Source organism: Mustela nivalis (genome assembly GCF_964662115.1).
Source record: "Mustela nivalis genome assembly, chromosome: 1".
Classification (NCBI taxonomy): domain Eukaryota; kingdom Metazoa; phylum Chordata; class Mammalia; order Carnivora; family Mustelidae; genus Mustela; species Mustela nivalis.
In genome coordinates, this window is record NC_139020.1 from 208,303,945 (window position 1) to 208,441,834 (window position 137,890).

Consider the following 137,890-nt stretch of genomic DNA (forward strand, 5'->3'; position numbering starts at 1 on the left):
GCACGGGTGACCTGCACTTGTGACCGGCAGCAAAGGGACAGGAGACAAGTCTCTTGGGTCCGAGCCCTGAACCTGCGGGATCTAATGCCATCTGCAGGGGAGTGTGGGGAACCATATGCACCTTGGTCTCAGAAAGCTGTCATACATTTTGACCTGCCCTCAGGCCCTTGACCACACCAAGGCTTAATTTTGTGTCACCTCCCTCAGAGTCATCCCAGGGCTGAGGCCACTTTCTGGGTGGCCTCTGTCAAAGCAGTAAAGACGGGGCGCCTGGGTGGCTCAGTGGGTTAGGCCTCTGCCTTTGGCTCAGGTCATGATCTCAGGGTCCTGGGATCGAGCCCCGCGTCGGGCTCTCTGCTTGGTGGGGAGCCTGCTTCCTCTTCTCTCTCTGCCTGCCTCTCTGCCTACTTGTGATCTCTGTCTGTCAAATAAATAAATAAAATCTTAAAAAAAAAAAAAAAAGCAGGAAAGACATCAGCTCCCCACAGTCATCTGGGGCCAGGGTTAGCAGAAGGGGCAAGTAACACACAGACCAAAGAGCCTAACGAAAGGACAGGAGGATGGATTCAAGGTGGGAACTAGAGAAAAAAAATGCAGACACAAAAGAAAGCACCATGGACGGCTTCAGGAACAACTAGATATGAGACCTAGAGGAAAAAAAAAGTCCAAAGCATCTCTCAGCAAATGTCTCTCCAACCTTAACCATGGCCAGACGCTGGAGAGGTAACATCCAGAAGTTTTGACTGTCCCCAAGGCTGCGTTCTTTTCCGAGCACATCAGTGGGCTCAGACATGGCATAAGTTATTGCTGACCAGGAAAGCGCACCCAAGGTTCAGAGTTTTTACTGGGGTTTCATGAGGTAAGAGTGACTGATGGAACCATTGGCCGTACGGATCCTGCCAGCCAGTCACATGGTTGGCTTTTTTGGTGTGGTCGGCCCCCACCCTGAGTCATCTCTTCGCATAAACAATCCAGGGGCCCACCCTGAGTCATCGAGTCCACATCAAGTACCCAGTGCGGTCTGAGGTTCCCACCATGAGAAGCCAACCCGGCTCCTGCCGGGAAATCCCAAGGCTTTAAAGGTTACCTCCGAGGAGCCAAGACGGAGACCAGACCTCTCCTCGGGGAGTTCTTCACTATACGGTGTTACACCTCAATTTAAAACTTATCAAAATAATAGTTCCACATCTAGGCCAATTGTAATAAAGCCTAGACATCAAAGAGAGAGAGAGAGAGAGAGGGAAATGACTTTAAGATCAATCAGAATAAAGCAGCAGCAATCATCCTGACTGCCAACATTGCAAAAGCAGCAGTGAAAAGTCAGAAGACAGGGAATCCCATCTTCAATGTACTGATTTTTATAAAAAACCAGGGCGCCTGGGTGGCTTAGTCATTAAGCGTCCTCCTTCGGCTCAGGTCATGATCTTGGGGTCCTGGGATCGAGCCCCACATCGGGCTCCCTGCTCAGTGGGGGGTCCTCTTCCCCCCCCTCCCTCTGCCACTGCCCCTGCTTGTGCTCTTTCTCAAATAAATAAATAAAATCTTTTAAAAAATTAACATAATAAATAAAAAACCTAAAGTCAACGTTGCACTGAAAACAGTTTTCAAAACACAGGGAAAGGAAGGTATTTCCGGCAAATAAAAACTGAAGGTTGGCCATGGGCCAACCCGCCCCCAAAGTTCTACAGGATCTTCTTCAAGCGGAACAGCAGAGAAGTGAACCCACATGGAAGGGCTGAGAACCAAGAAGGAATGTTGAGTGGAAAAAGTATAAATGTGGGTAAATCCAAATGAGTGTCAAATTTGAAATACTCATAATAATGCAATGTGAGGGTGCCTGGGTGGCTCAGTGGGTTAAAGCCTCTGCCTTCAGCTCAGGTCATGATCCCAGGGTCCTGGGATCGAGTCCTGCATCGGGCTCTCTGCTCAGCAGGGAGCCTGCTTCTCTGTCTCTCTCTACTTGTGATCTCTGTCTGTCAAATAAATAAATAAAATCTTAAAATAACGCAATGTGAGGTGGAAAATGAACAACTTAGAACTCATTTTCTGGTTTGTTTTTTTTTTTTGAAGATTTTATTTATTTATTTGACAGACAAAGATCACAAGTAGGCAGAGAGGCAGGCAGAGAAGAGGAAGCAGGCTCCCTGCTGAACAGAAAACCCGATATGGGGCTTGATCCCGCATGATCCCTGGGATCATGACCTGAGTCCTAGGCAAAGGCTTTAACCCACTGAGCCACCCAGGTGCCCTGAGAACTCATTTTCTTAAAAAAGTCTGGTGGCCTTGTTCAGCAGATGTTTCTGGAGCACAGAAGACAGCCCAGATCCTGATGTTTATGGGTGGGGTGAGGTATGTGATAGGAGAAACACGAATGCCTCGACCACTGTCTGGTTTCCGGGCGACAAGCTCAGAGGGCAGAGCAGGGACGAGAGGCTAGACCGTGTGGGCGGTGGGGGAACCACCGTGGGAGCCCCAGTTCAGGCGACGCCTGGGGCCAGTGGGGCTGTGTACAGAGAAGCAGCCTATCGGCACCGCTGGTTTCTGTGAAAACGAAGACTGTGAGCTTACGAGACGCTGGGTGTGAGACGTGGTTTGGCAGCCGGCCGCGTGACCTTCCCCAGCCGCTGAACTTGGCTGTCCCCGGGCGGCGCACGGGGTCTCTTGGCATTCTGAGCCCAGTGCAGGTGTGCGCCCTCCCACACCCCGCTGACAGTGTGTGCAGAAAACGGTGCCTTTTCTTTTTCTTTTTTTAAAGAAGGCAGTCACGTTTCTGCACAGAAGGTGGCTAAGAACCAGCCTGAGCGTCCCTCTCATCTCGGGACGCAACACGTGGCGCGCTGGTCCATAATTCTGGATACTCCTCTCTCGCCTCAGAATAACTCGTCAGCTAAAAATATTTTCTTGGTGGGCACCTGGGGGGCTCAGTGGGTTAAGCCTCTGCCTTTGGCCCAGGTCATGATCTCAGGGTCCTGGGATCGAGCCCCACATCGGGCTCTCAGCTCAGCAGGGAGCCTGCTTTCCCCCACCCCCGTCTGCCTGCCTCTCTGCCTACTTGTGATCTCTCTCTCTCTGTCAAATAAATAAATAAATAAAATCTTAAAAAATAAAGAATTAAAAAAAATTTTTTTCTTGGGGTGCCTGGCTGGTTCAGTCGCTGGGTGTCTGCCTTCAGCTCAGGTCGTGATCCCAGAGTCCTGGGATTGAGCCCTGCATCGGGCTCTTTGCTTGGCGGAGAAGCCTTTGCTTCTCCCTCTCCCACGCCCCCTGCTTGTGTTGCCTCTCTCCCTGTGTCTCTCTCTCTGTTGAATAAAATGTTTAAAAAAAATATTTTCTCAACGAGGCTAATCATTAGGGAAATGCAGATCAAACCCGCAACGAGATACCACCTCGCGTGCATCAGGGTGGCTATTATATAAAAACAAAAGAAGGAAAATTGCAAGTGTTTCGAGCACATGGAGGAGAGGAGGCCAGTGCAGCCACCGTCGGAGACAGCCGTCGCATGTCCAGACTGCCTTCCTTTTTGAGACGGAATCCTATTCAGTCGTGTGCTTAAATCGCTTTTATCAACAGGCACTTAGGTTGGCAGTTGTGAATCCTGGTGCCGTGAACATGGGCGCACACACATCTGGTCAAGACCCTGCTTCTAGTTCTTTCGGGTGTCCACACCCGGAGCTGCAGGGGGCGCCTGAGGGGCACAGTCAGACATCCGGCTTGGTTTCGGCTCGGGCTGTGATCCTAGGGTCCCTGAGATCTGCGCTGGACTAGGGCCTGCGCTCAGTGGGGATTCTGCAAGAGATATTTTCTCTCTATCAAATAAATAAATAAATCTTAAAAAAGAAAAAGTGGAATTGCTGGGTTACGTGGTAATTCTGGGTTTCTTCTCTTGAAGTCCCTCCATACGAAGTCCCTCCCAGCAGCGATGCGCCAGGCTTCCGCCCAACGCATGTCCTCACCAACCCTTACCATGTTCTTTGCTGCTGTCGTAGTTTTTAGACTGGCCGTCCTGATGGGCGTACCTCCTGGTGTCAGCCTGATCGTTCTGAAAGCATTTCAACTCTGTAGCAACTTAAAAAAAAAAAAAAAAAAATTCTTTTTATTTGAGGGAGAGAGAGAGAGAATCTCAAGCAGACTCTGTGCGGATCACAGAGCCCTACTCCGGGCTCGATCTCACGACCCTGAGATCGTGACCCCAGTCGAAATCAAGAGTCAGAAGCTCAACTGACGGAGCCACCCGGACGCCCCAGACTGCAGGGTGAGGCTCATGGGATTATTTCCCAAGCCTACACCCAACAGCTAACTGTTTTCAGGAGGAGTAGGGAGACTTTCCAGCACCAGTATATCAGCAAAGCCACAGCTCAGCAAACCAACTGAGATAAAACCGAGCTGCCGATGTGACATGCTCCGCCACAAAGACTCCAGGAGCCCTTGCAGGAGACGACGAGAACTTTCCACAGATAGCTGTCCCAAGAGTAACGTTCGAACCAACCTGGAAACACACTGCTCACACTATAACTGGTCGGGGCTTAGCCGGACTCAAAATGATGGAAAACTCTAGAAGTTCTAGCGTGAATAACAATCAGAGAAACTAGGTTCTCAGAGCACCCCTCCCTGTTTGTTTGTTTGTTTTTAAGATTGTATTTATTTGAGAGAGAGAGAGCATGAGAAGGGGAAGGTCAGAGGGAGAAGTAGACCCCCTGCTGTGCAGGGACCCAGATGAGGGACTTGATCCAGGGACTCTAGGATCATGACCTGAGCTGAAGGCAGTCGCTCAACCAACTGAGCCACCCAGGGGCCCCTCCTCCCTGTTTTTAATTCAAAAGATTATGAGAATTTCAAATGTTTTCTCACCTAATTATTTGCTGGGAAGGATCAGAGGCAACTACAGCATTTGAGGACACAGTTCCCCCAAGACTGCCCTCATTTCTGATCTCAGTTACAAGTTCAGGTTCCCTCAAGACCACCTGCAGGTTTGATAACTCACTGGAAGCTCTTAAGCCCCCAGTTACAGTTTATTACAGGGAAAGGATCATTACAGACTGAGATCAGCTGAGGGAGAGGCGCACAGGGCAGCGTTCAGGAAAAGTGTCATGTGTGCAGTTTTTGTTGTCCCCTCCCAGTGGAGACAGGACAGCTTTCCTCTCCCAGCATCCATGAGTGATGCAACACAGAGTATCGCTGGTCAGGGAAGCTCACCCAAGTGTAGGGTCCGAGTTTGTAGGGGGCACTGTCATGGGGGCACAGTTGACTGACTCGTGAGATTGCCCACAACGTCGACCTCCGTCTCCAAGCGCACTGATCCCACGTGACCCAAAGCCCCCACCTCAGACCATGTTGTGGGTCTTTCTGGCCCCCATCCCAAGTCATCCCACTGGACTCTCCAGTGTAACCCAAGGCCTCCCAGCAAACAAAGACCCTCCTATCCGGCATGCATCTCTGAGATTACCTCCCAGAAGTGGGAGACGAAGACCACACCTGTTTTTGGACAAGGGGAAACTCTACTTACTATGCAGTGTCCTGGTCCGTTTCCTCCAGGAAATGGCAAAGTGCAAAAGGGCAGGAACTAGAACCAGCTTTGTCTCCCAGGGCCAGAGATTTTGGATGCAAAGAGTGGGGACTACTGAAAAAGGAAATTCTTCTAGGATTGAAGTATTTGGGTCATCGTCATAGACGGCGTGGATGGGGATCTGCCTTCAGGGCTGTCCCCTGAGCCTTTGTTGGAAGAGAAGCCTCTTCCTCTCCACATGATGGCCACTGTTCTGGAATGAATGTTGAAGCCCCCAGAACCCATCTGTTGAAATCCTAACCCCCAAGGTGTTGATATTAGGAGCATGGGGGCCTCTGCGCAGCGATCAGGTCTTAAAGGTGGAACCTTTGTGAATGACCATTCGTGCCGTTATAAAAGAACCCAAGAGAACTTTCTTGCCTTCTTACTGCTAAGTGAGAGTCCCCCGAGATGTCGATCATTTCCAGGCCAAGGAGAAACATCTCCCCGAACCTGACCTTCCTGCCACGTTGATCGTGGACTTCCCAGCCTCCTGAACTTCCCAGAAATCAATCTCTGTCCATAAGCCACCCAGCCTGCGGCGGAATGAGGCCACACTGGGCGGTCCCCACCATGCCCAGCCTCTCCTGAGCTCACAGGGCCACTTCTCAACAGCAACCCCACAAAAGAGCTCACTTAAAAAAAAGGGGGGGCGGGAGGGGCTTTCGGTTTCCTGAGAGCAGAAAACGCCCACCCAGGGACAGAGACAGGGCTCCTCCCAGCGTCACCTCCTCTGGCCAAGTGGCTTTGGACAAATCACAACCTCTCTGGGCCTCCATTCCAGTGGCTGGACTAGAATCACCTTTCTGAGGCCATGGGGTAACGTGTCACTGGTGGCACGGGTGACACTCGGTGGGTGTCAGCGCTGTGAGGGGTCTGCGTCCTTCGAGCTCTGTGCCGTGTTCCTCATCACCTGTCCCCCTGGCTGATGTCTCCATGTAATGAGGTCGCAGCCACAAGGCTCAGGCTCAATAGCTTCCGCAGTAACAGTGTTCCCCTAAAATGCATTTCATCACTGATTTTTAAAAGTAATTTTTAAAACACCATGTTTAAATATACGAAAAATACACCATCTTAACCAATTTTTAGCATCCAATTCAGTGAGATTAAGTATACTCAACATTGGGGGTGCCTGGGTGGCTCAGTGGGTTAAGCCGCTGCCTTCGGCTCAGGTCATGATCTCAGGGTCCTGGGATCGAGTCCCACATCGGGCTCTCTGCTCAGCAGGGAGCCTGCTTCCCTCTCTCTCTCTCTCTCTGCCTGCCTCTCTGTCTACTTGTGATCTCTCTCTGTCAAATAAATAAAATGAAATCTTAAAACCAAAAAGTATACTCAACATTGTTGTGTAGCCAATCACCTCCATCCATCTCCAGAACTTTCCATCTTCTGAAACTGAAACTTTGTCCCCACGCAACACCGACTCGCCTTCCCCTCCCCCAGCCGCTGGCACCCACCATCTTCTTCCTGTCTCTTTGGATCTGTTACCCTACATACTTCGTAGAAGTGGAATCACATGGCATTTTTCCTTTTGTAACTGGCTTATTTCACTCAGCACAGTGTCTTCAAGACTCATTCGTGTTGTGCCAGACTTTCCTTCCTTTTTGAGGCTGAATAATATTTTATCGTATGGATAAATGATAATGTTTTGTTTATTCATTCACCCACGGTTGGACAGTAGGGTTGTTCCCACCTGCCGGATACTGTGAACAATGCTGCTATGAGCGTGGGTGCTTAGTTATTCTTTTGAGCCCTTCCTCTCGGTTCTTTTGGGGAAACACCCAGAAGTAGATTCTTGGACCATATGATGATTCTGTTTTGAGTTCTTCCAGGAGCCGCCATACTGTTTCCCATCGTGGCCATTATCACATCTGTTTTTACTGTTCTCTTGTACATAAGAGCAAGTGGTGCTGGCTGCCGTGTATGATAGTAGTAGAAAATTGTCTTCGAGAGGCTTCCTTAGATGAAATGGTGAACCCACTAAAGTAAAATTAAAAGTCTGCTTAAAAAATCTGGGTGTTGAGGCATACCCCAGCTGCTCTGACTTAGCTTCAGGTGGACTCATGGGCTGAGTAGGAAATTTCAGGGTGGGCTTGTTTCTGTTCTTTGCTTTCAATGTGTTTTCTTTTGCTAATGGTACAAACACTTCTGTTTTATCCTGCTGTGAATCTGGAACAAACCTTCAGCAAGGGGGTGGACTGGAGGATTTTTCTGACATTCTTTCTGGTGATCTTGTGCATTCCATCTTTGCGATGTTTCCCAGAGATACTTGCTGGCCTGTCATTAAAAACACAAACTCATGCAGACTTTGTAGCAGTCACATATCCTGGGAGCTGCTGGCATGTTAAAACCCCTGTTTGCCAGGATAATAGCTAGAGAGATCGCAGCTAATAGAACCAGTCCCAGCTGTCTCCATGGTAACCATGTACCCTATCAATGTCACCTTCATCCCGCCAAGAACATGTTCATAGGACCAGTCCCAGTTGTCTCCATGGTAACATTGTACCCTATCAAAATCACCTTCATCCCTCCAAGGACGTGGTTGCACAGAGATCAAGGTAGAGCCAGGAGGGGGAAAGATACCAGTATGTTTTTAATCTCCACTTAAACAATTTGCATCTCTGTAGATCAAGCTAACAATATTTAAAAGCAGAAAGGCTCATAATGGGCTTTGACATTTTTATAAGGCAGCATTTCCAAACAGAGTAACACGGAGCAATGGCCTCAAATGTACAGGCAAGAACATTCTCCTGACCACATGATGAGTCAGAACAGGCTTCATGTATGGTCTCAAGAGCAGAGACTATTAGGAATCATACTCTGAAAAAAAAAATTGCATTATGATGGAAAGAAATCTGAACATAAGCTATAGCCACCAGGATCTAATGCCCCGGATCCACTAAGTATCAATCATAAATACCATCAGCGAATGGGCAGGATTTCACATTGGCAGCAACTTCGGCTGTCATTTGGGGTCACCTCAAAGCCCTCGCTACAGAACATAAGGTCCAGGATGTAAATTCATCATTGACACCAAATAATGACTCTCTCTGACTCTTCAGCCTACTGTAACAGGATACCGTAGGCTGGATGGCTTATAAACAACAGAAATTTCTCTCTAAGACCTGAATTCTGGGAAATAGAAGATCAAGGCATCAGCAGATTTGATTCCTGCTTCATTTCCTTTTTTTAAAAGTATTTTTATTGTGTCCTTGCATGGTGGAAAGAAGGCAAGGGAGAGCTCCCTGGTATCACAGATCCCATTCATGAGGGCTCTCCCCGCCAAGATCTAATCACCTTCCAAAAGCCCTACCTCCTGATACCATCACGGAGAGGGGGTGTTCTGGATCTCAATATATGAATTTTGAAGGGACACATTCAGATCATAACATTGACTGAGTGTGTAGCACATGCCAGGCACCAGAGAGGTGGTAGGGAACAAGAGGGACAGACCCCTACTTCTTTGGACCTTCATCCAGTGGGGAAGATGGCAGAGACAACATCAGTGTACTAGGGAGGAAGGCAAAGCTGGGCACGAGGCTATAGAGTGATCTCAAGAGTAGTCAGGGAACACGTTTTTAAAAAGGTGATGCTGAGCAGAGCCCAGAATGAAGGGATGGAGCTAGGCAGATAAATGGGGGTGAAGAAAAAGCTTTCAAGCAGAAGAAACAGCAAGTGCAAATGTCCTGAGGTATGACTGCACTTGGTGTGCTTATGTTCAAGAAGAGCTTGGAACTACATGTGCAAGTCAGGGGAGAAGTAGAAGACTATTCAAGGGGAGTTTTCAGGACACTTTGAATACTTTAGTGATTACTCAGTAATCTGTCCTGCCCTCATAGTCACCTGGAAAGGATTTAGCAGAGTTTTTTGTTGTTGTTGTTGCTTTTTTTTTTTTTTTAACCATTTAGCAGGTTTTGAGGGCCAAAGAAAAAGCCATCTTGTTTCCTTCCTCTAATACGTTGTATGCTGAAAATTATTTTTCTCGGGTACTTACAGAACATAATGGAGAAAGGTTTTTTTGTTGTATTTTTTGTTGTTTTGTTTTATTTTTAGGCTAAAGCACATGGTCTCACTTAACTCATGTCACCTAAAAAAATCTCTTGCCTCCCGGCCCTAGTATCCTCTTGTGTAACTGACTAACCCAGAAGTCCCAGGATGATATGCTCCACAGAGGTAAACTCTGTAGAAGCCATTGCTGGGACAAGGAGGAGCGATGGTTAAGACCTTGGGTTGAACCAGACTGCTTGGGCCTAACTTCACCTCCTACCACTTTCCTGTAAGATGGGAACAAGAAATAGCAGGAGTATCTATATGAACAAAATGGGAAATATTAATAAAGAGGTAGAAAACCTTGGGACACCTGGGTGGCTCAGTCAGCTAAGACTCTGCCTTCAGCTTGGGTCATGGTCCCAGGGTCCTGGGATTGAGCCCTACATCAGACTCCCTGGTTGGCAGGGAGACTGCTTCTCCCTCTGCCTGCTTTCCCTCTGCTTGTGCTATCTCTCTCTCTCTCTTTCTCTCTCTCTTGCTGTCAAATAAATAAATAAAATCTCCTTGAAAAAAAAAAGTTGAGCAGCTAGAAGAAAGAATCATCACAAATGAAGATAGAGAGAATAGTAATTATTGAGTCTGAGGAACAGAAAGAAAGAAAAATGAAGAAAAGTAAACAGAACTGTAGGGACGTATGGGAAACCATCAAGTGGACCAACATACTCCTGTGGGAGTCCCAGAAGGAAAACATTTAGAGAAAGGGACAGAGGTAACACCTGAAATAATGGTTGTAAACATCCCATATTTGATGGAAAAAAACATGAAGCTCAATAAACTCTCAACAGGGTGAACTCAGAGAGACCCACACCAAGACATACTATAACCAAACTTCTGAAAGCGAACCGCAGAATCTTGAAAGGAGCGAGCTAGAGCCAGAAGCAACTCATTGCATACAAAAGATTGTGCAGACCATGAGCCGATTTCTCATCAGAAGTTCTGGAGTGTCCTAACATAGTCAAAGTACAAAATGAAGAAAACTGTCAACCAAGAATTCCACATCTGGCAAAACTGGCCTTCAAAAGTGAGAGAAACTGGGCGCGTGGGTGGCTCAGTGGGTTAAGCTTCTGCCTTTGGCTCAGGTCATGATCTCAGGGTCCTGGGATGGAGCCCTGCGTCGGGCTCTCTGCTCAGCGGGGAGCCTGCACCCCTCCACCCCCTCTGCCTGCCACTCTGCCTGCTTGTGATCTCTGTCTGTCCAATAAATAAATAAAATCTTTTAAAAAAAAAAAAGTGAGAGAGGAATTAAGACCTCCCCAGGCAGCAAAAGCTAAGGCGGTTTGTCACCGGTGGACCGGCCTATAAGAACTGCTCCAGGGCATCCGGCAGGTGAAAGGACAGTAACTCAAAGCCACGCAGAGACATAAAGAGCCCAATAAAGGGGAATACACAGGAAATTATAAAATCTGCTATTCTTGTAACTTCAGTGTATCACTCTCCTGTTTATTTGCTCCATAATTTAAAAGACTAATGCATTCAAAAAAGTATTGGCTTGTGTTTTTGGACACACAGTGTTTGGAGATGTAATCTGGGGACAACGACAACCGAAAGAAGCGGCTTGGAGCCATGAAGGAGCACGGTGCATGCTACTGTTCTCAGGGGGGTCAACCCCAGTCAGTGTTCTAACATCTGGATGACTCATGTTCTAGCCACCCAGGGGCCCCCACAATTGTGAGTTCCATGTGCATTTCACCACAATAAAAAAAAAAAAAAAAGTATATGAGTGGGTACCTGGGTGACTCAGTCGGTTAAGCGTCTGCCTTCAGCTCAGGTTATGATCCTGGTATCCTAGGATCGAGCCCCGCAACGGGCTCCCTGCTCAGCGGGAAGCCTGCTTCTCCCTCTCCCACTTCCCTCTCTCACTGTGTGTGTGTGTCTCTCTCTTAAATAAATAAATAAAAGAACACCCTTCTGCTTCACTCTCTTTGAAAAGTGTTTTCAGGGACGCCTGGGTGGCTCAGTTGGTTGGACGACTGCCTTCGGCTCAGGTCATGATCCTGGAGTCCCGGGATCGAGTCCCGCATCGGGCTCCCAGCTCCATGGGGAGTCTGCTTCGCTCTCTGACCTTCTCCTCATTCATGCTCTCTCTCACTGTCTCTCTCTCAAGTAAATAAATAAAATCTTTAAAAAAAAAAAAAGAAAAGAAAAGAAAAGTGTTTTCAGAGAGGCAGAATGCCTAGATTAAAAAAAAATAAAAAGTATATGAGAAATTTTTTTTTAAAAGAGCTATCAAGCCATGCAAAGACACAGAGAAACCCACTTAAGGGAAAGACGCCAGTCTGGAAACACTGTGTCCTGTATGATTCCAACTGCAGGACATTCTGAGAAAAGACAAAAGTTTAGAGGCAGTGAAATATCAGGAGTTGCTGGGAGGAGTAGGTGAAACAGTAGATTTTTCATGCAGTAAAACCGTTTTGTATGACTGTAAGGGTGGGTCCGTGCCATTGTTTCCAAAGCCCATAGAATTTCCAACACCAAGAGTGAGCCCTACCGTAAATTATGGGCTTTTATTAGAAACAATGTATCAATCTTGCTTCCTTCTTTATACTTTATTCCATAGTAATGCAAGATGTTAGTCATTGGGCAAACGGGGATGGGCTGGGAAGAGGGACATAGAAAATCTCCGTGTACATCCTGGTTAATTTTCATGTAGAATTGAAACTGCTCAGGGTGCCTGAGTGGCTCAGTCGTTAGCCATCTGCCTTCAGCTCAGGTCATGATCCCAGAGTCCTGGGGCTCCCTGCTCAGCGGGAAGTCGGCTTCTCCCTCACCCACTCCCCCTGCTTGCATTCCCTCTCTCATTGTGTCTCTCTCTGTCAAATAATGGATAAAATCTTGAAAAAAAATTAAAACTGCTCTGTAAAATAAAGTCTATGAATTCCCACACCTGCATCTGAATCCACTGGGGAGCCCTGCACACGCCTGAGAAGCCCCTCACCTCCATGGAGTCACTCTCTGGGTGGGTCCCTCAGACCAAAAAGAAACCCCACAATTCCCAGGCCATTCATTCCCCATTCGCCTCAGACCCTGGTTTCTGATTGAACCAGACAAAAGCATTGTTGGGCAAAAAGATGTTAGAATTGCGCTGATGGGAAATCAGAACTCGGGGCTGCGCTTTCCCCCTGCTGCCCCTACTGCCAGGCTCATCTCTACAGATGGCAGATCAACCTGGCACATCAGTTAGCAAACTTTTGGGGGGACCAAGCCCCATAAATGCTGAAAAAAAAAATTTCCAAGGAAGACAACTAGGCATGAAACCCGGGTTTTTATTCCAAAGGAAGCAAGTCCAGCTTTCCCCTCCAAGTCATTTTCCTGATCAGCCCTAGTGCAAGGCAAAGACCAGATCAGCCCCAGCGTGGGGAACAGCGCCTTGGAACAGAGGGGGAAATGGTTGGCGCCAACCTGGTGAGAGAGAAAGGGGAATCTGGCTCCCTCTGGTGGTCACTGTGCGCCACACACTCATCCGATGGTGAGGTCACCAGCATGTCCTTCAGCAGGTGCATAAATAAACATAGGGTGGTCATCCAAATAGTGAAACACACACACACATATGCAGAGAGAGAGGGAATCTATAGAGACAATAAAAAGATCAAGGGTTGGGGGGAGGAGGGATGAATAGGCGGGGCCCAGCTGAGTTTTAAGATACTGACGGGGTGCCTGGGTGGCGCAGTCATTCATTGTCTGCCTTTGGCTCAGGTCATGATCCCTGAGTCCTGGAATCAGGTCCCTGCATCGGGCTCCCTGCTCAGTAGGGAGCCTGCTTCTCCCTCTCCCACTCCCCTGCTTGTGTTCCCTCTCTCGCTGTCTCTCTCTCTGCCAAATAAATAAAAATATTTTAAAAATTAAAAAAAAAAAGATTAAAAAAACACTGAAACTATTCTGTACCATATAAATGGATACGGGACATTATACCTTTGGCAAAACCCATAGCCTGTACAGCACCGAGAGTGAACCCTAATGTCAACTGTGGGCTTCAGTTAATAATAATAATAATGTACCAGTGTTGCTTTATCCATAATAATCAGTTACTAATCCAAGGTCTTAGTGACAGAGGAAACTAGGGAGTGGAGGGTGTCTGTGAGGATCCCTCCTGAGTGAAAAACACTCAGTGTTTCTGTAAACCTAAAGCTGATGTCAATTTTTTTCCTGATGTTTATTTAAAAAAAAAAAACTTTATTTGAGGCATGACTCATATAAAAACCAATACAAAAAGACAAATGCCACATGAGACAAGTTATAGGAGTTCCCTAAGGAGTCACATCCGTGGGGCAGGTCGTAGATGGTGGGAGCCAGGTGCTGGGGAAACGGGAAATGGGGAGTTAGTGTTTAGTGGGGACAGTGTGTGGGAAGATGCAGCATTCTGGAGGTAGGTGGTGATGACGGTCACACCGCACGAAAGTACTTAATGCCTTTGAACTGTGTGCTTTCAAATGGCGAAGATGGGGGGAGGCGCCTGGTGCTTCAGTTAAGCATTGGACTCGATTTCTGTGAGCTCGAGCCCCACATTAGACATCACATGAGGCGAGTAGCCTGCTTGAGATTCTCTCCCTCTCCCTCTGTGCTTCTTCCCCCCTCTAAAAATATAAATAAATAAATAACTAAAATGGCTCTGATGGTAAATCTTATGCGATGTTGTATTATACCACAATTTTTTGAGAAATGCTTTGAGGGGGGCGCCTGGGTGCTCAGTGGGTTAAAGCCTCTGCCTTCGGCTCAGGTCATGATCCCAGGGTCCTGGGATCGAGCCCCGCATCAGGCTCTCTGCTCCACGGGGAGCCTGCCTCCCTTCCTCTCTCTCTGCCTGCCTCGCTGCCTACTTGTGATTTCTGTCTGTCAAATAAATAAAATCTTTTAAAAAATGCTTTGAGGGAGAAAAAAGATCACATAATTCTTTGAAGACACTAACTGCTTTCTAAAGTTAGTGTGGGAAAAACCTTTCTAACTATGGCTCTAAAACTACAAGATTACATATTGATAAATTCAACTACATAAAGATAAATTTTGTGTCCAAATTGAACAACTCACCAGGAAAAATATTTACAACTCAGTCCCGAGGGAAAGACCTCACATGCCGATATGAAGACGTCTAAACAGTCAGTTAAGATTAGCAACCAAAGAGGGAGAGGGGCAGAGGATGTGATCAGGAACTTTCAAGAAAGCCAAACTAAACCAAACCCCCAAGCAAAAATGGCTTTCAACCATCAGAAGATGCTCAACCTCACTCATAAATGAAATACAAATTAATGGGCACCTGGGTGGCTCAGTGGGTTAAAGCCTCTGCCTTCTGCTCAGGTCATGATCTCAGGGTCCTGGGATCGAGCCCCACATCGGGCTCTCTGCTCAGTGGGGAGCCTGCTTCCTCCTCTCTCTCTGCCTGCCTCTCAGGCTATTTGTGATCTCTGTCTGTGAAATAGATAAATAAAATCTTAAAAAAAGAAATACAAATGCTGCGATTGCAAGCCATCAATTGGTGAAAATCCAAAATCCAGGGACACGTGGGTGGCTCAGTGGGTTAAAGCCTCTGCCTTCGGCTCAGGTCATGATCCCAGAGTCCTGGGATCGAGCCCCGCATTGGGCTCTCTGCTCAGCAGGGAACCTGCTTCCTCCTCTCTCTGACTCCCTCTCTGCCTACTTGTAATCTCTGTCTGTCAAATAAATAAATAAAATTTTAAAAAAAAAGAATACTCTATCCTTTAAAAAAAAAAAAAAAAAGAAAAGAAAATCCAAAATCCATTTTTCAACCACCCATTTGGTGAAAAGGCAAAAGTTTGATAACACCGTCCACAGCGGAGGCGGTGCGACGCCGGGCAGGTGCTCACACCGTTGCTGGGAGGGGTCGTGGGCCGAGCCCTGCAGGCAGCAAATGACAATAATGCCCCAAATGACAAACGCACACACTTGCGTGTTGGGGGAAAATACACATAACATAAAACTTAGCACGTGAGCCTTTTTTTTTTTTTTTAAGATTTTATTTATTTGACAGAGAGCACAAGCAGGCAGAGAGAGAGGGGGAAGCAGGCTCCCCGCTGAGCAGAGAGCCCGATGTGGGGCCTGATCCCAAGACCCTGAGATCATAACCTGAGCCGAAGGCAGAGGCTTTAACCCACTGAGCCACCCAGGTGCCCCATGTGAGCCTCTTTTTAAGTGTCCGGGTCAGTGGTATCAACCACGTTCACATCGTGTAGTCACCCCCACCCTCCGTCTCTGAATTCTCCATCTTCCCAGACTGAAACTCTAGATAGACAGAGATCACAAGTAGGCAGAGAGGGGGAAGCAGCTCCCCACTGAGTAGAGATCCCGATGCGGGGCTCGATCCCAGGACCCCGAGATCATGACCTGAGCAGAGGGCAGAGGCTTTAACCCACTGAGCCACCCACGTGCCCCTTAATTTGTATTTCTTTTATGAGTGAGGTTGAGCATCTTCTAATGGGTTATTACACTGAGGTCTCGTCTCCCCCCTCCCCCCACACCCTGGCTCCCACTCTCACACTTCCTGTCTTCACGACCTTGACTCTACTCGAAACACCTCGCACACAGTATCTGCCCTTTGGCGGCCGGCTTACTTCACTTTGCATGATGTCCTCCAGGCCCCTGCGTGTTGTAGCAGGTGTCCGAGCTGCCTTGCTTTGCGAGGCTGAATCCTATTCCGCCGGGTGGATGGACCACCGTGTCTTCACCCCCGTCTCTGCAGACCGACCCTCGCCTCCCCTCCGGCTTCAGCTGTTGGGAATCGCGCTGCGAACACAGGTGAGCACAGCAGGCCGAGTCCCTGCTTTCAATGCCGAGTGGGATTTCCGGGCCCTGTGGTCGTCCCACACTTCACCTTCTCGGGAACCCACCCAAATGTTTGCACAGCAGCCCGGCCATGTGCCATTCCTCCCGGCCGTGCACAGGGCTCCCACATTTCTCCGTCCCTGCGCTAACACTTAGTGTTTTCTGGATATTCCGGCCACCATTGTTGCCTCACGGACACAGCTACTGGCTTCAGTGTTTACACACTGGCACCCTGCAGCAAATATTCCCTTGATGGAGGTCCTCCAGCAAATACAGCCCCAAAACCCACTTGCAAAAATCCAGCCTTTGCTGTTGGGCTCGGTAAGCCCCACTAAAAGATGGGGAGTTTGTGGGCTGTTCGCTCGTACATCGTGGGTCCGGGAGAGCTCTTGCATGATCATTTGGACTCTGGAAAGTCTCTTCCAAATAATAGAGCTTTTGGTGCCTGGACCCAAATTCCCACGTAACATGTCTGCCAAGGGGATGTTAAAAAGACCGCCTCGGGCCCAAAATGGTGTCACTTAGGTTAAGTCAGTAAACTGAGTCAGTAAACTAAGAGTTAAGATCTAACCCTAACTGCTGTTCAGCAGAAATGTCGCCTCAGCCATTTCCTGGTCACACTAGGAAATGTACTGAGAGACTCCTTCCATCCCCCTTAAAAGGGTGACCTTTCCAGGGCACCTGAGTGGCTCAGTGGGTTAAGCCTCTGCCTTCGGTTCAGGTCATGATCCCAGGGTGCTGGGATTGAGCCCCGCATTGGGCTCTCTGCTCAGTGGGGAGCCTGCCCCCCCACACTGCCTGCCTCTCTGCCTACTTGTGATCTTTGTCTGTCAAATAAATAAATAAAATCTTTTTAAAAAAAGGGGGGGTGACCTTGCCTAAAACAATGCATTCGTTGATATTTTACGTTTTTTTCCCCATTCCCTCTGTTTTTTTTTTAATAACTTTTTTAAAGATTGATTTATTTATTTGAGAGAGAGAGAGAGCACACATCCAGAGAGTGTGTGTGCAAGTGGGGGAGGGGTGCAGGGGGAGACTGTTGTAGCAGACACCCCGCTGAGCAGGGAGCCCAGCCCAGGGCTCAATCCCAGGAACCTGAGATCGTGACCTGACCCAAAACCCAGAGTCAGACACTTCACTAACTGAACCACCCAAATGACTGCTTTCTCCCCCTTTAAAACCCGTTCCTTCTCTGTAAGCCCTTGGCAGCTCTCCCCCACTTGCTAGATGGGAAGCTGCCCACTGCATGAATCAATTAATAAAGCCAATTAGACCTTTAACATTTATTCGTTTGAATTTTTGCTAGTTAACAGGGGTAAAGGTAGTTTCACACTTGTCTTGAGCTCCAAACTGACTCCCCAGCACCCCTGAACTTGGGCAGTGCTGAGCAGGCAGTGGCTGACCTCGTCACCTGAAAAATGTAAGGCCACCCAGCTACTTGCCCTCTGACCCTCTCTCCGTTTGGTTTGATGCTCTCTCTCTTGCTACGCAGAATTTCAGAGACACAAAACAGGGGCACCTGAGTGGCTCATTCGGTTACGAGTCCAGCTAAGGGCTTGGGCTCAGGTCCTGATCTCATGGGTCGTAGGATCGAGCCCGGAGTCAGGCTCCCTGCTTGCGTGCTCGCTCACTCTCTCAAACAGATAAATCAACAGATCTTCTTAAAAAAGAAAATAAAAGAGCTGGTTCTTTACAAATATTCTCCAAGTGCTCACGTGCAGCCCCCACAAGGCGGGAACCCTGTGCAGAGTTCCTGACTCTCGGGCTGTTACCTCCTCTCTCGGCTGTTGATAACCAGCTAAATCACTGTTGTCTGCGTGTTTGGGTGTTTTTCCCTTTGAATTTTTGTTTTCTTGATGCTGTCTGCACATCGTTTTCTTTTGAGAGAAGGTATTAGGCCAGAAGGAGCCAAACCCCCACCTTGCCTTGCTGGTGTCCCTGTGCTGTTCAGGGGGACGAAGAGAGGCGCATGAATCTGGGTCATTCACCCTCTCTTCCATGGAGTCCCCGCTGTGTGCCCGCAGCCCGAATCCATACGTGCGACCTCACCCCCGAGGTGACCGATCAGGAGGTGGGACCTTTTGCAGGACACTTCTGTCCCCAGCCTGAAGCCCTCATGAACGGGCTGAGCGCTCTTATAAGAGACCCCAGACAGCTCCGCAGACAGGGCCCAGCAAGAAGGCTACAGTTCAGCCAGCCGAGCCAGCGCTCAGATCCCAGACCTCGGCTTCCAGAACCGTGAGAAACAAATGTTTGTTTGATCAACTACCCGGTCCGTGGTGTTTTGTCGGGGCCGCTGGACCAAGCAGAGACCGAACCCCAGCAGCACAGGACAGTCCACACTTGACCTATATCTGACTGTTGGACTTTTAATCATTTGCCTCGGACGGTCTGGGTGTCCCCCTGGGGTACACAGCTTCTCTGGGAGAGCTGCCCGTGCGCTTGTGGCAGCTGCGGTGAGGACGCCCGGGTCCCTGGGGCCACCTTCCCACTCAGTGGTCAAGGACAGCTCGCGGTTGTGTCTCCGTGATGGCCACTGTTGTCACACTAACCTCAGCCAGTCTGATGACGGTGACATGGCATTTCTGTTGGGATCCCCTTCCTGCTGTTCCCAGCAGTCTCGGGTCAGCGTGGGTACTCGGCTGAGACCACAGCTTCCGGTCTCCGCTGTGTCATCGGGGCCCTCCCCAGAGGCTGGGAACTCGGGCTCTCAAGGGCCTTTCTTCCGTCAGCAGCCGCTCAAATGCTTAAGATCAATCACTGAACCAGCCTTTTGAAAGAAGTCTGATTAAGGAATTAACGTTTCTTACTGTATCCTAGCCAGTGATGTCCCACCATTGGGGTTTCCACCAAACAGTTTCCTTGACTAGACTTTTCTTGTTCCATTGAACTTTAACTTCCTGCCTTTGATGTTGTTAAAAACCGAGAATACATTTTTTTAAGATTATTTATTTATTTATTTATTTGACACAGAGAGAGAGATCACAAGTAGGCAGAGAAGCAGGCAGAGGGATGGGGGGGAGCGGACTCCCCGCTGAGCAGAGAGCCCCATGCGGGTCTCTATCCCAGGACCCTGAGACCATGACCAGAGCTGAAGGCAGAGGCTTAGCCCACGGAGCCACTCAGGCACCCACCCAAGGGGCCTCTGGTAAAAGTTGAGGAGAATACATAGACTCAGGGGCCTGGCAGAATGGGACCTAATTTCTTCTACTAATTTCTTTTTTTGTTTTTTAAAGATTTTATTTATTTATTTGACAGACAGAGATCACAAGTAGGCAGAGAGGCAGGCAGAGAGAGAGAGAGGAGGAAGCAGGCTCCCCGCTAAGCAGAGAGCCCGATGTGGGGCTCGATCCCAGGACCCTGGGATCATGACCCGAGCTGAAGGCAGAGGCTTTAACCCACTGAGCCACCCAGGCGCCCCTTCTTCTACTAATTTCTGTATTTGTTAATTTAATACAGCGGGCATATTGCCTTGGGGGAAGAGGAGAGTTCAAACAACGTTTGGGAGAGAGGATAGCAAAGAAATTCTCTTACGAAAATGTTCAGAGCAGCCATGTTCCTAAGAGCCCAGCGGTGGAAACAACCGAGATATGTGGTTTTGGGATGAGCGAGGAAATCAAACATGGTAGATCCATACAATGGAATATTATTCATCCGTAAAAAGGAAGGAAATCCTGACCCTTGCTACAACATGGATGAACCCAAAAACACTAGGCTAATAAAAGAGGTTGGACACCAAAAAGTCATAGCGTGTACGAGTCTGTGTATATGGCATATCCAGAGGGGCCCCTGGGTGGCTCAGAGGGTTAAGTGTCCGCTTACGTGGGATGCCGGTGTCTCCTGAGCTCCGAATAAGGTGGACAGACAAAAGCATCGGGCTGCATTTGGAGGCCCCTAGTGACGTCATTGATTCCGACCTGGATCAAAAATCCTTAGAAGGGGGGCACTTGGCATCACCTGGGGAGATTTACAAACTGTGGTTGCCTGGGACCCAGCCCAGGACAGTGACTTCCCTGGCCTAGATGGGTCCCCCAGGTGGACCCAACATGCACCCTGAGTTGAGAGCTGATTTGTGAGAACCATGGGGGCAAAGGAACGGTTGAAGGGCACAACCAGCTGACAGATCCCATGTGGGCTCCAGGCCAAGACGGCTAACCCCATTCCTGCAACAGGTCCAAGGTTCAGGGGCCGGGAGACCTCTCTAGATGAAAAGGACGTTAAAACAACCACATACAATGTGCAGACTGAGTTCGGTTCTAGATTGAAGCAGATCCAAATTTAAGGAGACCTGTTGAGACTCTCCAAGAAATGTGATCGCAGACTGGCTTCAGATGATTCCAGAGAATTACTATGGATTTTGTTCGGCGTGACAGTCACGTTGCCACTGTGAAAAATGCATATGTGAGAACAGGGGTGAGTTATGTGATGTCTGGGATTCGCTTTAATATATTCCAGCCAAGAAAAAATGAAGAATGAACAGCTAACACAAATGTGGCAAAACCTTGGGCTGCCTGGGTGGCTCAGTCGCTTAAGCATCTGCCTCTGGCTCAGGTCATGATCCCAGGGTCCTGGGATCGAGCCCAGCATCAGGTTCTCTGCTCGGCGGGGAGCCTGCTTCCTCTTTTCTCTCTGCCTGCCTCTCTGCCTACTTGTGATCTCTCTGTCAAATAAATAAATAAAATATTTTTTTTAATTAAAATAAATTTTTAAAAAATACTCCAGCCAAGAAAAAGTGAAGAGGGAACACCTAACACAAATGTGGCAAAACCTTGGGCTGCCTGGGTGGCTCAGTCACTTAAGCATCTTGCTCTGGCTCAGGTTGTGATCCCAGGGTCCTGGGATCGAGCCCCACATGGGGCTCCCTGCTCAGCGGGGAGCCTGCTTCCCCCTCTCTCTCTGCCTACTTTGTAATCTCTGTCTGTTAAATAAATAAAATCTTTTTTAAAAAATAAATAAATTGGGGTGCCTGGGTGGCTCAGTGGGTTAAGCCGCTGCCTTCGGCTCGGGTCATGATCTCAGGGTCTTGGGATCGAGTCCCGCATCGGGCTTTCTGCTCAGCGGGGAGCCAGCTTCCTCCTCTCTCTCTCTGCCTCTCTGCCTACTTGTGATCTCTCTCTGTCAAATGAATAAAATAAAATCTTTTAAAAATAAATAAATAAATTAATAATAAAATAAATAAATAAAATCTTAAAAAAGAAGTGACAAAATCTTAACTGTTGAGTTGGGCCATGCGTATGTATGGAAGTTCAAACATACTTCCGTGTTTGGAATTTTTCAGGCAAAAGAGTTTTACGGCTTTATTAGCTGTTCCCAAACCTTAATGTCCTTTCGGTGCTGCCTCTCCTCTCAGCTGTCTCCCAAACAGGTACCTCTCACGTGACCAAATTTGGAAGGAGGGTGACTGGCCGAGAGTTTTTCAGAAGTCAGGTGCTTGTTCTCGCCCGGCCACCTGCCCGGCCCTGAGCCACCTGCCCGGCCCTGAGCATCGCTCTAAGACCCTGCTGGGTGGGGCGCGTCTGGAAAAGCCAGTCACACTCAGGTGATTGCAGCCATGCTTGCTGCAGGGGCCTGCACTGAAGTGGGGTGGCCCCTGGAGCACAGGATTTAAGGAGGCACCTCCCTCTCCGGGGCAGACCCCGCGCTTGCTGGACCTGGACACAGAGTTCCTCCTTAAAGCCTAGGCCAGGCATAGGCACCTCGATTGCCGCGTGCCGTACCAGGTCCTATGGCGTTGGAGGCCTCAGTACAATTCCCAGAAAACTAGGGAACTGGGCAGGCTCCCAAGGCAATCCAGGGGGCCCTGCCCATCCGTCACGCTTTGTGAAGTCTCAGGGGAGAGGACCAGGCTTCCTGCTAACCAGGTAGGTGCAGGTGCAAGGGATGGATGTGGTCCCTCCCTGCAGCCCCGACTTTGGCCACGATCTACCCACCATCTCTAAAGAGCAGTGTGTGTTCTAAGAAGGGATGTGTGGGGACCGCACTACCTCGCCCACTGCTTCTCAGAACAAAAGCAAGCGGTGCCCAGCCATTCCCACCGGGGTACCGCCGGGGAGCCCGCCTCGGAGCCAAATCTCTGGTGCCCTCTGCTGGTCGCTCTGATTACAACAGCCTTTTCCGAGGTCAGCAGGGAAAGCTGGAATAATTAAAACTCATTAAGAGTAAATTTTAAGAAAAAGGGAGAGCTGGAAAATGTTCGTATTGTATTCAAGCGTCTTCGGGCTCTGAGAGACAAGTTCCAGGCACTGTCGGTCCTCCGTTTACTGAGCATTCTCCATGGGCGGCCCCGGACCAGCTCTATCCCTGCGGGCTGGGCTCCGGGCAAGGCTGGGGAGCCACAGCCCCGGGGCTAACTCGGAAGGCTGGGGCATGGCTTCAGATCCAGGCTCTTACCCGTGCGACACGCCGTGGAATGCACGTGCGTGCTCGGTACCAAGTGCTTCCTCGTGGTTTTTGATTTCTCTAACAACCCTGGGGAGAATCGTTCCCATTTATAGATAAGGAACTTGAGGTCTGAAGTCACTCCACCTGTCCTTGGTTGGTCACAAGTGTGAAAGGTGAAATTCAAACCCTACTTTATCTTTAAGATTTTATTTATTTATTTGAGACAGAGCAAGAGTGATCACAGAGGGAGAAGGGGAAGCAGAAGCAGCTTCCCCACTTGGCAGGGAGTCCAACACGGGGCTCATCCCAGGACCCTGAGATCATAACCTGAGCCAAAAGCAGACGCTCAACCTACTGAGCCATCCAGGTGCCCCCAAGCCCTACTTTTTAAAAAAAAATACACAATATTATTAACTGTGGTCACCATGCTAATTATGACGTCCCTGTGACGTACTCATTTTATGACTCGATGTTCGTACCTTTGACTCTTCGCCCATTTTGCCCGCCCCGTCCCCATCCTCTGACAATCAACAATCTCTTCTCTGTATCTGTGAGATCCTGTTTTGTTTTTACTTTGTTGTTCTGGCTTTTTTTAGATTCCTCATATAAATGAGATCATTTAGCATTTGTCTTTGTTTCACTTACTTCACCGAGCAAAAGGCCCTCAAGGACCATCCACGTTGTCACAAACGGCAAGGTTTCCTTCTTTTTTACGGCTCAGTAATAAAGTTTGTCGTGTATATATATATACTACATTTTCTTTATCCATTCATCCACTGATGTTTCCGCATTTGGCTCTCGTAATTGATGCTGCAGTGAACATGGGAGTGCCATGGGAGTGCACATATCTTTTTGAGTTAGTGTTTTTGTTCAGATAAATATCCAGGAGCAGCATTGCTAGATCATACAGTTTTGTTTTTTTTTTTAAAGATTTTATGTATTTATTTGAGAGAGTGAGAGAGAGCATGAGAGGGGAGAAGGTTAGAGGGAGAAGCAGGCTCCCTGTGGAGCTGGGAGCCCAATGCGGGACTTGATCCCTTGACTCCGGGACCATGACCTGAGCCAAAGGCCGTCGCCCAACCAACTGAGCCACCCAGGTGCCATTTTTTTTTTTAAAGATTTATTTATTTCAGAGAGAAAGAAAGAGAGCTTGAGCAGGGGCCACAGAGGGAGCAGGAGACAAGCAGAATTGCTGCTGAGCAGGGCGCCAGGATCACAGGGCTCCCAGACCAGGACCCTGAGATCATGATCTAAGCCAAAATCAAGAGTCAGAGGCTTAACCGACTAGACTACCCAGGCGTTCCTGGATCATATCTTAGTTCTATTTTTAATTTTTTGAGGACCCTCCATACTTTTTTTCCACAGAGGCTGCACTAATTTTCAATCCCAACAGTGCATGAGAGTTCCCTATTCTCTATGTCTTGGCCAACACTTCTTGTTTCTGGTCTTTTTGATACTAGCCATTCTCACAGCATGAGGTGATACCTCATGTGGTTTTATTTGCGTTTCCCTAATGGTTAGTGATTTGAGTATTTTTTTCATGGACCTGTTGGCCATCTGTATGTCTATTTGGAAAAAATGTATATTCAGGTCCTCCGCCCCTTTGTTAAATCAGCTTGAGTTTTGCAATTGAATTGTATGAGTTCTTCATGTAATTTGGATATTACCTGCTTATCAGATTTTTTTTAAGATTTTATTTATTTATTTGACAGACAGAGATCACAAGTAGGCAGAGAGGCAGGCAGAGAGAGAGGGAGGAAGCAGGCTCCCCGCTGAGCAGAGAGCTCGATGTGGGGCTCGATCCCGGGACCCTGAGATCATGACCTGAGCCGAAGGCAGCGGCTTAACCCACTGAGCCACCCAGGCGCCCCTGCTTATCAGATTTTTGATTTAGAAGTATTTTCTCCCATTTGGCAGGTTGCCTTTTCATTTTGTTGATGGTTTCCTTTGCTGTGAAGAAGCTTTTTAGTTTGCTGTCGTTCTACTTATTTATTTTTGCTTTTGTTGCCTGTGGTCCTTGGTGCCAAATCCAAAAACTCATCACCAAGACCGATGTGAAGGAGCTTACTGCTTGTTTTCCTCTAGGAGTTTTATGGTTTCAGGTCTTACATTCTTTAACCCATTTTGAGCTATTTCTTGTGTATGGTGTAGGATAGTGGCCCAGTTGCATTTTTCCCTATTGCATTCTTTCGAATGTGGCTGTCCAGTTTTCCCAACACTCTTTATTTATATTATTTACAGTGATGTATTTATTTATTTGAGAGAGAGAGACAGTGAGAGAGAGCATGAGAGGGGAGAAGGTCAGAGGGAGAAGCAGGCTCCCCCTGTTGCTGGGAGCCCAACGCAGGACTCGATCCTGGGACTTCAGGATCATGACCTGAGCCCATAGAATTTGCTTAACCAATTGAGCCACCAGACGCCCCCAACACCATTTATTGAAGAGACTGTCCTCTACCTACTGTATGTTCTTGGCTCCTTTGTTGTAAATTAATTAACCATTTGTGCATGGGTTTATTCCTGGGCTCTCTATTCTGTTTCATTGATCTGTGTGTCTGTTAGGTGCTGATATCATACCATCTTGAATAATGCACCTTGTAATATACTTTCTCAGGAAGCGTGACGCCTCAGCTTTGTTCTTTCTTGAGATTGCCTTGACTATATAAGGGTTTCTGTGGTTTCCTACAAATTTTAAGACTTTAAAAAAAAATTCTGTGAAGTGCCATTGGAATTTTGGTAGAGTTGTAGATTGTTTGGGGGTAATATGGGCATTTTAACAATATTCTTCCCATCCATGAGCACTAAATATCTGCATTTATGTTTCTTCAATTTTTTTTTCATCAATGTCTTGTAGTTTTCAGCATACAGGTCTTTCAGCTCCTTGGTTAAAATTATTCCTAAGTGGTTTTTTTGATGCAGTTGTCAATGAGATTGCTTTCTCAATTTATTAGTTTGTGTAATGCAAATTTTTGTGTATTTTGTATCTTTCAATTTTACTAATCCTCCTTTCCAATTTGTTTGACTTTTTTTTTTTTTTAAGATTTTATTTGTTTATTTGAGAGATTGAGAATGAGAGAGAGAACATGAGAGGTGGGAGGGCCTGATGCGGCACTCGATCCCGGGACTCCAGGATCATGACCTGAGCCAAAGGCAGTTGCTTAACCAACTAAGCCACCCAGGCGCCTGACTTTCTTTTTCCTTATTTAATTATTCTGGTCCAAGTCAATCACAACACTCGTGTGAAAGCTGGGATTCAAACTGTACTTTTAAGTCCCACTTCTTCCCCAGACCCTACACTCCTTATGGAAAGAGACAGTTCATCCGCTTTGCTGTTTCTGATACTGGTAGATTTGGGGCGGGGTGGGATCTCTTCTGGGCTGAGAGCCAGTCCTGCAATGCTTCCCTCTCCCCAGCAGGATCACACAAGCTCCTACCCACAGTGGGCATATGGTCATCTCCTTTAACTCTTTCAGCATTTGCTGAGGCCCACACTGGACTAAGCACTATAGGGTGTTGGGAGCTCAGCAATGAACAGACCCCTGGAACCACCCTTTGGGCGCCTGTGTATACCCCAACACCCAGTCTCCTTGTCTGATCTAACAATTCCAGTCCACAGGCTTTACAACTCAGGAGGCAAAAAGGTACTGGAGAGAGGGAGCAAAAATATGGAGGACTCCTCTGGAAAAGGCTGACCTTCCAACCAAAGACAAAGACACACAGACTTTAGGCCTACACTAAGCCCCTAAATTCCTGGAACACTGAGTTATCTACTTGGTTGTCAACTGCTCCTTTCAGCTTCACACCTACAGGGGGTCTGCATGGGACCCACCCTGGCTGAATGTCAGAAGTGGCATTTGATAACCAGCTCAAGGGGTGAGGCCATGCCGCTCTTTCAGTACTTCTGATCACAGCGAGGAACAGGTCTCACTCGATGCCAGTGTGTCTTAAACCTTTCCTGAGGTTGGTTAGTATCTCTCTTGAACAGAGACATCAGGATTTAGGCCTTTGGTAGGTAACACTGTAAGATTATAATTTAGTATCTGCCATATTTGTTCTCATTAATTTCTTTTTCATATTTACTAACTCACTGTATTCAAGGTTTACTTACGGCTAATGATAGCAGCATTTAGTAATTCTGGCAGGATGCTGTTAAGATCTAATATAGGGAAAAAAAAAAAAAAGATCTAATATAGGACCCTGAGTTTGAGGAGTAAGGCCACAGGGTTGGGAGTTAGAGCTTGAATCATGGTTTCGCCACAGCTTTGGAAAAATCAACTTTTTTTAAAAAATTAGATTTATTTATTTATTTGATAGGCAGAAATCACAAGTAGGCAGAGAGGCAGGCAGAGAGAGAAGGAGGAAGCAGGCTCCCCACCAAGCAGAGAGCCCGATGGAGGGCTCAATCCCAGGACCCTGAGATCATGACCTGAGCCAAAGGCAGAGGCTTTAACCCACTGAGCCACCCAGGCGCCCCGAAAAATCAACTTTTTGAACATCACTTTTTCCACTGTACAATGAAAAGTTTGACTTGCAAGACGCTCCTGTCCCAAAAATATGCGTATAAAAACCACTGGGGGCGCCTAGATGGCTCAGTGGGTTAAAGCCTCTGCCTTCTGCTTAGGTCATGATCCCAGGGTCCTGGGATCCCTGAGTCAGGCTCTCTGCTCGGCAGGGACCCTGCATCCCTCCCCCCAACCCCGCCTGCCTCTCTGCCTACTAGTGATCTCTGTCAAATAAATAAAAATCTAAGAGTAAATAAATTTAAAAAAAGAAACAAAAACCACCATGTCCAGCATACCCATAAAATGAACAGAAGGTCGGGGCGCCTGGGTGGCTCAGTGGGTTAAGCCGCTGCCTTCGGCTCAGGTCATGATCTCAGGGTCCTGGGATCGAGTCCTGCATCAGGCTCTCTGCTCAGCAGGGAGCCTGCTTCCCTCTCTCTCTCTCTGCCTGCCTCTCTGACTACTGTGATCTCTCTGTCAAAATAAATAAATAAAATCTTAAAAAAAAAAAAAATGAATGGAAGGTCTAAATACCAAAACTGAACAGCAAAACACATGAACTCAAACACCACAACAAAGATTATTGTTTCATGGTTTTTTTTTTTATTTTTCGGTGTTTGGGGGTTTTGTTTTGTTTTTTGTAAGCTCTATGCCGAACATGGGGCTTTAACTCATGACCCCAAGATCAAGAGTCACGTGCTCTTCCAATTGAGCCAGCCAGGCAACCTTTCATGTCCCAGCTTTATTAACTAGCCACAAGGCCACCTAGGAAACAGAGATACCCTCATTCCTCTATCTGTTTTTAAAGTAGAGTTATCACAACCTAAGTACCAGCTTTGTACACTAGCCTATTCCATCCACAGGATTCTGGGTTTCCAAGGTTATTGAAATATAAACAGAATCTGTGATTCTATAGATAATTTCAGATCAGAAAATGTTTTTCCTCCCAAATCACTTCAACATCACTGTTGTGAGGGAAAAGGTGGTTTTTGCAAAAAGATTCCCTGTAAAATCTGTACCACTGACAGTCCCCTGGTTTGGTACGGTTTATCGTAAAACGTTACCATTTGGGGTAAGCTGGGTGAAGGGTACAAAGAACGTCTTTGTGCTATTTTTCCTCTTTCCTCTGAAACTGTGTTTTTTTTTTAATTTGACAGACAGAAATCACAAGCAGGCAGAGAGGCAGGCAGAGAAAGAGGAGGAAGCAGGCTCCCCGCCGAGCAGAGAGCCCGACACAGGGCTCGATCCCAGGACCCTGGGATCATGACCTGAGCCGAAGGCAGAGGCTTAACCCACTGAGCCACCCAGTCGCCCCGAAACTGTTTTTTTTTAAGAGAGAAAGGGAAAGCAGAGAGAGAGAGACAGAGGGCAGAGAAGGAGTGAGAGAGAGAGAAGCAGACTCCCTGTTAAGCAGAGTTCCACTCAGGGCTTGATCCCCAGACCCTGAGATTATGACTTGAGCGGAAGGCAGACGCTGAACTGGCCACCCAGAAACTGTTTCTTAGCTTTATTTCAGAATGATTAAAACTACTACTCATGAAAACGAGGATAAACTTTTCAACTCCAAATATAAAATGAAAATCAGAACGGTCTTAGGACTCCTTGGGAGTCGCCTGACAAATGTGATTAGCCTTGGTCGAGAAACTGTGAGGCTCAATGAGGAAGGCTCATGTAGACTCACAGCTAACTCGACAATGATAAACGTCACATGGTCTTGTCGCTTTGCTCTCCCCCAACTCCTAAACCAACCGAGACGGAGACCAAAACCAAGCTAACTCTGAATTAGCCTTGGCTAACAGGAACGAGAGGAGAGTAGCCAAAAAGGCTGTGAAATACTCTGCACATAATTTATTTAAGTCACTCTGCATCTGTTTTTTCCTCCCAAATCACTTCAACATCACTGTTGTGAGGGAAAAGGTGGTTTTTGCAAAAAGATTCTGAGGCTCGCTCGCACCCACTGCACCATCCGCGCCAGGGCTTGGGCCCGGTCTGCACCCAGGTCTCGGTCTCATCTGGGGATCTCCGACCGCACCAGGGAGTCGGCCTGACTCAGGGCGAGTTTGTCTTTCTTCTCCTTCTGCAAGACCTGCTCCTCCCACAGCGCCTGGTCCACCTGATCGTCGGTGAGCACGACAGGCTTGTACTTCTCGTCAAAGAGCCGCTCGTTGGTCTCGGAATGCAGCTGATGCGGCCCGACGACGCGCAGATGAGCCGGCAGGTGCCGGAACTCCTCGTCGTTGATGTCGCAGTCGCGCATCCGGGCGGCCAGCACCCACCAGCGGCCCACGAAGCCCAAGTCCAGGACTCGGTCCGGGAAGTCGGTCCAGCGGGGCTGCAGGTAGCGGCAGCGGGCCTGGTAGAGGCTGGCGTCGGCGTCCACGGGCGCCTCGTACACCAGCGCGCAGAGGCCCAGGTTCACGTGGCGGAGGCGGCCGCGACCCCGCAGCCACAGCAGCCGCTGCACGTAGTCCTCGGAGGCGCGGTTGCGCGTGGCCGGGGCCAGCAGCAGAAGGGTCCCCGACGCATCCAGCAGCGCCTCCTCGAAGGCCGCCTCGCTCGGCGCCAGCGCACAGCAGGCCGCCGCGCCGCCCAGCAGCCCCGTATACACGGCCGCCCGCCAGGGTCGAGCCCGCGCCGCCGTCGCCGCGTCCCGGCAGGCCTCGGCGTAGTCCCGGAGCAGCACGCTGGCCCAGGAGCCTGAGGAGAGAGAAGCAGAACAAACAGGTGAGAGCAGGCCGCTGTGGCCACCGCCGCCTCCCGCCGCTACTCACCCAACCGCGTCCACACGCCTGGCTTCGCGGCCGCTGGGCCACCAGACTCTTCTCGGTTTCGGGACCAAAATCTCTTCAGAGCGGCCGTCGCCATTCTCTTCCGGCTTGGCGTCCCGTTTCCGAAGAGAAACACCGCGTATGCGAAGAAAAAGGCCCGGGGGCTTCCTGCGCAAGCGTGAGCAATGCCGGAAGTGGTTTCCCATCGGAAGAGAATAGAAAAGGGACCGATACCGGATGTTGCTGTCCGAGCTGAGCGGGGTCGGCTGTGGCGTGGAGGCGGGCCGCGCAGGCGCAGAGAGCCTGGGCCACGCCGACTGAGGCAGCGTCAGGTGAGGAGGGCGGGGTGCACCTGTGGGGCGGGGACGGCGAGTTTCACCCCCCGGCTCCGTGCCTTAACGGCCAGGCTGGGCTCGGGGCTGAGAGAGAGGCCCCGGGGGGCACCGAATAGGGTTGGGGGCGGGTGTCATTGGCCTCTGTCCTCAGAGCGTGATGCGGTGACGCCCCTGAGCGACCATGGCAGCGGCCGACGAGCTGGCCTTCCACGGTGAGTGCGGCGGCGACCGGCCGGAACCTCCCACCCAGGTTCCAGCTGACCGCCAGCATGAATCCCCGTCAGCTGTGAGCCCTAACCCCGACCCAGGCAAGATGCCCACCCGGGACTCGAACCCCACTCCCGGCAGAGCCTCTGTCCCAGAGCTGACCCCATTCTAGAACCAGCCTTAATCGCAGGCCCTGGCTAGGAGTGGGGGAACACGCCTTCCACATGCTCATAATTTAGGAAGCTGGGCCCTTCGGTGGCCCCAGTTGGAGTCTTGGCCCCCAGATGAGCCATGGACCAAACCAAATTGTCCTGACTCCCAAAACACGCCTGTGTCCCATATTCCTTCTCGGTAGAGTTCGAGGAAGCTTCTGATCTGCTGGCCGAGACCCCAGATGCGGCCACCACCAGTGGAAGCAATCAGCTGACCCCACAGGGGCACGTGGCCGTGGCGGTGGACTTGGGTGGCAGTTATGGAGCTGAGGAGGAAGTGGAGGAGAGTGACAGGACTGCGGTGAGTCCCGGCGGGGCCCTGCCTGCCTCCCGCCTTGCCCCCAGCCTTGCCCCCAGCCTTGCCCCCAGCCTCTGCCCAGGCCATACGGGCAGCTACTGAAAGCCCATGCCGTTCAGCTCCTGCAGGAGGAGAAGCAGCAGCCCGGATTCTGGACGTTTGGCTACTATCAGAGTTTCTTTGACGTGGACACATCCCAGGTCAGGCCCGGGAAGCGGGTGGGATGGGGCTTGCAGTCACACAGGGCTCGAGCCACCAGCACCGAGCCCTTCCTGGACACCGGAGTGCTGGGGATGCCCAGGTGGGAGAACGAGTTCCCGCCCAGGCTGGCTGGATTAACTGCATGTGGTGTGACCGGGGCTCATGGGAACACAGATGCATGTGCTCAGGCAGGTTAGAGAAGGGCCTCCTGGAGGAGGTGAGGAGTGCGCTGAGACCGGAAGGAGAAGGAAGCCTCAACTGGGCAGACTGAAGGGAAGCACGTGTTACAGGCACAGGGAACAGCAGATACAGAGGACCAGAGGGGAGAGAAGGCGTGAAGTGTCACAGGAGCCCGCGGTCACTTGGTCTGGTTGGAGAGTGTGAAGTGGGGGACAGGTAGGCGGAAGCCAGAGCACAGAGGCCTCGTATTCTGTGTGAAGGAGTTTGGGTTTTATCCTGAGGGTGCTGGGAAGCCATCAACGGGTTTAGAGCAGGAGAGGAATGAGTGGAATTAGCAGACACGGTGCAAGGACGGTGGGTCAGAGTGCCCAGGCCAGGAAGGGAAATCATAAACTTGGGGCGCGGAACAGGGGACATAGTGGAGAGAGATGTAGGCGGAAGGAGACCAAGGACTTGACTGTCCCCTACCTCACAGTCCAGACACGTCACAGCAGGACAGGCTGTTCAGGGCAGCCACGCCAAGGGAAGGGGAAGTAAAGGGAAAGATGACTGGCCCAGAAGATTCCTTCAGTTGGCAGCACACTGGGGTATTGAGACTGGCAGGGGGAACGGCTCCAGCCCCTCGAGAATCCAGCGGGAACATCTGAGGCCTTGCAGGCAGGGTAGATGGGAGGTCAGCAAGGAGGGAGCCTCTGAGGGCAGGGCAGGAGCTTGGCCCTCTCCTGTCGGGGCTAAAGGGCCCCGTGCAAGGCTTCCATTCTGAGCCCCACCTTGTCTCCAGGTCCTGGACCGAATCCGAGGCTCACTGCTGCCTCGGCCTGGCCACAACTTTGTGCGGCACCATCTGCGGAATCGGCCAGACCTGTATGGTGAGTGGTGGTGTGCATTCAGCTCGAGAACTCCCTCAGCACACGTGGAGCGGGTGCTGGCCCATGGATTCCAGCTGAGAAGAAAGCAGGGAGCACTCCAGAGAGCAAGGGGCACATCCTGTCTGGGGAGACGGTTCTAGACAAGGCTGCCAAGGGCAGCAGGGCTCAGAAGAAGAGCAAACAGTTTAGAGCATGTGAATTGCCGTTTCGCATGGGTTGGACAGGGAAGACCCTTATGAGAAGGATGAGAGAAGGATGAGGCCTTGTTGGTGTTAAGGGATGGTGCTGAGGAGATTCAGGGGAAGAACATTCCAGAAGGGGACACGGGTCCAGTGATGGGGCAGTATTGTCCTTGGCGTAGTGAGTTATATGAGGTCACAGAGGTGACAGGAGGAGACTGCGCTTGCCGTACAGGTCTCCGTGAGAAGGAGTCTCAGTTAAGGGCTCTGAAGCTTCCTCTGGCCATGGGGGCAGGGGGTGCGGGGCGGAAGCAGTGCTCTGCCATTTTCCACGTGTGGGATGGTGGGACCCAGCCCAGGTGGAGAGCAGTGGTTGGACTGTGGACTAGATCTCAGAGTTGGGAGTCGCCAGGATGTCCTGACATGCCCGAGGGGGTTGAGAGGAGAGAGAGGCAGGATGGCTCTGGGGTGTTCATCGGGACCACCCGAGGAATGGGCCTGTCATGTACAGACTGGAAAGACTGGGCAGGTTGGAGGGGAGCGCACAGGGGTGGGAGGCTGGAACTGGAGAGGCCTAGACGTGCCCATGGAAATGTTGACTATAAGCCTGTGGTTCAGGGCACAGACCGGACTGGAGATGTTTGGGAGACATTAGGCTCGATGTGACATAAGGGCCGGAGGCTGGGCAGGATCGTGCAGGGGGTGAACACAGAGGGAGAGGAGGGGTCAGGACTGTGTCCTGAAGGTCCCCGTTGTTAAAGGGGTCAGGGACTTACAGATGTTGAGGAATCGCCAGGGGAGTGATGTGGCAGAAGCCAGGAGCACGAAGTCCTAGAAAGCACATGCAGAGTGTTTTCCAGAAGAGGGAGATCAGCTACATACAGCAAAAGCTATGGAAAGGTCAGGAAAGCTGAGGGACTGGGAGCCAGCACGGGCTTCAGCCACCCCACATCGTCATCACTGGTCATGTTGCAGGGGGAGTCAAGTCAGGGTGGAGGTAGCTCGGACCTTAGAAAGAGGCTTGGGTCCCGGCACAGTTGAGATGGGACAAGTCACCTGTCCTGGGAGCCCCGGGTTCCTCACCACCCCCGGCCCACAGGCCCCTTCTGGATCTGTGCCACACTGGCTTTCGTCTTGGCCGTCACTGGCAACCTGACCCTGGTGCTGGCCCAGAGGAGAGACCCCTCTATCCACTACAGCCCCCAGTTCCACAAGGGTAAGTGAAGTAGGCAAGGCCCCGGCCCTGCCCGAGCTGGGAGTGCCGCGGAGCCCCGAGGGTGATGGCCTGCCTTACCCCTGTCCCCCAGTGACCGTGGCCGGCGTCACCATCTACTGCTACGTTTGGCTGGTGCCGCTGGCGCTGTGGGCCTTCCTGCGGTGGCGGAAGGGGGTCCGCGAGCGCATGGGGCCTTACACCTTCCTGGAAACCGTGTGCGTCTACGGCTACTCCCTCTTTGTCTTCATCCCCACCGTGGTAAGTGCGGCCCCAGGCTGTGGAGGCGGGGGCGACAGGTGCCCAGTGGAAGGCCTGGCAACCAGCTGCCCGTGTCGCCCCCAGGTCCTGTGGCTCATCCCTGTCCCATGGCTGCAGTGGCTCTTCGGGGGGCTGGCCCTGGCCCTGTCAGCCGCTAGCCTGGTGTTCACTCTCTGGCCTGTTGTCCGAGAGGACACCAGGTTGGTGGCTGCGGTGCTGCTCTCAACTGTCGTGCTGCTCCACGCCCTCCTGGCCGTGGGCTGTAAGGTACAGGCGATCAGGGCTGGGCCTCGGGCTTGGGGGAGATGGGGTGTCACCGACTGTCCTCCAACACTGACCCCAAGGGCTTCGGCACAGTTTTACTTCTTCCAGCCGCTGCCTCTGGTGCACCCGGCCCCCCCAACACAGGCTGCATCTCTGTCCCCAGACCTCCCGCCGCCGCCCACCTCTAGAGCCCACACCACTTAGGGAATGCCCGGCCCGAAGGTGAGGCCAGTTTCCCGCGGCCCCTGGGGGCTTCTCCCGCCCTTGCTCCCCGAGGCCAGGAGTCACAGCTCTGCTCCCCGGCGTCTCCCTTTCAGGCCCAGCATGAGGGGAAACCGCTGCCCGCCCGCCCCTCAGACGATGACTGAAGTCTCCCCTGACACCTCGAGATCACTCTGCTGCTTTCCAGACTTTTCTTACAAAGCAAACACTTTTATTTTCTATGCAAAGGTGATTCCGAGAATTTGTAGAAAGGTGGGAAAAGGGCAGCGAAGCAGAGAGCTTCCGGGGGGGCTGGTGCCCCCGGGCTCCCCGCCAGGTCTTCTGCTTTCCCTGATGGGACGCGTGGGAGAGCAGACAGGGCCACCCCGGCCTCGACTGTGCCTGCCCTTCCTGGGTGCCCAGGGAGTGGGTCCCAGGGCCGAGCCTGAGCTCCACCATGGCCGTGTTCGGGGGATTCAGCAACGGGGGAGCAGAAGTAGAAGAAAACTGCCTGTGCTGAAACATACATTTCCTTGTTTATTTGTTTTGTTGGGGGGGGCAGAGGTCCCTGCAAGGCCCCTTCCCAGGCTGGGGAGGGACCAGAATGCCATCATAGTAGTAGGGACTGGAGCGTCTACAAATATCACGGGAAATAAACAGGCCTAATGTGAGCTACGAGGGGAAAGGATGCCTTCCACGATCGATTCTTGAGGTTTCTCATGTCGGCCCCAAGTGGCTGACAGTGACCCTTCCCTCCAGGCCCTGGGCCCATGGGGCCACCTGTTCTAACTCTTGGTAGGGGTGGGGGAGGGGACCTGCAGGGGCTCAGGGACAGGACAGCAGCAAGAGGCAGGGGCCGAGGACGGAGGGCCTTCCCGACAGCCGGGGTGGGTTGTACATTCAAGTGTGAGGTGAACCCTTTGGTGGGAGGGGGGCCTCGGGTCTCCAGAGGCCTGGCCCCACCCCTGTCCCGAAGACTCGGCAGGGCTGCCCCTCACCACTGAGCCTCTGAGTGGGGGGAGAGGGGCTGCTGGCTCGGCCCGGCCGGCCTGGTTTCTCAGAGGGTCTGTGGATTGACACTGGTTCTTCTCGTAAAAAAATAAAATTAAAAAAAGCAGCATGTCACGCCCATTGTGACCAAGGCCTGGTAGTTGAAGGGGAGGCCCCGCCCAGTCAGGACCGCCTTCCCACTGGACACAGGCAAGGGGGGGCAGGCGCCGGGGGACCGGGTGGGGTGGCAGCTGCTCCCCGCGTGCCCCCCCCCCTCCGACACCGGGCCTGCAGCTGTTAGCCCCGGACACGCCTGTTACAGAAGATGTCAAACCCAGGTCAGGGTGGAGGGCAGGAGGGGGAGCCAGGGCTCCCACAACATGATCTCGTGTAAAACATGGCAGCGACACACGCTCAGGGCCAAGATGTGGGTGGGCGGTGGAGAGGGGACGGCGGCGGCGACGTCGTGTAGAAAAGTGTCCGAGTTCCCAGAGCAGAGGGCTGGGGCCGGGAGCCGGGGCTTCCCCGGTGCGGGGGTGAGAGCCGCCCAGGCGGGGAGGGGGTGGGCAGGGTGTTCATTTGGTTTCCTGGTGCTGTCAGTCTGTTCCACGCCGGAGGGGCCTAGCTCCCGTAGTGCATGGTGTTGGTCGGGATGGACATGGGGGAGGCCATGGAGATGGCGGGGCCGCCCATGGTGAACTGGCTGTTGACCGCGTAGTGGGCGCTGGAGCCGCCGCCGCTGCTGCCCTGGGCGCCGGAGGACCCTGTGGGGTGAGGGGGGTGGCACGGGCGCTGAGGGGCCGGCCCTGCCCCCTCGCCCGCCCAGACCCGCGGCAGAGTCAGACAGAGACAGACAGCAGGCGAGAGGGCAGGCGGGCGGCCGGGGGACCACACACTCACACCCACGGGGCCCGCTCCCGCCGCCCGCCGTTACCTTGGACAATCCCCGTGCTCATTATGGAGCCCATCCGGGAGTGGGTGTGATTGACAATCCCCGTGTTGGCTGCGCAGCGAGAGGGAGGGAGGAAGGAAGGGAGACGGCGTCACCGCCCCCGGCCGGCCACTGGCGCTAGGGGGTGGGGAGGGTGGGCGCGGCGGCTGCAGAGTGCGCGGAGAAGAACGGAACGCGGGGCCTCTGCCCGGAGCCCCAGCAAGAGAAGGGAGTGACGGCGACCGTGGCACCGAGAGCCCAGGCCCTAGAGAACTGTGGCCGCCCACCCCGCTGCCCCCAGGCCCCTGGGGACACTCACCTAAAGGAATCAGGTTGTTGTGGCCCACGCTGGAGCCACCGGCTATGACACTGCTCAGGTCGTAGGCGGTCGGCATCCCTGTGTGCAGAGCCGGCGAGGTCAGGGGTGGGGAGGCCGTGTCCTCACCCCCACCCCCAGCAGGAGCACCCCGCCCCGCCCCCACCGGCCACTCACCAGCCACGGCCATCCCGCTGCCGAGGTTGTAGGTGCTGCCCGTGTTCCACATGTTCTCCGAGGGGGACGTGTAGTGGGAGCCGGGCGGGGGCGAGGGCGTCGTGCCTGTGTATCTGCAGCACAGACAGACCAGCGCGCAGGGCTGAGAGGCCGCAGGGCAGGACGGGCACCCCCTGTGGAGGCTACGGGCCCATCCTACCTGAAGAAGGGGTTTTTCAGATCCAGGAGGTTACTGGATTTGGAGCCCGTCTGGTCTACCTGGGCCACAATACTGATGTCATAGCTCTGTCTGCAGAGAGGACAGGGCAGGACGGCCATGAGCTGGCTGGGGAGACAGACCCCTGCCTCCCCCAGCCCCGGGTGGCAGCTCCCACCTTTTGTTGGCAATAAGCAGACATGTCCCTGAGAGCGTGTCCCCGGCCTTGGCGAACAGTGGTGACTGGAACAGGCAGCGGACCTGGTACCAGTGGGTCAGGGGCTCCGTCGGGGCCGTGGACAGCCATACTGTCATTCTGCCAAGCAAGGACAGGCACACGCAGGACCAGGCTGCAGCCTCCGCCCTGTGCGCCTCGAGCTCTCCCCAGGTGTTTCTGTTGGGTCCCCTGGGGCCCTAGAGCTGAGACGCTGGCTGGCCGGGCATCCCAGGCACACGCCCATGCACACACGTCCATGTACACACACACACCACAGCTAGGATGGGCCCACTCACCCTGACCTCTGCCAAGAGACGGAGACCCGGGCTCCATGAAGGACAGTTACTGAGAACAAGACAGACGCCCCACCACCACCACCACCACCAGTCTCTGGTTCAGAGGAAGCTCTCATTGCTTTTGCAGGGACAGGGAGCCTAGAGCAGTCCTGTCCTGTCCTGTCCTAGCCCCGAGCCCACCCTGGGGATCACAACTGCAGGGAAGTCGCTGGGACTGGGCCGGGGCGGCGCACGGAGCACACCCTCGCTCTTTGCACTCACATGGAGCCGATGAAGGCGACATCAAACCAGAAAGCCAGGCCGTGAACTAGCCCGGAATGCAGCATGTGGAATTTGAATGGGATTTCTATCCTGGAAGGCAAAGTGCAGTGATTGCTGGGGAAGCCAAACAGGGACAGCCAGGAGAGAAGAGGGGTGGCTGGGTGCAGTGTCCCGGGGCCGCTGCCGGCCCGCCCTGGGGCAGAGAAGGCCTGAGGGAGTGTGTGCTGGTCCTGGACCCTAGCAGGAGCCAGGCTTAGCAGCGGGGCATGGGTGCCAGTACCTGTGCAAATCTCCTTCTTTGGCTTCTAAGAAGTTCACTGTGTACTTGACAGACTTGGCCATCAGGATCCGGATGTCGAATGTGTCCTGGGAGAGAGACCACAGTGTGACCTGGCTTCAGGCACGAAGGCCAGCTGGGAAGGGGTGAGCTCTGCCCCACTCCCTGTCTGGCCACGGCTTTGAGGCCGTTGGGCTAAAACCATTCTCAGACATGCTGGGCGGGGTGGGGGACGAGGTGGCTCGCCACCACAGAGGACAATGAGGCGACAGCTCTCAACCAATCATGTGCTTTAGAGACTTCGCAGCTCCCCTTCTGGGAGTCTGACCTACACGTGTGCGTGGATGTGTCCAAGCTCGCACACACACAACCAGTCGTGCTCTGGAAACTGCCTAATGACGCCACCAATGTCCCATCCGTCAGAGACTGAGCAAGGATGGGGAGGCTGTTTGTGAACAGGTGGGGAGGGTCTCAAGACAGACTAAGTTAATAAGCAAACGGGGGGGACTGTGCTGCCCTCCACTCCCGCCAAGCTGGAGGCTTTAGAGCAGACGGGCGCTCCTGTGAGCAACTACAGCAGCTGAATAAAATACGGGGGGGGGGGGAGGGATAGTTGGGGGGAGCCTAGTTTGCGAGTCAGGAAGAGCAACAGTGGCGGCCGCCACTCTGGGAGCCAAGATCCTGGAGACACGCTTTTCCGCCTGTGCCTTTCCCCTTGGGGCAGGACCTTCTGGCGGCCTCCCGAGATGGGGACAGCAAAACGGGGACTCAGGGTCACCAAGGCAGCTAGGATTCCAGGGCTCCAGAAACGAACAAAAGGGAAATGCAGAAACAGGACATGGGCATTCTGCACGGGATCCCACTCCGTGGTGTGGGCCAGTTCCTGAGCCGCACAGGCCTGGGGCTGAGAGGCGGAGAACTCACGCAGGAGCCACTCGGAAGACGCTCATAGACCAGGGGGAGGTTCAGCCGCACATGAGTGCTGGACGAGGAGCCCTCATGAAGCAGCCACCAGGCTTGCACTGAGACCACTGACCGCCGGGCCCTAAAGCAGCAGTTCCCCAAATGTGGTCCCTTCCAAAGCACTCGCAAGGTCAAAACTATTTTCGTGATAGTACTAAGATGTTTTCTGCCTTTTTCTTTGGTTCATTTACCAACTGAACACAGAAGTAGAATCCAACTGTCTTCTATTAAGCCAAACATTAAAGAGATTTGCAAATTAAAAATGCCAACTGTGGGGCGCCTGGGTGGCTCAGCTGGTTAAGCATCGGCCTTCGGCCCAGGTCATGATCCTTCGGTTCTTGGATCGAGCCCCACATTGGGCTCCCTGCTCAGTGGGTGTCCTAATTCTCCCTCCCCTCCCTGCTCATGCTCTCTCTTGCTATCTCTGTCTCTCTCTCTCAAATAGATAAAATACTTAAAAGGGACACCCGGGAGGCTCAGTTGGTTAAGCAGCTGCCTTTGGCTCAGGTCATGATCCCAGCGTCCTGGGATGGAGCCCCACATCGGTCTCTCTGCTCATTGGGGAGCCTGCTCCTCTGTCTCCCTCTGCCTGCTGTTCTGCCTACTTGTAATCTCTCTCAATCTCTCTGTCAAATAAATAAATAAAATGTTTTTTAAAAAATCTTTAAAAAAAAGCCAATTGTTCTCACTGAAAAGTTTTGGAAAATCGTTTTTTACTTAAAGATTACTATGTATGTTGGGCACGTAGGTGGCTCAGTCAGTTAAGCGACTGCCTTTGGCTCAGGTCATGATCCCAGAGTCCTAGGACTGAGTCCCACGTTGGGCTCCCCCTACTCTGTGGGGAGCCTGCTTCTCCCTTTCCCTCTGCCTGCCACTCCCCCTGCTTGTTCTCTCTCTCCCTCTGTCAAATAAATAAAATCTTTTTAAAAAATACTATTTATGGGGGCGCCTGGGTGGCTCAGTGGGTTAAAGCCTCTGCCTTCCGCTCAGGTTGTGATCCCAGGGTCCTGGGATCAAACCCCGCATCGGGCTCTCTGCTCAGCAGGGAGCCTGCTTCCTCCTCTCTCTCTGCCTGCCTCTCAGCCTACTTGTGATCTGTCTATCAAATAAATAAATAAAATCTTTTTAAAAATACTATTTATGTTAACATGTAATGGGCTTGTTATTTTATTTTATTTTATTTATTTTTTTTTTTAAAGATTTTTATTTTTATTTATTTGACAGAGAGAGATCACAAACAGGCAGAGAGGCAGGCAGAGAGAGAGGAGGAAGCAGGCTCCCTGCTGAGCAGAGAGCCCGATGCGGGGCTCGATCCCAGGACCCTGGGATCATGACCTGAGCCGAAGGCAGCGGCTTAACCCACTGAGCCACCCAGGCGCCCCTGGGCTTGTAATTTTAAAACATGTATTTTTTAGGCTTGATTTTTTTTTTTTTTCAGGGCTTGAACTCACAATCCTGAGATCAAGATCTGAGGTGAGGTCAAGAGTCGGATGCTCCACCGACTGAGCCACCCAGGCTCCCCATCTTGGACTTTATTTTTAATACCAAGAGATACTGACAGTGTAGCAACAGCTAGAACACTAACACAAGCTCTTTGGGATCCTCCATTTTTAAGAATGTGAACAGGTCACCTGAGACCAAAATGCTTAAAAACCAATTTCTTGGCCCTATAAGAAGCCAAGAAATAGCCCAGCAGGGGCGCCTGGGTGGCTCAGTGGGTTAAGCCTCTGCCTTCGGCTCAGGTCATGATCTCAGGGTCCTGGGATCGAGCCCCGCATCGGGCTCTCTGCTCAGCAGTGAGTCTGCTTCCCCTTCTCTCTGCCTGCCTCTCTGTCTGCTTGTGATCTCTCTCTCTCTATCTCTCTCTCTTTCCGTGAAATAAATAAATAAATAATCTTTAAAAAAAGAAATAGCCCAGCAAAAGTCGAGTCTGAAAAGCAGCCTCAAAATATGTCAAATGTCTGAAAAGGCCAAGGTGATCTATCTATATGGCTAACTGCCTTAAGAAAAACAAATCCTTGAGAGGGAAAACATCATCCAGAGCCTCCATATTTCATTCTGGCATCCAATAAGCAGGTATACTGAGAGAGCCAAAGGATGAGAAGAAAAAACTGAGAGTAGGGACGCCTGGGTGGCTCAGTTGGTTAAGCAGTTGCCTTCGGCTCGGGTCATGATCCCAGCGTCCTGGGATCGAGTCCCACATCGGGCTCCTTGCTCAGCGGGGAGCCTGCTTCTCTCCCTCTGTCTCTGCCTGTGCTCGCTCGCTCTCCCTCTCTCTCTCTCTGACAAATAAATAAAATCTTTAAAAAAAAAAAAAGAAAAAACTGAGAGTAAACAAAAAAGAGAAGTATACTTAGCACCTACATACTAAAAGTGACCAGAAACTTATAGATGTACAAGGAAAAAAAAGGTAGAAAAAATGAAGAATTTCAGAGAACACAGATTAAGAAAAAAGCAAAATGAGATCCTGGAACTGAAATTAAGAATTAGAAAATCAGGGGCGCCTGGGTGGCTCAGTGGGTAAAACCTCTGCCTTCGGCTCAGGTCATGGTCTCAGGGTCCTGGGATTGAGCCCTGCATCGGGCTCTCTGCTCAGCGGGAGCCTGCTTCCCCCCCTCTCTCGGCCTGCCTCTCTGCCTGCTTGTGATCTCTCTCTGTCTCTCTGTTAAATAAATAAAATATTGGGGCACCTGGGTGGCTCAGTGGGTTAGGCCACTGCCTTCGGCTCGGGTCATGATCTCAGGGTCCTGGGATCGAGTCCCACATCGGGCTCTCTGCTCAGCGGGGAGCCTGCTTCCTCCTCTCTCTCTCTCTGCCTGCCTCTCTGCCTACTTGTGATCTCTCTCTGTCAAATAAATAAATAAAATCTTAAAAAAAAAAAAACTTCTCCATATTAAAGGAGCTAAGTTTAAAAAAAAATAAAATAAGTAAAATATTAAAAAAAAAAAAGAATTAGAAAATCAGGGGTGCCTGGGTGGCTCAGTGGGTTAAGCCTCTGCCTTCAGCTCAGGTCATGGTCTCAGAGTCCTGGGATCAAGCCCCACATGGGGCTCTCTGCTCGGCGAGCAGAGAGCCTGCTTCTCCACCCCCAACTGCCTCTCTGCCTACTTGTGATCCCTCTCTCTCCGTCAAATAGATAAATAAAATATTTTTTTAAAAAAGGAATTAGAAAATCAGCTTAAACAGCAAAGAGAAGACTGGAACTGGAAGATGGATCAGGAGGAAATACGAAAATGAAGCAATTAGAGAAAAAAAGGATGGAAAATGCAGAAAAGAGTGTAAGAATCATCTGAGATAAAAGGTCTTAGGAGAAGAAAGAGAATGGGGCAGAGGTAGTGTTTAAAGAGACAGTGCCTAAGAGTCTCCCAAAACTAGTGAAAAACATCAAGTGGGGGGAAACAATAACAATTTTTTTTTTAATTTAGAATGAATTTTAAAAAGATGAGAAATTTATACCCATAAAGACCAGTAATCACAACAAATGTAAAATGGTCTCAATGTTGCAATCAAAAGACAAAAAATAACAGTCTGGTTAAAAAACAAATCCCAAATATGTGCTGCTTCCACAAAACAAACCTTAAGTAATAAGGACACAGAAAGGTTGAAAATAGAAAGATGGAAAAACATAAACTGTATGAAGATTAACCAAAAAGAAAGCCAAGGTAGCTGAACTACTAACAGGAAAAAGAAAAAAAAATGGGGGTGGGGAGCTTTAGGGCAACTAGTACTACTTGAGAGAAAAAAGGGAACATTTTTTATGATGACAAAAGGATAAATCTAAGAGGAAGATACAATAATCCTAACCTGTATGCACCTAATAAATTAGTGCCTAAAAACATAAAGCAAAAACTCAGGAATGGGAAATCTACAATCGGCAATAGGAAAAGCAGAACCTTCCCTCCACCACCACCCAACATTAGGAGACAGACAAGATTTGACCAACATGATTAACTAATGTGGCCTGACAATGTAACACTGTACTCAACACGTGATAAATACACATTTTTCTCAAGTACACACAGAACTTTAACCAGAAGAGACCATGTAAGTGGGCATAAAGCAACGGTAGACAAATTTCAAAGGAACATACAGTGTATGTTCTCTGACCATAGGAAGAAAAAGAGTATGTTGATTATGCTATATTTTGAGAAGGATTATATACATATGGATGTATTTGTGTGTGTGTGTATTTATACATATACACATATTTGTATATGCACATTTAGATATAAAACTTCCGAAAAGATACACAAAAAATATTGTCTGCCTATACACTTTTCAGTTTTATATTTTTTTGATTTTTGAACCACGGATCTGGGTCAGTTCAAAAATCTCGATTAAAACCAATTAAAATCAGTTCACCAGGAACCAGGCCCGCAGCAGCCGGCGCATCCCGCATGCTTACTGCGCGTGAAACACTCTCCATGCACTGCCACTTTCCCCCGACATTCCTACGTGAGAGTTCTGTGTCGCAGCCGAAGCAAGAACTCAGCGGGGACAGTGGCTTTCCTAGGGCTGCACAGCTTGCACAAGGCCTGACAGGAAAGACCACGGCCTCCTCTTGTCACCCCAGAGGAGGGCCATGCCCAGTGCTAACTGCAACAGTGCCTTGGGTGCCCCACTCACCACCACAGGCTGCCGGAAATACTCGTCCACCGCAGCACCTCGGAGGGCTGACAGGTCCACTCCATGGAAAGATGGCTGGTACCTGCAGAAAGCCCCCATGCCCCACAGCAAGGTCACCAGCAGCAGGAGAGACAGGTGGGGCAGGCTGCCTTTTCTCCCAGCTGGCCCTCATCCAGCCCAAGTCTTTCAGGTCCTACTGAGGATGAGGAGAGAGCGAGAAGCGGGCTGTCCCTGAGAAGGCAGGACGCCCAGGTCACACTCACCAGAAGTTGGCCTTGGTGAACTGCTCCATGTAGAGCTGCTCATCCGTGAAGGGTGCGAGATGGACATCACCAATGGTGGGGAACATGTTTCCTGGGGGTGGGGGCAGGGAGGGGTGCTGCCGTCAGCGCGGAGCATCCCAACGGGCCTGGCAGAGCTTCCAAATGGCCCCAAGATGCCCAAGCCTGGGACTGCCCAGCCTCTCTCTCATTCACTGGCATGTCCGCACGACACAGAGGTCGTGAGCACCTTCTCTCCCCCGAGCCAAGATGAACATTGGACGCGCACAGACTCGTTACACTCGGACAGCCAGCCAGGGAGGCAGGAAGGCCTGTCCTACTGTTCCACGACTAGGGCGGGGAGCTAGGAAGGCACCCGCCAAAGCCTCAGGGGCAAGCAAGCGGGGCCTGGGGCGCACAGCCAGGCCTCCGGGTCCCCGCGCTGTCCGCCAGGCGGGGTCTCCACGGACAGGCGCGCAGCCAGGGAAGGCGCGGCAAAGCTCTCTGGACAGAGGAAAGGTGAGGCCTTGGCTACACTGTCTGGCCCTCGGATGAGGCCAGAGGCTGGCGGAGGGTTTCACTGAACCCAAGCTCTGGCGTACAGGGGGCCACTGGGCTGCCCCAGTCTGCGACAGGGCCTGAAAGGGGAAAGGGCGGGAGGGCAGGGTCCTGCCTCGGACTGATTCGGTGAACAGCCCGATGAGCCAGCGGCAGCGAGCACCAGGGCTCAGGAGGCCCCACCCGCCTGGGGAACTCAGGCCCTGGGTCACCTGGTTACCAGATGTGGGCCTCCCTCCCTCCTATGCAGGCGAGGGGGGCCCGGAGGCAGGACTCTGCCTTCTCCACCGGCTACAGGCTCAGCTTAAGCCGCTGGGATGGGGGAGGCCACACTCCAGGCCGTCTGCCAGGAGGACGCGGCTACCGCCCTGGGGCAGCGGGGCCAAGGGGGCCTGCTCTGAGAGCACCTCAAGGTATTTGGCTGGGGAGGGGATTCCCTTCAGCCCGCCACGGAGCATCCGGAGGTGGGACAAACCGTGTGCAGGCTGAGGGCGGAGGGCGGGGAGGGGAGTGCCGGCCCCGAGCCTCCTAGTGGACAGGCTGCCTGACAACTGCGTGAGCCGCCGGGGCCACCAGAGCTGGAGCCCCATCGGGGCTGACATCCTCTAAGAGGAGCCCACTCTGCTGGGGCGCCCCCACCCCAGCCAGCTCAGCTCAGGACACAAAGGGAGGAGAGCGGGTCCAGGATAACCCCCCACGTGGCCTGGCTTCCCACTCAGAGGCGTGACACAGGCCACGGCTGCGGCAGGCGCTGCCCGTGTCCTTCCCCCAGGGGCGGAGCCCGAGGCCGGGCCCTGCAGCCCAGATCCAAGGAGGCCTGAGGACCAAAGTGGTGCTTCCCCCAGAGAAGCACCCTGGTCCCCAAGGGGCCTGCCAGTCCTCCTGGCCACGGTCCTCCCAGGCTACACGCACGCATGTGCGCACACACACACACACACACACACACACAACCTCCTGCTTGTACAGAAACACTCGAGATACATACACAAACCCCAAACCCTGCCCGGAAATGGGACACGCCGGCAGATGTTCGTGGCGGCCACGCACAGACCCCCAGTGACCCAGATAAGGAGATCTGAACAGCCCGTGACCCAGCCGCATGGAGAGGCAGGCACAGTGACACAGACAGCTGCTCCCTGATACCCGGGAGCCCCCAGCCCACCCTCAAACACATACGAACGCCCTCCTTTGACTCCCCGGCTCAAGAGGAGCTCGGGGGCCTGCCAAGCCATGGTAAGGTTTGTGGTGCTGGGATGAAGACAGAAGGCGGCCTCCCCAGGAAGGCGGCCACCGCAGAACACCTCTGGACCTACCACAACCCCCATTCCCAGCCACACAGGCCCCCACGACACCAGGGCACAGATTCCCCCCTGTCATCTGTGGTAGTCTCTGGGGACCTGGGGTTGGAGCGGGGGGCTCTGTACTCGGGCCGGTCTGGCAGATGTCTGGCCCAGGACTCGTGAAGCCACAGCCAGCTGGGGTCGGGTGGGGTTCAGGGGTAAAGGCCTAGATGTCCCCGGCCCCACAGGCCGCCGACACAGGCAGGCAGGGTCAAGAACCACAATCGGACCAGGCAACAGCCAGGGGCTCTGCGGGACCCCGGCCCAGCTGCCGCCCGCACCAGCAGGGACACTCACCCCCAGGCCGCAGGTACTTTTTGGCATGGAGGTAGCTCTCAAGCATGCGCTCGTTGAAGAGCATGTAGCCCATGGGCTCCGAGATGATGATGTCCACCTGCTCGGGGAGCGAGACTTCCTCCACCTTCCCGGGGATGACCACGATGCGCTCCGTGAGGTTGTTACTCTTCACCAAGACCTGTGGGTGGGGGGAGGGAGGGGTTCTAGAGGGGTCATGGGGACTTCTGCCCCCAGCCACACCATGGGTCGTTCCCAGACCCCTCTTCTGAGGGGACGGCTGCGACACACGCGCGGCCGCCAATCTGCTGCCTCCATGTTGGTGTCCTAACCACGGCCATCAGCAGCCACGGCCCGTCGGGCGCTAACTGCGGCTCCAGCCCCGAGGTCACCTCTCCCCTTCAAGGACAAAAGCTGATGAGAGGAGACAGGATGAGCAGGCTTTGCTATAGTCACCAAAGCTAAACCTGGACGCACCCAACCTAGTGATTCCAGTGCTAAGCACGTGTCCTACAGATGGGACCGCACAGCACAGAGCGGACACGTGCGTCAGGATTTGGCGCAGGAGGTGTTTGTACCGCAAAGATCACGGAGTGGACCCAAGGTCAACGGCGACAAACAGTGGTCCCCCCTTCGCGCTCCCCCCACACCGCCCTCCGGGCCAAGAGATGCTCTGAAGCCACTCGCGACAGTGAGGAAGCTCGTCTTGTGGGAACACAGACCATCCCAGACAGGCTGTCCGGGAGCAGAGCACCACGTGTGCTGGGCTGTGTCACAGGAGGACACCCGCCAGCGCGCGGAGCCCAGGACAGCTCGGGAGACCTTGCACACAGGTCTCTCCAGCTCCTGCGGGGTTGCGGGGCCCTGCGGGCTGGGGGGCGCGGGGTGACCATCTGCTGTTTACCCTCTGCAGCTTTTAGCTTCTGAACCTTGCGAATGAAGGTTTCAGGGCTCGGAAAGGAGAAAAGAAAACAAAACCCTGTTGCTCCCCACACTGCACAAATGTGGGGGGTGGGGCTCAGAGCAGGGCCACTCACCGGGACAGTCCACCCCCTGAATCAGGAGGCTGTGCAGCCTCTGAAGATAGCAGACGGGCCCGGGCCCTGTCCTGGAGGACACAGCACCTCAGGCCCAGCCCCTCCCTCCCTCAGCCAGTAGGTTCTAGACACAAGAGACCACAGAGAAGCAGTGTCCCCGGGGGGCACGTGCCCTGGCAGGGCCGGCTTCCCCAGGCGGGGAGAGGCACACAGCTCCAGGGCGAGGCCAGGCCGGGGTCACGGCGGGCTGCTGACCTCTGCGTGCTGGGCCATGGTGCTGGCCTCCACCGCGTAGATCTTCCTCGCTCCGGCTTGGGCGGCGAAAAACGAGAGGATCCCAGAGCCACAGCCAACGTCAAGAACGATCTGGAGGAGGAGGGGGCAGGGAGAACACGGCACCAGTGAAGCGGACGGTGATCGCGAGGGAGGAGCCTGCCCGGGGTGCTCGCTCCGTCGGGGCCCCGCTGCCGGGTGCACTCTGGGCCCCGCAGCCCCGGCTGGCCGCGCCCGCGGCTGGTTTCTGAGAGCCACTTGGACGCGTGCGAGCCCCTCGTTTGGATCCGAGGGTGGCGGGGGGGGTTTCTGAAGACTGCTAGGCTGTTCAGACCGTGACACTCTCAGGCCAGATTCAGAAAGGAAGGGATTGAGCTGTGATCGGTCTACACAGCACTGTAGACACCGGGTGGTCACAAGCAGGCCTGGAGCTCCTCTGGGAGCGAGCACTCGCCAAGGACACCCCTGAGTCCTGCCGTGCAACTGCTAAGGCTCAGGGCAGACCAGCCAGGCCTACATATGGGGCAGGAAGGGGTGGCCCTTGACCCCTGACCCTGCAGGGCATCCCAGCAACAGGAGCAGTGCCCGGGGAAGGCTCCACTCGGCCCAGGCGCACATCTCTTGACTCGTTGGGCCAAGGGCTGTGGTCCTCTGCAGACGTGAAAAGGTGTCCCTCCGGGACCTCAGCAGCTCCCATAGGGAGGAGAGGAGCCCTGAGGGGGGCTGTCGTGGGGTCGGTGCAGGATCTCTGGGCTGTATGCTGACGGCTCAGCTGGGGTGGGGAAGCTGCCCGGCACCCCAAGGGCCACTTGGCCCCCAGGATGTGGACCCTCAGAAGAGCCCAGGCTTGCGTGTGGCCGGCTGTCCTAACCCGGGACTGGACCGACTGCCCCCTTAGGGGCCGAATCAAGGCAGCATTTCTGGGGGCGTCGCGCATGAGCTTTCTGGAGCAGACCTGCTCTGCGGATAGCAGCAAGCCCAGCAGGGGCACCCAGTCGGGGCACTGGGACTGTCGGGGCCGGGGGTCGAGAGATCTGCTCATGATCCTGAGCTCGAGAGTCACATACAGGTGCCACTGGCTGAGTCAGCGAGGTTCCTGTCTTTCTTTCTAATCATGAGTATATGCTACTTGGTAAGAGTAAAAAGATTTTTCTTTTTTTAAATGATTTTTGTTTTGTTTTTTTTAAGATTTTATTTATTTATTTGAGAGAGGGAGAAAGCACGAGAAGTGGAGGGTCTGGGGGAGAAGGAGACTCCCTGCTGAGCAGGGAGCCCGATGTGGGACTCGATCCCGGGACCCCAGGATCATGACTTGTGCCAAAGGCAGGCACTTAACCAACTGAGCCACCCAGGGGCCCCAGAGAAAAAAGATTTCTAAAGCAACTAGGACAGTAACTAGATAAATTACAGTGTATCCACGTGACTTACTAGTATGTCCAAGGTGTAGCATTAGGTGGAAGAAAGTGTTTTACATGAAGAGCCTACAGAATAGATCTTGTTTTGTAAACTACTGAATTAACTAAATTAAAAATGCATACGCTGCTAGAAGTGGGGGGGTCCCTGACTGGTGGCAGCGGTGGGTTTGCAGGAAACTGACAGAGGCTTTTCCCTGCCTACATCATATACACCAGGTTACTTTATTTTTTACACAAAAAGCAGAGTTAGCTTTTGTAATAAGAAAAAAAATTAAAGATCAAATCAACGAGCAAAGAAAAACGTAATCAGGGCCGAGGACATAGCACCACGGCTCAAAGCCAGAGGGAAGAGGCGCTTAGGACAGCGGAGGGAGGCCGGGCTCCGCCAGCGGGTGCCAGGCCCGCTCACCTTGTCCTTGAAGTCTGTGTGGTTCTGCAGGATCGCGCGCTGGTAGGTGCCCGTCCGCACGTAGTCCTGCATCATGTTCTGCTGCTGGGACAGGTAGCCATAGAACTGGAACAGAGACAGGCCAATGGCACAAGGCACGTGGCAGCGCAGATGGCCAAGGCCCTGGCAGGCCCTGTGACAGAGGAGGGCCCACTGGGGCACGAACCTCCCTCAGGAAGCTGCACCCCCTCCACCGAGCAGGGCCCTGCTGGCAGCTGCTGGTCACTCCAGGGAAGGAAGCAGAAAGCCAGAGTGGCCCCCGGGAAGGACACCGCCACCGTCACCACAGCCGAAGTAGGCAGCCGGGTGCTGCCTGGACCTGGACACCAGCCCAGGAGAAGTCAGAATGTGCCAAGGAAGGGGTCCTGGGATGGGGGAGCGGCCTGCCCCATCTTAGGGTCCCCAACGAAGCAGAGTTGTCGATCAAAACAGAGCCCTAGAACTCAGGGCGCCAGACAGGTGAGGTGGTGCGGGGTCTCTCTGTGAGACAACGGGCGAGCGGGAGGCAGCGTGGCACCTGCGCCGGGCCACGGGCTTTGGCATCAGGCAGACCTGGCTTCCCGTGTTGGCTCTGTTGCATAATAGCTGTGTGACTTGGAGCAAGTCATTTAACCTCTCTGAGCCTCAGTTTTCTCATCTGTAAAATGGGGACAATAATAGTACTTACCTCCTAGAGTTGTTGGGAGGATCAAGTGCCTCTGTGCACGTCAAAGAGCTTGGACCCAGGCCTGACCTACAGCACGGGGTTGGTGTGACCGTGCTCCTGTGACTCTGAGCGCTTGTGGTCCCGAGCTCCACCTGCACTCACATGCTTCCAGCAACCCTCCTAGGCAGGCCCTAGCATCTCCGTCTCACAGATGAGGAAACTGAGGCCCCGCAAGTGAAGGACACCTGCCCAATGTTACGTGGCCAGCGAGGGGCAGAGCCGGGACAAGAACCCGGGTAGGCCCGCCCTGCACCACGCGGCCTCCCAGGGGCCACCCGGTGGTGACAGCCTGGCTGGGGGGGTGACGGGTACCCACCTGGAAATACTGTACGGCAGAGGACTCCTCGGTGCGCTCGCTGAACACCGACCGCTCCAGGGTGTGGCCCCGACAGGTTTTCAAGATGTTATAGAAAGAACAGAAATCTGGAAGGGGAAAGCCAGGTCATGCGTGGGCATCTCAGGGGGCGATCTAAGTGCACACCCCAGCTCTTCCCTTTGAGCACTCGAGCCTGGTAATTGCTCTTTCCCAGTGTTGAGACTGGAGAAGGCAGCCAGCCCAACCTGCCCCTTGGCGGCCGCCACAAGAAGGCCGGCGTCCCATATGCTCTGTGTGGCCGGCGGGGACGAGCCGGGCCGAAGCCTCGGGAGGACATGTACCCGCCGAGCCATGGTCAAGGCCTGCGGGTCTGCCCCAGCCAAATAACAGCGAGTGCACCCGGCGGCTCCCGGCGGGGTCTGTGTGGGGTGCAGCGGGGGGCGGGGGGGCTGATCCACAACGTAAAGGTAATTGCTGCCCCGGGACCGTACACTCAAAATGGTCACGAGGGCCAAGTTCGCCATGTGTCTTTGAACACAGCGTTTTCAAAGCAGAACAGAATCTGTAAGGCGAGCTTTTAAAGACTGCAGGCGCGCAGCCTGGGCAGATGAAGTCCTAGAGGCGGACAGCAGGGCAGCCGCACAGCAGGGCCCCGCGCTCGGCCCTTGTGCCTCGCAAGTGGCACATTTTCGCTACCTGTACTTTACCTCGATTCAAAAAACTGAGAGAATTAAAAGGGAAAAAAGTCGGGGCGCCTGGTTGGCTCAGTGGGTTAAAGCCTCTGCCTTTGGCTCAGGTCATGGTCTCAGGGTCCTGGGATCGAGCCCCACATTGGGCTCTCTGCTCAGCAGGGAGCCTGCTTCCCTTCCTTTTTCTCTGCCTGCCTCTCTGCCTACTTGTGATCTGTCAAATAAATAAATAAAATCTTAAAAAAAAAAAAAAAAAAGGGAAAAAAGTCAACTAAATATCCAGAGCAGGATCAGACTGGCAGGACCTAGACCGGTTTAAAGGCAGACTCGGGGCTGTCTGTGCAGGCAGGGGAACAGAGCGGGGGGTTGCCTCTGTGGGGAGGGGGTCAGTCACCTGGCTGCTTCCTCTATCCCCCTCCCCCGCCACCTCCTCCTCCAGTGGCACCAGGACAGCTGGGGGCTCCTGGGCATCGGTGACGGTGACCAGGCTGGGCTGCCACACCTTCACGCGCTCTCCAGCTCCAGGCACCTCATCACCTCCACGAGCCACCAGCGGTGGCATGGAGACCACCAAGCCCTCCTCGGGAAGCCTGTATCTAGCAGCCCCAAAAAGAGTCTGCTTAGAACCCTCCCGTGGCTTCTCTGTGCACTCGGAACAGGGCTCTGTGCCTCGGGACCATGTCTTGCCCCCTCCTCCACTTCTAGGACGCCCAGGTCCCAGAAAGCCCCCCAAGGGCTCCTCCATGAGCCCCGGGGGGCAGCCAGGTGGTCGGGGACAGGCCTCTGGAAGGAATGGCTGTATGAGCCGAGCCAAGAAGGGCCCAAAGGATTCAGCAAGGGATGGTCTGGGGCGGAATGGTCCGGGCGGTGACAACGGACACTGATCCGCATGGGCATCATCTGTGACGGCGACCTGGGACAGAGGGATGGGCCGCGGTTCCACCAGGCTCCAGGTCCCCCTCGGGTCAAGCGCCGGCAGGACAAAGGGTCACGTACCGTTCGGCGTGGCGAACTGGATGAGGACGCTGTTGCAGCCCAGCGTGATGATGAAGGACTGCTTGCCCACGCGGCTGCACTCCGTCTCCCGGGACACCGAGCACTTGAACACACACACGTCCTCATCTGCGGGAGGAGAGAGGAGCGCATGAGCCAGCAGCTCCCAGGGCCAGCCGAGCGAGGCTCCCCGCCCGCCGAATTTGTGCAAGTCGTGTCCCGGCCCCCCACCTCCCTCTCGTCACGGCCCCCCAGGATGCTTCGGGGGTACCCAACAGCCCACTCGGGGAGCGCCTGCCTCATGGGCCCGCCCGCATGGCCCAGGCCAAGGAAAAGGGGATGGCCGGGGAAGGCGGGACAACGCGTGGCCAATGGACAGGAGGGCTGTGCACGGAGGGACCAAGGCTGAGAGTAAGGTAAGGGGTGGCCAGGCGCCATGGGCCCAAGCAGGACTTCCCAGCCTGGGGGCACCTCTGCCAGGACGTTCCCTCACGAAGCAGCTCCTGGGGCCCAGGCCCTGGGTCATACGGTGGCACTGTGCTGGGTCGCCTATAGGCCCCGCTGAGGGAGTCTTGTGGGAATGCACCAATTCTGCTCTGTTACATGGGGGGACAGTGGGCCTTCACCCCTGAGCGGGGTGGCTGGGGGTCAAGAAAGAATTTCTGGGGGTGCCTCTGTTCCTTCACCGGACTCCTTTCCCTCTCGTAGTGATGCGACGCCGGGATTATGAGCATAGCCACTGAAGCCAGACGGCCTGGGCCCGTGCCCCACCCGCACTGCTCCCTGTAGGACTTGGGCAGGTCACTCCGTCTCCCTGAGCCTTGGTTTTCTCATCCATCAAATGGGGCTAAAGGTGGGGCAGGCGCTGGGCCCAGCACACAAGGATCACGGCATCCACAAGCTGTTGCCACCACCAGTCCCGCTCCTTCATTCAACAAGTGCAGGACACGCTGCCCCCAACCCCAGCCACATGGTGAAGCTTGGCAGCACCAGAAACAGGACAGACCAATAAGCCACCGAGGTCCTAGTGGGGGGCGGCAGGACAGACATGCCATCTGTGTCGTCTGCTTGGCAAAAGCGTTTCCTCTGGTCCTCTCATGACGGTTCCAGATCATAAAAACCTTTTCACAAGCTACAGAGGACGATGGGGGGCGGGGGACGTGAGGGTGCAGGTGTGACAACGTGAAATGACCCAGGTGTGACAACAGCATGTGGTTCTGGAGAATCATGCTCTCTTTCTTCCAAGAAGCGGGGAAGTACCAAGAGTGAATTCTCGTGATGTTGGTAACATGCCTTTGTGCTCATCAAACAGACAACTACGAACTGTGCGTACAGACACCAGCATCAGCACGCATGTGGCGAAATGTCCCAGGCCCTCCAGAAAGCCAAAACCACCTTGAGAAAGAACAAAGGCACCCCCCTTAAGTTTTTGTTGTTGTTGTTTTTAGTAATCTCTACACCCACTGTGGAGCCCGAACTCACAACCCCAAAGTCAGGAGTCCCACAGTCCACCAACTGAGCCGGCCAGGCCCTCCTGACATTCAACAAGGGTGCCGGGAGCATTCGATGGGAAGAAAATCATCTTGAGAAATGGTACACGGACAACTGGAAGTTCACATGAGAGAGAATGAAACTGGACCCCTACCTCACACCACAACTAAAGCCTCACTCCACTAGATCAATGACCTAAACGTTAGCGCTAAAAACTGTAAAACTTCTAGGATGAAACAGAGGAGTAAATCTTCCTGAACTTGGATTTGGCAAAAGACTTCTAGAGGTGACATCAAAAGAAAAACTAAAAAAAAAAAAGCAAAACTAGATCAACTGAACATCAGAACTGAAAAACTTCTGTGATCACAGGACACTATCAGGAAAGTGAAAACTAGGGCGCCTGGGCAGCCCAATCCGTAAAGCGTCTGCCTTAGGCTCAGGTCATGGTCGCAGGGTCCTAGGATCGAGTCCCACATCGGGCTCCCAGCTCCATGGGGAGTCTGCTGCTCCCTCTGACCTTCTCCCTCTCATGCTCGCTCTCACTGTCTCTCTCTCAAATAAATACATAAAATTTTTTCTTTAAAAAAGAATCTTTAAAAAGAGTAGTGAAGACTACCTACAGAATGGGAGAAACAATTTACAAATCATATGCCTGATAAGGATAGTGTCCTGAATATATAAAGAATTTATGCAGCCCAAAGAGAAACAACACAATTTAAAAATAGGCAAAGGACCTGAATGGACGCTTCTCCAAATAAGATACAGGACTGGCTAACAAGCACATAAAAAGATGCTCAAACCATGAGTTATCGGGGACACAGAAATCAAACCACATGGAGACATCACTTCACACCCACTAGGATGGCTATAATTTAAAACAAGTAGGGGAAAATTACAAGTCTTGGCAAGGACGTGAAAACTAGAACCCTCGCACCCTGTGAGAGACGTGGGAATGTGAAATGGCACAGCCGCTGTGGAAGAGAAGCTAGTGGTTCTTCAAACAGTTAAACATAAAATTACCATTTGACTCAGCCACCCCACTCCTGGGTACGTACGCAAAAGTACGCAAAAGGATGAGAGAAGCAGCCAAACGAGCACCCGTATCCAAATATTCCAAGTAGCACTATTCACAAGAACCAGAAAGTCGCAACAGCTCAGATGTCCGTCACCTGCAGGACGGACACACAGGATGTGGCAGACCCACGCACGGAGGTGTTATGCTCGCATAAAAAGGAATGAAGTCCCAGGGCGCCTGGTGGGCTCAGTCAGGAGACAGAGCAGCTCTTTGACCTGGGGTCAAGGGTTTGAGCCCCATGCTGAGTGTAGAAATAACTAAAAGAATAAATAAGTTGGGACACCTGCGTGGCTCAGTGAGTTGAGCCTCTGGCTTCAGCTCAGGTCCTGATCTCAGGGTCCTGGGATCGAGCCCCGTGTCAGGCTCTCTCCTCAGCTGGGAGCCTGCTTCCTCCTCTCTCTCTGCCTGTCTCTCTGCCTACTTGTGATTTCTGTCAAATAAATATATAAAATCTTTAAATAAATAAAAAAGTAAACTTTAAATAATCTTTAAATAAATAAAATAAAATAAAATAGAAAAATAAAAATAAATTAAATTAAATTAAAATATTTAATCTTTAAATAAATAAAGCAGTAAACTTAAAACCCAAAAAACAAAAAACTGAAATCCTGACACGGGCGACAACACAGATGAAGCTCAGAGGTATTATGGTGATTGAAAGAAGCCAGACACAAAAGGCCACATACATGTGATTCCTTTTATATGAAACATCCAGAATCCGCTAATCCGCAGAGACAGAAAGCAAACTGGTGGCTGTCAGGGGCTGGCAGGAGGGCGAATGGGGAGGGACCTCTTAATGGATTCAAGGTTTCCCTCTGGGGTGATGAAAACGCTCTGGAACCAGACAAGGGTGGTGGTCACCCAATACTGTGTATCTTTTTTTTTTTTTTTTTTTTCCAATACTGTGTATCTACTAAATACCCCTGAAATGTACACTTTAAAGTGATTTGTTTTTATGTTATGTGAATTTTATCTCCACAGAAAAAGAAAAGTGCTCCCAGCGCAGGAACGCAGATATGAAGGGCCTCTGGTGTTCATGGCTCCCAAGCTCTCCCCTCCTGTAGTCTGAGCACCAGACCTGGGCCCAGCCCTCCTCACCCCTCTGGAGCCAGGTGCCCCCGTCCTGGGAGGAAGGCGCGGCCAGCCCCCTGGCCAGTCCCCCAGGGCTCCCCATGGCTCCCGCATACAGCCGGAAGTGGGTCCCAGGAAGGGACCCTGGCACGGTGCCGCCCTCTACGGCCCTCCTGGGGCGGGAGATAAAGCCAATCTGTCGGTGGCACCAGGGGAACAGCAAGCGGAGGAGGAGGGCCTCTGTTCCCCATGCAGCCTGGCAACCCGACCAGTTGCCCGAGGCGCCCCCTGCGAGCTGGCGCTGGGCAAGCCACCACGAGGACCTGTGGCCAAGGGGAGCTTGGCCGTGTCCAGGGAAGCCAGTGACCTGAACTGTCCCACTGTGGAGAGGCAACCGTGGCCCGTGGAGCCTGCCCCCTGTGAGAGTCACGGCCACACCACCCCACAGACAAGTCCCAGGAACACAGGAAGGGCTTGGTAACTATTTGACAAACCAAAGGAAAAAAAAAAAGCTGAACCATGTTCTTCCATTTATTTATTTAAGACATTATTTAGGGGCACCTGGGTGGCTCAGTGGGTAAAGCATCTGCTTTCTACGCAGGTCATGATCCCAGGGTCTGGGGATCGAGCCCCGCATCAGGCTCCTTGCTCGGTGGGGAGCCTGCTTGTGTTCCCTCCCTTGCTGTCTCTCTGTCAAATAAATAAAATCTTTTTTTAAATTTAGATTTATTTGGGGCGCCTGGGTGGCTCAGTGGATTAAGCCGCTGCCTTCGGCTCAGGTCATGATCTCGGTGTCCTGGGATCGAGCCCCGCATCGGGCTCTTTGCTCAGCGGGAGCCTGCTTCTCTCTCTCTCTCTGCCTGACTCTCCGCCTACTTGTGATTTCTCTCTCTGTCAAATAAATAAATAAAATCTTTAAAAAAAAAAAAAAATTTAGATTTATTTAAAATTTATCAATTCTTAAAATTTTATCAATTTTATTTATATTAATTGATACTAAAATAATTTTACTTATTTAAAATTTATTGATTTTATTTTAAAAAAATAAAAAAATATTTAAGATTTTATTTATTTGACAGAGAGCATGCACAAGTGGGCGGACTGGTAGGCAGAGAGGGAGCAGGAGAAGCAGGCTCCCCACTGAGCAGGGAGCCGGATATGGAACTCGATCCAGGACCCTGGGATCATGACCTAAGCCAAAGGCACATGCTTAACCGACTGAGCCACCCAGGCGCCCCTTCTTCCATGTATTTAAAAGACTCAGAAATCGAAGCTCCTGGAAGGCCCTGTGTGACCCACACCCCTCACTCATCACCCCTACAGTCTCACCGTAGGCCAGCTCCTAGCCTTGGCATAAGCCTTTTCCCCTTTGCCTACTCTGCCGTCTCACTAGGATGGGCCCTCGGGACAGGACTGGTGGGGTGGCGCTGTCTACCCCTGCCAGGGGACAGCCCACAAGGGGCTTCTGCTCATTCGCTGCCCAGGGTCCCCCAGGCCCGGATGAGCAGAGCTAGCACGCACACCCCATCTTCTGGCCAGTTCCCTGGGACAGGATGGGGGGGTGTCCTGGAAGACAGCGTCTCCCCCCAGGCAAGAGGTCTAGAGCCTGGACCCAGAAGTGGCAATTAGGTACGCACCCCACCCCGACACGCATGCGCACACACACACAGGAGTGCCTCTGTTGGCCAGGAAAGCTCCTGGTAACTCAAAGGCTGGCACTTTCCGCTCTAGTCGCCCCTTTATCCAGCCATCACTGGGTGAGCCATGGAAGAGGCAGGAGTGACTCTGTGCCCCGCCTCCAGAAACCCAATGAGAAAACCGATCTACCCTTATCACATGGGCAGGGGCAGCGTACTGAGGGGCTGGGAGCACAGGGCCCAGAGCGGTGGGGGACAGGGAGAGGGAGAGGGCTTTGAAGGCTGCTATGATGATTTCGGCGGGGGTGACCACAGGGAGAGCTGCTGGCCACGAAGCTGTGCTGGGTTCCTGGTGATCGAGGTCAGCGGAGCTGGGGTTTCTGCCCTGCAGTAATACGATCGGGCAGCAGAGCTCGGGAGGGGCCCCCTCCCAGGCTGGCTTCTCTGGAGAGGCTCTCCTCCCAAAGCAGGGTCTGAACAGAGGAGTACGCGGGAAACACACAGGGACTCGGGAGTAGTCACCGTGCCGCAGACGGGCCCAGCCCGCTCCTGGCCCCAGCCTGGCACCTCGGGTCGGCCTCCCACCTGCTCTGCTGCAGGGCATCCCGCTGGGGCTCCGATGCCAGGGGACTGGGGACCAGAACCCCCAGGGACAAACACAGGGCCAGCATGCTCATGGTGTGCTGATGGGAATCCCAGGGTAGGAGAACCTTCCTGCACCTTGTTCCCCAAGAAGGCAGGCCCCTGTAGCTCCAAGCAGCCCCAGGGAGCCAGGCCCAGCACCCACCCAGCCCTCGCTGAGACCGGGATAGGGCTGGCATCCCACACTGCACCAGCACTCTCCAGGAGCCACACTCTGTCCTGTCTTTACCCCTCAGAGCACCTCTGTGTCCATCTACTGCTCCACTTATCCATGAGGAAACAGGGCTCGGACAGGTAAAGAGTCTCTCTCAAGGTCACACAGCATATGCGTGGCCGAGCTGACCGGCACCAGGGTCTGTGCTCCCAACCAAGGCGCTGCACAACACGCCTGTGCTTCCTGGGGTAAGTGTCGGCCAGCTTCCCCTGTAAAGGAGCAGGGAGTAAATACTTGGGGTTGGCAGGCCGCAGAGTCCCTGCTGCTAGGACTCACCTCTACGCAGACCATACGCAAGCGAGCGTGGCCTTGTGCCGACACGACTTTTGGACAAAGCCAGCAGTGCATCAAGAACCCTGGCCGCGCAGAGGCTGGGCGCTGAGCCCTTTCCGCCCACTGCCTTGCTGGCTCACCGGACATCGAGAGGCGGAGTTACCCTCCCCATCCCAGAGGACGTGAGGACAGCCGGGGCGGTGGGGGGGGGGTTGGTGACGAGGACCCGCAAGTAACGGGCACAGCTGTCGGGGCACAGGGGCCCCAGGGGAGCCTAGAGACGGCACCTGACTGCGGCTGGGATGAGGAGTGGGAACGAATTCTCCAGCAAGAGGAAAAAAGGCACATGGGAAGGCAGGGACTGAAAAGGAGGCTGGCATGTTGTGATTTATACTGAACAGACACCTGGCACAGAGCTCCCAGGACTCTGGGAGTGCCTGAGCTGATAAGAACAATAAAGGGGTCTCCTGTGAGTCTGTCAAAGCCCCCCTGGACCACTTGAGTCTATGTTAATGAGGCGACTCTCCAAAAGCCCCAAAGGATGGAGGTTGGTTGCCAGGGGGACCAACCGAGTAATTAGAGGGCTGGAACTTTCAGTGCCCCTCCTAGGCCTCCAATGGCTAAGGACTTATCAATCATTCCTGCGTATAAAGTCTCCATCAAGATAAAACCCAAAGGACGGGGCTCAGAGAGTTTCCCGGCTGTAAGCACGAGTCAGCGCTGGGAGGGGGCGCCCCTTCCCCACACCCTGCCTTACGCCCCTCTTCCTCCGGCTGCTCCTGAGTTCTATCCCGTCTACATTAACCACCGTTCTAGGAAGGGAACGGTTTCCGATCTCTGTGAGCCGCTCCAGCAAATCCACTGAGCCTGAGGAGGGGCCCTGGGAACCTCAGATCTGCAGCCAGGCGGTGAGGAGCTCAGGGGACATCTTGGACCCATGGTGGGGGTGGAGGGCGACAGTCTGGTGGCCCCGAGCTCTTACCCTGGGGGGTCTGACACTGTCTCCGGACAGGCAGGCAGTATCCGAATGGAGCAGACTGTGGGCCACGCGGCTGGTGTCGGAGGCCCCCATCCACACAGCGATCAGAGCGGGCAGTGTCAGTTCTCAGAGCAGGGCAGACACCCAGGAGGCTGCTTCTCCTCAGAGGACCCCAGTTGGCAGAAGGAGGGGCCCAAGACAGCCTGGCTGTGGCCAGGGAGTCTGCTGGGCTAGACTCCCAGGCCGGATGGGCAGATCTGGGTCTCAAGAGGCTGGGGAGTCCAGCCGCTCCCACAGCCGTGGGCGGCACCTGGAGGGACTGAGTGCTGAGCCGGCCTTGGGGACAGGGCTGGAGGAGCTGTGGGCCAGGCAGGAGATGAGGGAAGCTGGGAAGCCAGTGGCTCTTGGGGCAGGGGGACAAGCTGCCTGCTCCCTAACCATCACAGAACCAACCCGGACACCCCCTTCTCGATGGCTCCCTGGGCACCAGAAGCTGGGAGACCCTGCCGCACAGGGGCCTCCCCAGGCCTAGGCTTAAAGGAAATGCCTTGCTCAGCACCTCAGCCCTGGGCCGACCCCAAGGCCTGGCCGCCAGGAGGGCCTCGAACAAGCTGGCTGATTCAGGGAGCAGCAGACACACAGGCGCCTATCTCAGGGGCACTGACCAGATGGTCCCAGGGACACATGCCGGGCCTCCGTCACCTCCTGGTCATGTCTAATGTGGCCAATCTGCTGCGGCTGTTCTCCTGCTTAGACCTCTCCATGGTTTCCCAGAGCCTTCTGGAACAAGCACACACTGCTCACGGAGCTCACGAGCCCCTCCTCCACGCCCCCCATGCAGCCACACTGGCCTTCGCCACCCCCAGACCATGGGCAGGACTTCTTTCTGGCCTCCATGGCTCCCAAGATCCAGAACGCCCTTCCTCTCTTCCCCCATGTTGCTGTTACCTCCTCCTTGAGGTCCTCCAGCACCTCTCAGACAAGCGGCCGGCCACACATCAAATCTTTATGTAACGCCCTCCCTCCACCCCCCACTGCCCAACTGATAGCCCAGAGAAGCAGAGGCCCAGAGGTCCGCACGTGGCTGCCATGGCGCCCAGACCCAGGGGCACTTGGGGGATGCTCACCTACCTGGTGGCCCTGGGGCATGGAGTCTGGGAGGCCAGGCCCCTTCCCTAAGTGCAGGGGACAGACGGCATGGGGATCCCGGTGCCCAGGCCCTAGCGGCACACGTGGCCTCAGGAAGGTTACTTAAGCACTCGAAGACGCTGGGCACTGGGCGCCCACACAGTCAACTTCCTGCCCACTCTGCTCTCGTCCGCCTCCCCCTCCCTCTGGAACAAGCAGTGATGGGACACACAGAGGATCACTGGGTCCTTCAGGCTGGTCAGACCTGGGTCAGAGGGACCCAGTGGAAGAAGGACAAAGGCCTGGAGTTATACTGTCGCCCCGTGGAATCTTCCATCCTCGCGCCAGACGAGGGAGGCTGCGGCATGGAGAACGGAGGCAGAGGATGAGACGGACAAGCCGTCCCCAGCTCAGGGGGAAACGGGCCACATTCCGAGTCCCAGCCTCTCTAGCGGGGAAACTATCACAGCCATCAAACGAGCACTAATTAAAGCTATTTATCTTGGCAGACTTGGGGCCAGGGGGGTTGAGGGGGGGGGGAGAACTGCTTGTCCAAACGTGAGGTCTTTGGCTAGATCACCTCCTGCCACCACACACAAGACAGGCCGTGCACCTTGCAGGGGAAACCATCCCGCCGTAAAGCCGGGTAGGTGAAAAGGAGGGCGAAGTGCAGGAAAGTCAAGGTGCTTTCCTCAGCCTACCCTGCTTCGGGCCACCAGCTCCCGTCCGGCCCGGGGGCCCCCAGCCTTCCAGCACTCCCGGGTGCCAGCGGGAGGCCAATGGCCCAGCACGGAGAAGAGAGGGTAAGAGGGACCAGAAGAACTCAGGGAGGGGGGCTCTGATACACGTGTACATGGGGTATAGGCAGATCTCAGCCCGCCTCGGGGAGTAGGCGACACCCTCGCCGCGGCAGGCACTGGGTGATGCAGGGCTCACCTTCCTGGAAGGGGCCCCGTCTCCCAGAGGCGCCCCGTGCCTGGCGGCAGGAACCGAGTTTCCAAACTGTGGGCACCAGAAGCTTCCCCCCACCCCGTCCCTGTGGGGTGTGGCATCCCCGTGGCCAAGAGAGGAAGGAGGTCACTCTCGGCTCAACGAATGACTCGTTGAACACGACACAAAAAAACTAATGATGTACTCTTTGCTGGCTAATTGAACAGAATAAGTAAGTAAGTAAATAAATAAATAAATTGCAATGAATCAAAATGAAAAGAAATGATGGGGATCGAGGAAGACCAGGGTTCGGGGCCAAACTTGCTACTCTCCGGCTGTGTGACTGTGGCCCTTCGTTCCTCATCTTCAAATGGTGATACTGACGCAGCCCCCGGGGGGGCAGGACATGACCGGTGTGGAACCCTGACTGCCTTCACTCTCGACCTCAGGGGCCTCATCCGGGAAGGGGGGCTCACAAGTGGATAAGACGCCCTCCCTGCGGCCCAGCTTCTGCGAGAAGACGTTGGGGACAGCACGGCACCAAGTACGCAGTAGCCAGAGCAGCCACTCCACGCTTCAGCAGACCCGCGCCAGTCTCAGAAGAGAACCCAACCCCGGGAAGCCTAAGCCGGGCCGGCCTGGCCTCCCTCTCGGCCAAGTAACCTAAGCCCGCTCCTCCGGTGCTGTCCCAGGAGACGCTCCACACAGCTGCCGGCCCTGGGGTGTCTGAGGACCAGGAGGTCACCCTGGGCTCCTCTGGCCTGGCCCGGCCGCGGGGACGGAGCGGGGGAACAGACTGTCTCGCGCATCTCTTCCCAGGGCATCTGTCAGGGCCTCCCCACCCAGAACCCCCCCGCCAGCCCTTCAGGGGCCTTATCCTGGAACTCCACTTGCCAGTGTCTGCGAAGATAAACCCAGACCCGGGACTGTCCAAAGCAGCTGAAAACCAAACTGCCCGCTGAATGGGGTAGAAAGCCGGGGGGTGCAGGGGGGCACCGTGAGGGCTGGCAAACGTCCAGGTGCCACGGGTATAAAACGGGGGGGGTGGGTCGGACAAGCACACACACTGCAGGTCTGGGGACTTTTCTGGAAAGAAACACTGACAGAATGGCTTCGTGGCTGCCTCTGGAGGGCAGACGGCCTTGGCACCATGCCCCTTTCCTCTCCCGTGGCTTAACCACGCAGAACTTCGGGCACAGTGGATTCCCAGGGAGAGATTGCCGTGGGAAAATCCAGGCAGGAAGGTCACACCGGAAGATGACAGGGGATGTGGGGCACGGGCCAGGACCAGGAGGACTTTCCAGGTTCCACCCTCCTGAGCCGTTTGAGTTCTACCCTGTGCACAAGAGATAACCAGACAAAGCAATCGTGACGGCAGGTGACGTCTTGCACCCACTCAAGGCATCTGGGGTGTCCCAGAGTGAGCAAGTGTGACCACGTACCTTCCTCAACCTGCTAAAGGGCCAGGGGCGGGGGGTGGGGTGGGAAAGGGCCTGTGACTGAAGGGTCCCTCTAAGGTAGGCAGCTGGACGGCATGGACTTCTCAGCGACAGCTCTCGGCTGGAGGAGAGTAACACCCACACCCCTCCCCGTGTGACGGGAGGAGGAGCAGTGACCCCACAGCAGGGATGCATTCCAAGCAGCTGTCACCCAGGGAAGCCCTTCTCCCCGCATCAGGGAGGCCACATAGCGAGGCACATTTCCCAGAACTCCAGCTCGCATCAGAACCAGGTCAGAATCTGGGCTCTGCTACCCGGAGCCTCCCCCTCCCCACCAGCCCCAGGCGAGAGGCAAGTTCCTACGGCTCCCTACTGTCCTGGGGACTAATACCCTCTTCGTATCCAGCCCCATACCCGTGGGTACACAGTAGGTGTTATTGGCCCAAAACACAAACCCTTGCTGCTATGCCCCCAAGGCTTTCTGGCCCAAGGCAGAGAGTAGAGCCCCAGACAGAATTCTGGCCTTATGCCCCCCAGCCCCCATCCGGCCACTGGACCAGCTCGACTAAGTGCTCCTCCGGGACACAGGAGCAGCCATCTGGCCAAGGCAGAGCGGGGGCCAGCTTCACCTGGTGCTTGGGAAGGTCTTCGGTTTAGGCCTCAAAAGCTCCCGGATGGGTCTAAAATTTAGGCCCTTTCTAAAGGGGTCCCAAGTGGATGGAAAGCACCTCCTTCCCCGTTACCTCCCTAGGAGGAGACCAGACAGGGGCCCTTATTTCTATCAGCAACGGGTTATTTTCTAAAGCAGGGACGGGGTCGCACAGTGTGTTTATTCCTTTGAGAAGAGTCACAAGAACCCAACAGCGAGCCCCCTCCAGGGGCACAATGAGGCTCGTACTGGGTGGCGGGGTGGGCAGCGTGGAGGGCAGCCTGGAAACCGCAAGCGGCAGGTGTCCTTCAGGAGGGGTCCTGAGAACACAAGTCTCTGAGGAGGACACTTCCCGGACCACCCAGCAACAGGTGACAGGACACTGGGGACAGACTCGGATGGGGTTGGGGGTGGGAGTAGATGGAAAAGCCCCTGACCCGAGAGGCAACCACCCAGGGGGTTTCCTGCTCGCACAAGGGGAAGCAAGGTTCCCCCAGGCCCCAGCACCACCAGGGCCACAGGCCTCCCGGGCTCCTACTGGGTCTGACCGAGAGCTGGCGCGGCAGCACCCCAGGGAACATGAGCCGCCAGCCACCCCCACAACCCCCCTATCCCACCGCCCGGGCTGACCCAGGCTGCAGAAGGGCCCCCGCGCTAGCAGCCCCAGACCCCAGACCCCACGGACCAGCGACAGCTCCTCGAGGTCAGAGCCCTGCAAGGGGGCTCCCCGCAAAGGGCTTGCCTGTGGCTGGGCTGGTGGGGGGGGGGGGGCAGGGGAGGCCAGCCCCACCTCCAGACCGGGCAGGATGGAGCCCAAAGAGGAGTTGAATTGTGGGGTGTGCGGAAGGGCAACCCCAAGAGAAGAAGGAGCAGACAAAGAAAGAGCTTGGCTTTTCAGAAAAGAGTCCTAGGGGGACCAGGCGGGAGCTATTACATGCAAATGTCTCCCCATCCATGCTAATCAGCTGCGCCGCCCCGGGCTTTGTGAGCCACAAAAGGGACAGCAGATGTGCGCCAGGGTTCCCTGGCCCCTGAAAGTTCGGGCTTAGCCGGTAAGTATTGGGGGGGGGGTGGTTAGGCAACAGAACCAGCAGCCCCAGCCCCTGGGCTCCTCCGTCTGAGACCGGGAAGCTGGGACGCACCCACTACTGGATAAACACCTAAGGCTGCTGGGTGCCTTGCTCACAGCTCCAGACCACGGTCCTTTCAAGAGAGGAAACCGAGGCACAAACAGGACGTGCTCAGGGGAGCTTAGCCCGAGGACCCCTACCTTATGAAAGAGCCAAGCCCCACCCCAGCATCCACCCGGAAGGACAGGGGCTGTAGGCCCTGGCTGGTTGACGACAGGGGCCATCCCCGAGGGAAGGCAATGGAGCTTGCCTCCTATGGCTGTGAGGGGTCACTAAGGGTCTGCACCCCCCGTGACAGCAGGAGCTGGGTGGGCAGTGCTCTCAGAGGACCAAGCTTGGCAGGGGAGGCCTTTGGCAGAGGGGACACATGGGGAGGCCTGGGAGGCAGGGCTGGAACGAGGCATGTCAATGGGCAACAAGAGGACCCCGGGCAGTGGGGGGTGGGGGCGACCTTCAAAGTGGGGAGTACACTGCACCTTTTGGCCCCCATCAAGGTCAGGGCCAGCGTGCTCAGCCCAGGGAGCACAGCCCACCACGGCTGAGGGGCGGGAATGCGGTTCCTGGGGGTTCTGCCCTGGGGATGGTGGAGGGCCCTTGACATGCAGACCGGAGTGGCTCCAGAGAGGCTGCACAGGGACAGCCTCAGCAGAGAAGGACGAGGGAGGATGACCGTGCAGCACAGCAGCACAGCGGCTGAGCACGGCGAGGCCGCCAGGGGCCCGCCCCTGCCCTCAGGCTGCCTCACTGAATGGGACTCCAGATGAGGCACAGGCGGGGGAGAGGGGACAGAGGCTGCCTCAGCCCTGGACAGAATCAGCAACGAGGCAGGAATGAGGAAAGACTGGCTCTGGGCCCCAGAGGAGTCCCCGGGGGCCACTTCTCCGACACAGCACAAGGACCAGAAAGGGCAGGTGGGCACCTCCCCCACGCACCGTGCAGTCTCCTTTAGGGCACGGATGCTGGGGAAAGGCAGCTCGGCTAGGTGGGGGTACTGGAGCCAAATCGGGCTGGCATCCCAGTGGCTCCCTGCCCCCAATGCCTCTGGTTCCTCGCCTATAAACCGGGGGAGGGGCTGTGGCTACTCAGCTCCCTACAGGATGTGCGTGGCTGGGGAAACAGAGAATGGGCTGGTCCCCCACTCCCCCCCACCCCCGGCCCCGCGCTCACTGCTCCGCCCAGCACCCCTGTGCCAAGCGCACGCGGCAGCCAGCCGGCCCGTCGGGGCTGCTCTCACGGAGAGGCCGATCAATGAACGCACAGCGCCTGGCACGGAGCCCGCCTGCCCGGCACATGGTCGTGCTCGAGCTCAGCGAACATCCACTATAGCAGGCCTCGCGGATAACCGGGGGATGTGGGCAGGGGGTAAGGGGCATCAGAGCCAGGCATCCTGCCGGTGTCCCCCCATCCGGGGGGCCCATCCAACACTCGGGACTCCACCCGCTGGTCACACAGAGAGCTCGCAGCACAGCCGGGTTCTGTGGGGGACCCCTCCCGGGCGCAAGGCAGGTCTGGAAACTCCAGTCAGCCTCTGCATTCCCCTCCAGCTCGAGGAAGAACACGGCCAAGTTTCTGGAATGTCCCTCTCAGGTCTGCAAGAGAGCCCCCCCCCCTTCCCCCGTCTGCCTGGGATTCCTTATTCACATGCCCCCTGGAAGGCATCAGGAGCACTGACCTGCCAGCCCTGCCCCCAACTGTCCTCACCTGGAGCGTCACCCACACCCGCGGTCACCCACACCCGCGGCATCAGGCGGGTTTCCGGACATGAAACCAGTCCACTCTGCCGTGTGTAACACAGCCAGCACAGACGAACCCCCGCCACACGAACACAATTAGCAGGGAAGCAAACCCGCCAACAATCTTAAAGAAAAACAGCCCAGACCCGCTCTTGCCAAAGCTGTGGGTGATGAATTGCTTGGAGACACACAAAAAGAGGGAATAAAAGGGGGTTCCCTCTCTCCGTGCAAGGAGTGGGGGCGGGGAGGAGGCAGAGCCCCCTCCCGCAAACCAGTCTGGACCTGTTTGCGAGAAGGCCCTGCCTGGCAGAACAAAAAGCACCCAAAGGCCGGGGGACACGTTCTGGGTCCGGCCTCGGGTGGCACTTTCACGGGCCGCAACAGAACCACCCGACATTTTGGCCTCTGTGGGGGTTGATGAAACAACAATTAAAACAAGTCATCGAGAGTGTCACGAGACCACAGAGTTCCAGATCCAGCTCTGGGCCTGGGGGAAGCCTGGTCTCAATTTCCTTCATCGAACTGGTTTTCGGGAAACAAAGGGAAGGGGGCAGGGAAAGCCCGGAACTCCAGATTCTTCAACCAAGAGCCAGAGCAGGTGACCCGGGTCTCTCGGGGCGGGTGCGAAAGTGCCAGCAGCCCCAGCCCACGCCGCGCCTGCGACCCTGAGTCCTGAAGCCTCCCAAGCAAGTCCCTGAAGTGAGGGAGCAGGAAGGCGGACGCACATGGGGGCCGGGGGGCCCTCCGGAGTCACGGGGGACCAGGCACGGCCAGGCAGGATCTCAAGGCCACGGTGGGCTCCTCCCAGGCCTCGAGGTCTCCGGGTTTTCTGATCGCCAGGCACCTGGCCACCCACACCTGGGACACATCTTCCCTTCTGGACAACGAGGCAGGTTTAGACTCTGTGTGTTATTTCTCTGCTGTGTGCTGGGCTCACATCAACCTCCAAGCCGCCCTCCATCATCCCAGAGGAACCGGCAGCTGAACTGCCCTTGCCTGGCCAGAGTCACAAGGTCACATCAAGGTAAGACTCCACCCCCTTTACTCCTCATGACCTCCAGCAACTTCTGACCCAGACAGAGCTGCTGCAGTCCCGGAGAGGGAAGAGAGAACATTCATTCCAGCTGGGGAGTGCTGACAGGGCAGGACCACCGACCCAGGGAGGCTGCAGAGCCCAGGCACCCCCAGAGCCACAGCCCCCTGGTCCCCAGGAGCTCCCTCCTTTCTATCTCAACCCTCTGGCCAGGGGCCTCCCGCCCCCACGCTTAGCTCCTCAGCTGCCATGCTCCGCAGGCTGGCTCCTGGGCCACGTCCCCCACAGCGGGGTGGAGAAGAGTGCCTGGCTTGTGCAGAGCTATGCCTCCAGGCCACCCACAAATGTCCCCCAGCACCTGGGTCACCTGCCACCAGCTAAGCCCCTCATCGAAGCCTCCACCAACAAGGAAGCAGAGATCTAGGAGTCAGAGTCATTAGCCAGGGATCACCCTTCGAGGAAAGGACAGGGGTTTGGAGCTGGGCTGGAGCCCAGACACAGCCACAGGTGTCACCTCCCTCCCCACCACTCTTGGAAGAAACACCGTGGAACCCCTTGGGGGCCCCCTACACTCACCCCCAGCATCCTGCTCCAGTAACATCTGGGCTTGCCTGGTGGCAGCCTCGATCTGAAGCCTTCCTACTGAGTCACACCAGCCCTCCAAGGTAGGTGCCATCAAGAAGCCCATTTTACAGCAGTAGAGGAAACAGGCACAGAGATGTCACGCCAAGGTGTGGAGCCAGACCTAGGCCCCCCCAGGCCCTCCTCAGGCCTCACCTGCTCTTCTCCCACAGGCTCTGCCGCCCTACCCGAGCCGGGGGGCCACCCTGCCGAGCCCCACCGCCCCCTCGTCCTCCCCAGCATTTTCAAGCCTCTGCCGCCTTCACTGTCTTCTGGAGGACACAGACCACTAAGCACAACGTGTTTAGGTGACTGCGGACTTAGCTCCTGTCACACAACCGCCCCCAGGCCGGCAACTGCGGGAGCATGAGCTTGGCTTGGGCGTCACCGTATCCGCAGCTCCTAAAACAGGAACTGGCACACAGCAGACGCTCAGTGCGCTCTTGCCAGCGGTCTAAAGGTAGACGCAAGGTAACCTTCCACCATAAAAAGACAGCAAGTCCCCCGCCCAGTTCGTGCTTGTGGTTGGATGGAGGGAAGGTCAGGTCTCTCCATCTTCAAAGAACTGTGGCTAGGCCCTGGGGGCCTGGGCGAGGTGCGCCCTCCCCTCTTCCCCTCTCCCGGAGACTCCACCACCCCGCCCCCCACCACTGCCATCTGGCTGGGTCCCCTCCCCCAGCCCTCCAAGGGGGCTGCCCCTCCTGACCAGAAACCCAGTAACCTCCCCTTTGCTCTGGCTCACTCTGACAGACTGCTGACGTCTTGGTCCTGGCCGATCAGAGCCGCACCCCAGCCCAACAGACCCAAGACCCCAGCCTCTCCCACCAACCACCCCATTCCTCAGAAGCCAGAGCCATCCACTTCACTCCCAATCCAGGACTAACCTCCAATGACTCTCAGCCTTTCTGGTGTCAGAGATCTGTCAGGGCGAGGATCCAAATGGGAAGCCTTTTCCCAGAAACACAAACAGAGAACCATCAGCAGCACCGCATTCATGTCCATCAGGTAGACACACCACGAAGAAGCTGACATGTGTTCCCGCCAGAGAGCTGCCACTGTCACCCCCTTTCTCCCTTGTGTCAAGGAGGCTGGTTCAAGGTCACAGCCACTGACTCTTGTCCCTCTAGACTTCTGCAAAACTGCATGCAATTTTAGGGCATCATGGGACCCCCCAGGGACCCTTAAGGACTTCAAATTAACAGACGTGTCTAGGGACGGCTCGGTGGCTTAGTTGGTTAAGCGTCTGCCCTCAGCTCAAGTCATGATCACAGGGTCCTGGGATCAAGCCCCTCATTGGGTTTCCTGTTTGGGGGGAAGCCTGCTTCTCCCTCTCCCTCTGTCTGCCAATCCCCCTGCTTGTGCTCTCTCTCTCTGTCAAATAAATAAATAAATATTTCTTTTAAGATTTTATTTATTAGAGGGCACCTGGGTGGCTCAGTGGGTTAAGCCGCTGCCTTCGGCTCAGGTCATGATCTCAGGGTCCTGGGATCGAGTCCCGCATCGGGCTCTCTGCTCGGCGGGAGGCCTGCTTCCCTCTCTCTCTCTCTCTGCCTGCCTCTCCGTCTACTTGTGATCTCTCTCTGTCAAATAAATAAATAAAATCTAAAAAAAAAAAAAAAAAAAAGATTTTATTTATTAGAGAGAGCATGCGCAAGAGAGGGAATACAAGCAGGGAGAGTAGCAGAGAGAGAAGCAGGTTTCGCGCTGGGCAGGGAGCCAGACGCAGGGCTTGATCCCAGGACTCGGGGATCATGACCTAAGGTGAAGGCAGATGCTTAATGACTGAGCCACCCAGGCGCCCCAATAAACAAATCTTTAAAAAAAGAGAGAGAGAGAGAGACTGTCTCAGAGCTGCCCGAAGCCCTTCCCAGCCTACACTCTCCACCGGGAGCAGCGAGTCTGTCCCAGGTCTGGCTCCCTGGGAAAGGAACGGCACCCGCCGGGGGAGGTTCCCCAGCCTCTCCCACTCTGCTACATCTGACCCGCTCCGATGTCCTGCACCTCACATCAGCCCTGAGTTCCCGCCATTCTCCTTCTACCCAAAGGCCCTTCCCACCCACGGTGCCCAGACCGCGACCAGCGATGCGGCGCGCTCACTCCAGGCGCGGCTCGTGGCGCTGGCCACTTTGCACCTGTGATCTCTGACACGGGCCCCTACAAGCCCAAACGCTGTTGGTCGGACTAAACTGGGTGCACAGGGATCGTAAAGGGCCCCGCGTGGCAGCTCAGGCGGGAGTCCACCACCCGAAGCGTTTGGGTCAGGTTAGGTTTTGCTGTCAAAGGAGCAGCAAGCCAGTCTTTCAGAAATTCTGGGTTTCCAAATGGCCACTGAGGGGCTTTGGTCAGGTAGAGAGGAGGAAGGGGGGCTGGGAGGTGGGCAGCGGGCAGGACCTGGGCCTGGAAGAGCAGACCAGCTTCAGACCCGAGGCAACAGCCCCCCACCTCCATAGGGCTCCAAGTCAGATGCCCAGAGGAAGGGGCCAGGGGCCGAAGGAGGGTGCCGGGTAAGGAACATTTTCCCACACCCGAGGGCAGCCTGGGTTCACAGAAATGCCTCTCTATTTTAAGAAACAAACCACTGCAAGTGGAAGGACAAATGGCTCCTGGCACAGAGCCTCCGTGCCGGGGCAGTGACAAGCAGGAAGGGGACTTCGGGCAAATCGAGGCAGCAGGCCCCTTCCAAAGGGGGCAGCACTGTTCAGCTACACCTCGGGGCACGGGGGCCCGGGGTCACCAGCCCTTCTGAGTTTTTATAAGTACAAAGTCAGATTTTGATGTGAAATCACACAATCTAAAAAACAGCGGGGGGGCTACTTCTGGTTTAACCACATAGCGGGAAGCAAACCTGAGGGCAGGCCATTCACAACCCTGGCCGCGGGTCATGGCCTTCGCCCTGGGCGGAGTTCATCTTCTGTGCCATAATACAACTTCCGGGCCTCTGACACACTTTTGGGGCAGGCTAAGGTGAGACTATTCGGTTACATTCCTATTGCATTCCCTAGTCTGGAAGCTTCCACGGGCCTCTCTCGCCCTGCTCCCATGCACTGTAACCTGCTGCCACAGTGGTCTTCGGAAATGGCCAGCAGCTCCTGATCACACACACCAAAAGGCCCTGTCGTTTGTAAAACGTCACTTGGACCTCACCTCGCTACCCCACCTTTGGCTCCTCCATTCTTCAGAGAGACCCCCTGGCCCCACACCAGGCTGCTGTCCCCCATCCCCACTTGAACCCTCCATAAACCAGAAACACCCTTCCCAACCCTGGCTATGTCCACATCCCACCTACTGTGACCACGGTGACTGATCGTCGCCCAGCGTCTGTCCTCTCTCCTCCGGAAAGAGAAGCCCTGAAATTAGCTGCGCTGAGCCCGTGGACCACGCCGACAGACGACAGACTACATTTCCCAGCCTCTCTTGCAGCTAGGGGCGGCTCCGCGACTGCATTCTAGCCAAGGGGATGAAAGCAGAAGAGCCCAGAGCCAGCCTCTGGACACTTTTCTTTTTTTTTTTTTTTTTAAAGATTTTATTTATTTATTTGACAGAGAGAGACCACAAGTAGGCAGAGAGGCAGGCAGAGAGAGAGAGAGGAGGAAGCAGGCTCCCCACTGAGCAGAGAGCTGGATGCGGGACTCGATCCCAGGACCCTGAGATCATGACCTGAGCTGAAGGCAGCGGCTTAACCCACTGAGCCACCCAGGCGCCCCTCTGGACACTTTTCTTAACAGACACCTGGCCTATGTGTTTGGCACCTTTGTCCCTTCCTCTGTCCTGCTGTCTGGACACCAGAGTAATAGCTGGACTCCAGCTGCCACGTTGCTCCACAGGGACAGGACCTCACCCTAGAAATGGTGGCAGGGCGCGGGGGTTGGCTGGAAGGACCTGCACCCAAGGAATTCCTAAAGCAAAGTGTCTACACCAGCCCAGATCTGCCACCTCTCCGCCGTGACAGCACAATAAAATGTTGCTAGAGCCACTGCCTCTGGATCTCCGTTATGCATGAATAAATGGAATCCTGACCACTTTCCACCAAACCACCCTGCAGTGTAACAAAGAGCAGGTCCCACAGCTGTGACCTTGAGAGCCAGCTCCCCTGCAGGACCAGCCATGCCACCTGGTCAAGCCCTCTCAACTGTTTTTCCACCAATACAATGGAAGCGGTGTCCCAGACCTCCTGGTACTATTCGAAGCACTAACACACAGCCACAGCCACACCGTCAGGCTAACTGGCCCAGAGAGTCTGGAAAGTATAGTTTATCGGGCCTGAGTGATCAGGACACTTCACAACCAAAACAAACAGATGGACACAAAGAAAGGCTTTTCAGTTTCTCTTAAAAGCTGTGGCATGGGGCACCTGGGTGGGCTCAGTGGGTTGGGCCTCTGCCTTGGGCTCCAGTCATGGTCTCGGGGTCCTGGGATCGAGCCCCATATCGGGCTCTCTGCTCAGCAGGGAGCCTGCTTCCCCCTCTCTCTCTGCCTGCTTGTGATGGCTCTGTCAAATAAATAAATAAATAATCTTAATTTTAAAAAAAAGCCATGGCAGTTCTGGAGAGCCGGGCTGGGGCCATGTTCCCACCGTAACCCCCTCTCCTCCTGCCTGCTTCGTTCATTTATCTCAGGGGTCCACAAGCTTTTTCTGTCAAGGGCCAGCAAGTCAGTTTTGGTTTTTCAAGACCCAAGAGTGTCAGTTGAATATTCTTACTTCAGTTCTCGGGGCTTTTTTAATAGACCCTTCAGAAACATACAAAGCTCCCTTTAGTGGTTGAAACAGAGGCACCGGCCTGCTCTGGCTCACAGACCATCGTCTGCCCATAGGCCCTAATTTATGTTTTTATCCTCTCCCCAGCTGTCCCCAAGGTCCAACATTTGAGTCTGTCCACACCGGGTCCCACAGAGCCTGGTGCCCAGTAAATGCTCAGGAAAATGACAGCAGGAAGGAGCACGTTACAGGCACCCCTGGAGTGGGAATGAGGCGTCACCCCAGCTGGACACTGAAGGTCTTAGAGTGGACAAACTCTTCGGCCTCCCCTCCCCCTGCTGCCAGGGGGGTACCACACGACTGTGACTGGAGGAAGTCCCAAGAGCTCCCGGGTCTACGGCAGCAGGCCGGCCCTCAACCTTGCTTTCACAAAGGGTTTTTTCCTCTGGGGTTTCCACGCCCTGGCATGCCCCCCACAAACTGAAACGGAGCCCCTATCAGAACCAGGCAAACCGACTCGCACTGACCAAGAAAAAAAGTGACACAGTCATCTCCAGAAAGGACACCGGGGGCCTGAGGAACCGAGAGCGCTCTGCTCTCCGCCGTGGCCGGCCCGCAACGGGCTTCCCGAGAAGCTGCCTCCTCTCCAAGGGAGGGCTCCCTGCGTCCAAGAACTCCAGCGGCCGTGCCAAAGCTTCCTCAAGGCCCGGGATGCCCGCACCTCTGCCCAGGGAAAACGGCCCGGTTTTGGTAGCTGCCATTTAGCCACTGCCATGGACACGGGCCATCAAACGGCGAGCAGGGGCGGGGAGGGTTATGGTTCCCTGCGGGGTGACCGGGACAGGGCCTTCTGCAGCTGTCCTCTTTCTCACATGGGAGGGTGTTGTATGCCTGCTACCCGGACTCATCTCCCCAATCTCCCTAGCACCCGCCCCCGCACCCCTGGCTGAGGCGGCAGTCACAGCCCCGGGGTCCCTCTTCCATCTGCTGGGGGTGCGAGGCAGCAGCTGGACGGACGGCCCTGCAGCCAAGAGGCTCCCTCCTGGAGAAGGCTCTTGGTCACTCAGAACCAATACCCACACCGTCGTTGGCAACGTCTACACAATACGCACGGCTGACCAGCAGGCACCCCAGCTCCACGCTCCCATGGTCCACTTCACCCACATTTCTGGGCCCTGAGTGGTATCATTCCTGTTGCCGAGGAGGAAAGCGAGGCAGCGCGCGGGGGGGGTGCAAGGGGAGGTGAGGAACAGGCTCAGGGAGGTGGAGTGGCCCATTCAAGGCCGCACAGGCGGTGACCCACGCCAGTCAGGCTTCGCGCTCAGAAACCCTCGCCAGCACCCAAGCACGCCTCCGGCCCACCTCCCGCGTGAGGTACAGGGAGATGCGTGTCCTGGCCGACCTCCCTGTCCCTGCCCACACCCAGATTGGAATCCCAGGGATCTGGGATCCCACATAGTGCCACCAGGCACTGGTGGGCAGAACAGAGGTCAGGCCACCTTCTCATCGGGCCAAAGTACTCACGACCCAGAAGGGTGCAGACTGGAAAATGTGGAGGCCAGGGAAGGAAGGTCATCCCAGGACAAGGCCCAAAGCTCCGAGCACGCCCCAAGTGCCTCTGAGCCACCCAGCCGCCCCAATCCCCGCACATGCCCACAGTGGCTGGACCACCTCTGACTTTCTCCAAGGGACTACGGGCTCGCACTCTCCACCCGGCGGGCCGGGGCTGCTCGTAGATCCAGGAGCATGGTGTACCCCCACACCTCAGCCCTGGTACTCCACACTCCCCCAGCATACTTCACAGCGATCCCATCCCGTGCGCCCTGCTCTCCATGCCTCCTGCTCAGGGACAGGTGATGCCTCACCCTGTGCAGTGACCCAGCCAAGTCTGAGGTCATCGCCAGCCCCAGCCTTTTAGGCAGCAGGTGCTACCCCCAAAAGAGTATTAGCTTACTGAGCAAACACACGCTATGTCACAGTGTCCCGCCATCTCCCCCATTCTACCGATAAACAAACTGAGGCACAAAGACTCACAGATACTAGTAGGACAGTGATCTAGTCCTTGTAGTAGACCCTAAGAAAGTGTGTCCAAGCCTCAACCCCCCAAGCCCGAGCCTGCGAAAGTGGCTTATCTGGAAAAAAGGGTCTTTGCAAATGTAATTAAGGCTCTCAAAGATAAAATCTTTCTGGATTTAGAGCGAGCCCTAAATCCAATCACAGGTGTCCTTACAGAAAAGACACAGAGACACAGTGGGGAGGCTGTGTGAAGACAGAGGCAGAGAAGGGAGTTCTGTTAATAAAAGCCAATCAAGGCCCAAGATCCAGACGAAGCTGTTAGAGGTGAGAAGACATTCTCCTCCAGGGCCTCTGGAAGGAGTAGGGACCCTCACAACACCTTGATTTCAGATTTCTGGCCTCAAACTGTAAGAAAATACATTCCTTTTGTTTTAAGGCATCACGTGTGGCATGGCAGCCTTGGGGAACGAACAAAACCAGGGTCAGCTGAATCCAGAACCCACGTTTTCAGGCCCACGTCAGTGCTCCTTGACCATTGAGGGTGAGAAACATTCTTTCAGACCCTAGAGGATATCATCCCTGACTCAGGATCTCAATCTGAGAAACGAGGACTTTCCCCCTTTCACAAATGCCTCAGTTATGAATTACCTCTAAAAGACAATGTTATCTTTATAACTAGTAACAACGTCGAGATTACCCACAACACAGGAACACAAAATATAAAAGCTCTCCTGGAGGAAGATGTTAAACACAGGAGATACTAGGTCTGGGGGCGCCTGGGTGGCTCAGTCAGTTAAGTGTCTGCCTTAGGCTCAGGTCATGATCCCAGAGTCCTGGCTGGAGCCCTGCATCAGGCTCCCTTTTCCCTCTGCCTGCAGCTCCCCCCCCCCCACCCCGCGAGTGATCTCTCTCTCTCTCAAATAAAATCTTAAAAAAAAAAAAAAAGGAGACACCAGGTGTGGTATATTATGAGCACTCTCTGTACTATGTCCCCAATAATTCTATAAATCAAAAACCGTCCAAAAAATCAAAAGAAGTTATTTACAAAAGAAAAACTATCTTGGAACTGCTTTGAGGATTAGCCTCCGGATCCCAGTTGGAGAAACGCTGCCCATCTTTATTCTTTATTAATGCTTGCCAAATGAATGGCCACGCTTAGCACCTGGGAGAGCCTGCTGAGCATAAAATAGAGCTTAAGTGCCTGTCCTGAGCTCTGACCCCCACCTGGGATACCCTTCTCCCCTCTCCTCATTTGGTCCCAGAAAACCCGGCTCTGCCCCCACAGAAAGAGCTGAGATACCTGGGAGGTAGGCACAACTCCACAAGTCTGGGTCTTCCAAGCGGAAGTGCAGGGAGAACCCAGTGTGAACGGGCTGCTCTAGATATTTTCCTTTGCCCCCCCCCCCACACTTCCCAAAGGGGCAAAAAAAATTTCACACAGGCCAAAGGCAGAAAAGGGCCTCCTCCGTGGCTCCCAGAGCATCAGTGCAAGAAGCCCTGAGACAAAGCTGAATGAAACAGAATAGCAAAATGTGACCAAGCAATCAGGAATCAGAACAGATAAATAAAGAGTAACAGAGAAAGAAAAAGGATCAACTACAAAGACTCGGGGGCCTTGGCAAACACATTTGTGATTTTTTTTTTTCCACTGAAATGTCAGTTTTGAAACTAGCTTCTGAAAATGTAACCAGCTTCTCACATCCCCAAAAAGAAAGATCGGAGGACCGTGGCGAGGGCGGAGGCTGTGTTACCTCTTACTTCGGAGCCGGACATCAAGAAGCAGCCCTACCCTTCCACGTTTCCACCAGGAGCACATCTAGCGGCTCGCACCACCCTGGCATGGGCCCTCTCTCCGGGTCTAGAAGTTTCCCACACGGAGGTCCAGAACGCCAAAACGCTCCCGATGGGTGGAACCAGGTCCTCCAGGCCGCCCCAGGCCGGGCACCACTTTCCAACTGTCCTCAGCAGTCGTGGGAGTCCCGAGAGATGGCCAAAAGCTGCCCCCATCCCTCCATCCCTCTCCTAGGGCGGCCACACCCGCCCCCGGGGACCCCCACCTCTCCCATACCCCAGGCCCCCTTTCCTCCCACCCAGCCCCCACACCCTCGGCCGGCTACGAATTCACCTTCCCCGCTCGGCCCCCCACTTCCTGCCTGCCCCCTCCCAATCTCAGGGCCCTCACTCCCCCATTTCCCGCTTCCCACCGTACTCCGGGCACCTCACCTCTGGCCACCACGCACGCCTTCTTTTCTCTCTGCCCCTTGACATCGTTCCTCCACTGCCCTCACTCGGGGGCTCCCCACTCCCAGCTCCCTCGGCCCGGCGCCACGGACCCCACACCAGGCCCCCACCGCTCAGGGCCCCTCACCCTCGGGGCCCCGGGCCCCTAGCTGCGGCCGCGTCCCTCCCGCCTCTCGTCCCCCGCCCGACCCGCCTCGTGGGCAGCCCCCGCGCTCGGCCCGGCCCCGGGGCCCCGCACTCACGGCTGTAGAGGGCGATGCCCGCCGCGTCCGGGCCGGCGCGCACCTCGAGGCGCAGCGCCTGCTGCTCCGCGTGCCGCTGGATCTCGCCGTTCGCGTCGCCGATGGTGAGGAGGCGGGCGCCGGGGAACACGGACACCGCCGCGCAGGGCCCCGCGCCGCCCGGGACCGCCGCCCCTGCGCCGCCCGCGCCCGGCCCCGCCGCAGCCGCCGCCGCTGCCATCTTAGATCCGGCTCCAGGCCCCACCGCCGCCGCCGCCACCGCCGCCGCCGCCGCCGCGCCCGGGCCCAGGCCGCCGCCGCTGCCGCCGCCGCCGCTGCCGACGCGCAGGCCGAGGCCAAGGCCGAGTCAGGCAGCGCCGCCTGCCGGCCACGCTCCGCCTCGCCGCCACTGCCGCCGAGGTCCGGCCCCGTGGCGCAGCGCCCCCTGCTGGCCGCCTAGGGCACCGGGAGGGAGGGTGCCGGGGGACGGGGCCGCCCCGCCCCGCCCCGCCCCGCGCGAACGGTCGCGGCTTTGTGAGGTGGCTCCGCGGCCCAGGAACGGCGGGGGCGGAGCGTGAGCCGGGGGGCGGTGCTCCGTCTCGCGGACACGCCCCTGGGCTGGGGCCCCGCCCCCCGGCCGGGCGAGGCTCGAAAGGCCGCGCTTTGTACCGCGGGGCTGGCGCGGAGAAGCGGGGAGGGCGGGGACAGGGGCGCACCCTAGGGGGCGGTGTTCGACCGCGTGGACACGCCCTGGGCCACGCCCCGCGCAAACGGTCGTGCTTTGTGAGGCCGCCGCCCTGCCCGGAAAGGTGGAGGCGGGTCTGACGTCCGAAGGCTCCGACACACCTCTGCGGGTGCTCCGCCCCTTGGCCCTGCCCGGCTTTGTGAGGAGACACGCGGGGGGCGGGGTCCGGCTACGATAAGGCTCCGCCCCTGTACCGGTCCTGCTCCCTCCCACTGGATGTCGCTTTGTGAGGCGCCGGGCTCTCAGGGAGGGCCTGCGCGAGGGGCGGGGCCAGATCCCGGGACACGCCCCCAGCGTGTGGGCCCACCCCGGCCCTCCAGAAGGGAAAATCAGTTTGGGGAGGCACTCAGTCTCTGCCCTGGACCTGAGTCGTGGGAAGGCCCCCACCCCAGCATTCAGCCGCTCCTTCTCTCTTCCCCATCGTCTCCGCCCCCTTCCCCCATTGCCCTCCTCCTCCATCCTTGGCCATCTATTCCCCTACGAAAAATTCTAGGATCTCTCTCTCTAGGCCCCTCCCTTAACCCCTTTCTTCCCCCCCACCGATGACTGGCCAATGAATCTTGCAGAGCAGGGTCAGGTGCCGCCTTCACACACACACACACACACACACACACACACACACACACACCCCTATCTTCCAAGTCCGTCTGTCACTGCTTGAGGGCGTCATTCTCTTCTAGAGGGTCCAAAAAAGATTGTGACGTCTTTCCACCTTCTTTAGTTCCTACTCTTCTCTGAACCTCCATCATCTCACTCACCAGTGCAAGGACTTTAGCAAAGACCCCGTGTGACAGTGTCCGCCCTCCGAGCTTTCCCTTGACTGCATGCACCTGAGGGCAACTAGGCATCCGGTGATTAGACCCCAGAGATTCTGGGCTTGAAGGATTACACTCCACAGAGACCTTGGGAACTGCTGAACCAACACGTGCTGTAATTAATAATTTAGGCATCCCAGCAGGACAGGCTAACAGAACATACCCCGGGTACCCTATGTCCCAAAAACCTGGTTGGGTTGGTCAAGTCAGATGTGGCAAGGGGAGGAGGAAATCGGAGGGGTGTGTGGAGGGCCCAGATGGCTTATGGCCCAGCTGGGGGCCACAGGGATCCTAACATCTCCTTCCCACGAGGTCTGAGAAGCTGGGAACCCAAAAAGAGTCTTCCTGCTTTCTGTCCAGACTCCAGGACAATGTCTGTGCCCCCTCTGCTCCTCCTGCTTCTCTGTGAGGAGGGTCCCAAAGCCAAGGATTCCCTTTGCCTCCTCTGTCAATTCCCTGAGAAAACAGCAGCCAGAAATCTCAGAGTAGCTGGAGGGACTTCAGGCCCTCGAGAGAAGGGGCTGAATGGAGAATGCACAGACACAGAGGGGCCCCCGGTCCTCAGCCTCACTGGCAGGCCCGGAAAGTGCTGAATTCGGGGGGCTCAGGCGAGGATGACGTGGAGGTGGGCCTTTTCCGGGGCCCAGAGCTGCCGGGTGTCTCGGTGGAGCCTGAGCACGCATCTAGAGTGGTTGCATCTTCTTCTGGATTCATTTTCTTTGTCCATGGAGGAAAAACAGAGAACAGGGTGATTTGAGGTTCCACGATCCAGGGTCTCCCTACATTCTGAGTCTGAGATACCCCCCGCCCAGTCCATCCGGTCTCATTTCAGCCCCACACACCACCCCACAGCTTCAGGACCCAGATCCTGTCCTCTGTCCTCCTGCCTGTCTGCATGCTGAGTAGGGAAGCAGACGGCATGGGTTCAAATCCCACCTCCGCCTTGTCCCATTGAGTAACAACTTAACCCCTCTGAGCCTCACTTTTTCCTTTTGCCCAATGGGGAGAATGCTCCTAGACCCCTCCTAGAGTTGCTACAAAACATGGAGGAATTAAATAGATAAAGTGGCTAGCACATAGCAAGCGCTAATAGTTAAGTGAACAAAGCTGTGACCATGATCTCTTCCCCTCCCCCACCTTGTCGCCCTGTTCTGGACTCCCACAAAACCTGCCTCGAAAGTCTATCCTCTCCTCTACCATAGATGCTCCTGCCCCAAATGCCAGTCAAGAGGAGATGAACTTGGGATGCCTGGGTAGCTCAGTTGGTTAAGCGTCTACCTTTGACTCAGGTCATGATCCCAGGGTCCTGGGATCGAGTCCCACATCGGGCTCCCTGCTCAGTGGGGAGCCTGCTTCTCCCTCTGTCTCTGCTGCTCCCCCTGCTTGTTCTCTCTCTCTCTCTCTCTCTGACAAATAAATAAATGAATAAAAATCTTTAAAAAAAAAAAAAAGAAGAGATGAAGTTGATAAAACTGAAGTTTGGTGGGTGAAAGCAGGCTGGGGTTCCATCCCGGCCCCATACGTCCCTAGCTGGATGATCCTAGTAAGGCCATAATTAGCTTCCGTGTTCTTGTCTATTAAAAAAAAAAAAATGGGGCGCCTGGGTGTCTCCATCAGTTGTGTGTACGACACTTGATTTCAGTTAAGATCATGATCTCAGGGTCCTAGGATCCAGGCCCCCATCTAGCTCCCTGCTCAGCGGGAGGCCTGCTCAAGATTCTCTCTCTCTCTCCCTCTGCCCCTCCCCCTGCTCTCTCTCTCTCTCAAATAAACAAAATTTTAAAATTAAAATTAAAAAAATGTCAACCCCACTTCCTAGGGCATCCTAGAGCAAATATCAGACCCTCAGCAGGGTATCACGATACAAGCTGGAGAACAATTAGCTGCTTCACTTTTATTTCAGCCATCAAATGCTTCAAAAAGAAACTAGAATTGAAAGCAGGGACTCAGACAGATATTTGCATACCCATGTTCATAGCAGCACTGTTCATAATAGCTGAATGGCAGAAACAACCCAAGTGTGCATCAACAAATGAACAGAAAGCAAAATTCTGCCTTCAACAAGAATAAAATTCTGACACCTGCTACAACATGAATGAACTTGAAGACATTATGCTCAGTGAAGTAAGCCAGACACATGGGGTGCCTGGGTGGTTCAGTCGGTTAAGGGTCAGCCTTGGGCTCAGATCAGGATCCCAGGGTCCTGGGATGGAGTTCTGCGTGGGCGCCCCCTACTCATCGGGGAGTCTGCTTCTCCCTCTTCCTTTGCCCCTCCCCCATGCTGTGTGTGTGCTCTCTCGCTCTCTCTCAAATAAATAAAATCTTTTTTGTAAAACACCAGACACAAAAGGATGAACAGTATATGGCATCATTTCTAAATAAAATGTCCAGAATACGCAAATCCGCAGAGAGAGAAAGGAGCATGGTAGATGCCAGGGGCTCGGGTTGGTTAAGAATGAGAAGTTAGTATACAGTGGGGACAGTTCTATTTTTGCAGGACAGAGTTCTGGAGATCCATGGTGGTGATGGTTGCACAAGGTGAATGCACTTAATGCCACTGAGCTGGACTTTAAAAATGGCTAAAGGAGCTCCTGGGTGGCTTAGTCCTTAAGCATCTGCCTTCAGCTCACGTCATGATCCCAGGGTCCTGAGATCAAGTCCTGCATCGGGCTCCCTGCTCAGCAGGAAGCCTGCTTCTCCCTCTCCCACTTCCCTTTCATGTATTCCCTCTCTCCCTGTCTGTCAAATAAATAAATAAAATCATTTTTTCGAATGGCAAAAATGGTCAATTTTATGTTACATATACATGTTACCGTATTTTTTTTATGTTACCATAATGAAAAAAAAAAAAAAAAGAAAGAATACCTAGAAAAGATCTCACTAGAATTTTCTGTGAAGGAAAGGAAGCATGGTAGTGTGGCTAGCATGCTATCATTTATGTAGAAAGCATGAGGGTAAACATCCTCTCTTTTCACTTTTGCTTGCATTGCCAAGAAGCTCCTAATGGTGGTGGCTGTCTGCATGTGGAGGGGGAGACCATGGAGTGGAAAGGGGTTACTGACAGAAGGATGCTTTACTGGATATATAATTTTGACATATGGATGTGTTTCACATAAAAAAAAATTTTTTTAAGTAGGCTCTGGGGGCGCCTGGATGGCTCAATGGGTTGAGCCTCTGCCTTCGGCTCAGGTCCTGTTTCCCGGGTCCTGGGATGGAGCCCCACATCAGGCTCTCTGCTCAGCAGGGAGTCTGCTTCCCCTATTTCTCTGCCTTCCTCTCTGCCTACTAGTGGAATCTCTCTCTCTCTCTCTGTGTCAAATAAATAAATAAATAAATAAATAAATCTTCAAAATAAAAAAAAGTAGGCTCTGTGCCCAACATGGGGCTTGAACTCACCACCCTGAGATTGAGTCACATGCTCTATCCACTGAGCCAGCCAGGTGTTCCCCTCCCCCAAGTTTTTTAATTAAAAAAATATATACATATATAGTCACAAGGACTAAGATACTTTTTAAATTTTTCTCCCTGTCTCTGTTTCCATTTGTTTCATTTTCCTTAAAAAAAAAAAAAAAAAGAAAGAAAGAAAGAAAAAAAGAAAAGGAGAGAAGAAAATTCCCCAGGGTCCTGGTGCCTTGACAGCACGCCTTCTCACAGAAAGTTTTAGAATTTGCCCTGCCTGCTGGATTTTGGGCGGGGGGAGGGTTTTGTTTTTTACTTTTTGTTTTTCGTTTTTTGTTTTTTCTTAACACCATAGGATTTGTCCCGGAACTGAGACCTCACAGGGCTGAACTAGCCGGCGGGGCCAAGCCCCTTCCTTCCCACATTCATACACAGTTTAAATTCCCTTGCTCCTCTCTCCGGAACCCCCGTATCGCGTCTGCACCTGCCCTTGGGCGTCGCCGGGTAAGGGGGCGCGTCTCTGGTCCCTCCACGCCCGCGGCTCCCCGGGACTCCCTGCCGCCTCCCTCCGCCCTCTCCCTCCGTCCATCATCCGCCGTGTTTGCTGTCTCCTGAATCGATCTGACCAGCATCCGTTCCCTTCTTCCACCTCCGCTTCCGACACGCTGGACCAAGCACCCACCACTTAGCTCGCCTGGACCAGCACCGTCGCCTCGGTCCTGGCAACCACCCCCGACCCCCGATTGACACATTCTGGTCGGCCCACGCCCCCCAAGTCTGTCCTCCCCGCAGCCGCCAGAGGGCGCGGGTGAGCACCTGAATCGGTCACCTCTCCCCCGCCCCCCTTCCCCGCCCGGGAACGCTCCATGGCTCATCACATCGCGGCAACAAAGTTCTCCGCGAGGCTCCCCTCGACTCTCCATTCGGCTCCACTCCAGTTATCCTGGACGGTGCCAAGAACGTGTCCCCGAGACTGGGGCCATCTTCCGTAGCTACCCCCTGCCTGTTGGCCATCTCTGAGACTTCCTGGATCTCCCATCTAAGGGCAAAGTGAGCTTCCCTCCCACTCCTACCCCCTGTGGCATCGTCTGTCTCCCCGCCACCCACCCCCAGGGAGAAATTAAAAAGCTCTGAAGAATTAAAGGCTTTGTCCTGTTCTTGTCCCAACACCCAGGAAGGGTGTGTTGAACCAACCCAACCCTCTCCCATTATGGTGCCCTTGGCACCAACTCCCCACCCAGGCTCCCTGACTGCAGTCCCAAAGTGCCCACTTGCAAAGGGGCAGATTACAGAGACCTTCCCCACCTGTAAGAGAAATGCTCAGCTTGGAGAGTTAAGCTGAAATCCCTGAAACTGAACATAAAAACAGGCTTTTCTTTACCAGGAGGGGACTACAGTGTGCATCAGACTGTTAAAAAGCACGTGACCCTTGGGGCACCTGGGTGGCTCAGTGGGTTAAAGCCTCTGCCTTTGGCTCAGGTCAGGATCCCAGGAACCTGAGATGGAGCCCCACATCTGGCTCTCCACTCAGCGGGGAGCCTGCTTCCTCCTCTCTCTCTGCCTGCCTCTCTGCCTACTTGTGATCTGTCAAATAAATAAATAAATCTTAAAAAAAAAAAAAAGCACGTGACCCTACCGGCTCACCCTGAGTCCCCTGTCACCATTCTGTAGGGTCAGCCCCATGGTGTGCAAAGGCGTCCTGGGGATCCTGCCCAAGGGCATCAGACGGCCTGGACGTGGCTGCCTCCCATCCCCTGGGATTTTTCCAGAGCCAACTCTCAGCTCTCAAACAAATCCCTGCTCAGGGATTCTGGGCTTTTCCCAGCCACCCCCCACCCCCGCCCCAAGCTCAGAGATATCAGGTCAGCCCAGCCTGATGGTGGTCTTCCAGAGGTTAAGACAGTCAGCAGAAACCCAGGACCAAGAAATGCAATGACTTACCATGGAGATGGCAAACAGAGAGTTATCAAAGGTCATATCTGAAATAGAAAGAGAAAGGAAAGCCCAGTGCCAGTATAAAATCCCTGCTCACTGCCCTCCGGGGGCCCTCCCGTCAGAGCCACAGGCCTCAAGTCAACTGTGAGGAAGGGCTTGGGACCCATTTCCCAGCATGCTTTGCTCCCTTCCAGCCCATTCTGCAAGGTGAACCATTCCCAGCTGTGAACTGAACTGTGTCCTTTTTCTCCTCAGAGCCCTCCCCCAGGGGCCTCTTGTGGCCCTCTGATAAATGGGTTTCTCCTCTCTGCTCCCACTTTCCAGAACTTCTCTCAGGGCCTCCACCGCCCCAGGCTCTCCTTCCATTGTCTGCTCTCCACCCGCCTCCACCCCCCACGGCCCCCTCCTGCATCTCTGCCTAAACACCACTTCCTCCCAGGACTGCCCTCCTGGCCCCAGACAGGGTCCCGCCGGCCATGGGCTGTTTCCCCACTGCAGGATGGGCTTGTGAGTGAAGACCACCTGTCTTGGTCTTTGAGGGATGCCCCCCAAACGTTAGCACATAGTAGATGCTCAGTAAAATTATGGACCCGTGGGAGCTCCTGGGTGACTCAATCGGTTAAGCCTCTACCTTCCGCTCAGGTCATGATCCTGGCATCCTGGGATCAAGCCTGAGTAGGACTCCTTGCTCAGGGGAGGGGGGCTGCTTCTCCCTCTGCTGCTGCTCCCCCTGCTTGTGCTCTCTCTCTCTCAAATAAATAAATAATCTTTTTTAAATTAAAAAAAAAGTGTGGAACAGTGAAAGTACAGAGGATGGAATTTCTCTGCTTGGGGCCACTTCCTGAATGCCCCCCCGGCCCCCAGGTGGAAGCCTTCAGGATGACACATTCTGGATCACCACTTAAGGACAGGGCCAGGCCGTCTGTGCCCCGTGGAACTGAGGGCCCAGCACTGGAAGCAAGTGTTACATACACACTTGTGTTTTTCTCCCAAGGGGTAAGAAGAATGATAGGGTGCTGAAGGCAGGGAAATAGAAACACACCCCCCAATCTAGGGAGTCAGGGAAGGCTTCCCGGAGAAGGTGGCCTTTAGACCAAGACCAGAGGGAGAAAGAATGTTGTAGGCAGAGATCAGGGTGACTGAAGGGCCTGAGGATGAGACGGAGAGAGAAGGTGAGAGGTGAAACCTGGCCCTGGGGGGAGGGGAGGGTGTATCCTTGACCCTAAGGGAAGTGAGCGGCTGCAGAAGAGGCTCAGTAGCAAGTAAGGAGACCCGCTAGCATTTTTCTTTCTTCCTTCCTTTCTTTCTTTCTTTTTTTTTTTTTTTAAGATTTTATTTATTTGTCAGAGAGAGAGAGAGCGAGAGTGAGCACAGGCAGACAGAGTGGCAGGCAGAGTCAGAGGGAGAAGCAGGCTCCCTGTGGAGCAAGGAGCCCGATGTGGGTCTCGATCCCAGGACGCTGGGATCATGACCTGAGCCGAAGGCAGCTGCTCAACCATCTGAGCCACCCAGGCGTCCCCCCGCTAGCATTTTTGAGGGGGTGAGCCTGCCCTGGCAGGGGATAGGAGTAAGAAGGTACATACCTGTGGTGGCGAAGTTGACCTGAACCCAGCAGGATTCTCGCTGTCTGCAAAGGGATTGGGGAGAGAGATGACCCGCTCCTCTCAGACCGGAGGGTTGTTCCAGGAGGCCCTGGCTCCAAACTTGGCCTTCACTCCCCACCTTTCTTTGCATCCTCCCCCGAGTCCCCTCAGAAGGAAGTTCTCTTCCAGGAGCCGCATCGCCTGGTGAAGTCTGGATTCGATCCCTGGGGCTGCTGCTAGCTCTATGCCACCAGGCAGTGGGGGCTCCAGCCCTCTTAGGGAAGAAACTGAGGCTGCGGCCACTGCCTACAGGCTACAAGTTGGGCACCGCACAGCCCCAGAGGGTGTCACCTCTCCCAACTCTGACTTCCTATAGAGTATTACAACCATTTTGGGCAGTCAGTGGTTAAGGGATGTGAGCACGACTCAACCACTTGCTCCCTGCATGGCTAAGTTGAGCCTCAGTCTACTTGTCTATAAAATGGGACTACTTATAAAGGCCAGCTCCAGCAGTAGCTGTGAGCAGCTATGGACTCCAGCAGAAGCTCCTAGCACAGCGCTCTGCACACCCTAGGTGCTTTATAATTGACCCCAGTTCCTCTTAAGCAACCCTCCCACGAGAGGGCGCTGTTTGGAATGGAGACACCCACCCCCCACCCAGCACCGGAAGTGCCCCTCTGTCCCCAGAACCTGGCCAGGTCTGATTCCTTAACACCCATCAGGAACTTCTACCACGAACCCACCAACCATCTGATATTTCTTTCCACCAAAGCACCCTTTGAGGATCTCCAGAGATGGTCTCACCTTTTCTTCTGCAAATTTTTTACTTTAACTGGGAACAAAAAAATAAATAAACATTTATTAGATTTTAGTCGTGGTTGCCTCCTAGTTCCAAAAAACAAAACAAACAAGACTGCAGGGGCGCTTGGGTGGCTCAGTGGGTTAAGCCTCTGCCTTTGGCTCAGGCCATGATCTCAGAGTTCTGGAATCGAGTCCTGCATCGGGCTCTCTGCTCAGCAGGGAGCCTGCTTCCCCCTCTCTCTTCCTGCATCTCTGCCTACTTGTGATCTCTCTCTGTGTGTCAAATAAATAAATAAAATCTTAAAAAAAAAAAAAGTCTCCAAAGTCTCCCTCATATATTTATGACCCAACCTTGCCTTCTCCTCCCACAAATGTGCCCCTCACAGGAGAGCTACTGCAAAACCCTCCCCACCACCCAATTACCTGAGTGATGTGTATTGGTAAAAGCTTCAAACAAGCATGTAAAAAAATTTTTTTTGTTAAAGATTTTATTTTAAGTAATTTCCATATCCAACGTGGGACTCGAACTCACAACCCCAAGATCAAGAGCTGCATGCTCTACCTACTGAGTCAGCCAGGTGCCCCCTACTACTGTTTCACTTGGTTTTGTTTATTGTCAGCTGCAGTGATTGACAGGAGCTGGGGGAGGAGGAATGGTGAGTTAGTGTTTAAAGGGTCAGAGGGGGGGCCTGGGTGGCTCAGCAGGTTAAAGCCTCTGCCTTTGGCTCAGGCCATGATCCCAGGGTCCTGGGATTGAGCCCTACATCGGGCTTTCTACTAAGTGAAGGGCCTACTCCCCGCCCCCCCGCCTGCCTCTCCACCTACTTGTGATCTCTGTCTGTCAAATAAATAAATAAAATCTTTAAAAAAAATAAATAAAGGGAACAGAGTTTCAGTCGGGGCAGATGACAAAGTTCTGGAGATGGACAGTGATGATGGTTGTGTAACGAATTGAACGTACTCAATGCTGCTGAACTGGACACTTAAAAATTAAGGGTTGAAATGTGAAACTTTGGGGCGCCTGGGTGGCTCAGTGGGTTAAGCCGCTGCCTTCAGCTCAGGTCATGATCCCAGGGTCCTGGGATTGAGTCCCGCATCGGGCTCTCTGCTCAGCGGGGAGCCTGCTTCCCTCTCTCTCTCTCTGCCTGCCTCTCTGTCTACTTGTGAGCTCTCTCTGTCAAATAAATAAATACAATCTTAAAAAAAAAAAAAAGAAATGTGAAACTTTGTGTTATACATATTTTATAATTTAAAAATATATGTCATGGGTGCCTGGGTGGCTCAGTGGGTTAAGCCATTGCCTTCGGCTCAGGTCATGATCTCAGGGTCCTGGGATCAAGTCCTGCATCAGGCTCTCTGCTCAGCAGGGAGCCTGCTTCCCTCTCTCTCTCTCTCTCTCTGCCTGCCTCCCTGCCTACTTGTGATCTCTCTCTGTCAAATAAATAAATAAAATCTTAAAAAAAAATAAAAAAACAAAACAAAAAAAAAATATGTCAACTTCCCCCACCCCACCACCAACAGTGCACTTCTGGAAGAGTCTTTAGTGCAAGTTTTTGAGTAAGACCTCCCAGCTGTATGCCTCAGTGCTCCTAAAAAATGGGTGTGATTGGGGGTTCATTTGCACATCCCAGCAGTTGCACATCGGGCAGCCTCTGGGATCTGCACCATCTCTGCCTGCTGTTACCTTTCCTGACCATCACGGCAATGGCCACCAGCCCAGCAAGGAGAAGGAGGGCTCCAGCCAGGCTCAAGGAGAGTGCCAGTATCCAAGTGGGCACTAGAGGAACAGGAGAAAAAGAGGGGGGACAGGTTATGGAGTTGTGGGGTGCAGGGTGAAGGTGGGACACCTGGTTATCCTCCAGATAACCTTTGGGGAGCCAGCCCCCTCCCCATACTGCCCAACCATTTGACTTGGGTGTAGCTGGACCCTGGGGATCTGGCAAGTCTTGTGACCGGTCAATTAGCATATCCCCCACCCCCCAGTCGCGGTGATTGGTTCAGGGATAGGCATGTGGGCAAAGCAGAGCTAATGAGAGCTGATTCTGAGTCTTGGCTCCACTACTGGGAAAAGAGGGTTATTCCTCCCGCCAGCATTACAACGCTGGTAGGATATATATCTAAGTCTGCTAGGCACAATTTTGACAACATGAAGAGGGGTTCTTGCCTGAGAATAAGACACAAAAAAGCAGAGTTGAGAGCTGACAAATGATTCCTGACTTCTTTGAGCACCTGGATCCAGCCATGCCTGAAGTCAATGCTGCAAAGTGACTTCAGTTTGGCAAACCAACACATTCTCTTTTGTTGCTGAAGCCAGTTTGAGACAAGTTTCCAGTTACTGGCAGCCTGAGAGTCCTGCTGCCTTCAGCCTGATACCAGGGGTGTCAGATGGCAACCACCCCCAGCCCCATGGCGGACCCTGAAATCCATGCAGAGGTCAGCCACAAAAGCATGAAGCTCCAGCTTCACAGTTTACTTCTCTGCAAGGGATGTGACTTCTCCTCCCTGAAGAGAGGGGGTCTCTCAGGAAAGAGAGGAGGAGATGACCCAATCCCTATGGAGATCAGGAGCTAAGCCAGGAAGGGGAAGGAACAGACATATACTTGATATTCTCACACTGTTAGCCCTTGTTCATTCATTCATCTGGGGCAGGAGGTCTGTTGTCCCCTCCCCACTCTGAGACCACAAACTCAAGGTGCTTGAAGGGGGCCTTTGACGGTGGAGCTCAAAGACACAGACTGTTTGCCACCGCAAGGCACTGGGGCTTCTGTGAGCAACAACATTCTCTTTAAGTGGGGCTACTGCGGGTAACAAAGTTCTCTTTGCCACTGGAAAGTTCTGATGGATGGTGAAGCAGAGGCTCTACCTGGAGACACCTCCTCCCTCCCTCCTGCTCCTTGATCCAGAGCCCACACCCAGCCTCCTGTCCTGAAAAGAACACAGGAAAATATCGGTCTTCCAGGCCTTCTGTCTCGCTTCGACAAAGAAACAAAGTCCCGGATGCACCCAAAGGCCCTGCGCGATTGTCTTCACCCCTTCCGCACCCTCTTCTCCCCCAACTTCTCTCCTTGCCCACCATGCTTCAGCCCTACTGAGAGAGCACCCTGGTGTTCCTCAAACATTCCAAACACGTGCCACCTCCGGGCCTTTGCACAGCTGGCTCCCTCTACCAGGGACCCTTTCGCCATAGATCCCCACATGGCTGCTCCTCATCATTTAGGTCTTTGCTCAAATGTCGCCCCCTTGGAGGCTTTCCCTGGCCACTCTCCTCTGTACTTAAAACGACACCCTTCCCTAGCTGGTACTTTATCCCGGCCTCTTTATTTGGCCCCTGCTGGCTACACTGAATATTTTCTGGCCTCCCTGCTTCTCTACTGTCTGTATCCCCTCTGAATGTCAGCTGGGGGAGGGTAGGGACATTGTTTTACTCGCTGCTGAAAATGCAGGTCCAAGAACAATGTCTGGTACATAGAGGGTGCTCAGAACTGGAGGAGGGGGGCAGGGCAGTGGAGTGTGGAGGGTTAACGCCTGGATACTAAGGCCCATGGGATCCCAGCTCTGCTGCCCTGTTAGCTGTGTGACTTGGCCAAATCCCTTCATCACTTGTGCCTCAGTTTCCTTATCTGCAAAATGGGGAGCATCGCTGAACCCATCGCGTGGGATGACTGTGAGAATTCAGCAATGAAGGTGAGTGAGCCCTGGACAGCTGGAGGCCTGGCTCGTTCCACAGAGGCTTCCAAGCAGAGGGAACAGCACGGGCAAAGGCTCAGCGGTGCGCCAATGGAGCTGTGGGCTGCGAAGGCGGGCAGGAGGGTCTTACCTGGGTAGGAGACGTTTACCACCTCACTGGGATCTGACAGCTGCGGCTTCAGGTCCTCACTTAGCACCCTATACTGGCAGTAAAATGGGCCCCCTGGAGCCTCCCTGCCACCGCCGCTTAGGTTGAAGGTGACCCCAAGCTGGTCCACGGGTGCCTGCAGGAGCTGGACCACCTGCCCACCACGGTAGAGCGTGAAATTTGCCCCCGGGAAGCCCTCAGGGGCCATGCAGGCGATGTGGATGGGATCTTCCTGGCTGCTGGGGTGCGGGGGCACCAGCAGGATGGACGGCGCTGGGATTGCCAAGGAGCCTGTAATGCAGAAAAAGGGAGGCAGTCTGAGTGGTTAGAGCAGAGGAGTTTCATGGCTCTGTGGCCTTGGGCAAGCGGCTGACCCTCTCTGGGCCTCAGTCTTTCTTTACAGGTAAGTAGTTGACCCTATCCCATTGCTATGTTGAGAGGTTTGGGGACTAGGCACCTGGCAGGGGGTCGCTGCGTTTGAGTCATTTTATTATCATCGCAGTGGTTATTACATAGCGACGCGACCATAGCCTTACTACTTCCATTAACAGCCCTCACCGGATGCCCAGCCCTGTTAGGTGCTGGGGATGGAACATGAGTGAGATGGACGGATAGACATGCCTGTCTCGAGGAGCGGATGTTTTCAGGGAGACAAGAAGCACCGGGAAGCCCATCAGACAGGGTCATGGGAAGCCTACACTGGCTGGGCAGGCCATGGAGGGCTTCCCTGAAGAGGGGACACAGGAGGAGCTAGGGGAGAGTATTCCGGGCAGAGGGAAGAGCTTGGGCAAATGCTGGGAGGGTGGAAGGGGTGTGCAGTCTTCAAGGAGGCCAGGGTGGCTGGAGGGGATGAGCCACGGAGAGGATGGGAGGAACAGAGAGCAAAAGGGCTTCTCCTGTTTCCCAGGCCATGGTGAGGAATTGGGGTTTGGGGGGTACAGTTTCCTATAGGAGGTACCAGTGTCTCCCCAACTGGCTCCAGGCTCCCAAGCAGAGCTCAGGCGAGGTCTACACAAGCCTCTCCCTGTTTGGCCTCTAGACTTTTGCACGGGTTCCCCTAGCCCCCAGCAGAATCTCCTGTTGCCCCAGCCCCGGAGGTAACAGCCTGCAGAAGCCAAGCGGGGCTGAGTCATGGGGCGTGGGCACCGCTGTCCCCAGCGGGGTGGGATTTCTGATAGCCTTGATGTGCGGGTGGTGAGGAGCACCTTAAGACAAAGCCATGCTCCTGGGGGCATGTCCAAAACTCTGGGGCAAATCTGTCAGCTTTCAGCCTCCTCCAGCACCTGGGGAAGGCAACCCTGGGCTGCTTTCTGCCATCAGAGCAGAGGTCAGGTAGGCAGAGGGGGTGGGAGAGGGGTGGGGCTGATGCAGGGGGGACATCGGGCTCACCGGCTGCAAAGAGCAGGATGGTCCAGGGCATCTCTCCTCCCCAGTTTGGCCGGGAAATCTGGCTGAGGCCAGCGTGGCCCACGGCTCACCGCCAGCTCCTCCTGTGGGGCCAGAGCAGGGAAAGGAGAACCAGGGCTGATTGGAACGAATGTTTCCTCACTGGCAGGAAGTTGCACACACACGCTCAGCTGCCGAAAGGGACTCTCTCCTCTCCCCACCCCTTCCACAGACGCACATCAGATTCTGGCACTTCGCTGCACCTTGGTGGCCACATTTCTGCAGAGATGGTAGAAGGGACACATGGCTAAGATGATCAGGTGGGGTGTGTGTGTGTGTGTGTGTGTGTGTGTGTGAGAGTGTGTGTGTTTCCTCCCCTTCTGGTTGGGTTGAGGCTGTTTGGGAAACCCATGCCCAAGACACAAACCTTAGCTCAACCAGTTCCAGCGTGGAGACATGTTGGGCAGAGGTCAATAGAGCATAGGGATTAGTGCTTGGCTTCTGCACTTCTGGCAAGACATGGTCTGTCTCTGAAGCCTCAGTTTGCTGCTCTGCAGAATGGGGCTAAGAGTTGCAGGTATTAGATCCAAAGAACTCATAATATATACCAAAATGTAATGCTAGAGGTGTAAGTGCTCCCAGTGTGAGGCCATGGGAGCATGACCATCCCTGTGAAAGAGAACAGTAGGTCCAAAACTAAGGGAATGATATAGTTTACAGAATAAATTGCCTCCCGTTTACAACCCAGAAACTCCCAAAGGTCTGTGTTACCAGTAGGTTTGCTTTGGTCTCTCTCAACATTTCTGTTCAAGTCAGGCAGGTCCACCTGGAGGTTTACACTAGGGAAGGATGTTAAGTATGTGGTCACTAAACAACAAAAAAGGGTCATTATGCTGGATGTTTTTATTTGGATACATGAGGCTCATTCCAATGTCAGGACCTTTGCACGTGCTGTCTCTGCTGCCTGGGACAGAATTTTATTAATCTGTTAAGATTCCACTTCTCTTTCAGGGTTCAGCTTAAATAAAACTTCTGGGAAATCTTTCCAGATACCTCTGGATTTAGAAAATTTTCCTTGCTGAATTATACTACAGTGTCCTGAAATTAGCATGCTTGTATTTTCAAAGAATTTCTCTGTTTCATCCAAATTGTAGAGCTTATCAGTAAAAATTCTTCATATTCCCTTATTATACTTTTAATGTCTGTAGGGTCTGTGGCGATGTCCCTCTTTCAATGGTAATGTGTTTTTTCTCTCTTTCTTGAATAGTCTTGGTAGGGGTAAATCAGTTTCCTTAATCTTTTCAAAGTACTAGCTTTTAGCTTTGCTATTTTCCTCTATTTTCTGCTTTGGATTTCATTGTCTTTTTGACTTATCTTTATTTTTTCTTTCTTCTATTTACCTTATGTTTCATTGGCTCTTCTTAGATTCTCAAGATGGAAGCTTAATTCATTGATTTTAAACATTTTTCTCCCAATATAAGCATTTAAAGCTATATATTTCCCTCTAAGTACTGCTTTAACTGCATCTCACACGTTCTGACTTGTTGTGCCCAAGTTAGAAATATTTTCTTATTTCCCTTGTGAATTTTTTCTGGGACTCATACTTTATTTAGAAATGTGTCGGGACGCCTGGGTGGTTCAGTGAGTTAAGCCGCTGCCTTCGGCTCAGGTCATGATCCTAGGGTCCTGGGATCGAGTCCCGCATCGGGCTCCTTGCTTGGCACTGCCTCTCTCTTCACCTCTGCCTGCCTCTCTGCCTGCTTGTGTGCTTTCTCTCTCTCTCTTTCTGACAAATAAATAAACAAAATCTTAAAAAAAAAAATGTGTCAATTTCCAACATTTGTGATTTTTTGGATAGCTTACTGTTAGTGATTTTTAGTATATGTTCTGCCGAAGCGAGCACTGTTAGTGATTTTTAAATTTAATTCCTTTGTGGCCAGGGAATGCACTCCATATAATTTCTATCCCTTGAGACCGAGGGATACTTTAATGGCCCAGCATATCTCGATCCACATTCTTTATGCACTTGAAATGAAAGTACACTCTGCAGTTGTTTCGAATAATAGTCTGTAAACATCCATTAAATTAGGTCATCGTGATTTATAGAACATGCTTGAGTTTATCAAAATCATTCAGTTCTCTTCCTTTCAGGGTGCAGGGGTGGGTCTGTGGTGACTCCTGTAGTTTCCCAATGCCTACCCCAGTGGTTGGCACACAGTGAACCACAACTAGTTCTTGATTGTCTGACCTGAAAGTCAAAAATATTCAGTCTAGTTTTGTCGCTCTATCCTGGTTGTGTAAGATACAGAGTTAAGAGAGATTCCTGGCTTATTTATTCCACCAGTTGTTTACTGAGTGCCACGAAGGGCTCAGAACTGTGCTGAGTGCCAGGGACACTGTGAGGGAGAAAACCTCCTGCCCTCAGGATGCTCAGAGTTCAGTTAGAGGGGCAGACAGCCAGACAATGACAGTCTAGTTGGTGAAGTGCTCTAATGGAGGCAGTCACCAAGGGGAGCTCTTAACCTAGTTTCTTCTGGAGGTTCAGGGAGGGCTTCTGGGAGGAGGTGTTATCTGACTCCAAAACCCCGAGAAGGAGACAAGGGGAGGATATTCTAGGTATATGTAATAAAGTGTGTGAAAGACCTTGGATGAATGCGAGGACTTCATCCTGGGAGCATTTAACCTGGTGCAAGAATCTTTAACCTGGAATTTTGACTTCAGACAGAGACACACTTACCTGTATCAGTCAGCTTTCGTACAGATAAAGCCTAGAAGAGGTACAACTAGGAGTCATGGGCAGGCTGAAGGGAAATCAGCCGGGGATGTGACTCCCCGGATCAGGAAGCCGTTACCAGCCTGGGCCTGATGTTGCTAGGGAAGGAGCAGCTTGTGGAACTTAGGGATAGCGGAGTTGCAGGCTTTGGTAGAAACACGCAGCCCCACAGGGTGGGAGCCAGAGTATATGTTTACCTACACCCACCTCTCCTCCAGCCCTCGGATCTCCTGCCGGGGCCAAACCCAACTGGATGTTGAAGGAAAAGGCAGCTAAGTTGACCCGCTGTGTAGAGATCAGCCTCCAGGGGCACAGAGCAGGGCACGAAGGCGTTGGGAAGGGCTCAGGTAGGGCGCTCAAAGACTGCCTAGCATACACGCTCAGAATCTTTAGGTTATAATTTCAGGGGATTCCTGGCCTTGAGAAGCCAGTCGGCAAACTCCGCATGGTTGTAAGAAGCCCAGGCTGACTGCAGGCCGACACTGCAAAGGGAAGATGGACTCCACGGGACGAGGCCTGTGTAACTGCTCCGTCTCTTCTCTGGCTACTCCTCTCCTGCCGCTCTTCCTTTCTGCCCCTGCAGCACTCTGAGTGCCTTCTGACCTCAGAGCATGGTTCTCTCTGCTTGCTTCCTCTCACTTCTGCTTCAAGTCTGAGATTCAATGCCTCCTCCTCAGGGAGACCCAACTCCCCAAGCCATCCACCGACCGCCCAACATTTACTCTGCGGTGCCCACAACTACCTGAAATCATGTTAGTTCCAAACTCAGGGATGACCGTATGACCGTCCTCCTCCACGGGAATGGCCGCTCCATGCGGACACGGAGTCTATTTTATTCACAGTGTCAGACACTCAGTAAATATTTGTTGACTCCTTGGACAGGGGGTAGTGTTTTCAACTGAAGCAAACAAGAAACAGAAACTTCGACAAACCGAGCAAACACAGTCAGAATCAAGTTCATCCGAACTCTGGAAGACAGGCCAAGGTTTGTGCCCACCAAGTGAACACTGAATCATAATGAAAAGGAAACTTGAAATGGCAGGAAAGAAAGCTCTGTGCTGTTTCCCCCCCCATCCTTCCCTCATCTCCTTCCCAGCGCAGTGGAGGTCTTGAAGTCAGCAGCCTGTGTCCCCAGTATGGGGCTCCGGTACTCGGTCGCTGAGGTTGGCAGTATGGTGTTCGTCTGTTTTAACATGCCTGGCAGGTTCCTATGGGACCAACTCAAGGTGCTTGTCTGTTGAACTCAGAATGCATTCCTGGAAAACACTGTAAGGCAAAGGGAATAACCCACAGCCACCTGGGGCAAAATATTATAATCGAGGACAACACTAACCAGGGATTTTACCAGCTAAAATGGGTTTATTCAGGAATAGCAAAGAAATGCAACTGAGAACAAGCTAATCCTCAGCAAACACATAGGAAGGTCTGGAGAACAAAGAAGAAAACTCTTTTATAGAGAAAAGGGGAAGTCCGGCAGGCTGTTATGAACAAGAAATCCATTGGCTTAAACTGGGAGTTGGAGGTGTAGTGATGTTTCATTGGTCGAGTAGTCTCAGTCTCTCATTGGCTGGGCTGTACCAGCAGGAGAAAATCTTTCTTCCCCTGCTGTGGTAGTAGAGTCAGGTAGGAAAGTACCAGTTTGCAATGTACATCTCTTCCTGTGGGGTCTGCAATTGACAATGAGTGGTAGGGTGTGAGAGCTCCCCCTCCTACCTCCTGATTCCAGCTAAAGGAGGTTTCCTCTTATTATTTTCACAACAATGGACATGCCAAAAGCTGGGAGGAAGAGCTGGGGTGAGAGTTTCTCTGGTAATTAAGGCATTCAGAAGCACCCATATATACTGGGGGATTTAGCGAACAACATACATGCCCAGGGCAGGAAAAGTGCTCAAGAAAGAGCTGAGAAGACCTTGAGCTTTCAGCTCAGGCTTATCTCTAGATCCAGTGCAAACAGGAAGTGAAGGCTAAGGCAAAATTGTAAATGACCTGGAAAAGCAGGTCTTTTTACAGACACAGGTCTGAAGGAGTGTCCCAGAATAAACCTGAGGGAAGATTTTTCTTTTTTCTTTCTTCTGCTTGCTCTCTATAATATATAAATGACTATTATAACTCAACAACCAAAAGACAACCCAATTTTAAAATGGGCGAAAGACTTGAACAGACATTTCTCAAAACAAACAAACAAACAAAAACAAATTAAAAAAAAAAAAACCCCAAAACCAACCAAAACAAAACAAACAAACAAAAAAATACAAATGCTGAACAAGCACCTGAAATGATGCTCAACGTCATTAGGGTAATGCAAATCAAAACCACAATGAGATACTATTTCACAACCATTAGGATGGCCATAATAGAAATAAATAGAAAATGGCATGTGTGGATAAGGATTTGGAGAAATTGGGGCACCTGGATGGCTCAATCATTAGGTGTCTGCCTTTGGCTCAGGTTATGATCCCAGGGTCCTGGGATCAAGCCCCATATCAGGCTCCCTGCTCAGCAGGAAGCCTGCTTCTCCCTCTCCCACTCCCGATGCTTGTGTTCCCTAAAATCTTTAAAAGAACAAGCAAAACAAATAAGGATTTGGAGAACTTGAAGCCCTTATACATGGGGTATCAAAATGGTGGGAGTACAAAATGGTGCAGCTCTGTGCTCAGCAAGGAGCCTGCTGGAGTTTCTGTCCCCTCCTTCCCCCTCTACTCCTGCCCCCACCCCACCTTGCTCTCGCAGGCTCTCTCTAAAATAAATAAAACTTAAAAAAAAAAAAATATATATATATACATAAATATATAAATTAAAAATAAATTTTCAGGGCGCCTGGGTGGCTCAGTTGTTAAGGGTCTGCCTTCGGCTCAGGTCATGATCCCAGGATCCTGGGACTGAGCCCCATATCGGGCTCCCTGCTCAGCGGGAAGCCTGCTTCTCCCTCTGCTTCTGTTCCTCTCTCGTTGTTTCTCTGTCAAATAAATTAAAAAAAATTTGTTTTCAAAATGTCCAAGCAGCGCGTTTGAATGACAGAAAACTTTGGAAATGAAAAGGAACAGTAACAGTGACTGCACATAAACTTTGACACAAGGTGGTGTGACTTCCCCAAGTTCTCCAAAAGCAGGAAAGAGCTGACAGCCACCAGCTGTATTCGAAAAGTAACTGTCAACAACTGCCAGCCACTCCAGGGCCTATCTTTAAAGACTCAAAATTTCCATCTAAACATTCTTCCTTATGTTTAGACAGAATCACCAAGTAGAGTCCATTTCTCCAGTGACTTCTTGGCTTATTTGCCAGCTTCCGAGAGGGTGGTCGCCTCCAAATATTCTAAGCCAGACTGAGGGAGCAGAGGTTAGTTACATGGTGGGCTGCCTAGTGGTGGGCGATCAGCCTGGAAAATAGCAGATAATATGCTGAGCGCCGAACGAGCATTCTCTCAATCTTCACAACACCCCAATGAGGTAAGACGAGCATCACATCGTCTTACGGATGAGGACACGGAGGGCCGGAGGGATGATTCCAAGCCAAGGGTCGAAGGGGTAGAGTGGGTGTGGGAGGCTTTGTGGCTCCCAGGCCCACCCTCTCCTGCCTCGTAAGCATCTGGCTGTCATTTTTCCTACCCTGGGTTACATCAGTTACTCTGCTTATTTGCTGCCCCCCCCCCACCCCGAGTTTGGGACCTTTGGGATGCAGACTGGGCTATGTCCCTCTACGGACTCTACGCAAGGATACGGGCAGGGCTTCGTCTCGAGTCCCACAGCCGCCCTATGGGGAGGTCGTCCCATCACCCCAGTACAGACGAAGAAACCGACAAAGCGATGGCTCTAAGGAGCAAAGGGGGTAAAGGGTCAGGCGGCGAACCTGGTGCCACGGACAAGGAACACGAAACACCCACATCAATACGAAAGGGTCTCCCTTTCTCCCCCAGTTGAATCAACTTATACGTGAGCCCTACTGTCGCGTACGGGTCCAAGCCCGGCCCTTATTTAAGGTCCACTCCGCCCGGGCCAGAGGGCCCAGTGGTCGTCGCGCGCAGCGTACTCTGGGAAAACCGCAGGGAGGAGCCTTAAAAGGTCCCGGGAACCTCCTACTTAGCTGTCTTAACTTTTGCCTGAGAAACATGCACCATCATAGTACTTATTTTTATCATTTTCCCTCACCATCCGTTGAGACCAGAGCTAGAAGCTGCTCAGAAAGAAGCCCCCAGAAGCTTGAGTGTTTTAAGGCACAGCAGGCATTCATCCGGGCAGCTAAGCTCTCAGGGGCCCCTTCACTTTTTCTCTAAGTTCGCTTCACACCACCAGCAGAAGGGACTACCAATGAGCTCCACCGAGTAGCAGAGGGGGCAGGGCTAGCTCTTAAAGGAACCGCAACCTCTCCGCAGACCGGAGGGTGACCCGGATGATGGCGGCCAGCGCGGCCCTAGCCTTGGCTCTCTGGCTACTACTGCCGCCGCTGGGGGTTGCAGGGGCAGGGCCCCCGCCGATCCAGGACGGCGAGTTCACGTTCCTGCTGCCTGCGGGGAGGAAGCAATGTTTCTATCAGTCTGCGCCGGCCAACGCAAGCCTCGAGACCGAGTACCAGGTACAGGGTCCCAAGTCGGGAAGCATGCGACCGAACGGAGCCAGGGCGAGGGGGCGTGGCCAAGCAGCTGAAGCAAGACAGCGATGAAAGAGGGAGGGGGAGGAGCCAGTGCGTAAGAGCGCGGGGGCGGAGCTAGGAAGAACGAGCAGGACCTGGTGGAGACGGGGCGTGGGAGCGGAGTGGGTGTGAATAATGGCAGGAGGCGGGGTTAGAGTGAGGCGGCCGGAGGGGGCGGGGCCATCGCTTATAAGAGGGCGCGCCTCGCAGGGCAGGAACCTCACGAGTGGACGTGGCCAAAAGTTGGCTCGACTTGGGGAGCTGGTGGGCGTGACCAAGATGGGCTACTAGAAAGGGCGTGGTCAACATGAGGCTTTCTCGGGGGTTGGGTTAAGGAAAGCCGGGCCCTGTCACCTCACTTGGGGTGTGGCCAGGTAAACGTCGATCAAGGAATTACGACGGGGGCGTGACCACATGAAAGAGCCCAACCCAAAGCTGTCCTATCAATGAAGACTGAGCCAAGGCAAGGGGCGCGGTCAGAGGGACAGGTGGGGCAGGACCAGGTTGCAGGTGTAGGTGTCCGCGCTCAGGTAGGCCCCTGGTGGTCCTGGATGGGTCTGTGCGGGTTGGTCCAGCCCTGGCTTTCCCTGGCAGGTGCCCTTGGCCTACCCCTAGCCCTCCACCCTCTTACCTGTCCCCCCAGGTGATCGGAGGTGCTGGACTGGACGTGGATTTCACACTCGAGAGCCCTCAGGGCGTGCTGCTGGTCAGCGAGTCCCGCAAGGCAGATGGGGTGCACACGTGAGTCAAGTCCCACTGTCTGCCTGGGTTTAGTTTCAGCCCTGCCCCTCCCCGGTGGCCTCAGGTTACTACCTTCCCTGCCTCTCAAAGTCCGGCCAACGGGCCACTGTGGGTCATGTGCGTCTGTGTGTCTTTCTCCCAGGGTGGAGCCCACGGAGGCTGGGGACTACAAGCTGTGCTTTGACAACTCCTTCAGCACAATTTCTGAGAAGCTGGTGTTCTTCGAACTGATCTTTGACAGCCTGCAGGATGACGAGGAGGTCGAGGGCTGGGCGGAGGCTGTGGAGCCTGAGGAGATGCTGGATGTCAAGATGGAGGACATCAAGGTGCGCCCAGGCTGAGCCGGGGCCACTTGTCCCAAATCTCTGGCTTGGGGCAACAGTGCTCCCCTACTCTCCCACCTTGGCTGGGGTCTGCATCTGTCTGACCCCCCACCCGCCCGCCCACTGTGCCTCCACCTTAATTAGAACAGTAGCCACTCACAGTTAAAATAGTGCATTTCTAGATATAGGAATTTAAGAGCTTAAATAACTCACAAAATCTCCATATGAGGTAGGAAATGTGCTTCTGATGCCCCATTTTAACTAAGGCACAGGATGGCTAAATAACTTTCCTAAAGCCACACAGCAACTGGCAGAGCCGCATTTGAACTCAGGCAGTCTGGCTTTAGCAACTATGCTGTTAACCACTAGTAAATCCGTTTTTTTAATACTTATTTAGGCATTCAATTCTCACTGCAATTCAGAGGAAACGAAGGCCCAGAGAGGCTAATAAATTTGCTCAAGGTCACACAGCCAGCCAGCCAGCCAGAGGATTTAGACTCAGGCAGTCTGGCCACAAGTTTCCTGTCAGCTCTCTCCTCCTGAAACATAAGCTCACCCCATCCCCCCAGTTTTCTTGGTCCCTGCTCCCCAAAGGGCAGAGGCCTGACCCTGCCCCTCTCTCTGTTCCACAGGAGTCCATCGAAACCATGAAGACCCGGTTGGAGCGTAGCATCCAGATGCTGACGCTCCTGCGGGCCTTTGAGGCACGTGACCGCAACCTGCAGGAGGGCAACCTGGAGCGAGTCAACTTCTGGTCTGCAGTGAACGTGGCTGTGCTGCTGCTGGTGGCCGTGCTCCAAGTCTGCACGCTCAAGCGCTTCTTCCAGGACAAGCGCCCTGTGCCCACGTAGCCCCAGAAGGAAGAACAGGGAAAGGAGGGGCAGCAGGGCACGTGTGTGTGAGATCTGGGGTCCGTTCCCCCAGCTGCTTCCTATGGGAGGGGAGGCCACGCAGTCACAGCCCGAGGTGTGGCCCTTGTGTCTCTTCCCTGCCAGGAGCCAGGCGAGAAACACTTGTTCACTTGGCCGACAGGCCTGGGCCCTCCAGGAGGGACAGCTCAGTGGCTGCACCTGCTTTCCTGGGAATTATGCATGGAGGGGACGGCACTGCAGCATTTGAACGCGACCCTTGGATCTTCTGGCCCCTTTCCATGTCCCCTCTGGTAATGCGTGTGCCTTAGCCCGGGGCCCAGCCTGCACTGGCAACAGCTCAGCGTGCGATGGGGGCCAGGAAGCAAGCTCGCCTTCCCTTCCCTCCTGGCCTTCTGAGGCAGGAGATGGCGGGAAGGGGCTTGCTGCTTGTGGGACCCCACACATTCCTCTGTCTCCCTGTCACCCCACCAGAGGCCTATTGCTGCTGCTGGGGGCAGCTCCCGGGCGGGGGCCGGCCTGCTGATGCCAGGGGCCGGGAAGGAGACACAGCTACAGTGTTCTTGCCAGGAGAGTCACTTTATTGAGAGGAAGGAGCCCAGCCCCTCAGCCCAGCGCCAGGTGGGCTCGCTGTGGGGTCTCATACCAGAACTCCAAGAGTGGGGGGCGGGGGGCTGCACGGCCACCCGCCCCTCCTGCTCTCTCTGCAGAGGCCCCAGGCAGGGCTGAGGGGTGGCCCAGGCAAAGCTTTTGCGCAGGAGCTTCACGGAACAAAGGGCGGTCTGGCCTGGGCACTGGAGTCAATAAATTATGGTCAGAAAATCACAGAGCCTGGTGTCTGGGGCTCAGGGACACCAGCCAGGACAGATCTGCCCCCCAAGGGGGCAAACCAGGCAGGCGGGAGGGGTCTCCCACGAAGCTCAGAAGAAAGGCCGGGCGGGAGCCGATGGAGGTGGTCGCCTGGGCACAAGAGAAAAATCAGAAAGCAAAGTTTAACTGTGACCTGGGCTGAGCCAGAAGGCCTTGGCCCCGGGTGGAGTCCTCAGGACTGCAGTGGTGGGGAGGGGGCCCTGATCACGGCCGTCGGGGTCAGAGGGCTGGGATTCCCTCTCTCCTGCGTGATTCTGCTGCCCACCACAGGCCTGTGTTAGTATGTGCGGAGGGGGCGCGGCGAACGTTTGTCCCCATGCCTGATGTGTTCTGAAAACCAAGAGATTTTCCCTCTAAAGCACGCTTGCCTCTGGAACAAGTGAGCTCGCCCCGGGAGCAAGGTGGGAGATGGCCCACGGTGGCGGGGTGGAGGGGGTAGTCCTTGTCAGAGGCCTGCCTGGGGAAGGTTGAGCGGCCCACGTCCTCAGCCTGAACGCCAACACAAAAGGCCCACACAGCAGCCACCAGAAGCTTCTTCCCTTTATTTTAGTTTATTAATAGGATACAGAGTGCAGGCACTTACAGTGGTCAAACCGAGCGAGGAGCGAGCAAGGGCTGCTCTGCGATGGGCCGCTGGAGGCCCACCCCATCGGGGAGGCCTGGGTGGGAGCCAGGAGCCCCTCCGAGCCTCCCCACTCACTCAGCCCTGAGCCCGAGCCACCCCGGGGACCTAGGAGGAGGAGGGGACCCAGGGAGGAGAGCGCGAGGCCGGCAGGACGGAGGCTTCCGGCCCCGGCGAAGGCACCTCCGGCAGCCGAGGCTCAGCCGTGTGATTAATACGGCCACAGAAGGAATATTTACAACTTGCAGGGTGGGCAGTGCAGGGCCTGCTGGGCCTGGCTCGCTGCCTGGAGCTCCTGCTGCTGAGAAGCGGACATGCTCCTTGGGCCCCCGGAAGAGCTGGGGGGACAGGCACTCTTGCTGCCCCGGTTTCCAAAAGGCCTGTTCTTCTCAGGCTTTCCGGGCCAGAGAAGCCCGGGGTGAGCACCCCCCCTGGCCCCGGGGCAGGGATGCTCATTTGAGATGGCGCCCAGAGCACTCCCTCCTCTGCGACCCTGCGGCTCCATCCCCCAAAGTGCAATGGCCCAGCTCCCGCCCCTGCCTCAGGGTTCCAGGGCTCCTTCTTCAGTGCTGTGTCCAGCTGGGGATGGGGGCCAAGGTTAAGGAGGAGTCAGGGGGCTGCCCACAGGGAGCCTGGTCCTGGCACGTGGATGACAGGGCCGGGGACGGCGGAGGGGCCCGGACCACCGAAGCTCCCGCATGGTGGGGGTGGGGGTGCGAAGACCCCCTGAGAACACGCCCCCCGTGGCCTAGTCCCCCGTGGCCTAGTCGAGCAGGGATGGCTCGGCTGGGCGGATAATGGTGGGCCGGCTGGGCGCAGCAGGGGGTCTTCTACTGCAAAGAGAATAAAGACAGACGGGGAGGGGAGGGGGGACATGGCAGTGAGGCCGTAAGTAGGACAAGGGGGGGGACCCAGGCCCCTACTCCCCCCACGGTGCCCGATGCTCTGAATGCTGCTGGACACGAAGGAGCTTGCGTGTGACTCTGGGTGAGTCCCCGCCCACCCCGCACTTCGGGTTCCTCACGGGAGAACTCTGGACAACACAGCCTGGCCTGCTGGATGGGGTGAGGCAAGGCGGGGTGTGCCACGGCTCGTGTGTGTGTCCTCAGTAAGGAAACAAAGCTGAAAACCAGGAGAAGGGGCCCCAGGCGCAGAGTCCCAATCTGCATGGTGGGCCACCCACTGAGGCAGAGGCCAGGCCTGGGAACCTGGGAGTCAGCCTGACTCTCCATTGCTCTGTGACTTTGGGCAAGCAAGCTGGGCTCTCTGGGCCTTAGTTTTCACACCAGCGAAAGGGGTATGAAGGCTCTATTTTCCGCAGGGTGCAAGGAGAGCTCCTTGATTCGAGGAGAGGCCTCAGGGCGCAGGCTGGTGGCTCTAGTGGTGGGCAGTGAGTGTGGGGAGGGGGGTCCAGCCTTACCTGGGCACTCCAGGGGGGATGCCGGGTGGAATCCGAGCCGGCCGAGACGGGATCTGAGGTGGGGCCGAGAAGGGGTCATTGTTGGCAAACACGCTCTGGGGTCCAGGCCTGGACGGGATGGGGGGCGCAGCGAAGGAGGCCGCTGCCCCCACTGGCACGGGAATCAGAGGGGGCCCCGGGGTCGGGCCTCTCACTGCTGGCGGCCGGCCCGGGGGGTGCACGCTGGACACAGGTCGGCGCTGTGGAGTGGGGCTGTGGAGGAAGGAGAGGGTGTGAGCTGGAGAAGTGGGTGGGGAGCACCAGCCTTGCCAGGGTGGCTGTGGAAACCCAAGAGGGCCAGGGGGTGGCACGGGCTGGCAGCGGCCGCAGCCCAGGGGGGCACAGGGGCATGTCTACTCCTGGCAGCAGGCTGCATGGTGTCCCGGGCCCCTCCATCCGCCCCGCCACCACGGGCTTAGCAATGGCTGTGCCCCCAGCCAGGGCCTGCCAGTACCTCTCCTCGGCCACCAGGGGCTCCTACTTCTCTCTGACCTCACTCCTAGGGCCACTTCGGTCTCACCAGTCCTGTTCGGGCCTGTCTGCTTCCCGCTTCCTCTAATCCACCCTCATTAAGCAGAAATCCTTCCAGAACCCAGCCTTGACTCCAAATCAAGTCCAGTGCCTCTAACCCTGCCCTGGGCACCCCATGGGCTCCCCACTGGGCTGCAGCACCTGCTGTTCCTTCTAAGTAACTCCCTGGCTCATGGAGGCCTTGGCAGGGCTGACACCTTCTAGGAGATTCCCCTGACCGACCCTCTGTGCTCCTGCCCTGTCACTGGTTAGGTGTCCCAGTCTGAGGCTCTGCACTGCCCCTGCCAGAGTATGTCCATCCAACAGCTCGGAGGTGGCTGAGGGGGCAGGGGACAGGCCAGTCATGCCCTCCAGCTGCTTGCGCAGATCCCCCCAACCAGCTGTTCTTGCCTGTGCTCTGTGCTCCAGGACCATGACCCCAGGGCCCCTGCTGCCCTGGCCTCTCGCCCTCTCCGGCTTCTACTTGGGCTTAATGGGTGGGAAACACCAGGAGTCAGACGGGCCCTCCAGCCACCCCTTCTCTCTCCTTGTCCTTTAGGCCCAGGCCGGGCAGCAGCTCCCACTGCGACTAGGTCCCCTCACCCCAGCCACCCCTGGGGCTGGGGCCTGGCAGGCCACATTGGGAGAGCCGGGGACTCGCGGGAAAGTGGCCTCCGCAGACTCCAGGCGCCCCGGCCTCTCGGACCTGTGGCTGGTGGCGCTCTGTAGCCAGGTGTCATCGACGGGCGGCGGCACGGGCGTGGACACGGTGCTGGTGCTGATGTCCCCGATGATGTTGAGGGCCTCCTTGAGTGCGTGGTACATGCGCAGCATGTCGTCCCGCCGCTGGGCCTGGTCGGCCGACTCCTCCATGAGGCTGCTCTGGTCCGCCGAGGAGTATAGGTAGGCTAGCAGCTCATGGTGGATGAAGGCCTTGGTCTGGGGGGCAAGGGGCAGAGGGGTCAAGGCGTCCCCCCCCACCTGACCTTAGGACGAGCCCGTCCCAAGCATCCGCCACACCCAGCGGGCTGTCTGGTCTTTAACTTTACGTACGACACAGATGATGTTGGAACTGCGGATGAGCCTTCTACCTGGCTGTTGGCCGCATCTCTGCGGGGCCCTGTCACGTGTCCTTCCAGCCCGGTCCACGAGACGCTTACTAAACTTCTCAAGTCCTGCCTCTTTTACTGCTGTTTTTCCTCCCATTTCTTGTCTTCTAGCTGGTTTTCATTAAAAAGCTACTAGTTTCTGTTAATTTTATGCTCTGTTCCTTTCTACCACCTCTTACAGGATACAGGAGTTTCTTAGTTACTTTTTGGAGTTTCTGGGTTCATGTTCACATGCCCAGGAGCTTCTCCAACGAGGAATAACTTTTCCTATTCTTTTGCAGAGTTTCGCAACTCTAAATGATTTTTCTGATCAAACTGCATTGGCTAGTAACTCTATAAGAAAGTTTGTTTGCTTGTTTGAAGATTTTTATTTATGTCTTTCAGAGCGGGAGAGAGAGTGCGTGTGAGCAGGGGGAGGAACAGAGGGAGAGACCCCCCCAAGCAGACGCCTCACTGAGGGCAGAGCCTGATGCGGGACTCGATCCCAGGACCCTGAGCTGAAATCAAGAGTCAGATGCTCAACCGACTGAGCCACTCTGGTGCCCCTCAAGGAAGTTTTAAACCCAAGTGGAGATGGCCAACTTGTTCTTGTTTTTAGAGGGGATGTTTCCTGTGCTTCCCCATCAGGGCAGGAGTGGCTCTGAGGCTGAAATGCAGACTTGTAACAGAGGACTCCTACCACTGTCTTTTTTAAGAACAGATTGGACTTTTCCCAAACGAACTTTCAGAATCTGCCAAAATTACCTCACCTGAGGGTTTTTTGCCCTCCTGTTTTCCGGAGCCCTCCTGTGCATTCTGTTATGTTCCACAGTTTTCCACTTCCTGAGCGAGACTTACTATCAACCGAGAGGTCCTCCTCCCCTTCTTTATGTATTAAATGGATTCAATTACAGGGACAGAGATTTCTAATCTTCGGCCACCAGGCAACAACGCTAAGATAACGACAAGTATGTTTGTGCTCAGTGTGAGTATGGGCAAAGGTCTCTGTGGGAGAAATTCCTGCGAGTAGATACTCTGGGGCCAAACCACGCATGCATTTTAAATTTCATAGTGGCGGGAGCAAGTATATGGTAATTCCTATAGGTGAAGAACATACCAGCACACCCAGGAAACCTGACAGTGCTCAGCCTGAAGCAGATCGTGAAGAGCGCGGTGAAGAAGAAGGGACTTGGGATTTTTGCTCTGGATCCTGTTCCACCAAGAGCTTTTACAGGCGTGACAGGAACCGAGCCTGGTCTACGGAGATTGGTGAGTGCCCAGCTGAGCTGGAGGCCTGAGGCAGGAGCCCCCCGCACCCTCCCAGCAATCTAGAGCCGGAGGTATTAGGACGGCTGCATTTCACCAGAAAGCAGGCTAAAGCTCTGAGCGGCTCAGGAGCCGTGGAGGAGGCAGGTAATGCCCCGGAGCGAAGGGAGGCTGGGCTGCAGGCCAGCAGGAGGCCGCAGTTTGGGACCTACTCCGTCTGGGTTTTTATCCCACCTCCCACTCTGCTGAGTGACTCAGGGCAGGTTTCTTGACCTTGCTGGGCCTTGTCCTGTCTATAAAATGGAAATGACAGCAGCCCCTCTCCTAGGGTTATCGTAAGGCTGAAAAAATTCAGAGTAAACGTAGATGTGTGGTGTTAACTTTAATACCTAAGAAAACGGGAGTGAGCCCCGTGTGGCCTGCACCTTCCAATTTCCTGAGAGAGGCGGAGAATCCTGATTCTGATGTTAAAAAAGTAGTGACTCACTCTAACTTTAGATTTTAAGTAAAACAGTGTAGGGAAGCCTGGGTGGCTCAGTCGGTTAGGCGTCTACCTTCAGCTCAGGTCACAATCCCGGGGTCCTGGAACCAAGCCCCACGTCGGGCTCCCCGCCCAGCAGGGAGGCTGCTTTTCCCTCTGTCCCTCCCCTCGCTCATGCTCTCACTCCCTCTCTCTCAAATAAATAAATAAAATCTTTTAAAAACCAAACACACAGCGTTCAGGCCGATTTGGCTGTGGTGCCCCGGCCCCCGCCCCTGCACCCGCAGGCCCTCTCCCCTCCCCAACCGTGGCCTCGAACTCACGTTGTTGATCATGAGGTGCATGATGGTCTTTGGCATGAGGTCGCGGATGGACTTGTTGATGATGGCCACGTACGAGTCCACCAGGTTGCGAATGGTCTCCACCTGCCGCTCCAGCTGCGGGTCCATGGAGAAGGTGTTCTCCTGGACACCGTCCTCATTTTCTGCCTGCAGGGGAAAGGGCGCAGATGGTGAGGCGAGCCTGGGGAGTCTCCCTTCTCTGAGAACTGCTTGCCGAGTCCTGTCCACCGCCATCTTCCCGGGGACATCCCCTGATGGTCAGGTTGACGCTGTGAGGCCTGCTTGCCCCTGGCCTGAGCTGCCCGGACCTGGGGCAACCGTGGTCCAAGGTGATTAGACCCATTCACCTGGTGACCGGAACATGTTAATTTGGGGGCTGAGGGCAGCCACGTTCACTCTACCTCAAGGACAGGAGGAGGAGAGGGAACAAAACAGATGGGATCCCAGGCCATGTAGCTCCCCGGCCTTGGCTTTAGTTCTCCGAAGTTCCAGAGAACTTCTGGACCGTGACTGTAAAACCTTCTCCACCTCTCTCCTTTGTTTGCTCAAGAGAGCACAGGCTACATGCCTGGAAGTGACCCACCCAGGCAGATGCTAGACTCCATCCTCTCCTAGGAGGGGCCAGTTCTGCTCAAGGAGCGTCAGTCGGGCAGGGCAGTTCCTCACCTGGTCCTTCTCAGGGTAGACCCCGGCTCGGAGGAATGAGGCCTTCCAGCTGTCCACGTCCTCCTGGGAGTCACAGGCCAGCTCGATCTGCCGAAGGTCCTTGTAGACGTTCCTGCGGCAAGAGGAAGAGGCCCGTTCTTGACCCTGCGCACAGGCCTGGCCGCTGCAGGAGCTGCAGCGAGGGCTCTGGGGTCTAACGGACAGGGACTCACACCCGAGCCGGGCATAGCCCGAGCCCCAGGATGGTAGCAGCGCCTGCACCATGTCGGGCTGACGGAGCCCCAAGTCAGTGCCCACAGCAGCCAGGACCGTGACAAGAGCAGAGCGTGTGCTCAGCGAGCATCTGCACCCAGCAGCGTCCAGGGGTTTTGTTTTTTTGCGCCTTTAGTTGACGCCTCTCTTTCTCCTGGGCACCTCTCCTCATTCATGCTCTCCTGTGGGGGCCGAAGCCTGCCGAAGATACTCTCAGAAGCAGGCATGTGTTCCCATCGAGGTGTCTTCAGGGAGGTTATAGCCAAACTGTGCACAAGAACATTCTGTGATGGGAGAATAGTTCTCAACCGCGCTGTCGGCTGAGGTAGCAACAAGCCACAGACGGGTTCTTCGTGAGCACCGCGAGGGCAGCGGAGGAAGTTCACTCAGGTTGCGTTTCATTTCAGTCAATTTACATTTAAATGGCTAAATGAGGCCAGTGGCTACTGCACTGGACAGTGAAGGTCTAGAATGTGTGCACATTCCTGGGGGCTGGGCTGTGGGGAATGGAGGGCTGTGGAGCTGTCCCAGGACAGGACGGAGACTCCCAGCTACCACATGGGAGATACTGGGCAAATGTGGGTCTGTGAGCAGAAGGCCGGTGTAGAGCCACAGGCTGGAGGAAAAACGGACGGACACCATATGGATGGCATTTATGGATGGTGTTCTGTAGGCCAGATCCCACAAGGCAGGTGTGGCCAAGACGGCCCAGCCATCCCAAAGCTTTTGTCTGAGATCGGAGTTTGGGGTTAGTCACGACCTTGTGATGGAGCTACGGCTGGCCGGCAGTCGGCCAAGTCCAGAGACTGTGCCCTCCGACTTCTGGAAGGAGTCTTAGGGAGTGAGGGGCACGCCTTCATTGCTCCTTCTCCTCCTCCCTAGTACTGCATGGAACATCATCATGATGGCTGGTGCTTGGGCAGCCATCTTGGAAAAGGAGGAGGAGGGCTCCGGAGTAGGAACACCTGGGCCTGGAAGCCGGAGGAACTGGCCCCTGCCCTGGATGGTGAAGCCATAGGAAACCCAAACCTCTGTCTTGTTTCCATGACTACTATTCTGGCTTTCCTGGGCTCACTCCTAAATACTACGTTAGGTACAACCTTCACCCCCTCACTCAGGGGATCAGGGGTTGGGGAGGCGGGACAGCTGCCCTGTGCTCAGCAATGAAGAACCTCCAAGCCAAAGCCCAGGGTCTGCCTCATGCCCTCGAGCTTTTTAAGCAGGGGAGGTGGGGGTGCAGGGGGAGAGCCGAAGAGATAAAAGGTTTTTGGAGCCAGCTGATGGCAAAGTGGGCCCCAGAGCTTTTGGCCAGCCCAGAACAAAGTGGGATTGAGCTACTCTTACACAAAACATGACATGAGGCTTTTGCCTCGAACCGATGGCAGCGTGGGAGCAGTGGGCCGCAGGGAAGGTGGTCCTGGGGCAGCGGGGATGGTGTGTCCACACACGGCCCTTCCTCCTACTCTCAGACCTCCTGCCAGAACTGGGTTTCTTCCCCAGCTGAGAAAAGCATCTTTGTTTGTGCTAACGTCTCCCCGCTCCACAGCAATGCCCGTGGGGGTGGATTCAGCAAGGCCCCCTGTGCCCTTCTCTTCTCTCTCGACACTCACCCAGCGGTCTCACCCTGACTTTGACCATCACCTTGCAGTAACAGCTCCCCAGTTCACACCCTGCCTGGAGCTCGTTCCAGAACATCGGACTCTGGAACCTACACATCCACCTCCTGGACTCTCCTATGTGGTGTCTCACAGGCCCCTCTCCCTGACCGTTCCCAACCCTATGCTGACTCTGCCTTCTACATCTCAGCAGAGGGCAGCCCGGTCCCTGCGGTGCTCAGGGTCCCCAGAAAATGCCTTTTTCTCTTGTACCTGCATCCACCAGGCCTCTGGTCAGCTCTGACTCTCCGAATAGGCAACCTCCCCCTCTAAGTCCTCGGCCCCACCTGGACCAGTGCCATCCCATCAACCCTGGTCTCCCAGCTCTGGCCCTGTGCTCCCCTCATGGAGGCTCCACCAGGAGGCGCCCGTGAGCACCCGAGCCAGGACCAGTCCCTCCCCAGCTCAGAACCCTCTATGGCTCCCGCCTCACTTCATCATGTCTCTGCCCAGGGATCCTCCCCGACCACACCCGGAAGCACCCAGTTTTCTGCTTCCTGCTTGATTCCCTTTCTAGAACATGACATTCCAGGCCAGGGGCCTTATGCAGAAAGCACTCAGTGGATGCTGCTGAATGGCCAAATGAGGCCAGCGACCATAGCCCTGTGGGCCCTCACCTCTGCTCCGTGTTGAAGATGGCGAAGACATGCTTGTTGGACATGAAGCCTTTCTCCACATCGCGGATCTTCAGGTTGTCCAAAGGCAGCATGTACTTCTTCTCCTTCTCCTGCGGGTGGAAGGGGAGGGGTCACCGTGATCTGTTTAACTGAGCATCTGAGGATGCCCTGGGCCGGACACTATGCCAGGGCCTTTGCTGGAATGCTCCTCCTCCCAATGCCCACACGGCTCCCTCGTGTGTCCTTCCGGTTTCTGGGAGAGGGGACTCTGCTGGAGAGGCCTGCTCTGTCCCCACCCTGCACTCTCCTTCTCCGCCCCTCCCCAACCCTATTTCTCCTCTCGGTACCACCCCTCATGTAACTGGACCCACCACATCCTCTTGCTCATGGACTTAGGCTACCGTCGGTACTGGGCCTGATCTGTCAGTTCAAGGTCAGGGACTCCTACTGCTTTTGTTCACTGCTGACACAGCATGGATACTCAACACTGGCCAGCTCTCATTCTACCCAGAATCAAACCCTTCCTCCACCAGAAATGAAACTGTTAACTCAACTATGACATCTTTACAATGAGCCTATAGCCGAGTTACCACTATGGTCCCATTATACAGAGAGGAAGACTGAGGCCAAGCAAGGCAAGCAACGATTCAGGAGTGGGGCTGGGATTTAAAATAAAATTCAACAGCTTCAGATGTTTCTGGAGCTGGAAAGTGAGCCCCCTTGAGATGACGCCTGAGCTCCAAGGCCACGGAAGTGTCACTCGCTTCCTAAGGGCAGCCCTGTTTAGGAAGTGCCCGCTGAGTGGCCGGCACTCAGTCCTGGTGACTTTGGGGGGTGGGGGTGGGGCAGCTTGGGAAGGATGTGGATCATGGAAGCCAATGTTCGCTCACCGACGGTGGCTAAGCTCCTAGTGTACCCAGCATAGGGAGGGGCCCCTGGAGGCATGTCACCTTAGACCTCTCCATGGGGGCGGCGTGGGGGACCCATTAACAGGTCTTCCAGGAAACCAGAGAATGGCATCGGGGTGCAACAAGATCCCTTGGTTCCCAGGCCCACGTGACCCACAGTCACTCGACGACCATCCCCCATCCCTGCCAGGGAGGTACTGTGCTCAGAGAGGTAAGGTAGCTTCCCAGGGCCACACAGCAGGGGGAGTGGCCCACACCGGGATTCCAGAAGCCAGGCCTACGTGCCCCACAGCCAGGTTCTCCACACCACCCTCTCTTTTACCTCTGGGGATCTTGGGAGAGACCCCTTCCTCCTCACCCACCTGTTTTGTCCCTGGGTAGAGAAGGCCCCAGAACAAAGCCCAACATGGCTGCTCCCTCCGAATTCCAGGGCAGCCACTGTGATCGAGGGGAAGGGGGGCCAGGGGCTCCCTAGCAGGTGGGGACTGGCTTCAAGTTTCAGGACGGCAGGAAGAGAGGCAGGAGTGCGCAGCGGGCTTAGTGCCTGCCCTTGGCCCTGTAGCCTTGGGATCTCAGATGGGCTCTGCCCCAACCTGGCCATGTGCTCTTGGGCAGGCCACTGCCCCTCTCTGCCTCAGTTTTCTCATCTGTCAAAGGCGGACAGGAATCTGGCCCTACTTGTGTGAGGTGAGGATTAAGGCAAGCTCATGAGGCACTACAAGGGTTTTCTTCTGTGTGTCTGTCTGTCCCTCTATGGCTCCAGAGTCTGTTCCCTGGGTTCCGGCAAAGGAGGAAGCAGGGCCGAGCTACAGTGAGGAGCCTCAGAGGGGCCCAGTGGCCATGGAGGTGGGAAACCCCCGTTCAGCCTGCATTCTGGGAGTCCAAGGATGGAGGGTGGCGGAGAAAGGCTCCAGGCAAGGTCCAGGGTCCCACCAACGTCCCAGAGAAAAGTCTTGTGGGGTTTAGCAGGGGCCCAGGCAGGGGTTCCCCACCAGGAAGATGGAGGGGCCTCTGCTGCCCCCGCCGTGCTGTGTCAGGAGACAGGAAGCTTCCAGTCGGCCGATCAGGCCAAGTAACTGAGTCACAGTCCTTCTGGGCCCTGAGCGAGACGCCACATCTGGAACTGTTTATAGTGTGATTCCGCCCAGAGGCAGCGGCGGCCTTCCTGATGCTGACACGCACACACGGAGCACAAGCACTCCCGGAGACTCGGCGGTGTGCACACCCCGCCCCCAGCCGACCCCCGGAGACCTTCCCGGCACACAGAGGCCGCCGACCCAAACCCTCCCTCCCGCCCACGCCCACCCGCTCCCCAACCCCCTCCTTAGGATTTCCTGCAAACCCACAACTTTCTCCAGATGCGAGCCAGCCCCGGCCGTGCCACGTCAGAGGAGACGAAGCGGATCGGCGCCGCCAGTGGCCTCCTCGCCTGCTCCGAAGGGCCGGGGCGCGGTGGCCCTACTCGCCCCCCCGGGGGCCTGCGGGATGGACAGCCGGCCCCGCCAACCCAGTGTTCAGACTACCTGTTCAGGGGGCTCTGAATGTGTACAGTAGTCTGCACATTGGTTAGGCTGGGCTCGGGCAAGCGGCGCATCGGGACCGGCACCCCCCAAACTTGCTGCCGCCTCCACGGCGAGGCAGACCCGGAGGTGAGTGTCGCCGCCCACGGCCCTGCTTCCCACTGGGGTGGAGGCCTGGACAAAAGACTGGGGAGTCCAGAAGGGCCTGGGTGGGAGAAGAGGGACCAGGGAGAGGCAAAGGGAGCCTGTTGAGGGGTTGGGGGCTCTCGGCAGAATCGGTCCCCTACTCCATCCCCACATGGTGACTGCTTCCTCTCGGTGGTTTTTCAAAATAAAGAAATACGTCGTCTTGCCTCTCTGAGCGCTCTCTGAGAAAGCGGCCTGATCGTGGGGCGGGGTGGGGGCGGTTGGCTGCCACGTGTGTGACTCCGAGGGTCCCTGCTCTGCGGGGATCTGGCTCCTGCCCCTCCTGATCAGAGGCTGCTTTGTGTCTGGGGCGCACACAGGGCCCCGCTCCCGGGCCTGCTGGTTCTCGTTCGTGCCGGCGGGCGCTCTACCCTCCACCCGCCCAGCACGTCCTCCGGGCCCACAGGAGGGCCTGGGGCTCCTGCCCTCAACCCCCCCACGAGGGGAAGACAAGGCAGCCCCTCCCGCCCTGAAGGAAGGTGCTCTGAGAACTGGACGGTGGGGCGAGCTGCGATCACGCGGTCTGGGCCGGGAAGAGCCTCTGCCCTCGGCCCACGGCTGTGGCCAAGCCTGGCGCTCCCACCCCAGGTGGAGATGCCCGGGCCCAAGGTGGAGACCAGCCCTGGCCGGGCCTGGCAGCTGATGCCCCAGTGCAGACTGGCTTTCAGACTGCGGGGGCGGAAGGAGGGAGAAAATGGACAAGCGTCCTCCTGACCCGCCCTCAGCCCGGCCATTTTGAGAAGCTGCTGCAGCCACAAGTGTCCCTTCAGGAGAGCCTGGTCTCGCCCTCCCTCAACATCCCAACCCCGTGAGGCTCTGTGAGCCTGCAAACGCCCTTCCGCAGTTTAGAAACAGCAGCCAGACAGGGTCCTTCAGGAGGCTCGGGGTTCCCGATGCTCCTGGAAGGTTCCAGGATGATTCTCTGACCTGGTGTGTCCAGTGGGATACCATTTCTCCTGAAACACCCTCCCTCAGAGGAACCGTGTCTGGCCTGGGCCCTGAGGGAATGGTCCAGGCCAGGGCTGAGGTGTCTCTCAGGATGGGGAGCACCTGCGCTGTGACAACCCCCCCGCCCCCCGCCATGGGGACCCTTCCACGCTCTGTGACACCGGGCAGATCAGCGCTTGCGGCCTGAATCCTCCCTGGCAAACAGAGTGCAAGGATTTCCTGAGGAAAATGTGGCCACGATGGGTTCTCCAAGCCAGCAGGAACTGTGCCCTCCCGGGTGAGCAGGACACACAGCGGCCACGTGCCTAGATTCCGGTCAGGGGTGTGAGCAGAGCGATGCATGGACCTTCCTCATCAGGCCTTTCTTCCCCTTCCTCCGGTGGTTAGAGGGCGCAGTGTGATGGGCACGGGGCTTCCGGGACCATGATGGGGAGCCACATGTTAAGGGGACGATGGGGAAGGTGGAGCTTGGGCCCACGCCAGCCTCACAGAACCAGGACATGGGAAGGAAAGAGACTGCTGTCCTTGTCAGTGCCTTCACTTGGGGCCTCTTGTCACAGACACCGAACTCCACCCCGGCCAATGGGGAGAGCCTGGAGGCCCAGGAAAATGAGAGAAACATAGTGGCCCTCCCTGGTGACCCTCAGAAGCCAACAGGCTCTCAAGAGAGCAGCAACAGGGTGGCATCATTCCCGCGCCACTAAGCCGTGGCCACATTATTAAAGGAACGAAGCAAAGCGATGGGCCCCTCAGGACCGAGGGCGGGCCCGTGCGGGGGCCCAGACAGCCGTGACGTGCCCGAGGCTGCGGGCTGGACTCGCTGCCCTTGCCCACAGGGTCATGGAGACTGCAGGAGGTGGTGGCCTGCGGGCTACTGCTCAGGTGTCCTTTGGACACTCCCACGTGTCCTTTGGACAAGGACAAGCACTTGCAGACTGCTCGAAGCACAGACCCTAGAGCTCGGCCCATCACAGGGCCCGTGCTGTTCCACTTCACAGATGGGGAAACAGAGGCCTGCAGAGGCTGAGCACCTGGCTGGGCCAGTGCAGGCTGCAGACGCCAGAAGCCCAGCCCCCCAGCAGCCGGGGTGTGAGTGGGAGTCCCCGACCTGGCGCCCCGTCCCCTCTGAGAGCCAGGGATGCCTCCCTGTGACTCTGCGAGCAGGGCTCCGTTTCTAGCGGGCCGAGGGCTCCCCTCCACCTTCTTTCCCACCTGGAGGAGTGGCACAGCCATGTGGCTGGACACACCGCCTCCCCCCAACCCCTGGGGCTGGCATGACCGTTCTCTGCGGGAGCCCTGGGAGCCTTTGTTGAATGACCCGGAGTGAGGGAGTGAGCAACGCCCGCAACTGCGCCCTCCCAACCCCGCACTCACCTCCTCATCCTTGTACCAGGACAGAGACTCGGCGGTCAGCACAAACCAGTACTCCTTGGAGCCGCCCTTCATGAGGCTGATGTTGTTGATGGTCAACCAGCCCCTGCGGATCACCTGCGGGGGACGGGGTGCTCAGAGGACAACGCCCGCCGCCCTGCCGGGCCCACCCCTGCGTAGCGGCCACTGCCCTTGTCCCCAGGATGGAAGAGGGACCACGGCAGGGACACCTCCAGCCTGAAGCCCAGCGACCCAACTCCACCTTGCCCCTAAGCACTTCCCACTGGCAACCAACAGGGGACACCCAGGCAGACAGACACGGGGCACGCACTCACCCACGAGCCTGGGGGAGACAGGGAACCGGGCCCCGGGAGACCCCTGCCCACAGGGTTAGGTTCAGTACACGCAGGCAAGCACAGGGATGCCCATCGTCTAGAAGGGGCCGAGGGAAGGTCCCGGGCCCGTACATGTGTCACATGGGATGTGACACTGGAGGAACCACACCTGCAAGACGCAGGCGCCATGCGGCCCGCTGCCCCCTCACACCCTCCTGGAAGACAGCTGCTGGGTGAGGGGAGGCTGCAGGAACCGCCCCCAGACGGAGTGGCTCTTGCTTTCCTTTCGCGGCTGCCTAGCAGGGGTGCACCACGCAGCGTCAGCTCGGCAGCCCGATGTCCTGGCTCACCTGCCCAGCCCACTCAGGGGAACACCGGTGGGCAAGGGGACCTGCTCTGAACGGGGATCGTGGCCAGTCTCCGTCCTGGGTCTCCCTCCCCCACAGACTCTTCCCAGAGGATAGGAGGAAGGGAAGCTTCCACCCAGAGGGCTGGGGCCAAAGGTCTGAGCCTGGGGAAGCTGCAGGGCATCCTGCACCCACGCTGGCTTCAAACCCGGGGGCAGATTCTGGCTGGAGGATCCCCAGATGGGTCTTGTGTGGCTGCAGCGGTCATCTGAGTAGGAGGCCCAACCCAGGCCTACACAGAGGACTCACCTGACAGCTCTACGTAGGCAGCCTGGGCGGCCATGGTCCTACGTTCCCCGGGTCATGAAGGCATGTGTGGGCTGGAGCTACCCACCACTCTGGATTGGGGACCCCAGGGCAGTGGGAAGCACGGAGAGGCACACGCAGGCCCGTGTGGGGCCCAGGCAGCAACAAACCAGGCCAAGCAACAGAGGTGTGGCCAAGGACAGCTGGGAGGGACTGGTGTGGAGTCCCCCCAGGGTAGGGTGTGGAAAAAGCACCAGTGATGCTGCTACCCGTGTTCCTGATGGGTGGGTCTCAAGAGGGTCCCCCATCCCGTCTTCTGTCCTGCCCCTAGGCCTGTCAGATGTTCACAGGGCCACCTGCCTCCTGGGGTTGGAATCAGGCTCTAAGCATGCCCAGGGGCCCCTGCACTACCCAGAAGTCCTTGCCCAGGGTGAGGATAGCACAGGATGCCACCTGAGAGCCCTTCTTCAGGCTTCCTAGTGATAACCAAAGCACTGGAGAGACCTGCGGCCACCAGGGAGCACCTGCCTAACCTGGGCTGCCCAGCGGGCGAGTGGGCGGAGGCCTTCAGCCTCAGTAAGGTCATCCTCCCCGGGCACCCTGGTTTAGCACCGAAAATCTGTGGAGTCCTGGGAACAGCCCCCAGGCCCAGGCAAAGGGGGGATGCCTGGTCACACTGGGGCAAGACTCAGGCCCTAGGCCATCCTGCATCTGACCCAGGAAGGAGTCCCTGCTCTAGCCCCCATGCCCCACCCGAGGGCTGTGCATTCATACTGGCTCCTCCCTTCCCCACTGGGGCAGGGGTGGAGGGCGGCGGGCAGGGCCTGCCTAGTCCCGGCCCAGGCCAGGCAGAAGAGACACATCTAGACCTCGGTCACTGACAACTAGCAGAAGGGGAGCAGGAGGCAGAGCTCACGGGTGGTCAGGGCTCCCCAGAAATCTTTACATGGTGAGGCCTCTCTACTCCAGGGCCCAGCTGCTCCTCAGGCTTGGCTCACCCGCCTCCACCCTCAGTGCGCCCCAGGCAGAGCGGCCGGACAGGGCCCAGGCCGAGCTGTGGCTCGTGTGGCCAGGCCGGGCCCGGAATGGCACATCTGAGTCTCGAGGCAGGAGGCCGCCGGGTAGGCTTGGAGAAGCCTCCAAGGTCCCCTTCCCCTCGAGCTGCCCAGAGAGCGGTCCGTGTGGGAGCCAAGTGGGGTCAGAGACGAAATCCCACCCTGGGGAGGCCCAAGCCGTGGGCTGCAGACACACGCGTGGAGTCTAGAGGAGAGCGGGGCGAGCCTCCTCGTCCAAGAGCCAGACTTGTGCCCCAGGGGCCTGGCTTAGAAGGAGAGGGGTGGCGGAGGACAGAAGAGGCAGGCAGGCTCCCACGCTCCAGGGTGCACAGCGACAGGCATGCAGGCACGCCAGGGATGGGAGGAAGGGCCGCCGGGGGAGCGCGGGCGGCAGGCAGGAAGCAGCAAGCTGGGGCCCGCTGGCAGGGTGGGTCAGCCTCCTCCTGGGTGAGGGTCGCGGCCTGAGTCACCCAGGGCAGGGATGGAAACCACGGCTGGGAGACCCAGGGGCCCACAGCCTTGATGGATGTGGCAGGGCTGGCCTTTGTGGCTGGGGATGTGGAATCTGGCAGGAAAAGAATGACTAAACCTCTTGGGGTGCGAGGGAGGAAACGGTTCAAGTTCCAAGAGGACGTGGGGGGGGGGCGACATCGGGAAAAGCGGGAACTACAGGCTTAAGGATTCCTCCGGCCACTGCCCCCGCCCGACCCTGCCGAGCCCCAGATGCGGCACAGCCCTGGCCCAGGATGAGCTCAGCTACTTCGACCCCGGGGCTCACCAGAAAATCCCTGCCAGAGGGCAGCAGCCCGCCGCCCAGCGCCTCAGGGGCCGATGGTGGGAGAACAGCCCGGAGGAGGAGGCGCAGGCCTTGCTCTCTGACGTGGAGAGCTGAGGTTGAAGCCAGCTGCCTGGGCTTTCAAGCACCTTGAAAACAGCTCACCTCTCAGATGGGAGCAGCACCTGGCCCCCAGTGGGCGGGCCTGGGCTGGGCCACACATGGAGAGGAGGTGTTCCCTATAACAGGGATGGCAAATACCATTCATTGTGGGCAGCCACACTGACCAACGGGTAGCAACTGCCACCTCAGTTGAGAATTCCAAGTGAGAATTCTGGGCGCAGCTGGAAAGCGTGCCAGGAGCGACTAGTGATGTCTGCCGTAGGCAAAATACAAGGGAAGGGGAGCAAGTGGACCAGAACAGTCTGATCAGCCATCACATCTGCCACGGGGACAGAAAGATAGTGGCAGCATCCAGGAGAGAGTTTCCGGATCAATCAATCAGTCATGTCTCCCATGGGTGTGGGAGGGGTGCCACGTGCAAAGCTATCACGTGGAAAAAAAATTCTTTGACCAGTTAGTCACATCTGCCAAGAGATGGGGCGTGGTGGCATGTTCAGGAAAGAATGTCGGGATTGATTAGCTATGCCTGCCCCCGGCACACACAGGGGAGAGGCACAGAGGGAAGAGTGCTGGATCCATTAGTAATGTCTGCCATGAGTGCAGGAGGAGAAAAATTCCGCACGGTGATGTCTGCACTGGAGTGGTGGCTGCGACTAGAACATGTTCCAAGAACGCAGGACTTAAGCAAAATCTTCCCTGGCCAGGGAGGTGAGGGGAGGGAAGCGTGGGAGGTGTTAGCTGAGTATTTGCCATCCCTGACCTACAGGAAACTAGCTAAATGTGTCAGGAATGGGCTGGAGGGGTGGGCCTCCCACAAGGATGGTGGTGAGGTTAGTGTCTGTGTGAGTTGGCTTATGCCCAGGGCAACACGGAGGCCAGCAGGTGCTGGCCATGGCAGGCGGTTTTTAGGTTAGCTTGATTTTTAGTTGGTTCTGTTATTCTGGGGTGAAGGGATGTTACGGGGTGGCGGGGTCTCCACCACTCTTGGGTTCTCTAACATTTGCTACCACGCTAAGTGGGTACTTACCAAGATCTCCCCCTTTGAAAATGCAAAGTTAGGATTGTGGGTAAATCAAAGAAGAGCAGGCAGAGGAAGAGAAACGTAAGGGACATGAGGGGACAGAGAAAAAGCAGGAAAAGCACAAAAATGGGAGGAGAGAAGAGCAGGGGGAAAAAACAGCAAAAGAAAAAAAATTACATGCTATTAATTATATTCATGGTGTTAATATTTAATTCATTATCATCTCCCGAAACAAAAAAGCAACAATATATGTATGACCTACGGCAAGCGCAAAAAAAATCATGCAGTGGTTATATCCTTCTTTTCCAGAGGGTTCCATAACCGTGCAGGACAGAGAGCCCCTACCCCTGCCCCCACCCCCACCCTGCCTACCATGGAGAAGCGGGGCGGGCACTGGCAGAAATTTTTGCAAAAACTGATGTGTTTTCTTAGAGAAATAAAAGAGGCACCTGCTACCGGCATGTATGAAGCTGTTCATATTGTTCATGGCCAAGGCCTCTGGCTGGGACATGACATCGAGGTAGAAACCCCTCCCGGGGCTCTGGGCTTCTTCAGGTATGGGGCTCAAAGTCCCCTCAGGCTCCCCAGGGCGGCTTATCGCAATGCAGCCTCCCACCCAGACCCTCCCACAGATTCCGAGTCTCTGGGGCTAGGGCTGGGAACCCCATTTGGCTGCAGACACACACTGGTGACTGGGCTGCCCCTCTCTCCAGGGTCAAGTTCTAAGCGTGGCCGTGGATGTCAGATGGGGCCTCGTGGATACACAAATTTGGCCCCCTCCCCAGCCTGTGCCAGAGCTTCAGCTCAAAGATACATTTCCTGAAACATCAAAGCCTGAACAGACTCAAGAGGCTGGGAAGTGGGGGTAAAGGGTCTGGTGGGACATGCCACAAGCCAGGCACCATCACTGGGCTCAGTGGTCCCTAAGTGACCATCCGCCCCCGAGGGTAGGGCTATAGGCTATGGAGGGGTGGGCTACCTGGTTGGGGATGGCTCTCTTCTTATTCAGCTGTGTGTTCCTCTGCTGGGCGCTGCAAACAAAGCAGAGAGAGGACTCATGTGGTGATGCGCAGGAGGGATGTGGTGGGGTTCTCTCCCTGGCTAGGGGGTGGGGTGGGGGGGGTGTAGCGAGTGGCCAGTTAAGGCCAGAGGCAGAGAGAAGCCAAAGGGCAAGAGTCAGGCTCATGCAAGGAGAAAATGTATCTAAACTGAAGCTTCAAGGCCCTGACCTCAGCCATTCCCAAGAGCACCAGCTACTGCCGGGACTCAACAGTCCCAGAGCCTCCAAGGCGGGGGCCTGAGAAGCTGGACTCCCAGGGGGCTGGGAGGGGGCCATAGTGGCTTCAGAGTAACTTGAGCACCAGGCTGTCTGGGGGTCAAACCTGAGGCTTCTCCCCACTCTCTTCCCATCCCTGACTGGCAGCAAGTCTTCAATGGCTCTGACCACAGAGCCAGCCAACCCGGGAGATCAGACCATGGGACAGCCGCCCACTATGCATCTTTCTAGAAGGTCCCTTATTCGTCTACAGTCCCTGATCTCCTCTTCTTCAGCTACCCTGTTTTCTGGCTAGTTCGTGCCAAGCAGATGAAGATCAGATATCTTGTACGTGGGAACCTACTTAGCTCCCTTGTTCATCCTATCTTCCACTGGGACAATCACAGCGCCACCTGCAAACAACTGACTGTGTCCTGTAACTTAAGACATCCTATTTTCTTTTCTTGTCATATTGCTTTAGGAACTTTCAGAATACGACCAGGAAAACCACCTTGTTTCCTTCCTTTACTGGCTGCCTCTGGGGCTGTACCTGCAAGTTCAAGCTGGCTGTTGGGATAAAGGAAAGGGGGAGTGAGCAGGAAAGGGGGAGGGAGAGTTAAGGAAGTAGGCATCTATTCCTACTGTCGGTAAAGGTTGGAACATTTACAACAGGGGAAGAGTTTATCCACCGATTTTCCTAACATCCAATGAGTTTATTATAGAGCTTTTTCTCCAGGCCCTGGTGGTTGTGTTTAGGGGACAGCCCAGAGCACGCAAGCCCAGGAAGGAGTTCAGTCAACAGCGTCAGAAGGAGACGGGACTGATTAGGCCACACACAGTGACGGCTGGATGCCAGTGAGGTCTCGGATGTGCTGCTTCCGAGGGGCTTCCTGGCTCCCACCCTCCGCGGGCAGCCTGTGCAGCTGCTCCTCTCCCCTTGCCTCTGCCCAATCAGGAATGTCTTGCTGTTGGGAATGGGGGCGGGTGGGTGGGAGGGAGTGGGGAATGGTGGGGGGAAGGAGTCCAAAGTCCCCCCCGGCAATGGGGCCTGGGTCTCTCACCTCTACCTTGCTTCGGTCTCCCCAGCCCTCCCTGCTTTTTGGCCTTCCTTCCATGTCTCCAGCGCTGTTTGGTCCCCTGTCCCCTGCCTGTCACCGGCATTCTCCCCAGGCAACATCCTTGCCCCCCTTTCCTACAGCCCTTCACCTACTCCCCTTTCCAGCTCTGGTCTGCCTTGTGACAACGGGCTCCATAACACGTGTGTCCAGCCTGCGGGCTCCGAAAGGGAAAGGCCAAGTCGGCCTTGTTCACCGTCCTGCCCCAAAGGCCCCACACCAGGCCCAGCTTTGAGACGGCACTCCATGGCTCTCCAATGGGCCCCCAGGGACATCCCGCGGCCAAGGCTGGGCCCTGGCTTGTGCCTGGAGCCTGGCGCCCCCGGGGCCCCGCCCCCAGCCAGGGCGACCCCGTTCACACACCAGGAAAAAGGCACACAGCAGGCAATACCCACCCGGTCACCAGCTGCTCAGTATAATAACAGCTGGGGGAAGTGGGAAGGCCCAGGAATCCAGAGGGAAGAATGGAGTGGTCAAAGGAAAAACAGGAGAGAGTGTGAGAAGGAACTGTGGATGAAGTATGAGAAGCAGAGACATCAAGGTGAGGAAAACAGCAGCAAACCAAAGAGGGGGTCCAGCGTTTTCAGCTCACACACACCTGGCTGCTGGGGGAAGAGGCACCGGAGAGAGCGCCTGGCGTGCGGCCCATGGTCAGAACCCCCCGGCCCTCCCATAGCAGGGACGGTCCAACCAGGGCCCCTGGCTCACCCGGGCCTGGGAAGCAGCTTCTGATCATGCCCTCATTCATTCTTTCATGCCTCCATTCCTTCCACTCACCTACCACGTGCCCAGCAAAGATCAGGCGACCAAGTGTGTTGAGTGCAACTGTGACTGTCCCACCCCAGAAGTGCTGAGCCCAGCTCAGAGACCCCCCCCGAGCGGAAGAGCCTCCTGTCCAGCCTGCTAGTCCAACACGAGGCGCTCCCAGGAACGTCACAAAAAAGCCTCCCTGCTGCCCCGCGGCCGGGCCAGGGGGCGGCCCTCCAGACTCGGCACAAGCCTCACACAGCCCCGACCCAGCAGTGACGACACTGCGTCTTGCTGGTTTGGTGCACGTCTGTCCCTGGCACCGGCCCTTCCTTTGAGGGCGGGGACCTGGGTCTGTGCTCGTTCACTGCTGGGCACAGAGAACACACACCAGGGTTACTTGCTAAGCGAATGCCAGGAAGCTGGCTACTACTGGTTCTGTGACTCATCAGGCTCAGGCAAGACCACCTTCAGGAGCCACCAGAACCATTCACGTGACGCCCAAGCAGGCTGAGGGCGGACCCAGGGGGCAGAGGGAGTCAGTGAGCGGTACCGGAGGCCGCCAGCACGTACATCTACATCATGACACAATCAGAGACCCCTGCTCTGGCCCCTTATCCAGGTGCCACAGGAGGTTCCCATTTTGAATCTACAGTGTGTGGACGGAAGCCACGGAGAGCCTGGACAGCACTTCCCAGAGAGCAGCCCCCAGAGCCGGAGCCCCGAGCGCAGAAGACACTCGCAGTGACAAGTGCAGATGGGGGAGTCTGGGGAAAACTGCACAGCTTATGAAAGGCTCTGAGAAGTCACGCAGAAAGGAAAGCACCGCGTGCTGCCAGCTGCACCCTTTCTGGAAGTCGGCCCCACAGGAGGCGTGTTGAGGGCAATGAGGAAGGGGACTGCTGTTAGCCCAGGAAAGGCTCCAAATACCCTCAGGTGGCTCCATACTTCACCCCAGTATTTTGACAGAAAGACCCTCTTGCCCTTGTCGGCTAAGGGTAGCCAACTCGACCGCCTCCCTTGGGGCCTGGCTCTGAGGGCAGGCACTGTGGCCACCCACCAGCCGCTGTCCTGCAAAGTACATACTTAGCAAATCCAATGAAGTCCTCATGGTTCGTGTTGATGTAGGACTGCTCAATGTCAATCAGAAGAAGAATCTGGAAGAAAACCGGGTTAGCTATGAGCACAGATCCGAAGTTAGCAGGAGCCCTTCCCAAACCCACCAGCAGGGGGAGACAGAACCATACTGTTTCCCAGGCGGGAGACCTGGGAACACACACACACAGACCCTCCTACACACACCTTGGGGTACACCTGCAGGGGGAAGGGGGCGTGGGTACTCTGAACCTTCAGAGCCTCACAACAAAGAAAGACTGGGCCAACAGAGCGGAGTGAGGCCGCCATGTGGTGGCTACAGGCACAGCCTCTGGGGTGGACCACCCAGGCTGCAGTCTAGCTGGGGCCCCTGCCTGGCAGTATGACCCTTGGCCTCAGGTTACCTAACAGTGGAAAGGGGCAACGAGAGGCCCGACTGCATAGGGTCAAACAAGTCAGAGCATGTTAAGTGCACAGAGCAGTGCCTGGTGTGTTCTAAGTGCTGCATTAAAACAGCAAAGCCAATTTGGCCAGCCGAGGGCATGAGAACGGAACACGCAGCACGCACGGGTGCCTAGGAACCAGCCACGATGTCCCGTCAGCTAAGGGACAGGCCTTTACACAACACCCTGCCCCCTCCTGTCATTTCACTGCACCTCTGAGCACTCTAGCAGGAAACATGCCAGGCACTGGGACCTTGTGGGGTTGCTGGAAAATGCTGGGAGGGCTCTGTGCGTGGGAGCCACTGCTGCTGGGTTTCTAAGGCCTGAGCGCCCCGGGCTGGGGCCCGGAAGTGCTGGCGGTGGGACAACCAGGCACCGTGGCATGGCGAAGGGACAGCCACGTTCTCGACAACAGAATGAACTGGAATCTTTCAAATTTTTGATACAACTTCCAGGGTATAGAAGCCACATGGGCTGGAGCACAGGATGACTGTGGGACCCTCGGAGGGACAAACAAGCCAGGTTCTCCACTGATGGGCAACACGACACGGAGTCTTGTTCCGGTGCTGGTTTGAACAAACACCTGCCAGGAGGCCATGGCGGACAACTGAGGGGGAGGGAGGGAGACCAGACGTAGGCCCCCTAGGGAGTTGAAAGGACAGCCGCAGGCTCCCTCGGCATGTGACAGGTGAGACCCAGGTCGCGTCCGTGTGTGTGTGGGGGGGCACTCTCCGTCCTTGTGTGCGCCTGGATGGTCTCCACAAGGAAACTGTTAAAACCTAGAAACCACCCACACATCCTCTGCTGGGCGAGGGGATGAAGAGGCTGTGATCCACATGTGCCACGGGATACCGCTGAGCGATCAACGGTAAGAACCTTCCTGAACATCACGAACAGCAGGGAAGAATCATGAGTGCTCTATGCTAAGTGTGGGAGGACAGAATCAAAAGGTTACACACTCCAGGAGTCCATGTGAGTGTCATTCTGGATAAGGGAGCAGACCGGTCTTGCCAGGGTTGGGGGGGGGGGGACAGGGATTTTGAGGGTCACAGAAGGGTTCTGTACCTTGACTGAGGTGGGGGTCACCTTGCTTTATGCGTTTGTCATTATTCAAGGCAACGTATGCTCAAGATTTAAGCACATATAAAAAGATGTACGCACACAAATTCTACCTGAAAAATCAAATGAAAAGTCAATTACCTGGTCCTTGGTTCTCCCCTCCCGTTCCCGGATGTAGGTAGTGACGATTCGCTCCGTCTCTTCTCGCAAGCGGGGGTAGGAGCTGAGCTGGGGGGCGGGGGGGGGTAGAGTGGTGACATTGGCGAAGTCCTCGTGGCCCAGGAAACAACATGAACCACGCAGAGAACACCGGGGAAGGGAAGTGACCAGGCGTGGGCCTACCGAGTCCCCACCTCGCTCCTGGCTCACAGCTGCTCCAGCTGAGAGACAGGAAGGGGACGGTGGGGGAACGGTGTGCCAGACAGAATGACAGGGCGCCCACACACGAGCAGAGATGATTCTCGAGAATGGATACGAAGGTGGAAAGTGGCAAGAGAAAGTGGGTGGTGTGTGTCTGCTGCCCGACAGTGACGGCCACCCCCTCCGCCCAGCACAGGATGAGAGCAAGGACACCGAGTCAAGTGTCAAGGCCAGCAGGCCCACGGGGCGGGAACTCTCGGCCAGCTCGTGAGTGAGCAGCGCCTGTTCTAGGATGATGGGGGCAGCATCTGGGCCATCTCCCTCAGCGGGACCCCCTTACAGAAAGCTCTTCTCTCATCATAACCTGAACCAAACGTACAGAGAAGCCCACCTTCCGAGGTTCGGGTTAAGTCCACGTGTCAGGGAAAACTGAGGAGTTGGTCAAAATCACTAGTGGAAAGCCTCTGAAATGCTCCGTGACACGCAAACACACACGTCTTTGCACTGATCGCGGTTCACGCTGGGTAACGGGGTGGACACCCTCCTCCTCTAAGGTTCTCTAAGGCACTGCCCCTGGTCCTCACTGCCTGCTTGGTGACTGTCCCTGGCCACACCCCAAGCCTCTCCTCCCCCACAGAGCCCAAACTGGAAACGTGGAACACCCACGGGCCACGATGCCCCCCTCTCTCGTCTGCTAGGCAGAGCTGAGATGTCGCAAAGCGACAGGTGGCCCATGGAAGGAGGTGCCCACTGAGGCAGAGTTCCCAGATGCGCAGGTGGAGACTAACATGGGGGTGGGGAGAGGAGATGCAGGACAAATGTGCAGGTGACAACAAAACCTTCGGTTACCTTCTCGGCACACTTTTTAATGACCGTGGCCAGCTCTGAGACCACGAGATCAACACACTTCAAACTCGGCTCTTTGAGCTTTACAATCTGTTTTTTCACAATGGCTTCAAAGGCCATGTCCGGGGTGAAGAGCCCCGTCCTGGGTCATGCGGAGGGCGGGACGAGGTAGAAAGATACCCAGGGACAGTGCAGGCCACACACGCGGGATGGGAAACAGAAAGAGAAGAAAGGAGAGTCAGCTGGTTAGTGACATGCAGGTCGGAGCCTGTGCCCGCATTTGCCCCGGAAGCTACTTCAGATCAAGGAGGAGTCCTGGGTCGGAGGGGAGGCTGGGGCCGGGGCGGGGCCAGGGGTCAGTGTCACGGTGCGGAAGGCGAAGGGAACGTGATGGCCTCGAATTTTCGCACCTGTGACAGTGGGCTCTAGGGTGATAAACCCCACCCCACCTAGGTTTTTTTCTCTCTCTCTCCCTTTTCTAATTGAAGAAGCTTAAGAAGCAAATGTGGGCTTTTCCAGACCGAGACAGAAGGCTCAAGCAGTTTCCCTGCCTTGGGAGACCGACCCCAGAGTCTGGGGCCCCTGCGGACGTGCAAAAACAAACCGGCCACCGGCAAGCACTCCAGCAGTCTGGCCGAAGCGCACTGCCCTGGGAACCAGACCTGCGGGGGAGCCCAGCGTGACCCGCCGGGTGGAGACGGTGGCCTGTGAATACCAGCACATGGGGGCCGGGGACCTAGTGGCTGGGAGAACGTGCTGCCTGGAGGGACAGCTCCGTTCCTGGAGGGAGCCAGGGGCACTGGCGGAGCAGCAAGGAGCCGAGCTGGCTTTGCAGGGCCGGGCACCTGAGCACTCATTCTGCTGGTGGCATTCGGGCCTTTCTTGGTGCCTTGTGGACAGAGAGGTGGCTGGCTCCAAGAAGGCCCGAGGGTGACAGGCACTCATCAAGAAGGAATGATGGCTTGGGGCGGGGGGGCAGGGTTCAGGGAGCTTGGCCTCCAACAGCTGACGCGGGATCCCTCTCTGCTTCCCAGAAGGCAGCAAAGCGACAGCCCAACGACACCCCCATGTCCATCAGACACATGCTAGGCTTGGTATCAGGGTCCCAGGGAGCCCTGCCCCCCAGTCGAGCCGGTTCTGGAGGCCTGGCGCACCCTCCCACCCCGCAGACATCGCGCCCAGGCCAACACGCCCCCGCCCCAGCCCCAGGGAGAAGGCCACATTCTTGGAAACTGAGGCAACCTGGGGGGAAAGGGCACCAGCAGGGCAAAGGCTGGAGCAGCACTGGGAGCCTGATACCAAAGCCTCATACCCCACTTCCACAAGGCCAGGAGTCACCCTGCCGAGGGCCCAATACCTTACTGGTACACTGCCTAACTGTATTGATTAGCTCCTGGATAACCAGGTCGACACATTTCAGACAGGGCTCTTTCAGCTTGACGACCTGCTTTTTCACAATGGCCTCGAATGCCAAGTCCGGGGTGAAGAGCCCGGTCCTAAAACCATCCGTACCCGGGGGTGGGGGAGATAAGTCAGAGAAAAACAAAGCACGGTCAGCAATTTCATAGGCACGGGCCAGGTCCCCGAGAATGAGCCAAGGTCACGGCAAGTCTGGGGGTCAGATGCCAGCATCCACGGCCTGGAAACCCACAGGATGATCCGAGGACCCCAGGGCTGATTAAGACTGGACAACCAGGGTGACAACTTTTGTCAGATAATGGAGGGGACCCAGGAGCCTCACAGGGGACCCGTGATGGGGACGCATGCTGGGTTCCTGTAACCGTGACTCAGCTCTGGCTCCCCAAAACCCCCAAGGGTAAATCTCCAGTGAGCTTTCTCAGCTGGGCTCATGCCAACTGACTGGGCGGTTTAACCTACATTAAACCCAAGGGTGGCAAGCAGCCCCGTGGCCTACAACAGATCCACACAAGACAGCACACCCGCCCTTGAGTGCCCTTGGAGACCCACAGGGAGAGACTTAAAGCTACTGAAAACCACCCAGGAGCCCTCTCCAGGCCTCACACTCAGGGCACCTGGAGGGAGCGGCAACCAACTGGCTGGACAGTGGCGCCACAGAGGTGAAGGGAACACGGCAGCTCTCCCCTTAGGACTTGCCTGACTCCGTGGATGTTCTTAATGGCGTAGCTGATCTCGCGCCGTAAATCCTTCTCGTCAAACTCCATCTGAGAGCAGACAAATCACTCACATGCAAAGAGGTACCTGTGGCACCCCCATAACGGGTGCATATTTGGGGAAGGTATGTCCTGTGTGTGGCTGTTTTCACATGGCAGACTATTTCACCGGTCAAAATTTTTAAAAACATTAAAACCCAGTTTCAGTGAGGATGGTTTGAAATGAACACACTCTCTCTCTCTCTCTCTCTCAGAGGAAACGTGAACTCACTCTCTGAAGGAACATGAATTCACATGAACTTTTTTATGGGCTATTTGGCGGTACCAATCAAGAGCCTCCAAAAACACAGCTATACTTTCAGGCAGTTTTAAACGTTCTAGAAACCTACCTTGAGGAATTCATAAGAATTAGTTATGTTCATAGAACTATTCGTAACTGCTAAAGAATGTGAAAACAACTTAAATAAATCTAATAATGGGAGATTGGTTCAATGTATGATGGGACATGCATAAGATATTATCTTGCCGTTAACAACGCGTGAAATGTAAATGACTGGTTTGGAAAGATGGCCACCATACGAAAAAAGCAGGATACAGAGACAAACAAATTATTTTTCAAGTATGGATGAGCAGATGTGCTGTGTTTTGTGTAGGCTGGGGACTTACCCATTTGCACAGAAATAATCCAGAAAGGGCAAACAATGAGAAGTTAACAGGAGCTGTCTGCGGGTATTAGGGTTAGGGGTGTTTTTCATCCCTTTAAGCTTGTGGCCTTTGTTGAAAATAAATTTTACTGGTTTTTATAAAAAATGATGTATGTTCATGGTAAGAAGTGTAAAACTTCAAGCAAATTAACAAAAGAAAAATCTCAAAGCCCAGAAGGGACATTCTTATGAGTACTCTTGCAGATCTGTCTGTGCAAAGACACCCACGGAGACATCACAGCCTTCACGAGGAAGGATGTTGTACATACTATCCTATATGCTATCCTATACGTGCTGGCTCCTTACCCTGCCTATTTCCCCTTCACCATGATGAGGACACTTTCCCATGAGAACTGACCTACATGTTCTATGTACTTTGCAAAGACTGTGTATTGGATTTTGTCAGAGGGCCAAAATGGAACTTTCCTATGGGTCTGCCGGACACCTCTGAGCTGCCCGCTCAGGGAAGGAAGCCCGGAGGTGACACCTCCTCCCCGACCCCCCACCGCACTGCCACTGGCACCACCGGTGCCCACAGGTGGCAGATGCCGGGAGGCAGGAGTTCAAGACCTAGGGCATGGGAGGAGGCCCTGACCAGCGTCAGGAGGGCCCACGCGGCGGTGCTACCTTCACCAGCTCAAAGGGAAACCGCTCGTGGAAGATGCGATTGATTCGGGCGCCCCCGGAGAGCTCTAGTGTGTCCACTTGGTCTCCAGAGCCTTCGATCCTCTTTTCAAAGTCCACCCCAAACTGCTGGACCATCCTGCCATGAAAAAGAGAAGCCGACGTCAGAGGAGAAGGACCTGACACAGCGCCAGAATCATGCTCCAAATCAAGCCGTGGCTTACATGCTCCCTTTCATTTTCTTAGCAGCGAAATGTATGCAGAGACCAGAACAAATCAATCGCAGGATCGCCTACGGCGCGTAGTCACGACATGCCAGGCCCATTCTACAGGCCCGTTATGCGATTCATTCACCGAATAGGGGGGCAGCGGTTCTTAGTCCGATTTTGCAGATGGTAAGAGTGAGGGGTGCGGTCACAACTCAGCGACTTCTGCCCTGACCAGGCAGAACTGTGTGTGAAAAACAATTCTGGTGTCTTTGCCCCTCTGAGCCTCTGCCTAGTGAGTTGATCTTAATGGTGGCCCCACATGGGGTCACAGTGAGGATTCCAGGAACTTCTGGATTTCATCAACTCCGAAAAATCACCGACCCTAAGGACTGCTAGTCTGCACACCCAGAAGAAAGAAACAATGCAGCCAATTACGGTAATTCACCTCAAACTTTTGAATTCAGGGAAGTTAAAATGTTTTTTCTTTTTAAAAAGTGCTTAAGTAAGTGATGGAATATGTTACCACCACATGCACGCCCTTGGAACCCAACCCAGCCCTTAAAACAGTCCCCAGGTGTTGATGACTGGTACTGTGACCCTGTGAGCAGCCGAGAACTAAAGTATTCGTTAGCGTTTGGTTTTCTGTAGCATTTCTACTCATTTCCCCAGCCTCTTGCACTGCCTGCCTTAGTCATTTCTGTACCTCCGCCGCCCCCAAATTCTTGATGTCCTCAAGCTCTGCGTGCAGTCCGCCCCGAAGGGGAGCTGCTGCCGTCAAGGGACCAGCCCCCACTGGGCCAGCGGCGTGGAGCACAGCTTGCTAGCGAAGAGACCTCCAGCTCTCACGGGCAAACACTGCCGATGCTCGCAAGATGCCAAGCGGCCAGGCTTGGCGCCAGTGAATGGGGTTCTCCCGGAACACCCGGTGGGAGGGCAGGGATGGGGTGTCTCATACCCCAAGAAACTCTGCCCGCAAGAAGTAAACGGTATTAAGCTTGAGCATAAAAGCATTCTCACCCCTGAACCCTCCAGCATGCAGTGCTGAGTGGAGGGGTCCGGGGAGGAGGACACCAGGGTTATAACAGCTACCGCGGGTCACGGGTGGTGTCCCTCTGCTGTGACCTGCGGACGAACCACATGTGTGGCACCGTTTGCCTTATGAACTGCCAGTGAGTTTCTGGATCCCATTCGAGCCCAGCACCCGGGATTCCTGGCAGCCAAGAAACTGGGAGTAGAGGGGCGCCTGGGTGGCTCAGTGGGTTAATCCTCTGCCTTGGGCTTGGGTTGTGATTCCAGGGTCCTGGGATCAAGCCCCACATCCGGCTCTCTGCTCAGCAGGGAGCCTGCTTCCCTTCCTCTCTCTCTGCCTACTTGTGATATCTGTCAAATAAATAAATAAAATCTTTTTTTAAAAAAAAGAAACAAACAAACAAACTGGGAGTCTAGAGGCAAGAGAAGCAGAGAGAGAGATTAAGAGAGAGAGAGAGATTCTGGGATTGTCGGGCACATGTACTCCCCCTCCTCACAGCAGCGCGGCTGTGGAGTCCTCCACAGCTCTGAGCTGAGACAGCCAGTACCCACCCAGGGTCAGGGTGAGAATTCCAGGAGAAAGAGCAGAAAGAGCTGACACACGGCCAAGGCCCCACCCCGGTCGCCCAGGTCTATCCTCCCCACAGCCACCAGAAGGCACCTAGGATACCTGAGTCAGGCCATCCCTCCACGGCTCCCACCACTCAGAGGAAAAGCAATTCCTCCCCATGGCCTACTAAGACCCAAATGCTCTGCCTGTCTCCTCCCCTCCTCCACTCTGCCCCTCACTCTGTTCTGTCATACAGCCTCCTCCAGCACTGCAGGGCACAGTCCTGCCTCAGGGCCTTTGCAGTGGCCAAGCCCCCATCCCTGACCTCTTCGGATCTTTGCCTGACTATCACTGTCTCAGGGCAGGCTTCTTGACCACTCTGTTTAAATGGCACCCCCAGGCCCATCCTGGCACCCTAGCCCCTTCCCCATGTTAATATCTCACCATGTAACGCACTCCACATTTTCTTATTTGCTTATTTTCTGTCCCATCACTCCGCCCTCCCCTTTCTAAGCACCTGGGGCAGGGATGGCTGTCTGCCCCGTTCACTGGGGCGACCCGAGTGCTTCCACAAACGTTACGCTAAGTGAACAAATGAACGAATGAGGATGGACACCCAGCCTGGACCTGGGACCCTGTGGCCGGGTGGAGGCCCCCCACAAGCCAGGCTGGGGGGCTGGGAGGTTGGGAGGGAGACACGTACTGCAGCAGGGCTTTGGTTTTGCGTGTGGGGTCGTCGGGCCTGAAGTTCTTGTACTCCTCCACCTCCTTCTCCAGGGACAGCAGCTGGCTCTGCAGCTTGCTCCGCAGGGCTGGCAATGACTCCCGGATGTGGTTGGTCAGTTGCTGGGGGAGGGAGAGAGGTCAGAGGTCAAAGGTCACAGGTCAGCACAGGCGGGATGCCAGGGAGGCTCTGGCCTGCTGCACCTGCTGAGGGCCGATGCCGAGAGGGCCCCTGAGCGCAGCACGCCCCCCAGCCTCGGGAGGAAGCAAGGGAACTATCTGGCTGCAGTCACACTAGCGTGTGGGACAGGTGGGGTGGCACGTGCTGCTGGGAACGGCCCACGGGGCTGCCGCAGGGCAGCCAACCAGGGTGTCCGCGCCTCAGGGTCCACATGACACATGGGCCAACCCACGGCAGCCTCGCCCAAGTGCTCCGGTGAGAGGCCCCAGAGGCCAGCGAACAACCCACGCACTGAAGGACCGGCCGGTGGGGGACGGTCCGCGTGGGCCACAGAGCAACAGGCAGATGGAGAGACGCGGGGCTGGGCGCGAACAGCTCCCTGGCAAAAGGAACGTGCAGAGCATGTGCTCCCTTCTGTGAAAGAGGGAGAACGTAAGAATGTATTTTTAGTTGCCTGAACAGAGGGAAGGAAGCTCCACAGGAAACAAATGCGGAAGAAAGACCGGAGTGGGGCGGGCGGGCAGGGGGCCTCTCACTGTGCCCCCTTCTCCTCTCATCTGCTTCAGAATCGTGTGGATTTTTTTTTTTTTAAGATTTTATTTATTGGGGCACCTGGGCGGTTCAGTAGATTAAAGCCTCTGCCTTCAGGTCAGGTCATGGTCTCAGGGTCCTGGGATCAAGCCCCATATCGGGCTCTCTGCTTAGCGGGGAGCCTGCTTCCCTCTCTCTCTCTGCCTGCCTCTCTGCCTCCTTGTGACCTCTGTCAAAATAAATAATAAAATTTTTAAAAAATGTATTTTATTTTCTTATTTGACAGAGAAAGGAGGCAGAGAGGGAGGCAGGTGAGGGGAAGCAGGCTCCCTGCTGAGCGGAGAGCCCGATGCGGGGCTCAGTCCCAGCACCCTGGGATCATGACCTGAGCTGAAGGCAGAGGCCTTAACCCACTGAGCCACCCAGGTGCCTCTCGTGGATTTGTTAATTGTTCACAAATTGTAAGAGGAAGCAACACTACAGGAAAGGTTAGAGAGAATACCTCAGGATGGAGGGAGAGAGAAAAACATGAGAGAGAACAGAGAACATCCCACTGTTACGGCAGGGAAAGAAGGGAAGGCAAGGGAAAGTGGGGGTGGAGGGGGGGAGGGGGAGGGAGGGAGTGAGGCGGGGGATACAGACACAGTGGCTTCTCGGCCTGAGTGTCACTAGAGGGCAGCCGGTTAGTGGTGACCGGCCAGCACTGGGGAAAGGACCCACCACCAGACGGGAGGAAATGGGAGATTCACTATACTTGGGCTGCATGACTTGACATTTTACTATACTAGAGAGAAAGAGAGACCGAGAGGGCGAGAGGGGGGCAGGGAACAGAACAAAAGCCATAAAAGCAGCTATTGCCCTACAAGTGAAAAGCGCCTGCTACCAGCTCTCCTACGAGAGACAGGGACGTCCTAGCATCCATCAAGCTAGGAAGGAGGTGCGAGGGAGCCTCACCCTCCAACTCACCACACTGTGCTTATGAATCTGACGGCTCCACTGAGGGCCTCTGTGGCCAGGACCCTGCCCCAGCGGCTGCCCCCAGACCCCTCCGTGGGAGCTGCAGGCCTTTAGGGGGCACTGAGGCGACACGCGCGGCAGACTGTGCCCCCCCACCCCATGTCCGACAGCATCCTGGAGTCCAAGAGCAGCGGCTCAGGGAGAAGCGTGGGCAGCGGCGGGCGGGCAGGCACAGCTCCAGGAAGTGCCATGAGGCCAGCCAGGCCCCGCCTGAGCGCCAGCCCTCAGAGGCGGCCGCCCGCCACCTGCGGGGTAGTTTTACTTCCCTTCCTCTCCCTCTGCCCCTCCACCCAGGCCACCCGCTTCCTCCCACTAGACACATCCCGACTCCCCTCAGCTGCCCTCTCCGCCTTCTGCTCTGCACTGGCTCTTCCCGGCCCCCATCGCTCCCTCACCCTTGATCGTGCCTTGACCTGGGGACTTGCTCCCAGTCTGTGCCCCCCCCCCCCATTAGAAATATGCCTTCCCCGAGGACACGGTCCCGGCTCTGGCGTTGCTGCTGTGCCCCCACGGCCTGGCCGCAGGGACGGCCCTTACTGTGGCTCCGAGTCCCTCCCCGCTTCCGGGAAGTTGCCATCAACTACCCAGAGGGCACATCTCACAACCCTGGATGGACAAACCAGGCCCGACCCGAAGGACAGGCCCGGCCCGGTACCGCGAGCCTGCACCAGCCCCCATCAGGGACTCTCCTCTCCAGACAGAGCCACACGCGAGCGGTCCGATGGTGGTCACGTTAACAGCCACCTGCGTGCACCAGGAGGATGAGAAACCATCTTGGCCGCGCTCCAGAGAGAAGCTGGCGGGACAGCTTGCAGCCCATGTGTCCAGAGACGACGACGCAGCCACGAGAAAGAACGAGGAAGGGCGCTTCTCGGCCCGGGCCGCGCTCCAGGAGATAACGCTGAGCAGAAAAACCCAAAAGTGGGGCAGGACGGAGGGGTGGGGAGGCATCCACAACTACATCATCCTTTATGGTACAAAAGAGAGAACTAGGATTCTCAGAAGACCTTTTTGCGTCTATGGACAGAGAAACGCAGGCAGTTGACAGCAGGCCCTGTGGGTGAGAGGGACGGGGCAGGCGGGGCGCCTCACGGCACGCTCACTGTTTCCAAACCCCGAGAATTTATTTCCTGTACAGAAGAGCAAGAGGAAAACAGCACTACAGCGGGGCAGCGTACGTATGGGGCACGGACACCACAGCCCCAGGGGGCCAGCTGACGCCTGGGGGACGGGGGCTCGGACAGCTCGGCCGGGCCACCCCGTCAGAGGTGGGGCTGGGCTTCAGACCCGCGGAACTCAGGCCCCACAGTCCCCCCGCTGAGGTCCTGTCCAGCGCTCCCAGCCACCCTGCCTTGGTGCAAGCCAGGTCGCTGTCACCCAGGTCACCCGGGCCAACTTCTGGGTACGGTGATTAGATAATTCCAAATACTTAATTATAGTGAAAATAAAATCAACAATAGTAGCGGTGGCGAGAATAGCGCTGTCAGTGACTCACGGAACACCCACCCCTCGCCAGGCCCCGAATTGAATGTGGTTGGAACCCATGTTGCTGCAGACCAAGGCCAGCAGCATGGCGGACCGCCGCAGCACGAAACCCCGGCCATACCTGGTTCAGGGTCTTCTGCAGGTGCGGGGTGCCCATGCGGTCAGCCATGTGCCGGTAGGCCGGGTGGGAGAGGAAGAACTTCCTCTCGGCCGCCAGCGCCGCACGGATGTCCTTCTTGCCCTCGATGTCCTTCTGGCTGCGGTTCACCACACCGATGTAGCCTGCGGGGAGAGCGGGTCAGGGCAGGGGCAGTGCCAGGCGGGCCAACGGGCCTGGATGCCCACCGTGGACCGGGCACGCAGCTGAGCCCAGTGCAGGCAGACATGGCCGCTGTCTCACAGGTCACTCACAGACGAGGTCCCCGGCCAGACCCGTTCCTCAGAAACGTGGAGAACACGAACACACAGAGCGGTCCAGAAAAGCGACAGAAGTGTCTGGAGGAAAGAGGGGAGATGCCCAACCTCGTATGAGGCAGGGAGAAAGGAAGGCTCTGGTGAAGATGAAACCCCCAAACTGAGCTTTAGAGACAAGAATGAAAACCACATCAAAAAAGAAGGGCGGCGGGCGCCTGGGTGGCTCAGTGTGTTAAGTCTCTGCCCTTAGGTCCTGATCTTGAGGTCCTGGGATCGAGCCCCACATCAGGCTCTTTGCTCAGCAGGGAGCCTGCTTCTCCCCTCTCTCTGCCTGCTGCTGCCTACCTGTGATCTCTCTCTCTGTCAAATAAATAAATAAAATCTTAAAAAAAAAAAAAAAAAAAAGGGCGAGAGGGACCAGTTCATCTTGCCAGGTATTAAAACCTGTTCCATGGCTGTTACATTTGTCGAGCTTGGATATATCGGGCACGGATGTCCAGAGAAATGAATGGCATAGAACAGAAAAAAGTCTAAAACCACACATGATGGCAGGTGGGAATGGATGGTTAATGCTTCTAAGCCAACAGGAGGGAAGCTCTTTAGAGATGATCGTATGTGGGTTAAAATTTTCTGAATCAGATACAAGAAAATGGTAGCCATGACTGACTATATGAGAAATGGGGCTTGCGGGAGAGGTGAGCTACTTTCTCCTTCACTGACTGGCCTTCCGAACCATTCTGGAATTCTTTAATCATAGAAAACAGGATTTAAGATAAAAATGCTAATGTGAAGAAAATATCTGCCCTCTTAGGACATGAAGCAACTGGAAGGGTAGAGAACAGGAACGCTGTTCAAAAAGCCAGAACAGGGGCACCTGGGTGGCTCAGTGGGTTGAGCCACTGCCTTCGGCTCAGGTCATGATCTCAGGGTCCTGGGATTGAGTCCCGCATCGGGCTCTCTGTTCAGCAGGGAGCCTGCTTCCTTCTCTCTCTCTCTCTCTGCCTGCCTCTCAGTGTACTTGTAATTTCTCTCTGTTAAATAAATAAATAAAATCTTAAAAAAAAAAAAAAAAAAAAAGCCAGAACAGGGGTGTCTGGGTGGCTCAGTCGGCTGAGCGTCTGACTCTTGATCTCAGCTCGGGTCTTGATCTCAGGGTCGTGGGTTTGAGCCCCATGCTGGGCTCTGCAATGGGCATGGAGCCTACTAAAAAAAAAAAAAAAAAAAATCCAGAATAGTCCTGGGTTCCCAGGTACGGACACAAGGCACCAAATAGTATTGGTGTGTGCGCTTCGTGGGGGGAGGGTGTCATGGGACATCGAGAACTCAGCCAAGAGCCTGACCCACAGTAGGTGCGCAGTAAACAGACGTGGTGCCTATTTTCATCCAGGCTAACATAATGAAGAGGTGGACTGGGGAGAGGTGGCCAAACGCCCTCAGGGATGCATGCAGACAGACATACGCCACTCTCAGTGGGGGGCGTCCCAGGTTTCCCTTGGGGAAAGGGGAGTGGTGCCTGCCTACCATGTTTCCCGACAAGTCTTGTGCAAGACCGGTTACCTTTCATCCTCTCCATCTTTGCCATTATGTCCATT

At 55.1% G+C, this 137,890-nt stretch overlaps 6 protein-coding genes across 21 annotated transcripts in view; 2 read left to right on the plus strand and 4 right to left on the minus strand.

Annotated features, from left to right (window-relative positions):
* Positions 1–29,248: 29,248 nt before the first annotated feature.
* TIMM29 (translocase of inner mitochondrial membrane 29) lies at positions 29,249–30,116 on the minus strand (the record flags this gene model as incomplete). Its single annotated transcript, XM_082731711.1, has 2 exons — positions 30,012–30,116; positions 29,249–29,937 (listed from the first exon to the last, which is right to left on the minus strand). The coding sequence occupies exons 1-2, from the start codon at positions 30,103–30,105 to the stop codon at positions 29,249–29,251; spliced, it is 783 nt and encodes a 260-aa protein (XP_082587837.1). The 5' UTR covers positions 30,106–30,116.
* A 140-nt stretch (positions 30,117–30,256) lies between these two features.
* Positions 30,257–39,726, plus strand: YIPF2 (Yip1 domain family member 2). Of its 5 annotated transcripts, none has more exons than XM_082731604.1 (10): positions 30,257–30,340; positions 30,495–30,555; positions 30,906–31,063; positions 31,180–31,260; positions 32,223–32,310; positions 33,589–33,705; positions 33,797–33,963; positions 34,048–34,230; positions 38,145–38,235; positions 39,498–39,726. In XM_082731604.1, the coding sequence occupies exons 2-9, from the start codon at positions 30,525–30,527 to the stop codon at positions 38,199–38,201; spliced, it is 882 nt and encodes a 293-aa protein (XP_082587730.1). In that variant the 5' UTR covers positions 30,257–30,340; positions 30,495–30,524; the 3' UTR covers positions 38,202–38,235; positions 39,498–39,726. The 5 variants fall into 5 exon arrangements, with proteins under 5 accessions (XP_082587730.1, XP_082587731.1, XP_082587728.1 ...); XM_082731605.1 differs by having other exon boundaries at positions 38,145–38,212; XM_082731602.1 differs by lacking the exons at positions 38,145–38,235; positions 39,498–39,726 and adding exons at positions 34,321–34,449; positions 34,545–35,553.
* CARM1 (coactivator associated arginine methyltransferase 1) lies at positions 34,639–77,533 on the minus strand. 2 transcript variants are annotated; one of them, XM_082731489.1, is made up of 16 exons: positions 77,248–77,530; positions 52,011–52,136; positions 50,326–50,432; positions 49,265–49,369; positions 47,423–47,533; positions 46,134–46,311; positions 43,942–44,032; positions 43,679–43,760; positions 38,093–38,178; positions 37,813–37,902; positions 37,217–37,354; positions 37,042–37,131; positions 36,843–36,955; positions 36,669–36,746; positions 36,353–36,421; positions 34,639–36,182 (listed from the first exon to the last, which is right to left on the minus strand). In XM_082731489.1, the coding sequence occupies exons 1-16, from the start codon at positions 77,465–77,467 to the stop codon at positions 36,040–36,042; spliced, it is 1,827 nt and encodes a 608-aa protein (XP_082587615.1). In that variant the 5' UTR covers positions 77,468–77,530; the 3' UTR covers positions 34,639–36,039. The 2 variants fall into 2 exon arrangements, with proteins under 2 accessions (XP_082587615.1, XP_082587616.1); XM_082731490.1 differs by lacking the exon at positions 36,353–36,421 and having other exon boundaries at positions 77,248–77,533.
* A 1,346-nt stretch (positions 77,534–78,879) lies between these two features.
* LOC309865361 (protein HIDE1) lies at positions 78,880–91,829 on the minus strand. Its single transcript, XM_082731635.1, has 7 exons — positions 91,729–91,829; positions 90,322–90,630; positions 88,189–88,281; positions 86,508–86,535; positions 85,704–85,747; positions 84,127–84,164; positions 78,880–79,503 (listed from the first exon to the last, which is right to left on the minus strand). The coding sequence occupies exons 1-7, from the start codon at positions 91,757–91,759 to the stop codon at positions 79,354–79,356; spliced, it is 693 nt and encodes a 230-aa protein (XP_082587761.1). The 5' UTR covers positions 91,760–91,829; the 3' UTR covers positions 78,880–79,353.
* A 6,948-nt stretch (positions 91,830–98,777) lies between these two features.
* On the plus strand, positions 98,778–101,879 carry TMED1 (transmembrane p24 trafficking protein 1). 2 transcript variants are annotated; one of them, XM_082731649.1, is made up of 4 exons: positions 98,778–99,067; positions 99,768–99,865; positions 100,008–100,191; positions 100,821–101,879. In XM_082731649.1, exons 1-4 carry the CDS (start codon positions 98,885–98,887, stop codon positions 101,037–101,039), a joined length of 684 nt encoding a protein of 227 aa, XP_082587775.1. In that variant the 5' UTR covers positions 98,778–98,884; the 3' UTR covers positions 101,040–101,879. The 2 variants fall into 2 exon arrangements, with proteins under 2 accessions (XP_082587775.1, XP_082587776.1); XM_082731650.1 differs by lacking the exon at positions 98,778–99,067 and adding an exon at positions 99,465–99,654.
* The window catches only part of DNM2 (dynamin 2), an 82,012-nt gene continuing 45,742 nt past the window's right edge, over positions 101,621–137,890 (minus strand). The window contains exons 6-21 of one of the 10 annotated variants that reach the window (XM_082731345.1): positions 136,006–136,166; positions 132,651–132,793; positions 130,163–130,298; positions 128,815–128,882; positions 128,057–128,195; positions 125,635–125,721; positions 123,983–124,053; positions 120,759–120,810; positions 119,786–119,797; positions 115,821–115,934; positions 110,885–110,994; positions 108,361–108,472; positions 107,677–107,841; positions 105,225–105,457; positions 103,970–104,221; positions 101,621–102,017 (exon numbers count right to left, since the gene is read on the minus strand). In XM_082731345.1, coding sequence (XP_082587471.1) covers positions 101,978–102,017; positions 103,970–104,221; positions 105,225–105,457; positions 107,677–107,841; positions 108,361–108,472; positions 110,885–110,994; positions 115,821–115,934; positions 119,786–119,797; positions 120,759–120,810; positions 123,983–124,053; positions 125,635–125,721; positions 128,057–128,195; positions 128,815–128,882; positions 130,163–130,298; positions 132,651–132,793; positions 136,006–136,166 — 1,895 coding nt within the window. In that variant the 3' untranslated portion in view covers positions 101,621–101,977. Of the gene's footprint in view, positions 102,018–102,449; positions 103,383–103,969; positions 104,222–105,224; positions 105,458–107,676; positions 107,842–108,360; positions 108,473–110,884; positions 110,995–115,820; positions 115,935–119,785; positions 119,798–120,758; positions 120,811–123,982; positions 124,054–125,634; positions 125,722–126,702; positions 126,842–128,056; positions 128,196–128,814; positions 128,883–130,162; positions 130,299–132,650; positions 132,794–136,005; positions 136,167–137,890 lie in introns of those variants that run through there. The other 9 variants (XM_082731339.1, XM_082731340.1, XM_082731337.1 and 6 more) reach the window with 9 other exon arrangements.

Excerpts from the sequence above, each read along its gene's own strand:
- CARM1 (XM_082731489.1), bottom strand. The coding sequence starts at position 77,467 with ATGGCAGCGGCGGCGGCTGCGGCGGGGCCGGGCGCGGGCGGCGCAGGG. Across the intron at positions 36,956-37,041 it reads CTGAAAAACCCCTTCTTCAG|ATACACAGGCACGACGCCCT; the intron begins GTAGGATGGGCC and ends TCTGTGCTGCAG. Across the intron at positions 36,747-36,842 it reads CAGCGGGATGGCCGTGGCTG|GGATGCCGACCGCCTACGAC; the intron begins GTGAGTGGCCGG and ends CTCTGCACACAG.
- TMED1 (XM_082731649.1), top strand. The coding sequence starts at position 98,885 with ATGATGGCGGCCAGCGCGGCCCTAGCCTTGGCTCTCTGGCTACTACTG. Across the intron at positions 99,068-99,767 it reads GCCTCGAGACCGAGTACCAG|GTGATCGGAGGTGCTGGACT; the intron begins GTACAGGGTCCC and ends CTGTCCCCCCAG. Across the intron at positions 100,192-100,820 it reads TCAAGATGGAGGACATCAAG|GAGTCCATCGAAACCATGAA; the intron begins GTGCGCCCAGGC and ends TCTGTTCCACAG.
- YIPF2 (XM_082731602.1), top strand. The coding sequence starts at position 30,525 with ATGGCAGCGGCCGACGAGCTGGCCTTCCACG. Across the intron at positions 31,261-32,222 it reads TTGACGTGGACACATCCCAG|GTCCTGGACCGAATCCGAGG; the intron begins GTCAGGCCCGGG and ends CCTTGTCTCCAG. Across the intron at positions 32,311-33,588 it reads GAATCGGCCAGACCTGTATG|GCCCCTTCTGGATCTGTGCC; the intron begins GTGAGTGGTGGT and ends CCCGGCCCACAG.
- LOC309865361 (XM_082731635.1), bottom strand. The coding sequence starts at position 91,759 with ATGCCCTGGACCATCCTGCTCTTTGCAGCCG. Across the intron at positions 90,631-91,728 it reads CATCCTGCTCTTTGCAGCCG|GCTCCTTGGCAATCCCAGCG; the intron begins GTGAGCCCGATG and ends TCTGCATTACAG. Across the intron at positions 79,504-84,126 it reads CTCTGTTTGCCATCTCCATG|AAAATGAATCCAGAAGAAGA; the intron begins GTAAGTCATTGC and ends CCATGGACAAAG.